At 39.4% G+C, this 138,882-nt stretch overlaps 8 protein-coding genes across 9 annotated transcripts; 2 read left to right on the top strand and 6 right to left on the bottom strand.

Moving 5' to 3' along the window:
* Window positions 1-17,369: 17,369 nt before the first annotated feature.
* Window positions 17,370-36,649, bottom strand: hoxd3a (homeobox D3a). The gene is made up of 4 exons (XM_026295780.1): window positions 36,409-36,649; window positions 21,385-21,444; window positions 19,155-19,704; window positions 17,370-19,013 (listed from the first exon to the last, which is right to left on the bottom strand). Exons 3-4 carry the CDS (start codon window positions 19,600-19,602, stop codon window positions 18,262-18,264), a joined length of 1,200 nt encoding a protein of 399 aa, XP_026151565.1. The 5' UTR covers window positions 19,603-19,704; window positions 21,385-21,444; window positions 36,409-36,649; the 3' UTR covers window positions 17,370-18,261.
* On the bottom strand, window positions 27,853-30,993 carry hoxd4a (homeobox D4a). Its single transcript, XM_026295781.1, has 2 exons — window positions 29,645-30,993; window positions 27,853-29,200 (listed from the first exon to the last, which is right to left on the bottom strand). The coding sequence occupies exons 1-2, from the start codon at window positions 30,051-30,053 to the stop codon at window positions 28,902-28,904; spliced, it is 708 nt and encodes a 235-aa protein (XP_026151566.1). The 5' UTR covers window positions 30,054-30,993; the 3' UTR covers window positions 27,853-28,901.
* A 6,011-nt stretch (window positions 36,650-42,660) lies between the features above and the next one.
* hoxd9a (homeobox D9a) lies at window positions 42,661-44,365 on the bottom strand. Of its 2 annotated transcripts, XR_003294967.2 has the most exons (3): window positions 43,724-44,365; window positions 42,930-43,250; window positions 42,661-42,811 (listed from the first exon to the last, which is right to left on the bottom strand). XR_003294967.2 is itself a non-coding variant. In XM_026295653.2 (2 exons), exons 1-2 carry the CDS (start codon window positions 44,298-44,300, stop codon window positions 43,006-43,008), a joined length of 822 nt encoding a protein of 273 aa, XP_026151438.1. In that variant the 5' UTR covers window positions 44,301-44,365; the 3' UTR covers window positions 42,661-43,005. The 2 variants fall into 2 exon arrangements, 1 of the variants encoding a protein (XP_026151438.1); XM_026295653.2 differs by having other exon boundaries at window positions 42,661-43,250.
* A 1,581-nt stretch (window positions 44,366-45,946) lies between these two features.
* Window positions 45,947-48,455, bottom strand: hoxd10a (homeobox D10a). Its single transcript, XM_026295642.2, has 2 exons — window positions 47,409-48,455; window positions 45,947-46,656 (listed from the first exon to the last, which is right to left on the bottom strand). The coding sequence occupies exons 1-2, from the start codon at window positions 48,169-48,171 to the stop codon at window positions 46,382-46,384; spliced, it is 1,038 nt and encodes a 345-aa protein (XP_026151427.1). The 5' UTR covers window positions 48,172-48,455; the 3' UTR covers window positions 45,947-46,381.
* A 1,925-nt stretch (window positions 48,456-50,380) lies between these two features.
* Window positions 50,381-53,243, bottom strand: hoxd11a (homeobox D11a). Its single transcript, XM_026296524.1, has 2 exons — window positions 52,457-53,243; window positions 50,381-51,902 (listed from the first exon to the last, which is right to left on the bottom strand). Exons 1-2 carry the CDS (start codon window positions 53,049-53,051, stop codon window positions 51,667-51,669), a joined length of 831 nt encoding a protein of 276 aa, XP_026152309.1. The 5' UTR covers window positions 53,052-53,243; the 3' UTR covers window positions 50,381-51,666.
* Window positions 53,244-56,538: 3,295 nt separating this feature from the next.
* On the bottom strand, window positions 56,539-58,954 carry hoxd12a (homeobox D12a). Its single transcript, XM_026295767.1, has 2 exons — window positions 58,355-58,954; window positions 56,539-57,881 (listed from the first exon to the last, which is right to left on the bottom strand). Exons 1-2 carry the CDS (start codon window positions 58,917-58,919, stop codon window positions 57,643-57,645), a joined length of 804 nt encoding a protein of 267 aa, XP_026151552.1. The 5' UTR covers window positions 58,920-58,954; the 3' UTR covers window positions 56,539-57,642.
* Window positions 58,955-68,376: 9,422 nt separating this feature from the next.
* On the top strand, window positions 68,377-70,449 carry evx2 (even-skipped homeobox 2). The gene is made up of 3 exons (XM_026296018.1): window positions 68,377-68,767; window positions 69,095-69,336; window positions 69,835-70,449. The coding sequence occupies exons 1-3, from the start codon at window positions 68,377-68,379 to the stop codon at window positions 70,447-70,449; spliced, it is 1,248 nt and encodes a 415-aa protein (XP_026151803.1).
* A 10,906-nt stretch (window positions 70,450-81,355) lies between these two features.
* Window positions 81,356-90,054, top strand: lnpa (limb and neural patterns a). Its single transcript, XM_026296331.1, has 13 exons — window positions 81,356-81,478; window positions 82,538-82,632; window positions 83,072-83,113; window positions 84,401-84,588; window positions 84,915-84,973; window positions 85,072-85,112; window positions 86,310-86,393; window positions 86,500-86,551; window positions 86,648-86,869; window positions 87,962-88,067; window positions 88,413-88,483; window positions 88,788-88,943; window positions 89,168-90,054. The coding sequence occupies exons 2-13, from the start codon at window positions 82,606-82,608 to the stop codon at window positions 89,350-89,352; spliced, it is 1,233 nt and encodes a 410-aa protein (XP_026152116.1). The 5' UTR covers window positions 81,356-81,478; window positions 82,538-82,605; the 3' UTR covers window positions 89,353-90,054.
* The last annotated feature ends 48,828 nt before the right edge of the window (window positions 90,055-138,882 follow it).

The following is a 138,882-nucleotide window of genomic DNA, read 5'->3' as shown; positions in this document are numbered from 1 at the left end:
CTGCTCCTTAAAAGTATAAGTAAAAATATGTGTCAATATTTACATATTTTTGCTAGAGCCATTGCAGGCGCTCAAGATTTTAAAATCAAGATGTAATTAATTCCACCATCTCCCCTGGCTGCTGTTTGGAGGAAAGATGTGTCGTATACCTTCTACTGAAGAGAGCCCTGAACAGCCCAAGAGGCTTAGCAGAGACACAAAGCAGCACTGGCACTGTTCATACCTTCAGGTGACGGAGTGCTGATGACTATAGCAAGGACAATGCCCTGCATGTGTCAAACAATTGGCAAATAATTTATGTCATCTTTTCCACTGTTATTTCCGTGGAGGGCACTAACTGTATTGCCAATATCAAACCTCCTGCAGAGGAGGGGTGAAAAAAAGGGATGTGCTACAAAAGACTGATGGAGGGAGAGGGGAAGAGGGAGCAAGAGGAGTGGAATGGGGGAGGGGAATATGTGCCAGGCTCAGCTTTTTCCCCGACTGAAGATGCACAGCCATCTGTGAGGAGACAAACACACGTATGGCCATCATTTGTCCAACATCTTACGTGATGTGAAGGCTTTTCACTCGCCATGCCAACCTGTGTGGCAGATGATGTATGTGTTTCTTCAGTCCCGTGATTACTAGCATGGAGCTGCAGAGCAATGCTCTTCACCTCATCAGTTCCACAGGCTGCGCTCCAAGGTGGGTGAGGGATTCGCTGCAAGATGGCTTCTGACACACAGCACAACCAAGGCGTACCAGCATGAATATTATACAGTGCATTTCACCACAGCCACCCACTGTGAACAGATCAATCGAGGTGGATGAGGTGAATTAGAATTTTAATAGAGTGCCTAGGTGCAGTAATTAAAAAGAATGATTATATTTTCCCTAAATGTATGAAAAAGTAGATGGTCCACTGGGGTGGTGCTTGCTGCTTTGGTGTTGTACATAGTGTACAGTTTTGTACATAGTGTACCCAGTGGTGCTTTGATGGAAACATTTATGTATCTATGACATTTCAACAAATACAATCTGCATTATTTTGTATTCCGGATCAGACATTTCTTCTATATAGTGGTGGTTAACGTTTCTTTTCAATAGTCAGTGTTGTTCAGAAAAATAATGCATTGTTTTTCTTCCATACAAAGCAGCTAACCTGGAAATACATAACATTTTGCCTAGTCCTCTGTCAGCCATTTATCACTGCTAGTATTTAGATGAGTATTATTAAGTTTCACTTAATATGTAAAATTAAGCCCATTGCTCCTTTTGGTCTATAATTATCTTTCATAGCCAGTGGGTGATATATAACAGGTTTATATACGACTAATACAACAACACTATAAAAACAGATATGAAGATGAAGAAGCAGCCATGATGACAACATGTTGTCTACAGACAAGCTGAGAGACAAGCGGTGATAATTGTTGTGGGAGCCATGGGAGCAATAGGCTCTTTAAGAGAAAGGTAACAAACCAACAAGACAATAGAGATGAATCACAATGGAGGATGTGCCTCTACAGTCTAGCAACCACTGAGGCCCTATTAGATCCAGCTCACCAGCTTTATGTTTCAGCTACAGACTTGTAGTTACGGTTTTGCAAGCCCAGGCTGCAACTGCAAAAGATATTTTAAAACCAATGCATGCTTTTCAAAGTAATGTATTTGTTGTTATGTAAAATTAAAAGAATAGGTCTTTGGGATATTTAAAAATGTAATAACCTATTTTTTATTTACTATTCCAATTATCTCTACTGAATAGTTGAGCACCAGTAATGAGACAATGTCACCATCTTCTAACATTTCTAAGTTGAAAAGCAGGACAGGAAGGATGTTACTGCTTCAAAGTTCACTGCAAAGTCCAGCCAAGTGAGCTTAGTCTCAATTAGGGCACCATGGGTTGTCTGTCAACAAAAATATCTCCATTGTTCAGGGGCTTCATCCAGAGAGAGGGCAATGTTTTTGTATGGTGACCTGGGTAACTATTCTGTGTCAACTGGTGTCAGGCTACAAGTGCAATATACCAGCTTGCCCGCAGGCTAAACCCCAAATGAGGCCCCTTGTGTCCCAAACAACACAACCAAAGATAAAGCTCCAAGCCTCATCCTTGGCTGAAAAGGGCCAGAACAGGCACAGCCATGGTGACTAGACAGGAAACCGGTCAGCTAACCTTTGCTCGGTATGTCAGCAGATCAAGTTAAGGACATGCATGAACGTGGGAGTGCAAAAAACGACACTTGAAGGACTATCCTTGTTAGGCGGTTCTAACAGTAGGAGTACATCAGCTGAAATGATAATCCTCTAATGTTCTTAACATTTGTTCTTTTGTTCCTCCAGGGCAGAAGTCGGGGACTCAGCTCTAATGGGCCCCTGCACCACAGAGGAAACTTTGTCTCTCATCAAAGAAGAGGAAGTCCTGCACTGCTGTAACTACGTAGTGCCCCTCAGAGTGCACGGTGCAGATGATGCTGCATCTTTCATGTTCCCAGTTAAGGGGAAGAGGAACAAGTGAACAACCCAACCTTTAACCTTCACGTGACTTTTTAGAGCATGTGGCAATTTGTCTAAAGCTTGAGCCCTTAGAAACGCTGACCAATCACTTACTGTCCAGAACAGAGTAAATTCTTTTTCTTGAATTTGGAATAGGTGGATTTTTAGGTGGAGTCTAATTAATTTCCCATGAACAATACAAGTTTTTGTTTTTTTTTTTTTTTTCTTTTTTGCCTTTCAGATACAAACCAGGCCATCCAGTTCATTGGTTCTCAAAATGGGACGCAGGAAAAACTCATTAGGCTTCCCCTCACCTCCCTTAGCCGTGGTTGAGCTACAGCAGGTTAAGTGTCACTCAGAAATTAGCGTTCTCCTGGTAGAGCAGTGGACGCCACATCAGCTGCTACCATTTTTGTAACTACATTAAACAAACCCTCTGAAGGCCTCAATGATGCATGCAATCTTAATTTTTATTACAGCAATTTATTATACACTCCCCGAGCTTATGACAGCCCCGACTGTCATTAACAGATTAATTATAATTTCCCCCTGCGCTCAGAGTTAAAGAGAAATGTGAATGCATACAGGCGTCCCTTAAAAACAATGAGAGTTGGGTAACTGTGTTTCATCATTACAGTGGCTTTACCCTTCACCCTTCTAGAAAGTAAATGAAATGAAGGAACCAGGGGTCTGCTCCCAAGCTTCTCCCTGCAGCCACTGTGCACAACAAAGCAGTCAGACTCAATTGATGCACTTCAAAGGGGGGGGGGGTGAATCTCCACCCAGTTTATCATGTGCCAATAAATTCAAGAAGGACAAATGTACAGCTGCCTGTACACATCCTGATCTAGCATAACAGCTAATCCTGTTTTGTACTGTGGAAATATTGCTCTGTCAGGATGTGAAGCTAAGATATTGCTTGTAGTGATATGACATATCTGTTTTGGTGAAATATATCATTCACAAAACATCTTCAACCCTGAGCCAAAGTCAGTCACATGATTCACTGTAAGCAGATGAAGATAACTGATGTCTTTCTAGTTTCCTTATGCACTAAGTGATTTCTGAGGGGTTAACACTCATATAGAAGAAGTTTGGTCTCCAAACTCTTGAGGAAAATCTGAACATGTCATAGTTAGATCGATTAAAATGATCTAGACGTGTTGGTTCAGCAGCTCTAGTGACTATTTCACACTAACAAATACCATTTGAGCTTTTTTCAAATAAAGCTTCAAACTGTTAGACTTACACAGAAACAAATGCAGAAACATATTAAATGGACACCACCAGTGACAGGAGCTTAACTGCTTTACTAAAAAGAGAAAGTTTAAACAAAGGTTTGATCCTGTTCTAAGCACACAAAGGTAATGGGATCAAGCGATCGTCGAATGAAAAGCTATTAATTGAAGGTCTGTCACCTGCAAATTAAAGCAGGAACACTGAGATATTGAGGTTAGGGTAAGTTTAGCTAATTTGTGTTAAAGGCTGTAAGGCAAGAACATTAAAGAGCTAGTTGAGAGGTAATAGCCCAGTATTAGACAAAAGGTGGGGATTAAAGACATTAGATCACACTTATTCATCTCTAATGACCCTCACCTGTAATTTACACCTCATAAAAGTTCTTCCATGTCAGAATTCATCATCTTGGGTTAAAGCTATGAATTTAAAAACACAGTGAGAGTGGGTGCTGATCCTTAAATATTCAGAATTTGGCAGAGAAAATAGTTGAATAATTTAACTATTACATGGTGCTCAGCCTGATTGTTGAATCCTGTTGGAAATTCAACAATTATATGGACGGGTGCATGAGCAGCAGGAGGAAAAAGTCACCATGACGGCTAATGTATAGACACTCAAGACATAAATGAAGCAACCTCGACACATGCTCATGGTATGTTTACATACAGCATTGCATTTTAGAGGTGATTTTGTATGCAGAACATTAAAGCTACATTATGCAGGTTCTGGAGATCAAGTGAGTGCTAGCATGAGATTCAAAAGCAAACCACACACATCAGCTCTTCCTGGCACTGTGACACAAATTTCAATCAGAGTCTGCATAGCAGCAAACAGAGGTGAAGCTGCCAATCATCTGAAATACACCCTTTTTTTTATTAGATCACTGAATAACTTACTACTTTCATTGTGATAAAAATACAACCAGACGAGAACCCACTTAGGCACAGGGAGAACATGCAAACTCCAGAAACATTCAAATAGATCATTGTTGGATGGATGTGAAAGAAACCAAAGTATAATGGCCATGCAGGTAAACAGGCTTATGCTTCACAATGCACATTTGAGGCAACAGGACATCTGGGAGCAAACATACGTACATAAATCAATACATCCACAGTGCAACAGTCCTAAAAACAAATGCACCTTGACCTCAAAAGCGCCATTAAACCTGGCTATCAGTATTTTTTTAGCGTATCGATTGAGTCCTTATACTCATGTACTGGTTTTACCATTTGTTCCAGCATGCTAAAATGAACAGTGTATGGAACGCGGTGTGAGTAATGCTACAAAGCACTATGTTTCATTTATGAGCTGCAAGACACAATTGTAAAGACAGCCACATTTCATTAAATTTTAATTAAGACAAATGATCTGAGAGAGCATACCATCTCTTAGGTCACTCACCGGCATCACGTGACATCCAGCTGGACACAGCTGCCGAGGACGCGGAGATGAGAAGCAGAGAGGAGGAGGAAATGCGAGGATCCAGCTAATGGATGACAATAAATTTTCAGGGTTTCTCACTGAGTTACACATCCAGGCCCTTCAAACTAAAATAGCAAAAACAGGGGTGGTTCTAATAGTTGTGTGAGGCGTCATCCCACTAACAGGTGGTGTGATTTATGATGAGATGATTATAATGAGAAGAGGTTAGCAAAATGTCATTAATGTGATTCCACAGAGCCACAGTAAATATGTTTTGTTCCCAGTTTACATACACTGCAGTCATATCGTCACACTGATCGTCAATAGCATGACTCACTTGAGTTTGATATTGAAAACAGCAATAATCTGTTTGTTGACCAAATTATGGGGGCATCAAAAAACTAAATGCAACATTGACATAAAATTGCCTTAGAAAGTCGAAACAGTGAACTAGTTAGTACACAGTTGCTTATTTACACATCAAGCATGGGACACATTCACATAAATTGAATCCACTGTTAGTATAAAAATATTGATAAGAGCAGCTTTAAATAAGAGACATAAATGGAACTTTGCATGACATTTGGATAATTTCATACATAAGTCAAACACACTCAGGTAGCCTCTCTGGGAGTTTAAGGCCGGTCAGGTTCTGAATACGTGGGGTGTGATATAGCTATGCTCAATGAGACAAAATATGATGTGTCGTCGGTCTGGGTACATGTTCCCCACCAGGAAACAGCTCTGAACATGAATCACATTAGTAGAAAATCACATTCCTCCAACCCTTGACTAAAGAAGTCTAATGTCAGCACTTCCCAAGAAGAAAATCGCATTGTTCATTTTCCTGTCAGTCAGTGACTAGAGTGCTGTCAGTCACCATAAGCAAAAGAGCCATGAACACACTGCTCTGCTACATACCATTAGGATCGGAAACAGTCACATTTTCAAGAGTTACTGCAGCCAGGTTGTCAGCAACACATTTTTCATGAGAGAACTTCACTCACAGCCTTAAGGCTGGACATATTCCAGCTCTCAACATGTGGCTTTAAGACAAGAGGTTTAAAAATCTAACACCATGTGGGACCCTTATGATTTGTTTAAGATATTTCAGCTGTACAACTAAAGAAGAGCAGAAGTCAGAAGTACTGACAGCAAAAGGTTAAGCAAATACGTAGTGTAATCTATCTTTAGACAAATGTAGGGTTTGACATTATTTCTACACTCTTTAAAAGAAATGCCCCTTTCATATCAGCAAAACTTTTCAAACAGAAAAGATGGTTATGTATGCAGTCATTAGAGGAACTCTAGAAGGAGATTGATAGATTTGTGCAGCCCTGTGGGGTCTGTGCTGCCTGCTCATACTAAGGCGAGCTCCTTACAGTGCTTCCCCCCTGGGCAAGTGAGACTATTGTTCAAGGTTCGGATATAACTTAATTTTCTATGTGGATGAAATGCACCTTAAGGGCAGAGGCAGTGGGTGGAGGAGAAGAAAGGGTTTGGCAGCTCACACAGATGCTCGGTGAGAGTCAGGGGCTGTGTGGCTCTGGAGCCTGACTGCTGACAGAAATTAAATTGTGTCCACTGACTTTTCATATAGCAACCCCAGGTCTATGTCAATAGTGCTGGCGTCTCGGCACCATTACTGAGCAGGAAAATAAACCTTTTGTTTGTACTCCAAAGTTTTCACTTTCCTTTTTGTCTTACTCTCATGAGCAACTTCCAATAAAGCAGAAACATCACAATGTAAAAGGTGAAATATCACTCAAGGACGATCAATGTTAACAACGAATTAACAATAAAATACCTGTGTGTGTGTGTGTGTGTATCTTTGTTTTACCGGCACTCTGCGACAACATAAAGAGTAAGCATAAGGACTCTCATTATATAACTGTCCTCCATCCTCACCTAAAAAAAAAAAAAAAAAAAAAAGAAATGACCCTATAGGTCGTCTGTTCATTTTGATTCATAGTTTGCTATTGTAACCAAGACAAGCACAATCCTGTAACTTTAATAAAGTACTTATTTTAAACCACTATCTTTCTCTAACACTAACCAAATAGTTTTTTGTACCTAACCCTAACCAAACTTTCCCATCACCCTGGGTCATTCAAAACAACCTGTGTGGTCACTTAGGCTGGAGGACTTGTAGTATTATAGTAGTATATAATAGTATTATATCTACTCACTTCTTAACAACAATATGTCACTAGAATCTAATTTTACTCAACCAAAACCGTAATAACAAATATGCAGTGTATAGATACTAAAGGGATAAATATTAGAGAGAAAAGGAAGGTGGATGAAAAATGTAAGTTACCTAGATTACCTTTAAGTTTTCACGAGGGTCTTCCTGCAGCTTTAGCCCTATGATATGTATTGTAATTATTAATAATAACAGAGTAAATTAGGCTGAGATCCACATTTCTGTTTAAGTTTCAGGTACTAATCTATTTAACTTTTAATGGTAGGTAAGGACAGCTGTAGCTTCTGTGTATGAGAAGTGAAAGCTACACCAGCACGTTATTGATCAAAGTTACTTTTCTGTAAGTGTGTAAAGTCTGCTCCGTCTGGCTCTTTGATGTAGGTGGAGATCCAGACACTCACCTGAGGACTTGGTGCAGAGTGGCTCATGTCGGGGGCAGGGCCTTGGTGAGGCTCCCGGTGTTAATACACAACAAGAGGTTTTCTGGAGGCTTTGGTTCGGTTCTGACTCTCCCTGCGACTCCACCGCCTTCATGTCCAAACTTCCCAATGTCAGCGTTTCCACCCGTGCTGAGTGAATTGGTTGACTTCAACAGGTTTCAGCCGAGCAATCACTGCGCCTTTTTCCGTCCATGTTTCACTGAACCTGCGCTTCCTCATATAAAGGTCGATAAAAGTGACAGAAACACGCTGTTATCATTTACTACGCAACGCGGTGATTGTCCTCTGATAAATCCTGACCGGCCTGCAGAGTTTGCAAACGCTCTCGGTTCCCTGATGGCTTAGTTTTGTAGTTTTAAAACAGCGTGATAACGTGGAAGTGATGAGAGAAAGAACTACAAAATGGATCCCATACATCACAGGTGTTCGTCATGAAGACCTCTCAAGGTTTAAGGAAAATCCAGTCTGGCGATTTTAGATTTTAAAGGACCTGTGGAAATCAGAAAACTCTAGGACTGCTATTAAATACTAGATACAGTATATTTATTCGATATATATATATATATATATATATATATATAAAACCAGTTATCTGATTAGAAAAATAAACCGCAAAGCAAAATTTGTTTATAAAACTATGGTAGTTACTCCAAACTGTGTTGTTTTTTTTTTTCTCATTTGGGCATATACTATATTAAATCAATATAGTATCATATTCTTGTTTGTACCACCTTACCCATGTGACTGCAGTCACACTGTACCATGTGATCTAAATCTTGATCCAACAAGACCAGAAAAATTTCCAGCTCAATGTTGGTCTCCACTGGATTAAATCTTTGGAGACAGATACAGTGCTCAAACGAATATCAGATTGACAGTTTGATACATGAAGATGCCAGACGTGTTGATAGTAGCAATCTGTATGAAACACAGGCCAGAGCCGAGCAGAGAAATTACTTATTTTTTGATGCATGGATCCCTCTGTTGAGCCTAGTTCACAGAAAGTTCAGCTGAGCGGCAGGCTCTGTCATGAACCTTTTGAACAGATTCACTCTCCACTATCTCTCTGGCAGGCTGAGGGTAATGGATGAGGTGCAAGGTTCCAACAAAAAGCACATCTGCATCCGTACGATAGAGTGTTTCACAAAGGAGAGGCAAGTTTCTTTGAACAAGGGCTCTCTCAGAGATTCCCACACATGGTCCTCATAAACAGTTCAGCTCCAGATGAATCTCTTCTGAGGTATCTTGTTGAAATACAAGTGAGTACAAAAAAAAAACACTTGTGTACAGTGCAGACACAAAATATCACTGTGCTGCAGAAAGATGCTCATGCAGACACACGTTCATGCATTTGAACATCTGACTACAGCCCTATGTGACATAATGAAAAAACATTTGACCATCACTGTTCTAATAATGGTGTGGCTATTGGTAAAAAAAAAAAAAACTATTCAGAGATGTGTTTCCGCTCTGCCTTTGGTCCATTATTGAGCACATGTCATTGCTCGGAGTAGGCAGTATTGTGTAATTGACTGGCTGGCCCCAAGGCAACTGGCGAAGTTAGGCATCTCTGTGGTCACACCTCAGTACCTCACAGTTGGCAAGGCTGGGCTTGCAACAAATCACACTTCACTGTCAGCCATGCTCATCCTTTGCTGCTCACACCCTGTGGAACTGCAGCAACAGCAACAAAAAGGCCTGAGAGCCAAGAACAGAACATTTAAATATTACCCAGTATCAGATATTTAACACAAATCTATCTCCTACTGGCTTTGATTATAGAACTGTGAGCACATGGTGGAGGCACTTACCCTGCCTCTAACCTTAGAAATGGCTGGGAAACCTCTGTACCAGCTAGTGGCAAGGTCTGTCAGGGGAAATGTATTGTCTGGGCACTCCAGAGAAGGGACAGATGGGGACATGTGCTTGTTGTTGAGCCAACAGGGCACTTGAGCAAGCAGATTGCACATTTACATTTACATCTCATAACCGGATAGTCAGAGCCAGTGCTTTATACGCAATAACATGCATTGTTGCATGCAGCATATATAGTCCAGGGCTGGTAGAAATATGTTTAGATGGATGTCAGTGAATAAATGTGCAGGTATTAAACAAAAAGAAACATAAACTGTTATGAAGAAATATTAAGATGTGGACCATTACTTATAAAGCATACAAAATTATCTTCATGAAATCAGATGTTCCATGTGGGACAGACTGGATAGAGCGGAGACACAGGGATAACAATTGCCAGCGTCACTCCTGGGGCCACAAATGTATTCAGATTATGCCTGGTGGTCAGAGTGCATCCCAAAATCCTCCAGTTTGATTTCATCCCATCTATCATTATTCTCTTTGGCAAACACAATGCCATTGGTTCCCAGAAGAATTATAGGGCAGCACTGCAGAAGACAAACAATTTACTGGCACTTTGCCTCACTGAACAGCACAGTCAGCCTGCCAGGAACCATCCATTTTAAACAATACATGTTTTAGTCACCAAGCTGCACATTTCTTGGACACAATAACTCACAGCATCCATAGAACCATTTCAATGATGCCAGCTACTTAAGATAATAGACGCTATTCAAACCCTAGAAAGGTGAATTTTCATCACACTGACGTTGGATTTCATTTTATGCCAATGAATCTAGATAAACAAATATTACATAGATCAAATGAGCAGACAGGAAATACTGGAAAAATACTATTACCTTCCATACTTCTATTTGATATATTGTGCTCTACATTACTTCACCTTTAAGGAGAGAGAGCAGATAAGATTCTTCTTGGCAGGCTTTTCTGCATTAACTCACTCTCCTACCAGAGTGTAAATTAAGTGGGGAGCTAGTGCAGTGTGCTGAAGCAGGAATGTGGGCCTGAGGCAAAGCCGGGGATGCTCCAGGGGAGCTGGTGGCCACATTATGCTGCAGCAGGGCCAGAGAGCTCAAAGCCTGACAGCCCGGCGCCCTCAGTGGACACACGAGGACCACTGCCACCATATTCTCAGGACATTTACATTATTCAAAGATAAATGCATTGTCAATTTTGTGTCTCCAAACACTAGATATGTGCACTGCTTCATTCCTCCTGCAGTCAAAGGTGGGCTCACCTCCACCTGCTGCAAGACATGCTACAAATGAAATCAAATGTCTTTCTCAGTGGTGCAGAATTACTTAACCCTGCACATTGCCACAACGCTCTTGGATTTACGATTGCACTGCAGAGGACTGAAGGTAAGGAGAACAATAGAAACAATAGAAATGTGCCTTTGCATCAGGTTTTTTAAAAAATGTGTATTTACATTGTAGCTTAACTAACTGAGATGGAATTAGGATTGTAAAAGGGATCACACCGACTTGAAACTATTAATATATGTTGTGCTTTCATAACTAAATTTGATTGAATCCAAACATCTGATTACCAAAAATGTAATCACCAAGGTCACCTCAGCCTGAGTCCACCCCAGCTGGACACTTGGGAAATGCGCTTACATGGCACAAAAGATGTCCGTCTTGTGTTTGGACGGAAAGAATTAAAGCCTAAGATGAATGTGATACAAGGTTATCTGTGAAAATTAAAATACAATTATAACTCATAATGTAAATGCTTCATGTTGTCCAAACATTTCATGAAAAGATGGAAACCGTCAATGAATTGATCTAACATGCACAGCTCATACAGCTCAAACCTGAGATATAAAAAAACATGAATGAGCCAACACTGGGTGACATGTGGTTTCAATATGAGGCACACAGGTAGTCCTGCTCTACTGGAGCCGATCCTGCTGCTATAAATACTCACTAGCGCACCAGAAATGTATTAATCCACCACTGAAAATAGTCCTGAGGCATGTGGTATTCACACTTATTTGGTTTGCTCCAAACCACAGAGCCCACAGAGTCTTTTTAAAGAAATCTGTGACATTTTATGTTTGCTTGAGATGTACTTGTTCAATGGGAACCAGGGGTTTTGCACTGGGTGGGACACATGAGACAGAGTAGGAATTGTTGATTTTTGGTCTTGTCATGAGATTTGTAACAAGAAAAGCAATAGAAAACATTAAAGCAAAATCTGCATTTCAAATCATTTTATAGACATACAGGTCAGTCTTAATATTCCAGACATCATTTGTCTAAAGAGATTTTCCTTTAATAAGATGATGTCTCTGTTGTCCACAGTAAGTAAGGCTTTCTGTAAGGAATCTGCATGTCATGCTGATAGAAATCGACCTTACATCCAAAGGAGAGGCAGGACCTCCAGCGAAGCCGGATCTGGTTTCAGTGCTGCTATTCACTGTAAAGGAAAAGTTACACAGGACAGCCTGTGGGGTGAACGTTGAAACTTCCTTCCATTGATGAATTGTTAACTTTAATTCTGAAACTTGTGAATATAGTACAGTTCACCAATCCATCTCTCATATCTAAAAGTCACATACTATTTTACTGAAATAATGTGTCTGGGATTACAAATGAAAACCACACAGGACCATTCTTTATCCAGCAGACAGATTAAATTCCAAACCCTGTTACTGTAATAGGCACACTTGTAGCTTGCCATGAATTAGAGCTCTAATTATATTAGGTACTATTTTAAACAAAATAACACATTTCTTATGATCCATAGGTGTAATTTATAGCAAAGCCAGGTTCATTTTCCTGGGCAATCAATTTCCTGGTGTAGCAGAAGACTAATATAATTATGTAAAGCGCTGAGAGCTGAGTATCGCAGTCAGCACAGAAGGGTTTTTCGAAGATAAATGAAGATGCAATTTATTCACTCATAATTTTATACAGAAAATACTGTGAAAGAAATCCATATGAGCATCAGAAAAAGGGGAAAGGCACTAATACTTTTTGATATAGACTACCACAGCCTTGTATTCAAGGCCTGGGTAATGTATGAATTACTTCAGGTTTCCTCACATCACTGAGCCATCTTTCACATGAGGAAGGAGGAGAAGAGCCTTTTGGCCAAACCCTCTAAATCATACCCAGAGGAGTGAGTCATTTATTATAGTTACAATTATATCAATATCACTAACACATAAGAGCTGCGATAAATCCACGCACATCAGTTTCTGTGACAACACGCATGATCAATGTAGGTTGGGCTACTGTTATTCTTAGCAGTCTGGCTGCAGGTTAAAGTGTTTTATGAATCAGCAAGACACACGCTCAACATAGAAACTCATTTTATTAAAGTACAAAACCTAGATTTTCAGTCCCACATCAATTCTCATCTTTCTTCAGCACTCCTCTATCTTTTGCATCTTTTTTAGTGAGAACATTAAACCTGCTGTTATGCCATGCTGAGTGGGCGAAACACAGGACCACCTATGTTATCCTGTCAGACCCGGAGGCAGAACTGACAAGGCAAGAGGAATGACTATTATTTTTTTAAGATTTCAGGTGCTTCAGATGTGGATTGTGCAAAATAAAGAGCAACTCCCAGTCAGTCAGTTCTGTGCTGCAGTCTCATTTCAGTCTCCACCCCTGTCAAACTATGTTTTTGGCTATTAGATGATCTGTTTACATTTGTCAGTGTGTGACAAACCTTTCCCATGCAATACACCCTCCTTAATAAAATACCAATCAAGCGACAGATGTAGGACCCTGAAACCAATAAAACATTAGCTTTCCCATAGACGATGATGTAACTGTGGCTGTGTGGTCTGTTTTCTTTTCAGGGACAGAAATGCAGTGTTGACTTTTTGAGTTGGCAAACAAGACAGACGCTCCCCACCATGAGCAGAATGTCTGTGTCCTCTGCTCACTCACCTACACACTGTGTGGTGAATCTTTAATGACAGCAGAGGCCAGATAACAGGAAGGACTTATGACAATAGTGTCCTCTAACATTCCCATCATACCCCGTCAGTGTTTACAGATGGTCAGGGTTGGGTTTGATCATTTTTCCATCCTCCTTGTGGCTGACACTGAATTACAGAATATTAACACAAATGAGGCAGTGTACGAAGAAATTCAAACCACAAAAAAGAAGATCCACATCAGTGAGATATCTTTTATTAGTGTGCTATAGTTATTTTTAAGTGTTCAACAACAATTAGCAACCACAGGTGTACCAAGTGGTCACCTGTAATGGTTTTATGGACTGAAATAAAAACTGGGATATAAAACCTTTTGATATGAAGGAAATCTGTGCTTTTAGGACTACAATGATGTCCTCAAAAGACAGCATTTTCTTTAGAAATAAAAACTCAAAAAAAAAAAAAAAACTTTTAAGTGAATGAGTCAAATAAAAACAAAACAAATACAAGGTCATTAAAGTCAAATTTTTATTTGGAAAAATCTGGATTTGTAGACAGAAATTCTGCTTGTTGTCACAAAACATTAAACATCCATTGAAGTCACTGGTATTTTAAGCAGCTTCTACATCACATGATGACAATAACAGCAGGCATCGGTTTTACCCACATTAATGACAGTATCACTTTATCTGAAGAAAAACACATAAAACACACAACATGAGTCATTGAGGTCATATTTAAATTGTTTTACTGAACAGACTGGAGGGGACAGTATTAAAACAAATTCACTTACTGGTCCATAATGTAATCTAAGGACATCATCACACACATGTGGCAACACTTTAAGTAGACTATGTTACCCTGAATCCGGCAGAGTAGCTGCTCATTCAAGTCATGACAAATCCTGAACTTTACAGGAAGTTTCCTAAAATCAGGTTAGAGCTGCTCATCATATGTGAGAGACATCAGTAAACGACTTCCTCCATTACAGAAAATAAATAACCTGAGGATTGTTGTGATAAAAAAAAAAAACAAAAGACGGCAGACCTTTAGGGCCTCGTTTTCTTTTGACGTCTATCGCTCCATTCAACTCTTCAGCTCTGCCTCAAACTACACTGGCGAGTCCCTGCAGTTTGTGGCAGGTTCTGCTCAGAGACTTCAATCCTAATCCGGGCATAATCCACAAAAACTACGATCGGCACAAACGAAGCGGGACAGGACGCGGCAGGTCAGGTCAAAGCAGGTTAAAAAAATTAAAATAAAAAAAAATCAGAAAACGAGCTGATCTTAATTTCGTCTCCAACGTTTTCAAAACTGCTGCTCGCTCTTGTCTCTCGAGCCATGAGAGCCTGAGAAAAAAAAAAAAAAAAAAGCCCTCTAGGGATGGAGATGGATGCTGCTCACTGGCACACAGGAATCATCGCGATATGTTCTGTCCAATCAGATGTGCAGAGCAACTTTCTACCAGCGCTGACTAAATCATTGCAAAATTTGGCGCATTGGGAGAGAATATTTCTTCCTGTACCATATACAGAAAGCAGCTTAGACTATACCTGTTTTATTCTTTTAAATCTTGAAATGAAAACCTGGACCTCTCCCTACTGCTATAAGCTCCTTGTCCATCCCCTTACACAACAACAGAAATACACAAAGTTAAAGTTCAATTGTCTCCATTTAGGATGTCCTGAGCAGAAATGGGTTTAAAGGCTGTTTTCAGGTTTGCTTTCCTCATTAGTTAACCTACAGTAGGACTATTCTCCATAGGTAAGATATGACCCTCCACTGAGGCGTGGTCTGCTCTGCTTTTATCCAATCAGGGGCAGAAAATCAACCCCAGGCTGCACTGCCTGCTCCAGCAGCGCTGCTCTTTGCTGATTTGTATGGACTTACTTCACATTTTCTAATTGAATTGCCTCTAATCCGTCTAAACTGCATGTGTAAATAAACATACAAGAGGCAAGAAAAGGCATGTGCTTGGTTGTTCGATACTGTAGATGCAAATATGTATCTGTAAAATAACATCATTATACACTTCTCTTCAATTAGGGTGCAACCTTCCTTTTGCATGCTGAATATGATCCCAGCTACACCCATGTCCAATTACAGGGTGAGGAGCACGACGGCAAAGATCAAATCTGAAACCCCATTTGTTCCATTTGGTGCCTCATGAGTGAGATTTGGTCTAATGTTGTGTCTCCTGGGCTGTTGGCGCATCTGTCCAGGATATGTGCTCATCAGGTTTCACAGCTGATCCTTGGAAAAGAATAATAATCCGAATTTGAAACTAGATCCTGAGAGATATTTTATCCTGGATGAAACAGTTTAAATTCACCCAAATGTATTTTCATGTCAGTTTATGAGTTGATAATACTGATTTTTTTTTTTTTTTTTGGAAAAACGTCACTTTGTTTGGGGGTTAAAGTGTTTCTGCATCCAAATCTAAAGGTGTTATTTGACTTGGTTAAAGGGGTCAGCACATGACTTGTGCGGTGCAGAAAGCGGCAGCAGCGGGGGAGAAGAAAAGAAAGCACACCCAGGGTTAAAATGGCCGCCATCCATTGAATACCGAGATGATTTGTAGCCTATTGTGGTAGCTCAGAGCCAAAAGATGTAGAATTTACTGCGGGATGAGACCAAATAAACTTAAAAGCTGTAGTTAAAGGATTTAGGATAGCATCTGTGAGCTGAGTCCCGTTGAGCTCAGTGGCTGGAACCTTTGGGGACCACGGGGACTGTGGGACCCGAGTGGATTTAAAGCCACCGATGATTTCTGTGACAGGGATTTCATCTGGCTTGATGCGATCTTAAATCCGAGGATATATCATCTTAGAAAATGTGAACACAGTAGGGTTTTTTTCCCCCCATCGCTCCCTCCCACCTTAAAGATTGGGGTGCTCGGTTTGAAATGTGTTACTTGGATTTGGTATGCAAATGCTTTGTTCACGAGGAGGAGGGATCAGCAAGGAGTCTGAAAGCGACGAGTTTTTGATTAATGAGCTTTGAAATGGCTCTCCAGGAGCAATAAAGGATGAACTGCTCTCTCTCTCTCTTTCTCCTTTTCTGTCTCAACCACACACACACACACACACACACACACAAAGGCATCCATCGTTGCATCATTTGAAATGTCAAACAAGCAACCATGTTTTTTTCCTTCTTTTACTTTTATTGTCACCAATCTGCCTTTTCTTGCTCACGCACGTATTGGCGTGTTTTCATATACCTCCGTCCGTGCCAATTTATGTGATATTATTTTGAAAAATCACTCTGTACTAATCAATTAGACAGCCACTGATTAGGCTTTGGTCTATAGGAAAATGGAGCTTATTCTCTTGTCCCAGCAGATAGGAAGGTAATCATGTGGCCAAGTCTGAAAATAAATAAATAACGTGTGACATGTGAAAAAATACAATAAGCCCATAGACTCGGTTCCCTCATAGCAATAAAATATCAATAATCTCCAGAGCCTTTTATTCCGCTGAAATGCACTTTGCATTGGAAGCATACAGCCGTCTGATGAGTTTTAGATATCCCGGTGTCTTAATTATTGATTGGCTCTCCCTGTTTGGACCGTACAGTAGAGCTGTGAGTCAATAAGCTTCCTCTGTAATGTTAGCTGACAGTTTCACTGGGAGCTGCAGCGGAACACTGAATTAAAAAGAATCAGCAACAGTAGATGACCAGCTCCTCTGCTGCAGGGTTCTGACAAAAACCTACACAGTGCAATTAAAAAAAAAAAGACAAGTTTGAGCACTTTATTTACAAAATGTTCAACACAATAAAATATAACATTTCGATATCATTAGGGTTTCATAAATTTATGGATATCAACTGAATGAAATAACAATGGAAGACATAAAAAAAATTGCAATGGACTACACAAAATGACATGCTGGTGTGTATAATATTTGATATTTCGATAGTCTACGATTTGCTTAAGTTTTGACACAAGATTAACCATGGACATATAGTGGTGTTTTTACACTACAGAATGCCCCATTTATCCCAGATTTACAATTAGAAATGCTCTCTCTCTTTTTTTTCCCAACAATACACTGCGAGTCATAGCATTTTCCAAACCCTGTTTTGCCAACACTTCCAAGTGCACTGATCTGTCCAATCTTACAAAATGTCACACTTATAAATACTCGCATAGAAACGATAAATAATGTGCAATACAACGTAATTAAATAATAAATAGACTATACGCTATAGTACGAAAGATTATGCAGCATAACGAGACAAATAAATAAATAGGATGCCCGTGAGGAAAATGAGATTCTGATAAAACAGACAAAAAATATATATTTCCCTAAAAGTCCTTCTCATCTAAAGATGATCATCTACTTCTAAGACTTACCTTCAAGTAACGGCATGAAATATTCATTCAAAAAAGCAAACAAACTGCGCATTGCACTTGAGGAAAGAAAAATAAAGAAAAACATAAAAAAAGGAACAATTGACCACCAGGCTTGTCTGCCTCTGCGCATCCCCAAATATTCAAGAGAAATGGACAAAGCTGTATTATTTAGAAAATAATTACACAATAGCATTAATAGTAATATCAATAATACTGTAATAATACACACGACTCTCTTGGAGTGTAGTTATTAGACTAGTGAGGTAATAAAAAGAGCGCAACATAATTTTGGCACACATACATACACACACGCGCGCGCACACACACGCACAGAAACCACATTTTACAAATGCGTGAGTTTAGGCGCTTCCTGAATCCTTCCCTGAGACGCTTGATGAGAGGTGAGGTCTGTGTATGTGGGATGGGGATCACAGGGTCCATGGTGGTGGTTTCCTGGGATCTGAGCGGCACAGCTGTAGTCCACACTGGTGGATGAGGGGTGGGGAAGATGGCCGAGGTTGAACATGGGGCCCGAGGCTGGCATGGAATCAACAAAATTCCCACCCACATAAACAGGGCTGCCTTGCAAATTGGCGTTGGCAAAGCTGCCGGTACTCTGCATGCCGTGGTGTTCGTACTCGGAGCCCGGGTACCTCTTCTGTTGCGGGATGCAACCACCTAAGGGTGCCGTATACGCAGCCAAACCGTACATGTTTTGCTGAGGTTTGGCGAAGGACGGGGGCGAGGGTGCGTCATAGCTGAGGCTGTTCACGTTTTGGAGCTGGCCAGAGTATCCAATGTGATTTGGGCCACTCAGCGGCGGGCTTCTATCCGGGGAGTGTCCCAGGGGAGAGTGCGCAAGCCCTTTAGACTTCTGGTCCTTTTTGTATTTCATCCTCCTGTTTTGAAACCAGATCTTTATTTGGCGCTCGGTGAGATTCAACAGATTTGCCATTTCCACTCTCCGGGGGCGACAAAGATAGCGGTTAAAGTGAAACTCCTTCTCCAGCTCCACAAGTTGCGCGCTGGTGTAAGCAGTTCTGACCCGTTTGGAGGCGGGACCCGGTGGGCTCTTCTCATCACTCACCTCTCCACCTGTAAATGAACAAATGTACATCTTTAGAGCCACGTTAATGCCACTTCAGAAACGGTGAACAGAACAAGGCCTACTCCCCCCACCCCCTCTCCACACACACACACACACACACACACACACACACACACCATGATCTGTACCTGCAGTGGTGCAGCTGTTGCTCTTCTGCTTTGAGTTCTGCCGGGTCTCCTTCATCCAGGGGAATATCTGCTTTGTGAGGGCCGGTGTGGCAGTATTGGAAGCGCTGCTGGATGGGGATTTCTTTTTCTGGGACGCAGAGCTGTTGGAGCTGGGAGAAGCAGCGGAAAGTGGAGGTGCCTGCTGCTCCCCAATACTCGTGGCTTGGCTGCTGCCGTTGCTTTGACTGCCACTTTGCCGCATGCAGTCTCCGTTCAGGTCACTGTCCTTGAGGGTCGGTGGGCGGACAGCTGAGGTCTGGATGGGACACACTGGGCCCTGGTAGTCATTCTCAATGTTAGAGGTGGAGTAGGACTGGTGTGCGGGGCCATAGTTAGAGTAAGAGTCTGGTTTGGGGTAGGTGTAGCCTCCAAAAAGTCCAGAGTTATCGTAATATGTTGCTTTCTGCATTTTGTGGATTCAAAGCCAGTAAGCCAGCGCGTCTCTATCCAATGGCATGGGTGTTGTTTATTCACGTGATTGGTGCTTCCCACCTTGGCTCCAGTCTGTGACCTAAGAAGAGAAAATATATCAGACTCGTCTGGACACACACGAATAAGGCCTTTAATAATTACAGCTGCAGCTTGGTTAACACCACTCCAATAGAACATAAATAAACCATATCATAATAAACCAGCAGATCACTGTGCTCAGCCCAGGCAGCAATAGGCTACAGCAGATATTAATTAGAAATCACCAACTGTCTCTACACAGTGACACATCTCCCATACCAGCCCCCAGATATGAGCCGTCCTTTTCACACATTTCTGCCACAAAACAGTTAAAGTTTAACTTGAGCCAAAAAAAAAAGACCCTCTGGGAGGCTTAAGACGCCCCCAGAAATAAGCTGAATCAGCATTTGACACACACATTCACACAATACCCCTTTCACTAATCACAAGGCCTGACAATGCCCGTCATGCATTGTCCCCCTGCAGCAGAAATATAGCCCACCGAGGCCGCGCACATGCGTGCAGTTGGACGTTTACGCGCACGAGGAGCTAAGTGCCAAACTCCTCCACTGTTTTCTATGAACGTTCATATAAAAACTGTGTTGTAGGTGATGGGCTGTGCGTTTGAATGTGTGTGTGTGTGTGTGTGTGTACGAGAGGGAGCCAGAGAGAGGGCAGGAGAGGCAGAGAGTGGGAGAGAGATTGAGCTTGGGTGGGTGGAGGGTGAGAGTTAAATATGATATTTCATTAGCCTTTACAAATGCCTCAACCCATATATTTTGGCTGCTTTCCTTCCTCTCTCCCATCCATTCAAAAATTACCTTTAATTGTTTAGAAAAAGAGATTCAGAGGACAAAATGCCAAATATTGTGGTGAATATTTTAGTGGAAGCTACACTTATTGTATAGCTGTAACAGAGAAACGCATGGCAGCATTTTGACTAAACCTAAACTAAAATATCAAAGGGCCCTGTACTGTATGTTGGTGGCATGAGGAGGTGCAGTCTGCGCCGTGCATAACAATTGCACCTGTCAGTGTGGACCGCGGCAAAATTTATGACCGCAAATGTTATGGTTGTAAACGGCCTCAGAGAGGAATGAAAAGCAAAACACTCCTCAAGACTCGCAGCGCTCAGAAGTGTAAAACTAGGCGTAGGAGGAAGGCAAGGGAAAGAATTTCATACTCGGCGACTTCTCCCATACAGAGGCTCGGGTTATAAACGATGCCTCCATTCTGACTGGAGTGCGAGTCTGCAGCCAAACGTCGAGGAGAAAGACTGGGGATGTTTTACTGGCGGTGGCGCGTCTGGTTTTTAGATGTTGGAAGTCTTGGGATGGAGTGGTGAAAGTTTTCCTATTTTTACGCTTTATATTTTGCATATATTCCAGTGATCTTTGAGAATATCATGTAAACACTACAAATACCCATTCTGCATTTTTAAAAAAAATTATCTTTTATCTTTCCTTTTTGTAAAAAGTAGCTTTTAGTACATTTAGATTTGTTCGTGACGCACTGGCGCAAACGATGGAAGGGACGTTTTGAAACGGGACTGAGGCCTGCGTAAATAATCACAGGCACTTGGCTGATGTTAAACTCATCCCTCACGTCTGTTTTTCGCGACTTCGGCCTCCTGTGAAACACTGAGAGCGTTAATGTGCAGCCTAATAACAAATCACCCTTTTCTCCCGGTTAGCAGTTGGCTGAGTGTGTCCACTCCCTTCATTCAGGAGATATTACTCACCGAAATCTGCGCAGATCTGTTTTATATCCCTCACGCATTCATCACTGCTCTCACCTCCACCTGCAAGAGACATCAAATAAAATAAAATAAAATATATCTCATCAGACAGAGATTGTTCTTTTAAAGTGCAGCAAAGTGTGGGCTTTAAATTCAGCATAAAAAAAAAGAAAGATTAACATCAGACCCATTTATACTCACACCTTTAAAAACCACCACAGGAATAATTAGTAAATATTTAACTTATTTATTTAAAATAATTCAAATGAAACAAACAAACTGAAATGGTTTCTTATATTTCTGGTCTGAATACTGAGACTACAATGATCATATATGATTTTTTTTTTTTTTTTTTAAAGTCTCTGTTTTCAGTTGCTTGAGAGTGAAACCTCTTACATATGCACTTTCATACAAAGAGCCAGGCCAAATATTTAGCAGTCATAAGCCTTTTTAGGTGACCTTTGGGTCATTCAGCACTAAGTCAAAGTTTAATGAACAACGAGCAGTTTGGCTTCAAGTAGACCCAAGTCTCAGCTAAGCTCAAAGCAGCTTTTTCAGCGGTGGCTGAAACAGAGAAGAAACTCAAGCGACAGGAAGAAAGTAGAAATTAAAACCCCAAAATATTCATCAGATCTTTTTTTTTTCTGTGACTATGAAAGACATGTCTCTTCTCCTTCTTGCCTGTTTTTTTTTTTTTTTTTTTTTTTTTTAAGATTATTACTTTAAAAGGTGACGATGGAGATTTAGGATTCCTTCACTGTGGAAGATTTGTTAGAGCACGCTCGATAATCTTAGCCTCAAGTGCTTTTGAACACACTGGGCTACTAGCAGCAGACATGGTCCTCTTTTCAAACAACAGTGTTTTTCGCCTACGCGTTGTTACGGTAAGTTTGCTTACCACAATGGCTCGGGCTCAATGTGGAGTGTTATTATCTCAGTTAGCCTGGTTATCCCTTCACATTGGACATAATATTTCAAGTGAAACCTGCATCGAGAGGCGTGTTGTTATTGTTAGAAAATATTTGTTATTCCAGACATAATGGCGGCTGATAATACTTTATAATCCAACACAATGCAGGATCTTTTTTATCCCCCTATAGGGAAAATACGGACCGTTTCCAACATGATAAATTCCTTTTTGCACCAAAATGTTTTGCTGTAACGCGGTTTTTAGTTGATATCGGTAGAAATTCAGCAGCCGTTCTGCAAAGACTAAAACATAAAATACGCACATTCACGAGTGTAGAGTTTATCAATGCGCAGTGCGTAACAACACGTAATTTATCGCCAAACAGCCAATCTGTTAAAAAAAAAAACAAAAAAACATGAAAAATAATTAACTTTATTAGAAAGTCTGATGTTTCCTATAGGGACAAAAACTATTCACACGATGAACCAACTACATGTTGACCAGAAATGTGTCCTAACAGTATGAAAATACAAGTATTTGCCTTGGTTGTTGTTGACTGTCCAGCTCGGTAACTCTTTAAAACATCCAGCGTGAATTCATGTATAATAGAACATTGCAGGTTAACAAAGCCATATAGCAGAAACCACATAAATCACGGCAAACTCCACCGTGACGATAAGACAACAAATTAATGTGATTTACGATCCAAGAGTCAAAAAGAAAAGTTACTCTCCACTACTTCTTCCTCTGAGCCGAGTTTCATCGAAACGTGAAATCAGCTGAAAAGCGCAGGGCAGCTCGGGCTCTATCTGTCGATAATATTTGAACGTGTTTCTCAAAAAAAAAAAAAGAAAAAAGAAAACAAATATGAATCTGCTTTTGAAGAGGTAGCTGTGGACTCCATACCCGCACGGCCGCCTGCGAGGGCGACATTAACAAGCACCACCTCGTTGAATGGAATAAATCATATATATTTCCTTGCATTATATTAACCCGTGGTTAAAGGTTGCTTTCTGCCTTGCAATTGCTTACCTGTGAATCAATTCATCATAAACCAGCTCCCCTCTCAGTCTCAGCTCCTTTCTACGCAGTCACTAGAATAAATCCTTCACCTTTTGTCTGTAGACAATGCTGTCCTAAACCTGATCTTGCTGTTTTTCAGACATTTCCATATACCAATGGAGACAGTATTCCCGAAAGAATGGAAGGACTCGCATTCAACTACCAATAAAAAGCGAACAAGGTATCCTTATTCCAGAAAAAAAAAAATCCCTGGCAATCAATCACCCATTGGAATATACAGGAATTCAGAAACGGGTAGGCCTGTGCAGATTTGGAGCTAACATTAGGATTTTTTGGTGTTTCGGGAAGCTTTATGGTGACAAATAAAGGCGCTGCCTGAAGATACAAGCATATTTGTTCACGTGATTGTTCTCTTCTTCAACCAAGCCTTACCTCACCAATCCATTTTGATAAAGGGTGGCGTTTATTTCCTCGTCTGAACTGTGTGAAAATGTTCCACAGCCCTTTTCTGTTCATCTCCTCATGAATTGCAGGCATTATGTCTCACCTGGAGTCCAATATTTAAACAGAGAATGCAGACGAGCCATGATTTGGGTATTAATATTAAAGAGCCGCACATTCACATGCTGTTAGGAGAGTATAATTACAGCACACAGTGTTGTATATTTGCGTAAAAGGATCTGTGTAGCATTAAAATTCCCAGGTTTTTCCTTTTTCTTTTTTTTTTTAAGAATTTCATACTTTTTATAAACATACAGAAACTCTGAAATTTCACAATAAAACCTGTAAAGTCTGTAAAGGCCTATAACTCACCACAGCCGAGTATTTTGTTTAATATGATGAGAACCATATTATAATACTATCTGTCGATGCCCTGTTTAGTTGCCCAATAGCTGCAATGATGTGGGAAGTGCGTTTTCAAAATGATTTATGAAATAAACGACATGTGGGTTTTCTTCTTCCAACTGGGACTGGATTGTATTCAAATAAACCACATTATCATCTTTTGTTTGTTGTGTCTGTCTTCACACACTGCTGGAACATAACGAGCGTCATGTCTCCCCCTGCACTGTTTTCATTGCCGATCAGAAAATCAAAAATCAAAATAAAAGCACGGTTTTAGCCTAAACACACGGCAAAAGACCAGAATGGATTTGAAGAAGAAGAAGACCTGCAGCCGCAAAGAGCGTCGGCTGCTCCAGCCGAGTGTTATCTTTGCTGAGGAGAAGGAGAAGAAGGAGGAGAAGAAGAAGAAGAAGAAGGGATGCAGGGCTGGTAGCGTCGTAGCATATGTTCAGAGGGTAATAAAAGTGAAAGATTTACAGTTTTCGCCCGGCCCCCCAACAGCCTCGCACCCTTTCAGGAATTACCGGCAATGATTTACAAGGAGGCAGAACTGTCAGCCTGCCCAAACTTCCACGACTTCTAAGAAATCAAAATTAGATCATCCCCGGGTTACTATAAAAACAGCGTAGACTGTCCTACTAAGCAAAGAAAAAGGGACGACAAATACTCACTCTTATATTTTATATTAAAAACCTACACTACAAATCAACATATGCTCATTTCCACCTAGAAATCAAGACTCAGTCATTTTAAATTCCACTGCTGTTTCCATTTAAAAACACTTACTTTTCTTTTTTTTTTTTTGTCCTAAATTGATAAAAGTTCCAATTAGATTCCGAATAAAGAATCAATGGGCCCAGTGGAGGGGCCACACGAAAGAGCATCCATAAATACATGTCACTGCCCTTTAGGTTTTACGATTTATCCTATCAATCCCTTTCAGGGTACACAACAAACTCCCAAATTCTTCCATTTCTAAGATGATTTCTCAGTAGAAGACATGCACACAGCGACTACAGCCTCAGCCTACACAAAACTGCTCAGAGCGCACACATCAAAGGAGCAATTTATCAAATATCACGACATTTGATATCGTCATTTAGCAGCTCGGGCGACATGAAAAATGCTGAAATATTTACCTACCCAAGCATCCATCGGTTCGGATGTGTTGCTAAAGTGCGGGGCTACGGTTGCGCCGGGTATCGGATATTATTTTCTTGGGGGATCTCTTCAGTTTTCAAGTCTGATAGAGTCCTTGCGATTAATGACGACGCCGTGTTTCTAGGGGGACGTGCTGCATTAATTATTTAGACAATCACGTGGTCGAGAATAGAGAGCGGAGTGGTATAGTCTCTGGATTATATCTCTGAATGCAGACAGCGCACTTTAATATATCTTAGGGGGTTGTCTGGCTCGGAGAGGCTTCTGCGAAAACAGCTGGAAATCAAATATGGCCGGATGGAGAGCAACGACGTTGTATTCCTGCACTGGGTGCAGTGTCATTGAAAATGGCACTGCCTTTGGCTCCCATTTATTGCTGTTCAGACATGTAGGTCAGTGTGGCTCCACACTGCACGTTGTACTAGGCTGCTCTGAGCTGATTATTGCTGGGGGAGAACTGTAGGTGGAAATATTTGGTTTTAATTCGTGTTTTAAAACCAGGAGCCCGGAAAGACTCAGGTGTTATAAATGGCTCTTAAATAATAAATAGGCTAAATAACAGCATGTGCTAGTTACCTTAAACAACTGGTGGTGTATATTAGGTATAACCCCCCCCCCACCACCACCACCACGAACACCCCCCCCCCCCCCCACACACACACACACACACACACACACACACACACACACACCCTCCTGCTCCCACCCCCTCTCCCTTCCCCTCAGCATCTATGAGCAGATCATTTGTGTCAGGATGGTGGATTGGTAGCATCACTTTGTCTCAGTTTCCTTCTAAATCCATATGACACACGCGTATATGTTACACGCACAGCAGCCTGAGCTCCATGTGCACGCGTACAGGCCCCGCGTGTGGTCAGTGGAGGCAGGACAGTGGTCAGTGGGGATGAAAACACCAAATCTTTCCACATGTCCCTTTGTGGGCACTTTTGTTTGGATCAGACCTGCTACTGTAATGCGGAGGGTCGAAGGTCAGTGTTGCAGTGGGTCATCTCTAATAAACTCAGCTGCTGAAGCAGGAGGAAGTTTTTTTTTGTTACACACACACACACACACACATATTTATATATATATATATATATATATATATATATATATGTGTGTGTACATATATATCAAGCATAAGCACGGTAGTGTAGATCATGTATATCTCCATATATCACGTACAGCTGTGATAAAAGTGGCGTAATCTCCTTTTGGAGCTGGATCAGCAGCTCTGAAAAAGTTTTTCTTTGTCGGTTTGACTCTGAGGATGAGAAGGAATTTAAATTGACTTTCTATTTTATATTAAAGAACTCATTAATTTAGAGTAAAGACTTGAAGTCTATGTTTGCTCGAACTCCAAGCGTGGTTTTCATGGAATAAAACCACATTAAAAGGCTCCACAAAGCGTAAAACCGTTTTCTAAGGGGATGTTTATACTCAGAGCATGCGTTCTTGTTGATAAGCTCTAATGAGTGAAAAGTAAGACACGGCAGAGTAAAATCTCCATTTTTAATTTTTTTTTTCTTTTTTGAAAGATGGACTCCACTGATTCTGCACCAGAAACAAATGCAGGCCTTTTATTTTGAGAAATTTCAGAGTTCACAGTAGAAGAAGCTGGATTTGCGCATGCAGCGCACATTTGGTGCATTTGTGTATGTTTTGTAAAAGGAGCTAGAGACCCATATGGCGCCACATGCCACTGGAAAAACCAGAAAACTTTTCCCACCAATACAGTGGCAAAATCCATTTGGAAACGGCGCAAAAAGAATAGCACCAAATAGCCCTTAAAAATACAAATAAAGTTTTGAACAGATTTTTTTTCAAAAGCCTCGGATTCCTCAAAGACAATAGTTCTCGAGTAGAGAAAATAAAAATCCCACAAAGCGTCCTTTTCATTTAAATCCTTTTCATTTATCCAGTAGAAATCTTTATTTTTTTCCAATATATTTCTCACATTTCAGTGCACAATACAAGATAGAAAGCGTGTAAAAATAAAACAAAAAAAGACTGCGCATTGACATAAGGAGACAAATGCACAAATCTGAACCATTTGGAGGCTAAGCCTGATATAAATATATTGTATTAATACGCGTAAAACACAGTCTCTTACTTTGAAAGCTTTCAAGCTTTTTAGTGTGGAATAAACCCTCCAAACCAAAGCGAGTATAGCGCCTGGGAGAGAAAATGCTGCCTGTCCGGCGGGTCAGGGGTGTCGGGGTCAGTCCTTGCGGCTGAAATGTGTCCCCTGGATGAACCTGCCACTGCTGCTTTGTCGACCTTCGCCTGAAAATACCTTTTCAACTGTCTCATAGTGAAGACTTCAGAAAGAAGACCTCCTCGTAACAGGGAGAGCTTCTGGGCTTTTTTTTTTTTTTTTTTTTGTCTGAAGACAATGACGGTATAAAACAAGAAATATCTGTCTTCAAATGTGACTTCAAAGCCCCCCCTCGGTTTGCTTGGTAGAAATGAAGATTCCCACATTAAATAAGACCATAAACCATGCGAGAGATGCACAAAATTTCAAACATTTTTTAGATTGATAAAAAAGGTTTAATGAATAATTAAAAATGTATGTGCGCTATATGAAAAATTTACAAGTTTTTTTAACAAATAAATAACGTAAAAATCATATATAAAAAAACTATAGTCCTAAATATTCCGGATTTGATCATTTCCGATGAGAAAACATCCAATATCAGTTCGATGTCATGCAGGAACAAATAATCTTTCATATAGGAGTCTCAAATGGCATGAGAGAGCCTCTGAAAATGTACACTGTTTACAAAGATGTCAGGAGAGATTTATAAGGGCACCCAGAATAGTTTGCGCACAGGAATGTCTCGCTTTTGGGAATAACATTTAGCTAAGGAGATTTCAAACGCTTTATTGTACAAAATAAGTTAAAAACATACAAGTCACAGAGAAACGGAGACCCGAAATCTTCAACTGGATTCAGCAAATAACGAAAGTAGGTTGTGTTTTGGCGTGCTCTATGCAAATAATGATTCCTTCAAGTATACGTATATATATATATATATATATATAGATATAGCTATATATTGTGCGTTTAATGTGAAGTTTCATTATGAGAAAAACTGAAAAAACTGTGTATATGTGTGTGTGTGTGTGTGTGGATTCCTTGTTTTGAATAAAGACATTTCAATCTTTAAACCAGCGAGAATCCACGTGAGAAGAGCAGAGACCCCGGTTAAAATCCATGAAAGCAGCCGAGGTTGTTCATTAAATGTCTTCAGGGCTGAAAAGTCCCAGGAAAAAAAAGAACAAAAAAAACGAAAAAAAAGAAAAAAGGAAAAACAAAAGGATGAAAAGTTTTCTTTCGATGGGTTTTTGTGTGTGTTTGTCTCTTCGAGGAAATTAAAGAAAACCTCTCAGTTACAAAAACTGATTGATTTTATGACTCAGTCTTGAGTCAACGTTGCTGGGGTCATTTTTTTTTTTTTTGTTAAATAAAAAGGGGGAAAAAGCTAAAAAACGACACCAGTCCATGCAACAGTCAGATGCAACCTTTGTCTTTTTTATTTACAGTTCATTTCTGAGGACATGGCACCTTCCTCTTTTATAAAGCTGTGATATCAGTCTGGTTATCCTTCTGGATGCTCTGCAGATGGCTGGAGGCTGGTGCAGATCTGCCCTTGGTGTTGGGTAGTTTGTGATCTTTCTTCCATTTCATCCGTCTGTTTTGAAACCAGATTTTGATCTGCCTTTCTGAGAGACAAAGACTGTGTGCAATCTCAATCCGCCGCCGCCTGGTCAGATACCTGTTAAAATGAAACTCCTTCTCCAGCTCCAAAACCTGCTGCCGGGTGTAAGCTGTTCTGGACCGTTTGGGCTCAGATCCTGTGTAATCTGGGTTCACTGTTGAGAAAGAAAAACAAAAATAACAAACAAAAGAAGAAGAAGGGGAAAAAAAGTCACCAAATGTGGCCAATGCAGCAGGCAAGCAAAACCAATACAACAACAGTGTCTCTCTCTGCCTGGGGCGCTCAAACTTTCAAGAAAAAAAAAAGCCACACGGAGGCGAGAGCAGGAAATAATGACTGATTTGAGCAGAATTTAAGTAGATTTGCTGCAGATTTAAGCGCCATTAGAACCGGTCAATATGTGTTTTCAGGAGCTTTCAGGCGCTCACCTAGCGGCCTATTTCCTCAGCTATAAAAATTTATGACTTGTGTAATTGGCGAGGCCTTTCAAAGACTCCCATAAATATTACACTGAATGATTTCTAAACTACAGGTCTCAGTTGCTCCATAACTGAAGTAGTAGTAGTAGTAGAAGAAGAAGACAAGGGGGAAATCTTACCAGTAGTTACGTGGACTTTCTTCATCCAGGGGTAAACTACTGCAGGCTGCTTGGCTTGAATCCCATTTTGGCTCTTTGTGCTTTGTTGCTGTCCACAAGTCCGGGGTCCGGCCACTTGGACCGGGGCCCCCTGCTCAGTCTGTGCGCTAAAAGGACTCGGGTGGCTGGATCTCTCGTGTACATGACCCCGTGGCTGCACTGTGGGCTCCTGCACAGTGTTGCAGCTGAAGGGCTGCTCCGTGTAGTTTGACCGTGGGTAGATCCCTGGATGCTGAAAGTCTGTGTCCTGCGATGGACTGTAGTAGTCCGAGCCCTGCTCAGGTATATAACTATTTTGTGAATATTCCTCGCAGGGAGGAAATTTAGGATCCACATACTTAGAGCTCACCATATACGAACTCATGGCCATTAATTTCTGAAGGTAGAAAAATACTAATTTTTCTCGAGTTGTCTTTTTTTCCTCCCTCCATAGAGCCCTCCTACTTGGTGTCAACTGAATAAAGTTAGCGAACCATGTGACCAGATCGGCCAATAGAGGTGATGCTGATCCAAAAACGGGTAAACATACAACTAAAGGCAATTTTATCAAACTTTATAACAAGATTCAATTATGAAGAAGAAGAAGAAAAAAACGAATAATAAGCTGAAACATTTGAATGCAGGTTTGGAAAATTAAAACAAAAAGCTGGAAAAATAAACAAATATACACACAGTTCAAATGCGCTGCTTCAATATTTCACTTTAAAATTATGAAACAAGATCAGAATGAACTTTGCAGGTGGTATGAGGTTGTTTTTTATCCAAACAGATAGAAAGATGTATCAGTAATGTCTAACTTGAAGGCACGGTGTTCAACAGAGAAACCAACAAAAGATACAAAAAGCCCCCTTGGCATAAAAGCAGCGAATAATGACTGAGGACAATTGAGGGAGACTGTCTTTGTCAAGAAGGGGTCACCTAAAAGTTACACGAATCTCATCACTTCATCTGCTCCCATCCCTTTGAAAAAAAAAAACTGTCTCAGAAGCCTATTGGCAAACAGCAGCAGCAGCCGCCTCTGGGAATCAATAATGTAGAGGCACAGGAGGAGAGAAAAAAAAAAGCTCCAGTTGTAGTTCAGTGAGGGTTACTTTCTTTTTCTAAATCCATGTCACTCCAACACATGAACTAAAGAGAAACTCTCCCTCCATAATTATGTTCATTTCCATTTCAGATTTCCTCTGAGCCCTGAGCTCTTATTTTGAAGCATGTGGTGTTGTCACATTTACTGTTCTTCATGAACCACCACTGTCACTGTAGCACCTGACAGCACACCAGCCACCATAAAACAATCAATCAATAAATCGAAGTTTTTTCATCGACCATATACTCCCCTAGAATCGAATCTGTGACTGTGGTTTCATCACACAAATTCGGTTCTACAGGGTATATATAGACGACGGGAAGCCGCCCACTTTAAGGCCCGTAACCACACAGCACTTTATCAGCCAAAGTTCAGCCTCACAGTCAGGATTAAAGCAACATCACAAACAAGGTTACATAAGGAAATAAGAGCCGCGTCTCACCAACATCTGGATAAAAGACGCACAGAAGAAGCACTAATACCAATCTGATACACCTCGGCTTCAGTTTGAGCTGGTTTAATGAGCAATGAACCAAACACTGGTCACACAGTAGGTTAACGAAGGTTAGGTCACTTGCAGCTTGTCAGGACAGAAAGAAAAAGAACCAGAGGGTTACAGGGCAGCCCAGTCAATCCCAGCTGTAAATGACAAGCAGGACACTGGACCAAAATATCAGTCATAACCCAGGTGGACCCACCTTCTTCCTCTGACTTTACATGGAGGAAAAAGAAAAGAGCTTCTTAAAATAATCTCAAAACCAACTGGTTTGGTACAAGGAGGCTAATACGCAGGGGGCTTATCACAACTGGCCAAGAGATGAGGCGAGGGGCCACAGAGGTCAAACCAAATCATTTAGAAACTTATCAGAAAGTTCAATTTATTTTTGGTGCGGCTGACAGCTCAAAGGGTGGAAAAGTTTACCAATCCCTCGTCAGCCATTAACTAAAGCACCATAGCGGCCGCCATGAAATCCTTCATGAGACCAGCTTTAGAGAGAAAAAGCTGCAGAATATTTTAACAGGTTTGTTACATTCAAGATGGTTAAAACAAAAAAATAAACATGTTTTCCCAGGGACTCGATAATAATAAAATCTCACGATAATACTTTCATCAGCAAAACTCTCATTTACAGATGAGAAATTAGAAACGCATCAGTCCTAAATTCTCACAGGGCCTGTTTGACGCTTTGAGTCCTCGGTTTTTAGGTTTAAAAAAAAGCATTCAAAGATAAAACCTGAAGTCATTTAGGACGTAGGCTACATCTGAGGCAAATGGCCAAAACCTGACACTGGTTTCACAAGTTCTGCTCAAGCCTGAAAAAAAAAACATTAGGAAGTCAGGGGCTCTTATTTAGCAAGAACCAATTGTATGTAAGATTTAATTTTTTGCAATACCCGAGTGGTTGTACAAATTGCGATTGTTTTTAGGACAAATCATCTAGTAAAGCTTAAAGTTTTAAAACAGAACCAAACAGGATCATAAGAGAAAATGAGAAATCGACTACATTTTTTTTATTTAACTGTAAAAGAAGCTACTTTGTCATAAAGTTGGCTAAACACAGACCATTATCGATTTACAAATCGCCACTCAAAAAAACAAAAAAAAAACCAAATCCTAATATTAAAATATTCGTTTCTGCTACAGTTGAGAAAATCGAGGATACAACCTTCACAAACTCGCTCTTGCACTTCACATTTCATGTTTTTGTCAGACAGCCTGACCTGTCGTTCACCTTGCCCCTGCTAGTCCTTCAGACGGGTCAAAGCCGAGATTCACAACAAAAGAAAGATAAAGTCAGCGTTTCTTGGCAGCTTGTTTTAAACGAGGCCCTGACTGCTTCAGCCTTACCCCCTCCTCATTACATTCACCAGCGTTTTGTGTCCACGAAAGAAAAAACGAGGCCTTAAATTAACCAAAAATGTGGAGGTGAAGTAATGAAGCGTTTTAATGGGAAACAATTTAACAATAAAGTTTAAATCCCCACTCAGCGCTACATGACATGTCTAAATGCTGTGGGTCTCTGACAACGACTGGAGAAATGAAGCATTTCAGTGGCTGCAGCAGAAACGCGCCAGGCCTCCCAGCAGCAGCAGCCACTTTATGAGAAAAACAGATTTTAGATTTTATTGCTGTAAATCTCAGTGCTGTAGTTTGTGGTTTGCATGTATTTGTCGACCAAACGAACAGCTGGAGCAAAACAACACATCTGTAACTGAACCCAAACTCGTATTGTTTTAATTTGGACTTCAAGATAATTCACCAGAATCTACCCAAGTCTGGGGCGGGGGAGGGTGGAGGGCAACAGGTTGGCCTGTCCGCCTTCACACAATAAGAAAATCAGTGATTTCAAGTAATGAAGTCATGCAGCAGTGAATCATACAACTTAAAAAGAGAGCATCCGGGGACGTATAGACCGAGTCTGTAATTGTTCTAAACCCAAACCAAGCACGGCTCTCTCACAGCAGCACCTCCGTCCATCCTAAACGTGCACTGTTGCCGCTTTCAGAGGCAGGAAACTGATATAGTCTGAGCATTACGCATATGACATCACACGCCCATACCACGAGCATAATGATAAAGCACAGCTTACCGCAGGGACCGCAGCCACATGGAGCACCGCACAGCAAACGCATCGGCGCTGGAGGAAAAGTCTGCCCTGTAGAGCTCCCTGCCATTTGGAGCTCCATTCCAACCCCATCTGGACTGGTCTTACTAATACACAATGAGAATTATATTTTGGCTTGTCAAGTTCCAGGTCATAAAACAAACTTTAATGGCATCACGTGTTTCCTCACAGCCATTCACAACACCGCGCAGGACCATAAATAATCCTCTAAGTTGCACTTACTCAATACTCAGCGCGCACTGAGGAAAAGTCGAAATGAGGAAGCAGGGAGGCTGCAAGTGGTTGCAACTGTCGTGGCAGAAACAGGAACAAAAGTGGACTGGTATAAAATAAAAAGCTTTTATTTTGACACTGGATTAATTTGCATATCTCATATTTTCAAACTAAGACGCAAAATAACAGAAGCTGATATTTGACTGATATTTACCGGTTTTAATTCCTGAGAGCGCAGACCTGAATACATGATTTGATTTTTCGGTTTGACCTCTAAAATGCTAACATAAAACCCACACATGCATCACTGAAGTGTGCTCACATACATTTCTCTCCCCAGTGAACCTGCCACAATAAGACTGATGTCATTCATTCTTCCGGTCCAATCCCAAAGTGCACAGCCATTTTTTGCCCCTCCTCTCCTTTCCTGTCCAAACTGGAGAGACCTGACGATGTGAAGGCTTGGGTGTGTGCCACTGTGGGGCAGGTGTGATAAATTGAAGGGCATCAAATCACAGGCTTGTCACTTTTTACATGCATGTCCTCATAAAAAATATATATTTCCCTGGAGATGATTTTGAGGTTAAAACCTCAGTTTGGCCTCCTGTGCGTTTTATTATCAGCTGCACTAAAATAGTCCCTGCTGTTAGTTCGCATTTTTGGTGATTTAATGACTTCTGCACAGTTTTATTCATAAAAACACAATCCTGGTAACATTTGCATCACCAGATGTGTTTTGCTTTTCTCTCTTAAAGATAACTTCCTTTGACATTTTAATCATAATGAGCAGAAATGAAGAAAACAGTTTTTGCCACTGAAGCTACATTGTTTAACATTATTTGGTCTCTGGAAGCTATTCACTGCGCTGAGAGTGTAAAATTAAATAAACAATCATTTGGCTTTTTACTGGGCCAATAAGAAATACTACATGGGTTTGTTACAGCACTTGAAATCAAATATCCCACAGCCCCAAACGCAGCAATAAATACTCTAATCATAATGGCTGTTCTCATCTGATAAGAAATTTTGATTTATCCTCCAGATGCAGCAGTCTGAAATTCCCCAAAACCACTTAAAAAAAACGAGCCAGATCACATGACCAGCGTGTCAGCCAATGGCAGAGCGCAGGACCGTGCCAGTGAGAGGCTGCTGAATGGAAGCAGAGGTGCTGAATGTTGGGCAACAGCGCCTTCTGCTGGCATTTTAACAGGTCTCCCCCTTTTCCACTGTAAAATGTGTCCATGCGTCCAAATGAGGGATGTCACTGTATTTAAGCCATTTGGTGAAACAGCTGACACAAACAGACTCAATAAGCTGGCGTCATTTCAGATGCAAATTCGGTTATTTAAAATCTTACAAACCTAAATTAATTTATTTTTCTTTTAGTCGACTAATACTGTTTTGTGTGGAAGTAGGCCTCTTGCGCATTGGACGCAGGAAGGATCAGCTTCTGCAATGTGGTTTTCTTGATTTATGGAATTAAAGTGGACTCAAAATGACAGGCCAGGATGGATATGATACACAGTCTTCATGTTATTAGTCATTATTAAACACTTGCAGTGAAATAAACGCCTTGCTTGTGTGAACATTACTGAAAAGCAGCATCGAACAAAACCATTTATCTAAGTGGAAAGTGGTAGAATCTGAATATTATTCCTTTTCAGATAATGTCCAGTGAAATGATAAGCTTAAGTTCACAAAGGTCTCAGTGTGTCACCCAATAATCCAGACACAGTCTAACATCAGATTTGTGTAACAGAGAAAGACTCGCACACACTCAGAGCTTGTAGTCTGTTCACATGTGTGCGGGGCCTGCGGCCAAAGATTGTTTTTGATAATTAAATATAACAACCACACGCAGAAATGATGTCAGCTTTGTGCTCTGTCAAACCCAACAACACACACTGGATCCTGTTTAATTTTCTCAGGCTTCTGCTTGCGCCTCTCTCTCCCAGGGTCCATTTTGCCGCATTGCAGTAAGGCTGTAAATACTTTCGCAGCTGCCTGTCAGCCAACAGTGAAATACTGTCTTTGTTCAGTTGGCCCCCATCTCCAGGCAGCTGAACACTAGCGATGAAAACTCTACTTCTCCTGCCGGGCTTGCATATGTGGAAATACAGCAAAACACATGCATTCTGTGTGGATTATGGCGCAGCATCTCAGCAAGTGAACAGCATGAGAGGAGACACTGGGCTCATCGAAGCAGTGCAGATATTGAGTCCACACGTACTAACAAGAAAAATGTATATAACTTTGGCTTCATGGCCGGTTTTGATAAAAACGGTCTTAACGGGAAAAAAAAACACACAAAAAGCCTGTGGACGTTCAACAACTGGCCAAACATATTCTACAGCTTTAACTGGAAACAAGAAGAGGAGTGTTGGCTGCACTCATCATCTGCATCAAATACACTGCTCAGACCTCTCACACACCAACATCACCGCGTTTAAACACAAGCTATATTTATGCAAAACGATCTTGACACAGAAACTACGAGCCAAAAACAAAACCTCTCCAAGAAACACAAAAACATGTAAAAACTGGTTATTTCTGACAATATTTCTCTTTCATTCTTGCAAAACTATTTTTTAAAAATACATTTTTATCATTACTGTCAACACCACAAACCTTCTCTGCGCGTAAACTATCAAAAATATTCAGATCTATACTCTCAGCAACATGTGAAATCACCAAATTACCTGAGAGCCATTACCCTGTAGCTAATTTACATGACTAATGAAACAGGAAGCTGTCAGGCTACACACGCAGACACACGAGCCTTTATCACGTAGGAAGCTTACCTGGAACCGGGAGGTAATCCATTTTTATTCTGTGAGCTTTACTTATGTACTGCATTTTGATAAAGCTGCCGAAGAGCCGGGGCTGCTCTGTGGATGACGAGGTCAGACGCGGAGAAAGTTGAAACGCTCCCTCTTGTCATCCGAGGGCAGCGAGCAGCGCAGTGCCGCAAATACGTGCTCATCAGACGTTTATGAAACGAATGACGAGCTGTTTTTTAGAAAGCAGACAGTGGCGTATCGGTTTGAACGCCATAGACGCAGAATGCAGTGGTGGAGGTGGTGGGTGGTGGTGGGGCAGGAGGGGGGGCATCGCCTGGGAAATCAGGAAAAGAGCCATGAAGACGTTTGCCTCTCACACATGACCAGTGCCATCCAATGACAGGCGACGGAGGCACATAAAAAGTGCTATTACCAAGTTGTAAATTGTCCTCTCACAAAAAGGAATTTCGACTGCAGCGGTTCTTCCCATCTTTGTGCATAATAGCCAGAAAAAAGAGGGACATTTTACTGGTTTCCCTCCTTTCTGTTATTCAGCCATCAAATGTAAACATTTAAAATGCAAAAGAGCAGTAAGATTTTTTATTTTTTATTTTAACGTTTTGGTTTCATCCGGATGCAAATCTTCCAGAATAAGACAGAAAACAAAACACTTCAGCAGATAAAATTGAATAGTTTTGTTTAAATATGCGGCAAAATCATAATAATGCAGCGTGGGCTTTGCTAAAAATGAAAGGCAGCCTATTTATGTTTAAAGCTTCATCAAAACAAAAGGCACTTTTTGCTATGAGAGATTTTTATCAGAAGTGTTTTGTGTCTCGGGGAGGCGTTTGCACCAAATTAGGAACAACGAATTTCAGGAGGCTATTTCCTTTTTTATTTTGTAGCAAGCGGCCCGTGCACCCCTTGTTTAGAAAAATACCACATTTAAGGCTCAGTCAAAAGAAAAATAAAACGGAAATTATTGTTTAAATACCTGTTCAAATATTAGGAGATTAATTCCCTTTCTCGCTGTTTTTGCTCCAGATGAAAGAAATTGTTTTAAACGCCCTTACACTCTTACAGGCCTGCTGCATGTCGTTAATACGCTTATAACACTACAGACAATTCATTTCTATTATTTGAACATTTCTCAGGGATTTTAAAGGCTGAGTGTCGCAGCCACTGTTCGATCCGTGTGAATATTTCTGCAGCGAGACAGGATTTTCTTTCATTACATTCCTCGTTCATCTGGTGGCATGCCAGAGTCAGCACTGCACGATTTATGGCCAGGCTCTGGTTTCCTGGCTTATAGGCTCATAGCTTGTGTGTGTGCGTGTGTGTGTGTGTGTGTGTGTGATGCAAAAGAATAGGATTTGTTGCATTACACAAACATATTATTGTTATAATTACAGTCCAGTGTGATCTGCTGGGACAACTCATTCTATTGGCGACAACAAAAACATGTGGATCAGCGTCGCTTTAGCTTGGCCGCAGGGATACAGGGATATTTGCCTGCTCTTTCTTGTTTGCATGATGTCACCGCTTTTAATTTGGTGGTGGAAAGAGTCGCCACGTTGCAGTGGAAGAACTGGATTAGCTCCAGAATGTGATGGACCGGTGGCCCAGGCCACAGTGAACCAATGACCATAGAGAGCCAAGGACAAATCTAGCGCGCACACATCGACCTTTGATTATGGTTAAATAAAGCCAAGTGACACGAACTCTACAATATCAAATAGTTCAAATGTGAATTTACACATTTGAGTTTTAAAAATCCCAAACTAGCCTAAATATAATTAAATAAATGATCCTGGTATCTTAGGAAACCAAGCCAGACGCTGCCAGCATGGGGTCGTTGGGTGGACGTGTGTGTGTGTGTGTGTGTGTGTGTAATCTCAGACAGGCCTGGTGGTGGTAGACTGATTCGCGCAGCTGCAGCATCGTTGGCAACACCAATAAAGACGCGGCCCAGCACCAGATTAGCACGTCTGTCAGATGAACTGGTCTTCATCTCTTATTCTCGCTGTCGTCCCTCATAGTCCAACCTAAAAATATGGAGCCATATTAGTTTCCTTTCATACCAGTTAACTTCATAAAACCAACCATCCAAGCAAATCGGCCAAGTCAGTAAATTAGCTCTTATATGTGCGGTTTTATATCTTAGGGCTTGTTCTGAGTCCTCAAACTTCTGGCATCTTCAAACTCTTTTTAAATAATAGTAGTTATGTAGTTACTGAAATTAACGGGAAAGTAGCCCAAATTACGGCAATGTGACATTAACCTGTTCTACTGTCATCACAGAGCTACGGTCTGTGCGACCTTATTCTTTGGCACGTCACACAAAAGATGCATAGACCGTTGTATTTCAAAATAAAACGATTTAATGTGTTTTTTCCACATTGTGGTTGCACTGATATATCTGTGTGTGTGTGTGTACCCCGCTTCTTCCTCACAAGCATTCAGAACCTTGACACAAGTGTCCAGAAAGTGACGCTTTATACCCCCAAAAAATATATGTGAATTTATGCCATGACTGTGGAGGAAACTACAGAGGATTGCATCAGTTTCCATTTCATTAGCGCCCTCCAAATGGAACAAAACCGCAGAGCGTCCTGCGTCTTGGCGCGTTGCGTCACACTTCCCCCAGAACGTACTGTACGTCGCCAACCTGTCCAGTTGCGTCAGCGTTAATAGTTTTAATATTGCTGCTTTCGACGGGGATTAAAACGAAACCGACTAATGGAAGCGCCGAGAAGTGTGAAAATGAAACATCGTGAGAGTTGGGGCAATTAAAGTGTTAGTGAATTAGATTAAAGGCAGGCATCCTATCTGTTGTTGGCTGCAGGATTGACAGGGGGGGGGGGGGTCAACACATCAGCTAAACCACGCAGTCTCCTCACAAAGCCAGTGAGGCATCGCTTTAGTCTTTTCTCTGTAACTCAGCACCAACAAAAACATAAAACCCCACACGCTGCAACATCGCTGAGCCATCCTTCACATTGTTATATTATAGCAGCAACTGTTTCAACTTTGATTTCACCCTGAAAAAAATTATTCTACTATCTAACAAATGTAGCTGTTAGTGAAAACACCAGCTTTTACGCCTTTGAGCGTTTAATTATGAAATGAAATGTTGCTGACAGAAAGAAACAATATTTAAATGAATTAAATATCCATATTACTAAATATAAATCCTTACCAAAGCCCTGTGTCACCTGCTGTTCTTATTATTTCTCTCTCACACACACTCACACACACACACACACACACACACACACACACACTTCTAATAGCCAACTTCTTAGGAATAGCAGACACGGCATTTATGTGCTCCGAGAGGCTTTTTCTTTCAGTCGGCGTGTTGTCCTTTTATTTCAAAGGTGGTGTAGCATTTAATACGGCTCTACAGAAGCCAAACATCATCCCAAGCGTGTTCCCAATCTGTGCCGCTCAGCTCATTTTCACAGCCATTATATGATGGCCTTCATGCAGCCTTGACAAAAACAACAGTGGGTGGGGGGAAAAAAGAGTGTAGATATAGAGCAATAGAGCATCTACGGGTGTAGAGCAGCTGCGGCTGAGGACCGGAGAGATATAACAAAGATATCACGGCCAGAGGAGGCGCATGAATAACGGTACAGTGAGGATGCCTGAGTACAAATAAAGACCCCCCCCCCCCCCCCGATACACACATTTTTTTTAAATCGTACCTTAAAGAAAATAAATAATGCATGTTTCTAAATACAAACCTGAACCTCGTCACTCTTGTGTTTAGTTATCAGCCATGACAGCACTGTACTTATCACACTGCAGCAAGATGCCTGGTCAGGACGCAAATGCGTCAACGGTTTCTCTTACTGCTCCAGTATTCTGTGTTTATATTTTGCTTGGATACTTGACAACTGGACAACAATTACGACAAATATGACAATCATCATGTTTAACGGGGAGAGCTAAGCCAATGTTCACGTTAACGCAGCAGTGGAAGGAGGCGCCTCTTAGCCGTCTGCTGGATAAAACAAAAGGCGAGCCAAAGAAACGCAGCCTTCACTGCTGCGTCAACAAACACACTATTGTGCCAATTTAACGTCTTGTAATAGTCACTGGAAGATTCCTATCTGTTTCCATCTGCACGATAAGTTACAGTAATACTTTTGTGAGGTTTGTATACGTCTAACAATGGGGAGGCCTTCGCAGCTCAACACTGGGCCCACGGTTTAGCCCTTTCATTCATTTCTGTTTTACAGCTGTTAATAATGGTTCTAGTGAATTTCCAGATGTTTGTGTTAAATAAAAAGCTTTTATTTTTTGTAAAATGGGGTGGGCTATACCATGCAGGAAAAACATAAAGGCTATTTCCTCACACAGGCCCAGAATAGCAACACCTCCGTGGTCACCTCACTGCGCGTCTTTGGTGTCAGTGATAAATATGTAAAAAGTCTGAATAAAACAATTAACAAACAACACACACTTATTGAACTTGCACTAAAATACCTACTATTCTGAAACCAGTATTTTCACTACAGGGACATGAAGACTTCGCTGCGCCGATATAGAAAAACACTAAATCAATTTTATAAAGTTTGGAGAAGAAAATGGCTTTTGGAGCGAAACTTTCGAGGAATGCGCCTCTGAAAGTCGCCGACAATGGTCCTGTTGTTTTCTGCTGTAAGCGGTGACAGGCCGGGGCTGCAACCACCTCTCTATAAATTCAAATGTGTTGCTGTTTTGTGCAAATGTCCAACATGTTGCTGAAATGTGTCGTCTGAAAATGATTAAGTGATTTATACACGTGTTCTCCAATACTCCATTAAAAACATGAAATTGGACGTTCCGGTTTGCCCCCAGTTAAAGAAGCTTCGTCTCTTTTACAGCCCCCCCCTCCACTAACAGCAGCTTTCAATTCATGTTGAAAATTGCATCATTGTTACGGCTGCTGTAAAACTGACTCCCACACTGACTCAAATTTTTTAGAAGACCACAGTGCAAACAATTCCAGTTCATAAAGGAGGATTTTTAAACCCACTCCTTTCTCATATAACTCAATGAAACCATGAATACAGTGTTTTTTAGTATGACCCATGTGTTGTCTCCATGTTCCAGCTGCCAATAAGGCGCCTGTCACTGAGACTAAAAGACCAACATCGCCCTCTAGTGCTTCCACTACTTTTCCAATGAAGCCTCCAGCTCCAGTGGACTAAAGGGAAACAGATCCAGTTTTACAGTTTCAGGGTTTTTGTTGTTTGAGTTAACTGCTGCTGTTAAAAGTTATTAATTTAACACGTTTGCCTAATTTTAAGAACAACTACAAACCCACTATTTCAGTAAAAGAATATTGTAATAAAAACTGATGTAAAATTAGGACACTGGATTTAAAGATTTCCAAAATCCTCAGAAGGTAAAACTACATTAAAAACCAACCAAAAGTTGAGTTGTAGCTTGTTTTTTTCCTTCTTTTTTTTTGGCATCGGTGGGAAGTGAAGTTGATGAATAAACGTGACCATTAAGGTTGGGGGTGATTTCCTCTGAAACTATTCATCGACCAGACACCCCGTGGAAAAGTGTCTAGATTCTGTTTGTCAGCAAACAGACGCAAACACCCAAAAAAAGGGGGGTTTCAAAGAAGAGTGCAATTACTGGCCAGGCTCATAAACTCATTTAGGCCAGACGTCTAGCCATTTCTATAGCTTTATTGGACCACGTTTCTTCCTGCTTTAAAGTAATTATTCCTATAGGCTACAAGTTGGACAATAAATTGAAAATCCGCCGTAACACCTCTCCCAACCGTAAACACTTTATTACTCTCCAACGCTGCAAATGCAGTGTTTTTTTGTTGTTGTTTTTTTTAAGTGAAATCCTACATATGTAATTTCATTTAGGACTGAAGAGCGAATTTAATCCTTATGACGCATAGAAATTGTTTTTTATTGGCTGCAAATAAGAAAACCCAACATTTGAATTCGGATTTGATCGGATTATATTTAGTTTTGTATTATTTGCTTCAATACGACGTCAGGAATAAATTTCTGATAAACAAAATCTAATAATAAAACGAACCAATGCGCAAAAACCACTTAAGTGTATTGAAGGGAAATGTTAGTATATTTATTGATGTTTAAATGGAGAATTTGCTCCCCCCTCCCAAGATATATAGCATCAACTTCAATGACTATACAGGCGTAGAGTTGAGACACACACCTTATGGTAAAGTAAAAGTCTGCACGGCCTAGTGTTGCAGCATCTTACACACACACACGCACACACACATAGCAGTCAGAGTGGTTTAGCTGTGAAAATGTTTTATATACAAGTCCAGATTCTTAACAGCTATAAAAGTAATACACACAGACGCGTTTCCTACTGTGGGGGACGCATAACAAACCCATGGGACTGCAGGAACAGCCCGGACTGTGGCTGTGTAAGACTGAAAAAGAAAAATCAGGTGGTTAAAGCCTGAAGTGATGCGTATTTTGGCCAAAACCTCACGACACTGACGATAACATGATAAATGATGATTAAAACAGGAAAAAGAAAATGACTACCGAGGCTCCTGGAGACACAAAGGGAACAGATGAGATTGTTTGTGTGGTACAAAACAGCAAAATCTTAGCAGCGAGTTCATAGCTGCTCTTTGCTGCTCTTCTCCCTGTTCATCTTCTTCATTTTCATCCTCCTGTTCTGAAACCAGATCTTCACTTGTCTCTCGGTTAAACTGAGTATGCGGGCGACTTCATAGCGTCGGTCCCTTGTCAAATACATGTTGTAGAGGAACTCTTTCTCCAGCTCTAGAGTCTGATATTTGGTGTACGGGCACCGCTTCTTTCTCGTTGAGCGCGCATGGATCCAGTTTGCTGCCGGGTTGTCTGAAAAAACAAGGGGAGACACACGTGAGCTGGATTTGTACTGAAATGCAGCCTTGATGGGTTTTAGTCGACTATACAAGACATTACGGGGGTCGGGGAGCTGCAGTGGCACTGGTGCGGCTGCAAGGACTTAAAAGCAAAACGAGAATGATCTTTTATTCTGATTACAATCAATGAATAAAAATGTTCTGACAGATCCCCAACCAGCAGAGTTAAATAAACCAGGCTTAACTTTAGCTTTCAGATAAAATCTTATCAAAATGGGACAACGTGTATCTGTTTCAAGTGTCCTGTGGCACGAAAATGTCTAAGATCTCCTGTAATAACCTTTGTGAGGCGGGTTTTTTTTCCCCTTCCCGAGCCGCGCTATAGTACAAGACACTTTTATAGGTTAGTAAAACCTCCAGTTTTACACACCCAGCTCGTACAGTTCTTAAGGCTGTAAATCAGGACTGGCTATTTCGTTTACTTACTTGGGTCAAGTTGTTGTTGTTTCTCCTCTTTGGGCTCGCTGTGGCTCGATAGCTCACTTCCACTGTGCTCCTTGGTCGCTTTTTCGGGACACTCCGATACTCCACACGCGAATTCAGCGGCGAGCGGCCGAGCTTCTGCCTCCAACGAGTCGCAATCGGAGGCTTTCGGCGTCAAGATCTCTGGCTTTGTCCCGTACGACCGAATACTACCGGAGTGAAACCCGGCAAAAGAAACGTGGTTGGAGATGGGATCCACCCAGGAGCGGACGCCTACATATCTACCGTCCGAGGCGGGCAGATGGGACTGGTGGTGGTGGTGATGGTGCATGTACGGGTGATAGATCCCTTGTTGGTGAACCGAAGACCAAGACGAGGTGAAAACGGCGGACTTTGGAGCAAAATTACAAGAGGAGAAGTCTGCGTTGTCCCCAGCACCTGACGGCCTCGGGGTCACCGTGTGCGGAGCCTGAAGAAAGCGAGCACCGTACACATCCTCCGGCTCCTGCCCCATTATAGCGTCCACATAGCAGTTACTGAGAGTGCCACTGGAAGACATTTTTGATCTCTTCCTACTCATATAATAAGGCTTGCACTGTTACGGGAAGCTTCTCTCTATGAACAATCATAGTATTTTTGCTGGCCTGCATCTACAGGGATTGGTTACATGGATCACGTGGTCATATTTACCAATACAGCGAGTAAATCAATCCTGCCCTTGCTCTCTCTTTTTTTTTCCCTCCTCAGGTTTAATTTAGCTTTTCATTTCACAAATAATAAAAAACACGTGACTGGAGGGAGAAAACAGTTGCTGAAATGAATGCAAATGTTTTTGTCCTGTGTGTGTGTGTGTGGCTGCAGGACGCTGTAACAATGCAAAATAAAAAATAAATAAATAAATAAATATATAAAAGAAAGGAATGCCTGTATCCCAGCACACCAAGATGAATCCCCTACATCTTAATGTTTGAGAAAACTCTTCCAGTGTCGTCCTGATACCCTCAGTGCCAGTAAAACGGTTTACAGACTTACGGAGTCCTCGTAAAATAGATGTAATAACACGCTGTAAAATAACAGACGCCGTTTCCGTTCACAGTGCGGCGGATCCATTGTTAATATTCGGCGAGGAAACATATTTTCTGCCTTGGTTTAATTTTTAAAGTGAAGCAGGAAACGACAGTTGTGAAATGATTGCATTCATTCAAAGGAGGGCAATAATGTCTTTATGTATCAATAAATGTTTTATGAGGTGCGTGTGATTATACATGCCGTCAATAAAAGAAAAGACGCGGAGAAGTAAAGTCCATATGTGTGGAGCTGCCTGAAAGGTGTAATTTAAAAGTAGAAAGCCTAATACACTTTTTTTTTTTTTAAGTTTGGGGGATTTATTTTTGATAAAGAATAATGTTGATGCAGAATTTGTTGACCCTCAGTCCGAACTAATAACATTTACAGGGAAAATAGTTGAGATCTAGGTGAAATTTGCAAACTGGATCAGCAGTTTCATGTTACACCCCCAGATAACGATAAAAAAAAAAAAATGAAGTGATTGTGAATGAAAAGAAATGCAACGTGGCTACTGAGGCCTTCGCCGCTCGGTAGAAAGGCAGAGCCTGTGAATTTGTGCTTGAACATAACTTAGTCCGTCTGACAGTTCTTACAGACCATCACTGTGTTGCAAACGGGCCTGGAAATCAGATCAACACCATGTTTATTTCATTAAGAGACCCACGCCTCTCTGCTGCGCCTCTCTTATTAGACACAGAGACAGACCTTTGGAAATCAACGCACAGGAGATTTATATATGTGTTTTTTTTTCTGTTCTTTTTTTAAAGCTGTTTTGTTATGTTGGTTCTTTATTTTCCACACACATCACTGTTTTCAATTTGATTTCAGGGAGCTGGGATTTCTTTGCAAATCGCATCCTACAAGCCCGCAAATAAAAACCTAACAGGTTTTTAAGCATGTAAACATCACGGTCAGATGAAATTAGAGCACCGTTGTAAACAAAAAAAATTCTAATTAAAAAAAGACACTTAGCAGCATTTATTATTGTTATTTTTGTGGCAGTATAAAGTGCAGGATTTCTTTTTTTTTTCTCTCTTTGTTATCAGCGCCTGCTTCAATGCAAACATCGCAGACACCGATGCATGAGACAGTTGCAAAAATCTAATGGCATGAAAAAAAAAACCCACAAAATACAAAACAAGATTATCTGACAATCTATTTATTGCAAGGTACATGCCACAAACATGCAGTAAAGCCACAGGTTAAACATTGTTTTCAAAAGGCCCATAGAATCATTTCACTGTAGAGCAAATGGCTTGCACTCACTGCAAAACAAACGTTGCACTATACGACAATAAATGTGCTTTCATGACTGAAATAGAGTAACTCTTTCCACGCAGACCAGCACTGCACGCAACACAATATCCGTGTCTGTCGGACACATCTACAATCTCCAATAATTTAAGACTAAAAAGTGTTACCCTGTGATGAAAACAAAGACACAACGCCACACAAAGTACTAAATGATGGCATATAGGCCATATACGCCACAGTCACAGTTTCTTTGAAATTGAAGGTAAACGTCCAATGCCGCTGAAGCATCAAACTGAATATGAGAGAGGAGAGGACAGCCAGTCGGCGACGCACGGTAGCTCACGAAAAGGTGAGATTTGAGGTCAGTTCGCGGATGCGGTTTTCCCTGTTCATTTTCTTCAGTTTCATCCTGCGGTTCTGAAACCAGATCTTGACCTGCCTGTCGGTGAGGTTGACGCTCCTGCTGATCTCTAGGCGGCGCTCTCGGGTCAGATACATATTGAACAGAAACTCCTTTTCCAACTCCAGGGTCTGGTGCTTTGTATAGGGACATCGTTTCTTTCTGCCACTTTTTGCTGTTAACCAGTTGCTTGTCGGCGTGTCACTCTTGCAGTCTGTAAAGATTCAAGCGAGAGACATGTTTGTTTGGATGTGTATGTTTTTAGCTTTCAGCTCCAGCCACATCTCACCTGCTGCTTTGGATTTCACCTCTGGGAAATAAACACAATGTAAACGCGTTCCCAGAATAAATAATATGCAGTGGGCGGTATTAGTCGCGTATAAGCCACCGCTAATAAAACAGAAATTGAATGAAACCCTTTACACAGCTTCAGACATAACACAGATCTATTCATTTCAGAGTAGCTTTACTTAATAAGAAACTTCTGATTCACTTGAGAAATTCGCAACTTTACATGAAAATAATATTTCTAATTTTGTCAAGTTGCAAGACTGATAATGCTCTTTTATCCAACATTACACTGTAGCTGCGAACGCATCATATTTTAAGATCTTTGAGTGGCTGAGATTTGAATTTAAAAATTACTAACGTGGTAAATAAACACAGGATTATCAGAACACCTCAAGACATTTTCTATCTAAAAGAATATTATTTCTAATCTGGAGAAACGGTGTTGAAATATTTTTAAACCACGTAACTGAACTGAAATATCTCAAATAAAAGGGGGACACATTCTGCATGTTGCATGGTGAAACCGTCCTCGGCTGCCTATTACCGCAACCTGAGAAAGACTCTCATTAAACATTACGACTTTAGGGTTGTTTGTGTTTTATACTTGGTTTTATGATGCTGGAGCCTTCTTAGCACAGCGCCACAAGATAAAAGCTTTCACTGTAGCCAACCCACCTTTCCCTTCCTTCTGCTGCATCTCAGGACTGGACACAGAGGCTTCCATGGAGCAGTTTTTCTCCTCCGAGCTGCACTTAGGATCCGCACTTTCTGCGGGGACCGTAGTCCTTGAGGTCTCGGGGTTTTGCTGGACGTCCTCGCTTTTCTTTTCCACCTCTGCAAAATTAGAAGAAGACGACGAGGACGAGGAGGAGGAGGACTGTGGTTTCGGGGTGACCCGGCTGAGCTGCATCAGTGTTGGGTTTGGACTCGGTGGCTCATGGCAGTAGTTTTCCTGATGCTTCCCGTTCGCATAAGTTTGGCTCAGTCGGAAATAGCCCGGAACCGGGATCTCTGGACCATCGACTGAACAGGACTCGGGTACAACATTAGAATATGCGGGGACTTCTGTCGAGCTGACTTTTTGTACTCTCTTATCGGAGTACATGCAGCAGTTACTCTCTTCCTTTATGCTCTGTGAAAATGAACAGTTTGACATCTGACTGGACGGCTCTATTCTGCAGGATCTACTCGGATCAACCCAGTTGTCTAATTGAGGTATGTACGAGTGGACATTCATGCCCATATTTTGGTGGTTGACCTCCCCTCTTTTGCCGAAAGACGGCAGGAGTCCACAGGTTTGCATTCCGTAAGTTCCCATTTCTGAGCCAGACGGCATGTACATGTTGCTGTTGGAGTAAAAGCTATCCGTCCTGCAAGCACCAATTAAAGAGTCCACTAAAAAGGTGTTTGCCGCAGGAGAGCTACTGGGAAAGGACATTTTTGGGGGTTAAGTTCTTTAGAGGAGAGAGATGTCCTTTGTAAGCTGACATATCTAAGAAAAACAAGCCAGGATGCCTCCAGACCACATGACAAGCCCACCAATGAGATTTGAAAATGGCCTTGAGACGCAGCCTCCTCTCTCTGCGCACACACACGTACTGCGGATGCAGACGTGGTCAACAGCGACACCTACGACACGGACTTGAAATTGGTGAACGAGGCTTGTTCAGGCAGCGGGGGTATCGCGGGACTTCACAGAGATAGTTCAGTAAAGCTGAATTTAACATCTAAAAGACGATGTAAAAGACGGTGAACCATCATTTGGATCAGTCCTGGTCAACAACCGAAGGTCTTAAGTGTTGTACATGTGTGAAACGCCCAGAGGAAGGTGTGTATGTGTGCGTAAAATGCTGCCTACATGGCGCATAGGCGACTATTCAGATTATGTAACCAGCTCATACAGAATGACTTTTAAAACACACAACTATTCACACGACTCCAAACACGCCAGTGACCCAGCCCACATTAACTGTATTACATAGTTTATTGTATCTGACTTAAAATGGCAAAATAAAGATGACAAAATATGTTTCTTGTGTTTTTTTTTTTTATTTATTTGTCCGGGGTTTGAAGGGTGTGTTCTTATTTGCGCAGGATGTTTCTGTTGTTGAATGTTACAGCACCGACTCATTTCATTTGAGAACAACTGTCTTCTACGTTTCCTGCAAAATATCTGCATTGTGTCACAAGGAATCTGGAAGTTCAAACACCAGTCCATGAAAGGCTTCGGTGTTATGAAATACAGTCCGCTCAATCCAGATAGAAATTGGTCCTTTATTATGTGCACACTTCATTAAAAACAATATGCTTACTTGCATTTTGTCACAAGTATTTTCGACATTCAAATGCCAAGTTAAAAAAAAATCTCCTGCTGAAGGTGGTTGTGTATACGTTCTGGGATTATTTTGCTCAGGGCTCTATTGTTTCTGTCTAAGGAAGGCAAATGTGCAGGATAAACAGTGTGCCTGCTAATATGAAGGAAAGACATAAAAAAAAAACCAAAAACTGGTGATTAAAAATATCCACCAACCAAACATCACACATCAGGCTAAAAACGCCTCCAAATCATTTTATAGAAGTTTCACAAATAAACAAAAAGAAACCGAAGCACAGTAAACGCAGCTTTACATAATTCAATCTTTGGTATTAATGTCACAAGCTTCAAATAATCATGTGGTGTGTGGACAACGTTTGGCCTGTTTTTAAGGCTCATATTTACGCCCGCAGTTAAAGGTAAATAAATGTGTGTAGCAAACAAAACATCACAGGACTCAACAAAAAACAACACAGGCCTGTTTCACATCTAAATTCTGGTTTACGGGATAGCTGCAGAAAATACATTCCCCGCTGTAACTGGGTATTTTCAAGGAAGGAAAAAAAAAGCATTTAACTGACAACACGGACATCATTTTTGTTGCATCAGGTTTGTAAGAACAGTTGCACAACGATACCATTGGGTTACTCTGCATTTCCTGCGACGCTATAAAGTAAAAGTATAATCAATTATTCATACACGCACCATAAAAGTGGTCCGCATGGCTGTATAATAATAACAATAATAATAATAATAATAATAATAAGCTGAGACCAGAGATACACTGATTTTGTGGTTTCACGTTAAGTCGAAAATTTTAAACCTGTATATTTCCAAACAAATGACCTTGAAAAAAAAATACAAACGCAAAAGTGTAGAAATATTCTCAGAACTGCATGAAATGAATTCAAGGATATCTTTGTCAATAACTCCCATAAATGTAATATTTGGAGGCTGTGGAGACAGATCTATAGTCTAACATTGTGTGGCCTTCAGGTTAAAGATCTAAGTCTGTACATTCAATTTTCAAACGTCAAAGACGCAGAACATAATCAGATTTCTTTGTCCTTTCAAAAACACTTGAACGTGACTTGTAAAAGTGTAAAAGAAACAACGCAGTTAAACTGAGCAAAGAGTTAAATAATGAATCATTTGTGTTCTTGGATCTGCAGATATGTTGCTATATACCCTTTACCAAAAAAATAAATAAATAAAATGAAATCCTGCTGAAGCCACAACAGAATTCTGGGTAATGGATGCAGAATTAAAGTAAAAACCTAATTAAAGCCTGTGATACACTGATTACTCCTCCACTGACTGCTTTTCATGCAGGGTAGGTGTTAAACTTGGTTTGACTCTGCATTTCAACTTGAAACTAAAGCAGCAAGTCTGCCCTCATGTGGATACACAGAGAAACAGAATCAGCCCACACAGTAGGTAATGTAATTTCACTGTAGGACATCACGACAATCCAATTAAACGCGTAATGAAACCTCAGTTTTCTTATCGCCTTTTTGGGAACTAGCTGTAGCTGTGACACATCCCAAATAAAATAAACATTAACGCTACTCCATTCCTTTCATACAACTCGCTGAAACAAGGGCTGCTGATGCGTAGGCCCACTGCCACCAATGAATTCCCAACAAAGCGACTGTATGTGTGAAATCAGTGTATTTGTTTTAGTGTGTGGCTCTAATGATAAGAGCTACACTGCTAAGGTAAAGTCTGCCATCCACGTTATTTCCCATCTTGCCTTCCAGCCATTGGAGCCGCATTAAGACCGAAACGTTTCATCTGCTTTAATTAAAAATGGAAAACGAGCTTTGTGGCACATTCAGGTGCCTCAACTCCACATTGCGTCTATTTTGAGCTCTGGAAAAGCACATGCGGTGGAAATGGGTATTCGTTCAGTAATAGCTCTGTGTTAGAACAACATCCAGACACATCTTCAATTCTCTAAATTTAGCCTGGAGTGAAATTACTTTGAAACAGGAAAGAGAATCGATGATGTAGTGATCTGGGGGTTGGGACGCCAAAGTCCAATAGCCCCCTATTTAGACATTTACAGCTTTTTTTAGTACACTGTCTAGACGGTTCAAGGTTTAGTAAACAATCCGCTGTTTGAAAGAAAAGGAAATTACAGGACCGAAAAGGCCGCAAGCGCCGAAATTCTCCCAAAAAAAATCCTGATTTTTTTTTTGTTTTGTTTTTTGCATGAGACATGTTTCGTGACTGTCATACAACATTTTGTCGTGTCTACTTTATTTCACACCACAACGTACATCACATGCGTCTTTAGAAATGCACATTACACAAGGAAAAAGCCTGCATATTGCTCATAAATAATCTCAAAGCACAGCTCCCACTTTACCGAAATATTGGTCGCAAATAACGCGAGAACATGTGAACAGAAATAAATAAATGCAGGAATTGTTTCCGGAGACGTGAAATCTTAGTTTTTGTAAATGAAACAGTTTAAACGAGATAAGCAGAAAGGGCGAGTCTTTAACAGATGTGTGTATTTAACTAGTGTATGTGTATATATATCTGTGTGTGTGTGTGTGTGTGTGTGTGTGTGTGTGTGTGTGTGTGTGTGTGTGTGTGTGTGTGTGTCAGGCATCAGAATAAAGGATTGCCAGTGAAATACTGTAGGCGGTCGCGATTCAGCTTTTTCTCTTTCATTCTTCTATTTTGAAACCAAATCTTCACCTGCCGGTCGGACAGGTTTAACATCCTGGACAGCTGGAGCCGCTTCTCCTTGTTTATGTACACGTTGAAGAAAAACTCTCGTTCAAGTTCTCGGATCTGGAATTTGGAGTAAGGACACCTCTTCTTCCTGGACTTGGTAGATGAACCTGCACACGCACAAAAAACAACACCCTTTAAAATATTTGAATAGAAAAAATTGTGTTTATTAAATTGAAGGTTGAGTAGTAACAATTTGAAGTGCAGTTAACAGGTTGACATTTTTCTACACAAAGGCCCTCTCTCTGTCGCAACAAAGGGAATATGCATCAAAATAAACTTACACTGCCCTGATTTTTACGCGTATCAAGGTGTTTGGGCGCATTAAAGTGTAATTTTCCAAATATAACATGGCCTACAAGCCGTTAAACTTTAATCCAACTATTTCTGATATCTTCAATCTCCTATCAACACACATCAACCACAGGAATGCGGTACAGTTACGAGACACCAGGCAACATTTAAACTATGGTTATTTGACTGTTTCCCATTGTAAATACCTTTACAACCGTAAAGTAAATCTTATTGGGATATAAAAAGCTTTTGCGTGCTTATAAAGCCGCGCATAGCCCTGCATGGCCACTGTGGAGGACATAGTCCAGTCCAGACGCTCTATTGTCTAAAAATCTCACCTTCTTGCTGAGCAAAAGAGGAAAATACTTACTCTGTTGGTTGTTTTTATCGCCGCAGTTAGAAGATGAGTCCTCGTCGACGCTCCCACTCGGGTCAGCTTTGTGCTGTTCGAGTCTGGTTAAAGCCTGATTGTCATGTCCGGGAGCAGCAGAGTCTGTCTTTTGTTTGGTGAGCTCCGCGTTGGGCTTTTCCGAGTTAGGGCTGTCAAAAAACTGATCGAAGCCCTGGGGAAGAACCCCGTTTCGACCGACACCGGTGAAGAAATTGCAAGGCGAGCTCGTCCCTCCGTGGTGGCCGTATAAGGTCTCGTTTTTGAATATCACATCCGCTCTACCGCTGGAGGACTGAATCAAGTCCCGATGCATTATCTCGTCCGCTGAGTAGTAAGACGCGTAATTGCCTCTGTAGTGCCATTTGCTGGGATGGTCCAGTCCATAATCCCTAAAAGCGACTTCTCGAACAGGTTGGACCTGGGCTATGTTGGAAGAATAGGGGAAATTAACCTGACACGAAGTCGTCTGCGGTAAAAAGGAGGAGACTGATGTAAAATCGGGCGTCGAAACGTAATAAGTACAGCTCGGTAAATACATATTTGACGCACAGCTGCGATCATCGTATTCCGTCATAGCTCTTATTCCCCTTTTCCTCTTTGCAGCAGAGGAAAGGAATTGGCAGCTTGACTGTGTTAAAGTTTGACCATCTATAGTACCACAGGCGTGTGGAAAGACCCCGCCAGGGAGAAAAAATCGGAAACGTAGGCAGACCTGCAATACATCTTGATCGATTCTTGAGGTAATTGCGTCATGTGATCCAGCTAAGGAATTACCATACATCAATATCAGTCATTAAAAACTGTCCGCAGAAACTCATGTGAGTGCATGCAAGAGACTTCATTGGCTCCCCGGCTGCAGAGGAAACTCCTCTCCAGCCTTCTTGCCTTATGCCTCACAAAAAAAAAAAAGAAAGAAAAGAAATATGTAGAGCACAGCTGGAATATTCAATTTAAAGGTTTACTGCAGCATCATCTTCGCAGTGTAATGACTTGTAATGACAGCACATCACTCATTCTTACATTTGCGCACTTTAGAGAAGACGCGTTTTGACTGTAGCAACAGTTAAGTTGGAAACATTGAAGTTGACCTCTTCACTTCATGAAAAGCTTTGAGGAGAATGGTACCAAGGCCACAATGCCTGCACTGTTGCTGCACGATTTAAGAAGAAAGATGCAGCATTCACAAATCCACTATTTATCCCTACACTACATTATTTTTTACTGTTTTGTGCAAATAAATACAAAAGTGTATTGTTATAATCCGTATGCACCACGATGGTTAGAGAGATAAATGCAAAACGATTTGAGTTATTTGAATTAATTGCCAGACAAAAAAGCCTATAGTGCTCTGTAGCAATGCTCACGCGCCATAGACAAAATAACGAAAGAATAAAAACACTGTGCTATAATAAATACTTGCAAAGCAACCAAATGAATTCACTGTGCCACATTTTAAGATCGATTTGTAGTGAAATGTAAAAACATTGGGGCTACTTGGCTGCTTTGTCTTTCTTTCCACCTTAATGTTCAGTGCAGATGAATGCGTTTGAAAGCGGCCAAATAAAACAGCCCACGGATTTTCTATTGCAAATGCAGAAAAATAAGCAATCAAATGCCACAAAAAACATAAGCTAAGTCAAATTCAAGCATGAATCATTGAGCATATTGAGCACTGCCAAGTGCAAAAACTACATTTGACCGTCTGGGTGATGTCCACCAACAAGCCTCTGCAGCCAAATCATTTTATTACACGAAGGCAGCCATGCCTGCAGTCCTTCGGCCTCCTCCTCGGTGTGCAGAGTGCAGCTGGTGGATGGATAATCACAAATCTTCAAGCCTCAGCCAATATTTTGTTTGTCTATGTGAGTATAATTTTTATGTTTTTTCTATTTACAACCAGGTTACGCAAAACAATGAAAATTATTTCAAATGAATCAAGGTTTGTAGCCTCCTCGCTGGAGTAGACACTACAAATTAACTGAAGAAAAAATTATTAGAAAAACTGTGCAGCAGTGGAAATGCAGCTGTAGCTCAGTATGTTGTGGTCAAAGAAGGAATGGATTCCTCACAGCTTTAAGCCTGAAGGTCACACAATGTGGAAATAGCTCAAAGACGACTGGGTTTATTGTTATTGGGGGGTAAAATCAGCTCTGTGGTCGGGTTCTCTGTCTTCAGCCCTTCAGTTCATTTCATCTTGAAAGCCCTCGGGCGGTTAACAAAAAAGTAGAACGAAAATAAGAGTAAAAACTGTATATTTCTGAACGAGCTAATCCTACACTGTTTAAACGCGTCTTTCTTGCCTGTCACTGCAGCCAAATGTTAAATAATGTGACAACTAAATGAGACTAAAGAAAACTTTAACCCCACAACACAAAATGACAGTGACCTGTTGCTCCTAACTTGTGTGATTGTTTCTTTTCCACTGTGACTTTCAGTCAACAATAACAATATTCATAATATCCTAAATTTGCATTTTTCACTAAAATGTTGTAGCCTGACTTATAGTTACATTTTAAAGTACAGGCCTACTGCAGCCTAGAGGTTTTGAGAGGTCAAAAATAGATATAGCTTGGATTTTAGTGTTGCTGGGCCTGTTTAGTGCGTAAAATTATAATTTGACCAAATCCATGAGTTACGGCTTCAGAATTGTTTATATTGGCGAAAAACATACTTTTAACAAAATTACTTTCTATAACCTCACAAAAAAGTAGCTTTGTGAAAATCTTAATAGCAATAAGAGCTACACACAGTCCACTAACTTGACCTTAACTTTGTTTTGGCGCCCCCACTATCTTAAGGACCATGAGCTATATGGCGCTGTCTGGCGCAGTTTGGCAGTAAAACAATAAAACAACAAACACTGAGGGGAAAACTTGCGCATCGGGCACAGAAAACAGTGTAGCTGTTCAGAATAGTATGAGCAATAAAAACTAATTGTAGGTGATACTTGGTGCGTGGAAGGGCTTTAAGTTGAGAAACCCCAGAGAAAAACAGCTGGAAAACACTCGTCCTGCTATACGCATACGTCCAGATTTTTGCGCAAAGGAAGAATAAAATAATATAAAAATGTAGTGAAACTTACTGCATAGAAAGCAACAGTTCTACAAAGTAAAATCCCAACGAGATCAGAAATCTGTAACGTCTCCACGTTTTTTGCAAATGTTTTTCATGGCCCTTTAGTGACAGCAGTGTTATAGGAACATAATACTTGATGACGTGGACGTGACGCAGCGAGAAGGACCCTTAGTAGACTCGGTCTCCTATGTGTTTCATGTGTATTTTCCTGATGGTTCTGAGTAATAGCAATGTATTTTAGGATAATAGTTGCAGCTGAAGTCTCTGCTTTTTCATCCATGGCTGACCACCTGTGACCTGGAAGGCCTAACTCACCAACTACAACGTGGAAACAGTTTCCAAAGTGTTTTTGGCAATTAGAAATAAAACGCTCATAGCCACCACAGGCACACACACACCACACACGCACACACACACAAAAAATTCACATAATACTGATGGAGGGACCTGTGTATTTGAAACGTTTTCAAAATCCATGTGGTGTAACTGAGTTACGCATTAGCTCCATTTTGCCACAGAAACCTCAGACTGGCGTGTGGAGGTTTTTGCTTGTGGGTGTGAGCTGCTGCTGGGTTGTGTATTTACTGTGAGGAGGACTCAAGCGTCTGTGCCAACAAGGCAAACAAATGTTTTCCTTCCACATAGTCAGCTGAAGAAAGTCAGAAATATTCAGCTCATCTCTGAGGAAAGGTAAACACACTCGCCTCCCGCCACTACATGCGCAAATAAGTAAATCCTAAATAAATTTGCCTTATTTCTCTTTCGAAATCCTTAGTAAACTGTGGTGGGAAGGGTGTAGATTATTGTATTTTTCCCCACAGACTTCAATCTAAATATATAGTATTTAGGTATAATGTATAACATCAGCTATTGAGAGTCTGACGACCATTCAGGTCGTGGATTAACCTATGAAGCCTAAAGGTCAAACTCGCTATTCAACATCCTGAAAGAAAATATGAAATGATGCAGAATAAGTTGGCTACAGGTAATTTAAAAATGTACTTTATTTATAAATGTATTAATATTAAGATAGCATCCACTTCACAAAACCTGTGGTCCGTGCGTAAAAAGATGGCTGCTCCAATTCACATTCAAATGTTTACGAATAGCATGCTTTCTGGAATGGTTTTTCACACAAGTCCAATCCTTTGTTAAAAATGCACTAATCGACTATATATTTTGCTATAAAGGACACATTTTCAAAAGCAAGAATTCTTCCAATGCAATTATCGTATTTGTGACTGCACAATGACGTTTGTTTGGAGCAACACACAACAAGGTCTGACAATTATGGGAAAAATAAATAAATTTTAAAAAAAATTACATGTTTCCTTCAATGCAGTTGCAACGCTGCTTTAACCAGCAGCATCAGGCTTTTTCACATCCACAAACCCGCTTGTTCTACAGGTATTTGAAGTAAACTGCACTAATATGGCACAAAGCTTTTCAGAACGACTTTGAATGTGGATGCGGCCATTTGGGGGGGGGGGGGAAATGAATAAAAAAATCTAACGATTATTTAAAAGCAGACTTACAATAAATTGAGGGGAAATCAGGCATTTAATTGAATAACAGCAGTTAGAAAAGAGCATGCATTTCTAATATATTTTGCAATTTTATCTTTTGTTTTTATTCCTCCGTAAACATGAACTTGACGGTTCGCTTCCACATGAGTCCTATAGCCTATTGTAGCTATACATGCACGGGCCATCTTACAAAATACACACAAATATAAAGAACCACATTCCTGTTTAATTCGTGGTGGAAGATAATTAGACAGAGGTGTGTTTTTATCCATCGGAACACGGGGCCTATTGCGCATTTGGAGAAGAGGAGCAACGTGGTAAAATCTGTTGCATCTTAATCTGCAGTGTATTTTTTTTTTATATTATTTCTGTTGATTTAAGTGAACAGGTGTCTTCATAAAACTGCAGGATATTGTAAGACAGGAATATAAACCTTTTTTTTTTACACTAATTTATAAATACAAGTCAATGCCACAAACCCAAGGGGTCGTGATGTGCTGCAACATTCATAGTACAACACAGTTTATTCTGTGCGCTGCTGGTCATGATCAAGTCCAAAGGTCATCAGTAAGCGGGGAAAGCCTGTTCGCGCATCATCAGTCGTTTTTTCTTCATCCTCCGGTTCTGAAACCATATTTTCACTTGTTGGTCGCTCAGGTCCAGTCTGTCTGACAGCTCTTTTCGTTTCTGTCTGTTGATGAATTCATTCACCATAAATTCATTCTCAAGTTCAGCCAGCTGTGGCTTCGAGTAAGGCTTTCTCTTCTTTCGGGTTTTCACCTGGGACGAGCACCACAGGGCACCTGGAAGGAGCAGAGGTACAAACAGGTTTTATACTTTAGGTTAACACCTACTGCAGCACCAGTAATATATAGTGAAATAACTGCTCCCACTTGCACTCCTCACAGTGTTCCCCATACCTTATAAAAATATGGTTTAATAATACGGTGACTATAAGAAGGCAGGCCAACTGCACAAACAGGAGAATGAGGCTACAGTCTATTGCCCCGAAGGATACAGAAATATTCAAATAAATAATGCTATAGGAGATGGAAACTGACCACTAAGTAGTCAGACAATCATATGAACTCGTTAAAGGCATCACACACAGTATATAAGGTCTTAGTATAATCTGTATTTACCAATATCTGACAGTGGTAGTCGGTGAGTGCTATAATGACGTGAGATCGTATCTATTCAGATGTGCTATGTGGCGTTTTTCAACGAAATTATGTTGGATATAGTTAAAACAATGAAATAACTTAAGTTACTTCACCTTCAGAAAAAGCAGTCCTGGAGCAAGTGTTATTGGACGGCGGCTGGAGGGGATTGTGTTCCTGCTTGGTGCCGTTCACATTTAGCCGACCAGCCGCATCTGCGTCAATCTGGGCCGCAGAACCATGAGACCGGCTGTCCAGGTCTGAGAAGCCCCGATCACTGGCATTTCCGTGCTCCCCGGTGTAAACTGCATCTTGTCTGGCAGGCTCCTCTGTCTTGTGGTTTGCGTCCTGGAAGCATCGAACCGGCTCCTCCAAAGGCGCCTTGACGTGGCCGGTGGGGGAGTTGGTATTTATAGACACCGAATTGGACAGAAACGGTGGACAGTAGCCTCCAAAGGCGCGGCTCTGTGGTGGCGGTGCGGCTGATCCAGGCGTGCACGAACTTGAGGAAGTCCACGGAAGCGTGCACACTTCTCTCCTATTGTAAGGGATCTGATGCAGCCCGGGTATGTGGGCTCCATTACCCCGCAGGTTGGAGAAATACAGCGAGTCAGGGGGAGCAAAATTCAATAGAGAACCAACATAACCGGGATTTAAAGGATTCCGCTCACACATTTCCATGGAGCTTTCCTGAAACGCTTCTTGCACGCCTTTTAGCAACTCCTGAAGAATAAAGGGTAGGTAATTGTTGATTTGTTAATACGGCGTCACGTGATATGCAAAATATGTTGTTCCGCCCCACCCTTGTTCCCAATACTGCATAGCAAAATGCTCCATGAGGATATATTTTGGTATGGGGTGGGGGTGAGGTTAAATTCTAAGGAGCTGTTTAGTCCTTTTTATATATCAAAAATCTGAACATTTGAAGAATATCTGGATCATGTCAATACCAGGGTCACGAGCTCTTAATTGAACGCACACGAAGACGGATTGTGTTTTGGGACATAAAGAACAAACATGTCTGACCTGTATGAATGCACCACAGGACATAATGAAGGCAACCGCAACCACACACATACACACACACACACACAATTATAATAATTATATAGGATGTGTACTTTTGTAATATAATATTCAACTTGTTTTCATGCAGAGACAGAAAAAGACGATCACAACACTTTTTTCCTAAAAGACGCAGGCTGTAGGCAGAGATGGAGATCCGGATGATAATAGTCATGACAGTCAAACATCCCCTTTCCCCACAAGCTAAACTGAGCAGTTTAACATTGCTAACCTCAAACAGATAGCACTCATTGGAGGCCCTTTGGATTGTGTCATATTACATTAGCTGAAGCACATCATAGCCCCGGAGGTGTTGCTGTCTTGTGCGCTCTCACTCTTTTCTTTTATTCCTGTCTGTCACGAAGCTCTTGGAATGAAAACAGCATCTAATGAAGTAATTTCTGCATCTCAAACTCACACTGACTTTAACCCTGACTCAAAGCCTTGCCTTGTGTCTCCTCTGAATAAATTGAAAACTATAGGCAGTCCTGGATAATTCTGCTATCACTGTTTTACGCCCTGCGATTACCACCTGCAGGCTCCTAATTTTGTTATATTATGGTCATATCTAAAATAAACCTAAGCTGCTCGTGTTGTTTTATGTTGGTAGTATCTATAAAAATAGAACTTTTATTATTTTCAGGAGTGAAAAAAAAGGACCAATACAAACTTGATCTCTGCGAAAATGCTGCTAACATGGCGCGCCTCTTATTCCGCGATTTCATTTTCTAGTCAAATGTTAAATAAAACCCATGAATAAGAAAACAAAAACCTCCCCCTTGCTAAATAATTTTACTTTTATACAGTTAAATATTCATGTCACATATTAAAACTACTTCTACAAATTTAGTAATCCAAGTCCAAGTGCATTTCACCAACACTGAGCAAGCAGGGAAACATAAGGTACACACACCTCTCCTGCATGCATGCATATATATGTATGTATCTAGTAAACTGGTTAAGTCTGGTTAAGTTTTCTAATGAATCATAACATTCCGATAATCTTAGGATACATTTATTCAAAGCCTGCATCTTATAGCCTATTCACAGCAAACTCAGAGGTTGTTGTTGGCATACGGGATATTTACGTGAAAACTCGAGTGTTTATTTTTTCTGCAATTTAATATCCCCCTGAAATTAACCACACACTAGGAGAAAGTAAGACGTGATATCTGTGTGTGTGTGTGTGTGTGTGTGTGTGTGTGTCTGTGTTTGGGAAACTGAAGACCTGGGCTAGTTGTGATTTTTCGGCAGAGGCTTCAGTGGGAACAGCGTTTTCAGGGTCTGACTGTTTTTAATCAAAAGGTTTCACTAAAACCTGCACAGACATTGACGCAATTCTGTAACTAAAACAAGTTTTAATGGACAGGATTTCTTATGACGTGATAGAAGTCATGAGGACGTTTGACATAAAACCCACCACCCTAAAAAAAATTGCAGTGAGATTTAAATGTGACACGTTTTGGTGTTTAAACCAGACACGTTTTTGAAAATCACTGTAAAAACAGCAAACAGAGTTGTTATAGTTGTAGTCCAATAGGGGGCAGTACAAGTTCATATATGGTCTCCCTGCTGCCATGCTGTTCTTGCTCTTTTCATTGTTTGTCAGTAGTTAAATTCTGAAATTAAACATCATCAATTTCAATCATCAGTGGAGCGATGGAGATTTATCTGCTTATTAAAATAAAAAAAATAAAAAAGTGTTACAGCAGCATGAGGGCCCATGATAATGTAAAGCAGTTGCAGCCTCAGCGTCGAAGGTAAGTCAAAACATTACAGGAATATATTTTTGTTGGAAATCACAAGTGGTTTTAGTGCAAATTACTGTTCCGAGTGTTTTTAAGCTTCAGGAAACCAACAAAGTAGCTGGCAAAAACACGTGTAAGAGAGAAGGAGCATTTCAATCTCTTTACCAGAATACAGAGAAAATCCAATGCTTGGAGCTTATGTTAGCAAAAACGGACAATATTAAATATTATATATTATCTAGTAAATGTTCTAACAGTTTTTAAGAAGCTTTAATCATTTGGGTCTGCCAGTGTGTTTAGTAAGCAGCGTTTTACATATTAGGCCATATAAACGTTTGTGTAATGAGCAGTGATTGAAGTAGTGACATTCTTTACTTTAGTAAAAAAATTAGAAATACCACAGTGTAATACTGCTCTGTTACAAGTACAAATTCATTAAATATTTTCCTTAAGTGAAAGTACTAGTAGTATTGGCAGCCAAATACAGCCTATTTGAAGTACCAAAAGTCAAAGTACTCAATAGCACAACTCACATTAATGTGTTTTATATTACTGGATCATGTTTATTGACGTATTATTGTCTTCATGCATTTAGTGCTGCAGTTGGTGAAGGTGGAGCTGATGTTAAAAACCATATATTCTAGGATTTTACTTCACATACTGCTGCTATGCTTTTCTACTGAGGATCAACAGAGTTTCTTTTGTTTCTGAATCCAAAAAGTAACTAGTGAGGTTAGAAAATAAATATTGTGCAGTTAAAGTATGAAAAATGGAAACACCAGATCCCTCAAAACTGTACTTAAATACCTGCGCTAATGTACTAAATAGTTACTTTAGGCCACTGGCAATGAGTTTTTATAGTACGAAGATATAAAACATTTAAAATGAAAGATTAGCGGCATGAATTAACTTGAAATGAGTATTATCGCATCAAAAATAAAAAATAGTGGACAAAACTGAAAAGGAAGTAAACATTTGTATTTAATGAAATGTTCTGATATGCTGCCAAATTCTTAGCACAGTGCAGGTCATTTTAATTTGTCTCTGCTACAAAATGTCTCAATCAGAAACTGCGCAGGGCTCCGTGGGCCAAACGCGAGTCGTTTATTTTTCTTTTGTCTTAAAAAAAAAAAAAAAAAAAAAAAAAGTTTATTTTTGGGACATGCAAAGCTGAAAGTTACGCAACTAATGGTCTGCAGCCTTATGTCCCAAAGCAGACAGGCTCCCACAATTAAAAAAATAAAAAAAATTAAAAAAAAAATCAGAAAGCGTTTCAGGGTTGAGCTTTACTGTCATTTACTGCTCAGCGGCCTTCATGTTTAGGGCGCCAGGAGCCAAATTGAGGAGCTCCAGTCTGGCTGTTTTCCAGACCCTTTGAAGGAAGCTATCCGCCGTCTATTGTCCTTGGTAATAAACTTGCTGCTTCCCTCGTTCAAGTTCTCTGGGCTGAGAAACGCTGCCCTGAATCTTCCCGAGCGACGAAATCCCAACAGTGTTTTGAGTCAGAGGAAGTCCAAGTGTGGACGCAAGAGACTTCTATCCTCTTAGTTACTGTGAAGTATGGACAGGTTGCATCAAGAAACATACTTATTTGGCAACTAGGAGACCTACCAAATTATTTTCTGCGGACTAATCGTGTCCATTTGGCGCTATAGGAAACTCATTTCAAATTCCTGCAGGATTTGAAGCAGATCTACTTAACAAGGTAACAGTCCTTTATGGGGTTTAGAGGCTAAGTTCACTAATTCGTGTAGTTTTATTCAATTTCAGTGGCGAATCGCTCTACTTTTTTGATTCACTCACACTTCTTTGGCTGAATAAACGTGACTATTTAACGATGGCACCGAAACACTGTCAATTAGAATAATAAAACAGTTGTGTAGACAGAAATAAGATTTTACCTGAGAGAATTAATAATGTGATCTTTCAAATTAAAGCTCGGCTGAACCTGGAATGTGAAGCTTCAGTTTGGAGAAAAAAAAGATGGTCTACTCATCTTTAGCGCAGATTATATAATAATCACTAACTTTTAAAAAATGGCTTAAATGTGTCGTTTTTTAGGAAACATGCCTTACCCTGTTTCCACGAACCCGCATTATTTAGTTAATCATGTTTAATACAGTGGAATTTTCATACACATACACTGAAAACATGATCACCTCGTTTACGTTAATACGGCCCAATACCTGTAGGAGCAATTTTTGTGTGTAAGATCTAACAGATGCGCAGTTGAGCAAAAGTGGAATTAGTAATTAGCTCAGCTCAATTAGATCACAGGTCACTAGAAAGATCAAAAAATATTTCTCCTGTCAAATTCAAAATCATCTGCTGTATGACACCAAACTATAAAACAACTAAGTCATTTCGAAATACTTACACTGGCCTATTACTGGCCTTATATATTATTTAATAGGCTAAGGCGTATGATACAGAGCAGGGTTTCCTTATTACTTTGTGTCAAAACAATTGGTTTTACAGGGAATCTGCAGTTACTTTTGTGATGACACATCAGGAAAAAGTAACTGTTGAGATTAAGAACACATTTCAGCTGCATAAACCATCGGTGAATTTTTTTTACGCTTTAGTGACTAGAAAAACTTTATTTTGGCACATACTGTTATAAATGTAATGATTTGGTCATACCATCTTTAAAAACAGTGAATCCGTTAATGTCCCTTCAACTTCTAACCTCAAAATTTTACCACTGGTTAAATTGGACATGAAGTGTATTCACCAAATGTTCTCTTATAGCACTTACACTTTAACCGCTCAGCTGTGATTCCAACAAAAATCACTGAAAAAGCCCGGAGTCAAACCGGGCATTTGAGATCAGTCGCAATAATCTGATGCAGCTCGGCTCTGGTTGGTGTTCAAACATGATAAATCAGAGCAATAACTCTGGGCCCTGCCCTGTTCGGTTGTTTGCATTTACACGAAGTGGCCACTAGATGGCCCTGTCGGTTAAGGAAAGAAGGCCTTGTGCATTAACTTTATGCCTATAGATAAGAACGATAGCGTAAATCTTATTTTACTGAACTGCATATATTCATAATGGGATACTTTACCTTAGAGATTAATCATTTATGATTTTACTGTGAATTGGTCTATGTAATTGAAATACACACAAGATACACACATTCACAGGTTTGTCACGTTCTCACACACACACACACACACACACACACACACACACACACACACACACACACACACACACACACACACACACACACACACACACACACACACACACACAACTGAATGATAAAATGGCACCTGCAAGATGTGCATGGACTACAAAGAAGCATATAGTGATTCTTAGTTACAAGGATATAAGAGCTTTGAGCAGTAATAAAGACCAAATAGCTGAACCCTCTAGTTTCGCTCCAGATAATATGCAGTTTTTTCACTCTGGCTACAGATGATGTGTCCATGTTGTACACACTATATAGGTTTATGTCTCACTGATGTAGAGGTTAATTGTAAAGGACCACACACATCTCATTTTTCAGGAATAACTTAACTCTATTGGAGTTTTGAGGAGGGTGGTGTTATCTTTACTGCTGTGATCAATAAATCAAGGAATCAAGAGATAACATGCACTTTAATGTGCATGAGAACAAAGCAGCAGCACAACTGGACAACAAACTACATAGTTGCTGTGCAGACAAGTACCAATGCTTGAAATTGAATATCATACAAATAAAAGACCGCAATTAATTGTTTCCATTGGTTTCTTCCAAACAAAGAGTTAAGAAGGTCATTTGTTTGTAGAGGTTTTTTTTTCCTCCCAGAGTCCACCTGTCATGGGACCAGCTAAAGCCACTGAAGTGCCAGAAGTGGCAGTTCTTCCAATGGCCACTAGAGGAATTTAGAGTCCAACAAAAGAGGAGTGACTGGGGAAACTTATCAAATACAATCTCATCTTCTAATGTGTTTGTTACTGGTGAATTTGAAATATGTTCCCACAACGGCAACATTAAAATTTAAAGAGATGTGTTTTGTACCATATTTGCTTGACTGAGACGTCTAAACCAATCCAGGTCAGCCATGGTAGCTGTTGCTCCTTTGTCCCACCTCAGTTCCATCTAGGCTCCCTCCTCTGCACAGAATCTGATTTTCTGCTTGGAGTAATTCAGTGAACCACTTTAGCCTGGTATTTTGAAGCCGATTCAGAAACTGGTGGATCATGTCTCACACACACAAATGCATGCTTAATGTTTTTCCTCGAATGAAATAAACCTAATATAGGTCATTTATTTCTAGTTTTCCATCCTGGCTTCATTAACACACCTCATTTGTAGTCTGACTAGTTTTCTCATAATGCTAAATTACCATGGCCTTACCGTCTGTGACAGATAATCAAGTCCCTCACTGTTCATTTTTATTCTGATTCAGTTTGACTGTTTGATATTCAGTAAATCTTTCTGAGCATTTGACAACTTCCATTACAATTTATTTTAGATTTCCCAGGTGTTAAAAAGATCAAACAGATAATCAAATTCAATTTCGTACAAAAAAAAGAAACATCACAAACACCCACAAACCTTTGGCTAATGTTCCTTCCTTTTCATTCTCCAGCCCAAATCTGTGGCCTGAGTGAAGACAGAAGTCATTTAAAAATATCCTCCAAAACTATGATGTGACTATTCAGTATTACTGTTCGCTTGAGGCTGATTCTGTATGAATTTTCAAGTTTCAGGTTTGGATTTCCAGACTTCAGATGGTCCTAACACATGTTTGGATAAAGGTCCATTCAGAGTGGGACAGTGTTTTTCAGCCGTTGCAGCTGCACACTGAAGCTCAGGAGCATAAGTAACACATACATCTGTGCAATGAACTGGTCTCTAAAAAGCAGCTTGGGAGCCACTTCAAGTCTTCCACACCAAAGGCTTCTTGTGCAAGTCTAAATGTCACAGAGGAGAGAGAAAGACCAAATTTGCATGTGATGGCTGGGCCTTCAGTATCAGCCCAAAGGTATATTCTTTGTATGGCACCAGATCACTTTCAAAGCAGGTATTTTCAACTGTCAGTCAAGCACAGCTAGAACTAACATTCAAGTGACTGTGTTAAGATCAACTAAAGTTGACAAGTGACTATGTAAGAAAGCCTATAACCTTAGAAACCTAATAAACAGAAAGACAAGAATGCTTGTATTGTACGCTTAGTGGACAAGCACATGAAGATATCACAAGTCCATATAATTCATGAGTAGTGGCTGAATAAAACTATCCCTTAAGATGCAACTGTATTCATCAGTTGCATAATTACCACATGTATGCAAATGACCTAATTATATTAAATGTAAATTCCCAGAGCTGGTAGAGAAAAGAGCGAATACCACAGTCTTACTCCAGAACAACGTTTTGTTTTTTTCTATAACGAAAACATTGTTTGCTAACAAAGTGATGGCTGCATTTAATTTCATTTCATTTAGAGAAAATTACATTAATTGGGCTTATCAGGCAAAACATGATTCTATTGAGTTGGATCAAAACATTAGCTTACATAAACATTTTTTAACAAATGACTAAGGAGGGCTGAAATATATTAGTCTACATTTAGCTCGTATTAAAATGAAAGCTTTAAAAGGTCCTGTTCTGAAGCCTTTCTAGGCCATGTCAGTATGTGCCATCACACAGGAGCAGGGCAGAGGGTTAATTTTTAAAACAGCACACAGTATAAAAAACAGATATGTGTGGAAACGAGGCTTTGTGACTCTACGGCAGCTTCCAGCTCTTCTAAAGCGTTTATTTTTCCAGATGCTTATTAAAATTTCTATTTCTTTCACCCACTTCTTCCTCCAAGAAATGTCGCTCAAAGCAGACAATTCAGAACATCATGGCAAACTGCAGCGCACACTTTCCATTCAACACCTCATACCAGTGACAGCAGTTATTACAAAAACCTGCAGGAGGCGCCAGAGGACGCACAGAGGATTATCCGATGGCGCCTGAACGGTCATCTCATATCGAGAAATCAGGAGTCCATGCATGGGTGTTATGTCTTTATGCATCGAGTCTCTGTTAGAGGTAATGTAATGCATACGTGGAGCATTTATTTTGTAGAAATAAATTATCATGCAGCTGTGTTTGACGCAGTGAAACTGAAAGAAGACACGGATCTTTTTTAAAAAAGAAGGGATTCTGTTAAAAGCTTAAAATATTCAAGTCTGAGCTGTTAATTCTGCGTAGTTCGTTAAAATCCAACCCTAAAGCCAAACGAGATGAACAAAATGTAAAGAAATAAGTGGAGTAAAATTACATTAAAAGCTCCATCAGCTAGAATTGATTATTAAATTTAAAGATGAGTGATTTTCTAGTTATTTTTAAAAGAAGACTACTTCAAAATATACAAAAAGGCTGCTTATGTGCATTAGTAGGTTAATTCTGTGCTGCTGTGGGGAAAATGTGCAGTCCAACAGTTTGCGCATGATCACCACATCAAAATGTGTCTTTGACGAATAAAAACCTGAAGGGAACAAAACCCAGAGAAAAAATAAAATCAAATAAACTGCACTGAATAAATCAATGTGTTTTCAAATAAAAAATACGTTTCATCTTTTATTACAGACTTATACGTTAATCTCTGCGCATTTCACACAGCCAAGCGATTAAACCGCATAAATGGGTTAAAAAAAAGAGAAAAAGAAAAGAAAAAGAAATAAGAGGAATAAATAAAACAAGGACGATTAGAGAGGGGGAGGGCGAAAAGAGAGAAGGCAAACAATAGAGAATCAAAGCATAATAATATTCCTAAATGAAGAGGGAAATGTTGCTCCGCTCATTTTATTAATCAGACTGTCAATTTCACCCAAGAGGCCAAACCCAAGAGCAATCTAAAACAGACTCAGAGATCAACCCAGGGACAAGCACCTCGCTCCTCACTCCTCTCTTCCTCTCCACTTGGATATTATTCGTCTGACCGAAGGCCGCCTCCATCATCAAGTGACAGCCCTCTCCTATTTATTTGCTTATAAACCTGTTACAATAAATGATCATTGGAGCAACGTCAGCCGAGCATTTTAACAACGAACAGCCACCACTTTTGATGAATGACATTTTGCTGCTGTGGCGGAGGATGCGCGGCTCACTTTGAGCAGGCGCTCGTCGATTGCATTCAGATTCTTTCATTTTTGCGTCTTGCTTATAAAAAGCTTTAGACAGTTATTTAGAGACAGTTGCTGAGTTGAATGCGGATTTAGCTCCGACACAAGTCATTGGTGCTCCAGCCCCTTGGACAAGTGTTTTGTGTGTGTGTGAGAGAGAGTGTGAGTGAGTGTGTGTTTTCTTTTTTTTTTTTTTTTCCTCGTCTTCCACCGCTTAATGATGGAGAGGATAAGAAAAGAGATGATATTGATGGAGAGAGGTCTGCACAGTCCCGTCGCAGGGAAGAGGCTCGCAGACACGCCTGGAAATTCAGTGCTGGAGGCCCTGGAAAACTCCCAGCACAGCGGACGGCTAAGCCCGAGAATAACTTCGGCTTCTCTCCATGGAAATCTTGGGGACATCCCGACGAAAGGCAAATTTGAAATTGACAGTCTTTTCGGTGCGCACCACAACAGCGAGAACAACTCTTCGGCGGAAATTTCCTCGTCAGAAAGCAGAAAGAAAATGAGCCTTTACTCCGAAGTTTCGCAAGAATCAGATATTAACAGTGATGTGGAGGTGGGATGCCCTGCGCATCGCTCCCCGAGCCAACACAAGGAAAACAAAGGTAAGATTTAATTTCACCCCGTATTACCCATCTTTTTATTTGTGTGCTTAGATTTTAATGTTAATACCGACAAGATGATATTATCTGCATTATTACAGGCTAGTCTCTGTCCACCCAAAGAAGAAATAAACACACACATTATTAATATTACTATTATCAAATGTGAATATATATAGTAATACAATATTTGACTAGATGAATGTGCCTGACATATTATATTAAAGTAATATACAGTTGCAATAGTCCTTATCAATAGGCAGGTCCCCACACTAGTATATTCCTGCAGTATTATCAATAGCCTATCAATAACCGGGTTTTCCTTTCCAGGTTTTTCAGACAGTAATTCTGGCTCTTCAAACACAAGCTCCAACTCGCTCCCGAGTATGAACGGTAACTCAACCGGAGGATCAAACAATTCAAACACCGACCAAGTGAGAAGGTACCGGACTGCTTTCACCAGAGAACAGATCGGGAGACTAGAAAAAGAGTTTTACAGGGAAAATTACGTTTCCAGACCAAGAAGATGCGAACTAGCCGCAGCGCTAAATCTGCCCGAAACTACAATAAAGGTAGGCTACGGATTAATCTTCATTATTCCGTGTGTTTGTGCAGAGACAGCAGTGATGTTGAGATTAAAATAATATCAATTATAATCATCTGTAGCTGAAGATCCAGGCTATATCATTTTCATGCCCGTTGATGAATTACTGTCCTGTATTTTTATTTTAACTTTTAACGCTTTTATTTTATATGTTTATTTATTTGGTCACCTCTCTGGACGTTAACCAACTCCACCGTTGTGTGCAATTAATGCACAGCGTGTTATTTGTTTCTTAGGTTAGTTAAACTAGTTGACGGACATCAGCCTATTTAAACTGCAGCACCATGCGACAAGTGATTATTTTCAGGTTCAATAGCGGGAACGTTTAGCAGAGATATGTGATCACAGTGCAGGGATCAGTGTGCGCCCTGAGCAGACGCTGAACCACACTCTTCAGAGGCTAAATTTAGATCCTGGGAACAACATGGCAGCTTCAATATGGGCCTTGTTTTGACTCTGTGTGCAGGTGTGGTTCCAGAACAGGCGGATGAAGGATAAAAGGCAGCGTTTGGCGATGTCCTGGCCCCATCCAGCAGACCCCAGCTTCTACACTTACATGATGACGCATGCGGCAGCTACAGGAAGTCTACCTTACCCTTTCCACTCGCACATGCCTCTACATTACTACCCGCACGTCGGTGTCACGGCAGCAGCAGCCGCCGCCGCAGCCACCGGCGCCGCCTCGTCACCTTTCGCCACTTCCATCCGCCCCCTCGATACCTTCCGAGCCCTCTCCCACCCCTACTCGCGGCCAGAGCTGCTGTGCAGCTTCAGGCACCCGGGACTCTACCAGTCACCCGCAGGCCTGAACAGTTCGGCGGCGGCATCGGCTGCGGCTGCGGCCGCGGCGGCAGCGGCGGCGGTCAGCGCCCCGTCAGCCACCGGGCCCTGTTCGTGTCTCAGCTGCCACAGCAGCCAGGCGGCCAGCGCGCTGGGCTCCAGGAGCTCCAGCGCTGACTTTACCTGCACAGCTTCGGGGCAAAGATCCGAGAGTGGATTTCTGCCGTATTCTGCTGCTGTTCTCAGCAAGACCTCAGTCCCGTCGCCAGACCAACGAGAAGAAACTTCACTTAACAGATAACTCATCACGCAGCCTACACACCACCGTTTACTATTTTGCTCTTACGGGATAAACCTACTTTTAATTTCACACCTGGGTAGAGCATTCGGGTTTTTAGGCAGCACTGTAAACACACACACACACACAATTTCTAAAAGTCGAATTCCACTCAACAAAACAGTTTATAAAAATAAATGAATATCTAAGCACTGACAATTTTCCAACTCACAAAAAAAACCTTTTCTAAAGGATTATGCCCTTGTTGTGCCAGCAGACCAATTTTTTATGGGCCGTGCTGGATTAATTTACATATTTGGAAAAAATACCAGACCATGCAGTGTGCCCATTCCATCCCCATGCCTCAATCACTGTGCCATTTCAGAGGAATCTATTTGTTTCTATAAATCCCTAAATTAAACCATGAAATGAAACTGATACATTCCATATTTCTGTGGCTTAAATGTCCAGTATCCAGCGTGACACGTCATCCAGCTTGGCTATCTCGGCTCCTTTGGTTTGAAGACACAAACGTGAGCTAATTCTGCTGTCTAAATTTATATAGTAGAGAGTCCTGCTTTTGTGCCCAGCAGCGTATCTTTCTTCACTAGGGCCTAATAGACTGAGATTTTGGCAGCAATAGCTTCTCCAACAGCCAGAATCTGCTCTGCAGGGACACCCCTAATCAGCTGGAAGGTGCATATAATTTTGTACCGCGTCTTTCGTGTCAATTTTTATGTTAATAATGAGAGGATCATGACAAAAATTGCCAATCATGTACCTAGATGGAGCTCCTTTGAATACACGACTGTAAGAAAGTTCCTCGTTTTGAGACCCGCTGTCAAGTGCTAACAACCCGCGGAGGGAAGTCATTAGACATACAAAAGAGCCGGAACAAAGCGACAGTCCTGGTACACAGAATGCAACTGTAGAAAGAGGATATTTGACACATGGAGGTGTTTGAAAGTATTCCGTGCAAAGTGGCCTGTGAAGAGCCCCTCAGAATTGGTTTGCTGATAATGGGAAACACCTCGACGCACATGCACTCCCCTGCTTTTATTTACATTTGCTGAACCTCATATCAAATCCTGTATTTCCATGGGTGTGTAATCCCTGTAGGACGTCTTCGCTCAGCGCACACACGCACACACACACACACACACACACACACACACACACACACACACAGACGGGACTGAGCAAGGCGAAAGTTCAGACAAAATAGCCTGGCTTCACAATCTGTCTGCGCCTGTAAAAATGGCTATGTGCTATTTTATTCGTTCCTGTTGGGACATCACCGATATGTTAATTATAAAACATGTGAACTGTAAATCGTGAAATATTTTGCAAATATCATCGATAGTCCTACTGATAGTTGAAAACTGAATCACTGATCGCCCTGGTGAGGGGGGAAAAGCTTCAGGAAATGTGGGTGTAGGCTATTTTTAAACACTTTTAAGTTATTTATTTTGTGTGACTTGCTGAATGTTATTTTTATGTTAAACACTGGATGTACACGCCAATGGGACCATCACATAGCCTACAAATTGACCTGGAAACTCATCAATAGTCCAAATTCATGTATTTCCATCTGTATTTCGTGCAAAATTAAGACTGAAAAATGGAGATGCAGAACTTTTCTTTACGGTCCACTCAAAAGAGGCTTTAAAGGGCTGAGAAACGAACACTGAAATTAAAATGATGAAAACAGTACTGGCCTTTGTCCCTGGGGTCTCTGTTATAACTCTATATCTCTGTATTTAAAATATCAATGACTGTATGAATTTAAATATTTTAACTTGGAAAAAAAATGTGCAATATGAAATGTAAATCATGTTATTTATTGATCGTGTTTGTTCTTGGAAAATAAATTTAAAAAAAATCTTTACACATTTCCATTTTTTTCTTTTTAAAGAGCTGCTGCAAAACAGAATCACGTTACAGGTGTATATATACGGTATATACATTCACACGCATTCAATGACAATGAAGACATCTTAGGCTTATTTAGATGCTCTGACACAATTTCTATAGCAGACACAGTCTAACATTAATTTTAAAAAAATACGTGGAAAGCTACAGGGAATATGAGGCCTGCCATCACGGGTCATTCCGGGCCTATAATTTACCATTATTTTTACATTACCTCTAAATGATACAAGCTGATACTGTCGTTAATTGCACTTGGTTAAAATATAGTCTACACCAGAATCCCCCCAGGGGGCTTTAAGATAAGTTGCTTTTTTGAACGTCCCCATTAAAGAAATAGGATTAGGGCAGCAAATATGGGCGTGATATATCACCATGTTTCCTTGCACTTTACTAAAGCGAGGGCTGTAACCCATACAACAAAGGCATTGAGATAGATCGAGGTGTAAAAAGCAAAAGACAAGAGGCCAGTGAGAGAGAGAGAGAGAGAGAAAACAACACTGCCCGCAATAACACGATTAGTTTTGTATCCAATGTGCAAGACTGAAAAAAAAAAGAATTCATCATAATGCAGAAGACTGTCTGTCACCTTCGCTGAATGGTTTTTGACAAGAAAATAAATCTTTTGGGTTGTTTAATATATTTTATATTTTCTTTATTTCGGTGCTAATAGAAAAACCAAATTAAATGTCCACCAGCGAGATAGAAATGCAAAGATCGATGATCCTGCCCCTACTGTCCAATCACCCTTATTTAATTGACTGTATTTTCAGGGTAATTGAACTGCTTGTTGTAAATTGAGGATTTTATAGAAACGACATGAAAACTACATTTACTGACATTCATCGCATCTTTGACATTGATTATCTGATCAGCGCCGTGTCATGCTAACCTCCAATTCTTCATTACACACTGTTTATGAGCTGTTACAGAACAACTTGCTTGTTCCAGAGTGATTGATTGCCTTATTAACGCGTGTTCTTGTAAGTGTGACCGGACTGATTACGATGCATATGTTTAGAATAATGTTTCATTTAGCTGACTGCGAGTAATGCAGGGTGACAGCTGCTGCGGGAGGACAAAAAAACCTAAACTACAGGGAGCAAGCGGGGCCAAAACGCATTTAAGGTGGAACAGCGCAGACCCCTATGGTCAAACGCAGTTACTCAGCGCCAAATGAAGGACTGGCAGCTCAGTGAGCCAACTGAGGACCACAAACCATAGCGCTGCTGTGGCCAAAAATCACCACATATAGATCCTTTGTTTCTGCATAAACCGGATTCCACGTGAGAATACACCCCAACATAGTTCAGACATACGTCTTAAAACATATTGTCTACAGTAGCTACAACTGACGTACCAGCTGTTACACCAACACGTTGACTAAATCAATCAAAATCCATCCAGCGCCCCCCCTCCAAAAAAACCTATACCATATTTCAAATCTTTAGGAATTTTCATTGCTATTTAACTCTAAACATTTTTCCAAAACAAGCAAAACGCGCAACATGGACTGCAGCCTGATGAGATTTATGCCAACATTATGCTTATAAAGTAGTCTCTCCGCTGTTTGTCTCAAATCATTGCCTCTGTTCAAATGTTACTTTCATATATTACATGACATTAATTCAACTATAGCTCATTAAGACAGAATGAAATGGTTAAATTAACTTATCAACTCATAATGATGATGAATGGGGTATTAATTCAGATACAAGCTGGGCAATTTGCAATTTTGCGCGTTTTGATGGTTCTCAAATAACATTTAATATAGCGGGTCATCCCCTCAATCAATTACATGAACATGTGAGTCGGTCGTATGGAAAATCCTTTTTTCATGCATATGTATTGAAACGTGTTCTCAATTATCTTTGGAAATTGCGTTATTGGTGTAAAGCCAATTTCCTTTAGCTTTGGGTTATGTTTAAGGTGAATCAAGAAATTGCTATTATTTTGTTTAGTAGTTTAAAACAAATACTGTGACTCCTATTTCACCATTTTGTTTGATATATTTTAAAATGATCTTTTTTTAGATGGTAATATTAACAACAACCAAACTGTAGTCACTTTTTAATAGGTGTGAAGAGTACAAGGGTATTGTATGTGATGCAACTGAATACCTGCCAAAAATCTGTTCAAATTAATTCATATTAAGAGAGAAGGCATTTAATCATTTTATTTATTTAGAAATTAAACAGTAAAATGTGTTTTAAAGAAAAACTTATTGGTAGCTCTTGCTACATGGCCATTCTATCCCAGAGTTTTCTGATAATTTTATGCCCAGAGTCCATTTGTAGTCTCACTGAAATGTATTTAGCCCTCTATGAGAACTTCTCACTTTTTCTGTTTTAAGTGCAATAGCTGCCAAAACCCAATTGCATTGAAAACTGCAATATTCAATATGTTGCTATTCTCAGAATGACTAAAGTCAGAGTGATTTGTGGTTGGTCTTTAATTCAACATAATTTTGTCATCATAGTGATCTGCATTATAGGTCAACATTTTTCAGTACGCTTTGCCAGTATAAAATCATTTTTAATTAAATATAAAGATTCAGTATATTCTGGTCCTGACTCTGGTGTAATTTTTTAATGAGTCTGGATCCCAAAGGATTTAATATTTCACATTTTGGATTGACAAAGTGCAGAAGTGAAGCTTTGAATTATTCAAGAACTATATGCAAAACACCAGAAAGATAATTTCTTTGGCAATAAGTCTGAAAATAAGAATCCTGAGCTGTCTGAAGCTCCTGACTTACATCAGTGTCCACAACACAGATCACAGCTCAAGAAGATGGATTCCCCCCCCCCCAAAAATGCTGTGAAAACACTTTCCCCCCAGTGGTCACGTCACTGTTAAAACTTGTGTTATCTGTTAAAGTCAGAATAGAGTAAGTGGTCAAAGGTAACCTGTGCATGCATACAGGATCAGCTTTTATCCTTTGATCTGATTATGACCTGTCCTTGAATACTCATGAGTGCAGAAATACAAATTCGAAACGTAAAAATGTGATATAATAAAACATAAAGGTGTTTTGAAATGGGAGAAAAAGAACTTTGACCCTTTGCTTAGTATAAGTAATGAAAATCAATAAAGTATATTAAAATATGAAAACCTACATATTACTCTGTGTCAATTTTCCGTTTTTAGTCAACTGTTCATGTGGTTAGGTGCGTTATAAATATCTTGAAAGCCTTTCAAATTTTAAGTCCAAGAGTTTTCCAAAACCAGTCACACAGCAACATTCTTGACAACCGTATGTGCACAGACAGAGGGCTACTGTACGATGTTCAACACATTAGATAAATATACAGGCAGGAAGAATGAAATATATGACATATGATATAGTCTGTCAGCTAAACACCACTGAGACTCTAAGATTCATTCATTTAACAAAAAAAACGATGCAGCCGTCCTTCCACAACATTGGTCAATGAATCAAAAGATCAGCACAGAAAGCTACGGCTTTCTGTTCAATAGCAAAGCAGAAAGATGAAAATGCAACATTCATATGATGCTACAGTCTCCACCAGTGACAGTACTGTTAAGATGGCACACTACCTAAACTTTTTTTTCACTGTGTTAAAAGTAGCTGTAAACACTGCTGGTTTTCACCTTCACAACAAACAGTGGTGGACAGTTTAAATGAATTTATATTGCCACCATTCAATTCCAAATGAACACAATGGTGAGTTTTCACAACGGAAAAAAGTATAAATAAATACTTTGGTTATTTAGACATGCAGCACACCGTGACTGGTTATACGTTTGCCTTGTCCAGTTACATTTGTTTTGTAAAATAAAAATGCCATGAACCCAATTTTAGCTTTTTTTTTTCTTTGCAAAGATTTTAGTTTGCAGACCATATTCTTGCAGTGTATCATCAATATAGGGAGCCTAACCTACAAAAAAAATATTAATTTCATTCATAAGAAAGAGTGCTCTTTACACTTCCCAGTTGTTTTTCCTACCTAGACAATAATTCTGATGACCTTTCAAAGCCAAATAGTAACAGGTTACTCATACCCCAACACACATTGTACTGGGGTTGGGCAATCACGCCATGTGTATTTTTCTATTTTAGTTTATATACTGTATATTGTTATATTGCAATATATGGAAATTCAGTTAAGAAAATGCATAGGTAAAATCATCTACGAGATTAGATACCCCTGATATTTATTATACTGATGCATAAATTCAGCATTTCTGTAAAAATGTAATGATAGATTTGCTATTGCCCACCGTGGCCTGATACAATCAGAGTTATGGTGATTTTAGGATAGACTGTATAGATAGTTGACTTCACTTTATAAGACAGCTAATGGTATATACTGTATTGGACGTTTTACGTTATACATAGGAAATGTGGAGTGTGCTTGGTATGACATGCAGCCAAGACTCCAAACTACATATTTCAGCTATATGATACACATTACAATCACAACCATATGCCCCATAACTAAATTTTTAGATACTTTCATTCCATGCTCAATAATAAACATCATGTTGGCCCACAACCCCACCAAAGGTTTTGTTTTTTGCAAATAAAAAGCACTTTGGTTGCTTACCAATTTAGCTTCTGCTCTGCAAAACCATAATCCACTGCATATTATTCTACTGGTCCCTTGTTTCCTTAAGATGTTAACCACCTTCAACAAGAACATATTGCTCAGAAATACACATACTACCCCCAAAATCATTGACCCGCCTGGCCTCCAAACTCTCAGAAATCAGTCAAATTTTCATCAGTTATTCTCAAGTCCTTTGTGCACATTTTGATAAAAATGTTTACTTTGCTTTAGCACTCTAAAATGTTACATCACAATGATTATGGGGAAGCTCTATAATGCCAATGCCAAACAAGTTGTTCAAACATTTCTAACAATGTCCATTGTATGATATTTATATAATTCATGTAACAGCCTGTAACATTGCTAACAAGAACACTGTTTAGACCTAGCTTCCATTACTTACCATTATTTTTGAATACACAGATTAGGTTGAATAGGAGAGAGTCTCTATCACAAGTTGCACACAAATCCCCAACAAATATGTAGTTGTATAATTTTTCTGAAGTCACTAATGAAGCACTGAGTTACACTCTATTAAGGGCTGCAAAGAACACAACTTGGACTTCTCAAATCTGTTAAAAATTAAGATTGCATTTCTCAGCAAAACTTCTAGGAGACTTTGGAATGAGACACTTGAGCAGCTCTGACCCATCTCAAAATGCAGAGTAATTATGGCGCAACACACGAACAGGGATGTTACTTTTTCTGTACTCACAGTTTGCTGGCATTATAGACGTGAGCGCATTTAGTTCCACATATACGTATTCCATTGATGTGCACTCCTCTGTGTCCAGTTGCAATGAACTTGAAAATAAAACTAGTGAGCCTTCTTATCAGCGAGGAAACCAGGGCAAGGGGTCAATCTGAAGACGAAAGTAACCAGGCCCCAAAGCCTGTAAAAAGAAGAATCCTTCCTTAGTTTGTACAGACAAAAGCAGGGTAGAATATAAAAATCAAGCTTTAACAGGCCTAATATTGTAGCATTAGCATCCTCACAGTATCTACTTACAGCTACTGGTTGTGACCACAGTGAATAGTTGGTGCAACTTTTATTGAAGCTGCTAATGTCTGTCGGTCAAACACTGAAACAACATTACTTGCTGTGGCTTCGGTCATAGCTATGGTTACTGCTAAGACCCAAGAATATGACAAATAGGCTGGCTACTCCATGTGATAGTTTTAGTTGGACAAAGTTTTACAAGGACAGCCATAGTTGTTAGCCACTGAATTAGCTGTTATAATGCCACTTAAACATAGTAAAGAAAACAATAAACATGTTTAAATGTTTTTATTGTTTTGAATACAATGTACTTCCAGAGCTCAGCTAATTCATCGAATTATATTTTAATCAAGGCCTTCTTGTTTTTGCTCACCTGAACCATTCAGCCTTCACAGTACAGCAAAGAAATGTTGACCTATATGAGCAGCTAAAGCTAGCATTAACTCCATGTGCATAGCTTTATTGCTTCAGCAGCACTGCCAAGAGCAATGTTGCTACTGGCAAAAGACCTGCAACAGGTTAACAACCTACCTTATATACCTACCCAGATGGGACTGGACCAAACCACAAGTGGGGGAGCTCACTAGGTCTACATGTTAACCAGAAGGCAGAATACTTAGCCAAATATATTTATAATTTATACAACTGTATTTATACATGGCCAAGCAATTATAGAACTATCTATGTTAGCACTGGCTTCAGGAAACTTCTTTTATCAAAAAAAGACAATTGCTCCCCCCCCCCCATTCCTGAATCCATAGTAGAACCAGGAAGTATAAACAGACAGTAGCTCACCTGCAAACCCTTTTACCGACCAAGTGGACAACAAAGTAAAACAATAGTTGATATTGCAGTGCTTATCTTACCTAAGCAGCAGCCTCCATGCCAGCTTTGGTCACTGTTTCCTTGAAGAACTGCAATGCTGAATCTTCCTATGATATAAAAGCACAGGTGCATGTTAGATGAAGTGGACAATGGGGGATGGGGTGGGTGAATGTCCAGAATGTCCATTATAAGTAAAATCCGGTTTAAACCTGGGGCCTTCTGTGTGGAGTTCGCATGTTCAAGCTGTGCCTGTGTGGGTTTTCTCCAGGTGCACCTGGTTCCTCCCACAGTCCAAACACATGCAGATTGGGATTAGGTTAACTGGTGACTCTAAATGGCCAATAGGTGTGAGTGTGTTTGTCTGTCTCTGTGTCAGCCCTGTGATAAACTAGTGATCTGTCCTCAGTGTTCCCTGTAGCTTGCTCAGTGTCAGCTTAGATTGTTTTCAGCCCCATGTGACCCTGAACTGGACTAAGCAGTATAGAGAATGAATGAGTGAATGAGATTACTGCACATGCACTGCACCGCTGGGCAATAATACTGTATGCATATTTGTACATCTGTGTCACACCACTGTGAAAGCTATACTTACAGTAATAGTTAAATCCTTGCACTCCTATTACACTACTTCACAAATTGTATGTGTTGTATATAAAAAATACATATTTTTTCTAACCTTTTTTCATTTAAATGTTTCATCCCTTTTGCTTTTCTTCTTTTTTTAACGTCCCATCTTCCTTTTTTTAAAACAAGTTTAACTTTATTTAATTCTAGTACATAGAGAGCTTAGTGAACTGGAGTCCTTGTTTCTGTGCACAAACCTGGACAATAAAGCTGATTCTGATGCTTGAAACACAAATGAAACAAGGCTCAGTTTTGGCAACCATCTTTTATCTGTTTATTGGAGGATTCACAACAACAAAAAAGAAGATTTTACATGTAACAATATTCACGCAAATATCTCACACTTGCCCTCTGAAGCTGTCTCTGTTTTATTGCATGTGAACAATACCTGATACAGCCCCCCACCTGCAGTGCTTTACTGCATTTGACTTATTAGTGATGCATTGTTTATAAAGCAAATATGTTTTGTTTTTCAGGTCGACAAGTTGCATTAAGATCGGATTATACCTTAATGCCTTGGTGCTGCAGAGATCATATGGAAGGCTATATATTGTAGCTCAACCAAGATATAGCCAGACCTGGCTTGTATCTCCTCAAACACAACAAATCAAGGGTACAGGTATATCACATAGTCTATACGAACTTTGAGTGGTAAACATAAATGTGTTTAACCATTTTGTCAACCACTGTCAAAACTATTTCAGGGGTACTAGAGTGAATCAGGTAAATGGAAGACTGAGAAACTGCAAAGACAGCACATTAACATAATATTTGGAAGGAAAATATGTTTGACTGTACTATAATTTTGTAGTATCATTAAATGCTGAGGTTTTTATGTAAGATAATCTGTATGCTGCTTATTTGATGTGCTTTTGTTAAATTTGATTTCTTTGGCAATTTCTACAAGTTACCTGGGTCTCTTTCAAGAGATATTTATGGTAATGGAATTGCCTGGTTAAATAAAGGCTAATAAAAGTTTACTAAGAGACCATATAATTGCATGTTGTCTGCCTCTTTCCCTAGTGTTTCCCGTCTGACAGGTTATCAATAAAGGCAATGATGCCAAAAATCAAAATGGCTGTAGGTAATGCCTACGTGCCATGACCTATATTAAAGTAAAGCTAACTAAAACTTTCAATCCTATTGTTTAACTTACATTTGTAAAACCTCGCATTTATGGGAGGTTTTACCTACTGGCATTTCACAAAGATTTGTTTGATTAGATGTGGGGCTTTAAAAGAGACTTGACTTGTGTGCAGACATAATAAACCCAAAGTATTTGCAACAGACAAAAAACAGTGTTGTCTATTATTCTTAAATAGGTAAAAGCATGATCACTTTTACAAAAATTGGTATTCTCTTGGCAGACACTTTAAACTTATGTTGTTGGTGTACGCATGCAATAAAATCAATGTAGTCTTGCATGAAAATCCACAACAGCATTTTGGATGGAATATTCTTGGAATGAATGGCTAGTCAATGGTCACCAGCTCTGCTCCAGCCATCAAATATCCAGACTACATGACAATATCTCATCTGCTTCAAATCATCTGCTTCAGGACTTTGGATTCTTCCTACACCTGAAAATAGTTCTTTGTGAACTCTAGTGGGTTTTTTATGGGCTTATTTCTGCACAATTGGCTGCAAAATGAACCTGGGATCAATCGGAAACCTGATTATGTTGTTGGATAAGAATATAAAACATCTAAATTGCCTAAAACGTCTGCCACGTTCTGTATATTGCTAAGACTTATTTTACCACTGCAGCCATAACAAAAACTATTACTAATGCTTATAATATGTCAATCTGACATGTGTAGGAAAAGAAAAAATAAACTAGACACCTTTTCTTTTACACAATTTAATCATCCCACGCATCTGCCCACCAGCCGTGTATCAGGACACGTAGTGTTTAGTGTGATCGCTACAACAGTGGCGTTTAGTGGGTCAGTTGGACACAGACTCTTGGGCAGGGCCCAGCTCGGTTCACGTTACATGAGCTTTATGAGCAGACACTCCCCCATCCTGGCTCGACCGTCTAAAAACAGTTTGACCGCAGTCCCGCCACAGGCTGCTGAAACCGGACAAGTCAACCACAAAGGTAGATGCACTTCTGTGTTTCTGTGTGCTGTTAAAGCCTGGTTATTTGTCTCGCTTGCACTAACCCGGGACGAGGGTTAAACTAAGTTAGCGCAGACTGCTGTTGCTAACGGCTAGCTAGGTTGACAGCAGTGCTAACGCTAACAGTTTACTCTTTGGTTTGTTTACTAAGTGGTTTAACTAGTTATTTAGGTAACTTTAGGAACAAACAGCGACAGCGCATACCTTCCCTGGGAGGCACCGCCAGGCTGCTACTGATTTTAGCTAATGTCAAAATGTCACCGAGCACGAAGAGAGAAGTTTAATTTGCTAACTTTATGGTTAGCCAGGGTAACTAGAGTTAGCTAGGTTAGCTCAGGCTGGTGATTTAGTGAACTCAGCAATGTGATAATAAAGACTGGGTTGTGTTGGAGTCTTTAGTCTTAGTAACTATATGGTGGACTAACTTACTGTATGTTTGAATGGACTTTCAAGTCTAATGCAACAGGCTGCAAAAAAAATAAATTAAAGGTATAATGTTATTTTTTGTTGAAACTATTTTAAATCGGGTTAAATATTAAGGCACCTGTGGAGGCATGGGGTGTACTACTAGTTATTGTATCCCATGTCATATTTTGGTCATCACTTTGCACTTTGAGTGCTCTTTGGTGTTTTGGATCTCGTTTTAGCTGCTTTGCATCCGTTTTTATTTGCATTTTGTTGTTTGGAGACTTTCTAATAGAGAGTTTAACAGTCATGGTTCTCCTCTAAGGCCCCCTGGGCCTGTGCCTGGTAGGCCCATTCAGAAATCCATCCATGGTCTACCCCCTTCAATGTTAGTGTTCAATCAATAAGACTGCTAACCTAGAAATGCTAGAATAATGTTACATTATGTAATTAGTGTAGCACGTTATTATTCAACTGCATCACAAACAAAAGCCTCCAAAGTTTAGAGTCAATGTTCCTCAAAAACTTTTTGGATATTGTAATTTTCATAAATAATGTATTAAATTGTGTCAGTTTTAACTCCATGTAAGGAAAAAATGGTACCTGGCACATTCAAGCCTATTGTTGTCAACAGGTGGAGAGGTAATCTGTGAGAGAAAGTCAGAGGAGAGGCCCAGAAATTGAATATCCCTCATCATCAGTATGGGGGCTGTTATCTCGCGGTGGAGGGTTCGTACTGAAAGCTTTTCTAATCATGTCTTGTTGTTTTATGCTGCTGTCAAGTTTACAAATTACATTTAGTTTGAAAAAGTTTTGATATCTTTAATTTTTGCCTTCTAAAAGTTTTTAGTTTGGAAACACATGGCACTCAAACATAAAGAGCGATCACTTGCTTGAGAATTATCACAGTTCAGACATTTATGTTCCCATGATTATGATTTCTTGGGAACATAAATGTTCCCAGTTAGCACAGGCTAACTAAATTATATCACCAACAATGAGGAACACATACATGACATAGGGATACACAGATTTTGCAAAAGTGGGAAGATGAAACAGGAAGCTTCCAGATGCTTTCAAGAAGTTGTCTGCACAAAGAGCACTATTGTAATAGGAAATGACGTGATTTATTTTCTCTAACTGGGATTTCAAATTTCTTGCCTTGCAGGCTAAACCATCCACAGTGCAGATTTTAGAAGGAATCGATAAGGTATGTTTAATCAACAAAGGTTTCAACAAAGATTACACAGATAAATTGCCAGAAGTGCTATTTGCAGTTGTTTAAAACACATTTAGTTTTAATATTATAGGTAGTCTATTTCTATTTGTTGTGGTTGTGAGATAACATGCTATGAAATGACTACAAATGCTCAAATTAGCTTTTAGCTCTTACTTGCATAGAAATTGGGCTGTGGAAGATGTGTTGTATAAACATATATATTTTTTTTTACGATAAGCAAACAGATATGACAGCGAATGCCAAATCAGCTCCTTGTTTGCTTGCTGAAAGGGCTTTAGTGCTCATCTGCTCATCTACAGTTAAGCTAGTGTTAGGCTATTTTCAGGACCTGTTATTGGAACATGAGGCACTACACATACTGAAGAGGTCAGGTGGCAGTGAAATTGTAGATGGGGCATTGTTTTTTTTTTTTTTTGTTTGTTTTTTTTTAATGACAGCATGTTTTGACTAAATTTATGTATTTTTTTGGTTTCATGGTACACCACAAAGACACACGTGTGTACAGTAGAGCTGATATATGAGACTAGTTTAGCCAGTGCTTAGAGTGACAGACACAAATGTTCAAGTAGAACCAGAGTGGCCAAGAGTGGGTCCTTTTCTGACTGCAATCTATTTTTGGATGAGGTAATCAACACTTTAAAGTAGTGGTGTACCATTTCCATCTAAAAAAAAACCTAAGAGATGAATGAACCAGAAGGGAAATCCAGTTATGATTTGACCAAAATGTTTGCATGTTATCCTCCAATTTGTCACTATTTATGATGAAATTTACTTCTTTGTTGTGCTGCATGCTCACCTTTTATCTTTTCAGTCCTGCTAAAGAAATAACTTTGACTTAACTTTTTTTTTAAGTTAATCCATTAGTCTACATAGAATTTGCTTCCATTTGCTTTGTATAAACATGACTCCCATCCAGAATCACCTGGAATAAAATATCAGTGAGCTGATATGATGAAAGTTAAGTGATAATACTGTATTAATGGCCAGCCCTCAAAGAAGTGCTGCTTGATCATGTTTGGTAGAAACTAGACCAGTGTGTTCATAGTTGTTATTAGGATGATATTGGAAAGAGGAAAATGGTAATAGTTCATCTGCCACAAGAACCAACGTACATTTAAAGAGGAAATTACCTTTACCTTATTCTCAAAATACTTTTTAATGATCTCCTCATGACTTTTCTAATGATTCCAATTTGACAGAAAAAGCTTTTATGTACTCACAATCACTGTACTAATGTGTTGCTTTTTTTCTCTGCAGGATATACAGATTCTTGAAGAACATAGTGAGAAGTGTCAAAGGCAGCTAAAGATATGGGTCGGGCGACTCATTTTGTACTCGTCTCTGCTCTACTTGATCACATGTATGGTTGTGTATTTCTGGTACCTGCCTGAACAGTTAATAGGACAACTCATACTGTCTCTTCCCTTCATAATATTTCCTTTATTGTAAGTATACATAATACTAAGCCTGGGTGATATGGCAGAAAATATTATCACAGTATATTTTTTTTTATATTGATTTATAGAAATTTGTTTGTTTTGACCCTCATGTCAGCTACGCTGTACCCTAATAGAGTGACTGTGGAGATGAGAGTAGACCCAAATGCAGGAAAGATATATCTATTGAAAATAAGATTTTTTTTGTTTGTAATAATCTAGAGTAATATGTGATATCTAGAGCATTTTGTATTGCTGCAGCCCTGCATGATAGTTGATCCTATTTTCACTGTGCTGAAAACAATGACCAAATAACTTTTTTCTTTTCTCTTTAGAGTGTGCTTACTTCGAAAAATGCTTATAGTTATTTTTTGTCGAAGAACAGAAAAAAATAGTAAGATTGCTTTTGCTCCATAAACATGTAATTTTTTTTTTTTATTTTTGAAGTGGTGTTGAATTTTCTAAAATTATTTTGGTTTTACTTTTTTTCAGATGAAAAATTAGAGGATCTGAAAACACAAAAAAGAAAAATAGTAAGTGATATTTTTATCTTTTCATGTTTTTCATGTGTATTTTGTTTGACTCCTCTATTTTGAATTTATTTTCATGTGCTTTTTACCCAAAAGAGAATAGAACAAAGTACGTGGTATTGTGTTAGTAAAGTATATTTTCTTATTGACCTGTTTTTGCTTGGTATGGAAATACTCGTCATTGAAACAGGTTGGTCAGATGTGGCTGCTCATGTATGGTTTTAGAAAATCAAAATGTTCTCAAAGATGATGGATCACCATAAGATTGAGTGACAATGGGTGCTTGTCATTGTGACTAAGAAGCATATTATATTCATTCACTAAGATTTAACATGTCACTGAGTGTAGCAGCAGCAATTATAAAGCTATCACAAAATACCATTATATGTTTTAAGGAGGAGGTGATTTCCAGCACTACAGGTAACCTATAAATTTTCTTTCAAAGTCCCCGAAACCAGGCTTGAGTTTGAGAGAACTGCAAAGTGACATTTCAAAAAGCAGCTGTCATGCATCTGTGGGTTTCACCATGGTCAGAAAATTGAGGGAGAATCATGTTACATAAGTCAATCTCTGTAGGACACCATCATTTTGATGTCTAGTGGGCTCTAATGATGTGAAGAGTTGCACTTCATTCTGCTGTTTAAGTAGGACACCTTGTAGTGGATTCTTATTGATCTTCTCAGCATATTGTTGCAGGATGCTTGCTAATCTAAGATCTTCATACAATGTGTGATTGGTACAGTGACTTAACCTAGTAAAGCACTCTGCTAATGTCACTTTAATTAATAGCATTTAGTGCAGGAAAGAAATAAATCTGAGAAATTACTTGTCATCCTCTGTCAAGTCTAATAACTTTCGATAATTAGAGCTGATGGATTTTCACAGTCTCCATTATCGAAGTAGTGAATGTAATTATTCTTCATTTTATATGTAAACATTTAGAAATATTTGCTACATATTTTAAATGAAGATGTACAATTTAGTGAAGATTCTGGTGCCCTTTCACAGTCACATTGACGTGGTTATGTTATGGTAGGTGGTTGTAAGATATTCCGATATGTTTATAAAATGCCTATAGATTATCTGATTATTATCAACTAATTACTCAGCAATGAAGCTGTTATTACTGGAATGATTTCTTTATGGAATGTACCAACTATAATTTAAGAGCCTATCATGTTTTGATGCCTTCTTTTCCAGCTTGAAGACGTTATGGAAACTGAGACATATAAAAATGCTAAAATGATTCTGGAGAGATTTGATCCTGACTCCAAGAAGAAACTTGTGAGTTATTTTGTTTTTACTGAGTAAAGTAAACCAGTTTGGCTGTTCTTGGACTTTAATCATCTGTATTTTAATATGCTCTTGAATGCTTGTATTTTGTGTGAAGGAGCTGGAATCCACTCCAGTTGCACCACCAATGACTCCAAAGCCAGGACAAGGTAGCAGTTCCTCCAGAAGCAGAAAGCACTCATTTCCCTGTTTTCCACTAGCATTTTATACCAGTGATAAGTAGCTTATAGTGTTTTCTGTTTTAGAGCTCCGCCAGCGCAATGTCATCCCAAAGACCCCCCCAGCGGTGATGAGTCTTGCAAGCAGCACTGCCACCCGGCCTCCTCTTGCCGCCGGGCCCACCTATCCAGGACGGCCTTCCCATTCTGCTCCAGGTGGACCCCCAGAGAGGAGCTTGTCGGCTATAGCTGCTCAGCAGAGCTTGATGAGGAAGCCTGTGACCCCTGGAACACCTGTTCTAGGAGTCGGTGAGTTGCCTGCACACAGGGGGATCAGATCATAATGTGGTCGATTAAGGTGTGATTTACTCATCCTTGGCTCTGTGTCCCGAGCTGCTCAAGGCTCTGTGTTCTGTATTGTTAGCAAACATGATATATGGATGTAAAGGGTAATTCTATGATTTTAGTAGTGTAGATATCCTACTAAAAGGTTCAAATTATCTCAAATAAGTGTGTAATTATAAACTAAGATTAGAAATAACTTATGATACAGCTAGAGCATTTACCTCAGCGCTATAATGCTTGTGCATTGTGTGTTAGGTTGCATTTGAACACTTCAAAACCCAGCCAGCAAATACAGTATAAAACTTTCAATAGAACAGTTGTTGTATATGGAAGACATCTGTGGAGGGTAGAGGTATTGAATATTCAATGTAAATTATTTCTGGACTATGAACACTCAATAGAAGATGCAAATAAGTGTAAATAGTAAAGGAAATTTGCTCCTAGAGGAAGCTGCATGCTATAATTGCCATGTGGAATGCCAACTGTGAGGTATGCACGAAGCAGGATTACATTAACTATGATTAATTAGCCAGACCTGCGTTTGTTCTCTGGGCAATGGTGTTGGAATCTCACTAAATGTCTTTTAATGCTTGGTGAAATTGCCTTTGGCATTGGGAACACCTCACAAATGGTTTACATGACTTGATGTTATCACCTGCTTCTGTTGAAAATTGAAAGTGAAAAGCAATTTGATACAAAGAGTCACCACAGAGTTTCCATATGTTGGTAAATTAATAACCAGCAGGATACTGAGGCTCTGCCAAGTCTCACAGAAATGACCAGTCATCTTCCTATGATTGCTCTTGATGTTAGATTATATTAATTACTGCTCACCAACACAGCAGGGATTCTGAACGTGCTTCGGAAGTGAGAACTTGTGTGAAGTCATTAAGAAAAAGGGCCCGGTTTTTGTGAAATTGATTATGGTTTATGCAATAAACTGTGAATCTGAGGCTCACCATTTTTGGTTTAACGGTAAGAGGCCCCTGTTTTTTTGCAGATTTAATTCACGACTGCAGGCTGTGTCTAAGCAACACTGATATTGTGCTTTAACAGGGATGCATCCCCCAGGGCCACCACTGGCCAGACCTGTGCTCCCAAGGGAAAGAGGCGTTATGGATAGAGTCATTGAGTATCTTGTTGGAGATGGCCCTCAGAACAGGTACTCAACTTCTGCTTTAAAAAGAGCCATTCTCTTCTCAGTTGCAGAAGCAGAGTCTTATGATGTTAACAGTTTTTATGCAAGTAATGTTGTCCATTATGTTGTTTGCTTTACACATTGAAATATGTTGTAATTATACAACACCTAACTGTACTTATTTTTATAATATAATAGAAGTGTAAGAGCAATGCTGAAATGCGGATTATCTCTCAAAAGAAACCTTGAACTGCTTCCACTTGTGCTAAATTTCAGGTGTCCACTATTGTAGTTATCAATAAAATTGTTTATGGCATCTAATGTCTGTTTATATACTGTGTTCACTGGATTGTCTTTCCTTCCTCATAGATATGCTCTCATATGTCAGCAGTGTCTCTCTCATAACGGCATGGCATTAAAAGAGGAATTTGAATACATCGGTAAGAGTTAAAGACAACACTTTTTGTCAGTCTCCATCAAACACTGTGCCTTCATTTGCCCTCTAGCATTTGGCAGCGTAGTATATCATATGGCTCTTTAATGCCTCTGCCACTACCGACCCCTGTAAGCAAAAACACAAGATTGAATATGCAAAACAGTGCTACACATCAATCTGAAGTGTTTATGCATCCAAGGCATTTTTTGTCATTGGTTCATATTCATGTATATTAATCTATGTCTGTCTGAGAATGTATTAGTGAGGTGACAAACTATATGTATGGTGTTTTTATTTGATTGTTTCAGCTTTCCGATGTGCATATTGTTATTTCCTGAACCCGGCACGAAAGACCAGGCCTCAGGCACCCAGGCTTCCAGAGGTCACTAGTGAACCCAAGGTGCCACCTGAGGCACCGTTACCATCGTCTGGTGCTGATGCAGACGATGACCAAATGGTTTTAGGTGATTTGTCCACTTAAGACATATACGTCTAAAATCTGATAGATATGCATGTAATTAGATGTCACCAATATTACTACTATTTAGAGATTCTGTTTTAAAATCGTGAATTTTGTTGTACACATATATAGTAATGTCTATTCTTTTCCTACTTTCTTTTCAAAGTCATTTCTACATTTTTGAGATGCACTGAAATCTAAACTGACCCATTATTTCTAATTATCAAGGGAACACCACGCTTGCTGATGTCTCAGCTGAAACTGCAACCCAAGAGCCAAGCACAACCACAACCACAACCACAACCACAGAGTCCATTTCTGCGTCAGATGGCCAGAGCACCGGAGAGTCACAAGACCTGCCCTCTGAGAAATCTGATGGAGAGCAAGATTTGTCTGCAATGGAAGTGGAATAAAACAGTGGAGTAGTAGTCATGCTGTAGTTTTTTTTTTGTTTGTTTTTTGCTCTTTGAAGAAATGTGATATAATTAAATACTGTAAACTGGAGTAACACTTAATAGTAACCAGCCAGAAACTGTTATAATTTTTGCCTTACAATGCAGAATGTCCTTCCTTTGAGAATTGTTTTTATAGCATTTGTAATGAATTGAATATTGCAGTGGATAGCTCTAATATATGGTAACAACCCACCTTACATTATGGTTTAATATCCACCCCATTTTCGAGACCTCTTTTTGGGAGCAACAACAATTATTTCAAATTAATTTAGTTGTTTTTGATGTTGTATAGGAAAACTTTCGATGTTTTATTTGGTTTTGATAGAATTTCTTATACTATCTGGGTTAGCAAAGAAATGTCAAATAAGAAATATTTTGCTGGGGAAAAACATTTTTATTTATGGGAGACTTATTTATAATTATTTTTCTGTAATGTTCTGCTTTTCATGACCGTACTGAGTGGGGTACTCTGGCACAGTGGTGCTAGCAAAATGTTTACACAACCATGGTATTATAAGAACATACATAGAATATGTATTTATTGCAGGTGACGTGTGTGTGTGTTTTTTTTTTTTTAATATATTAAGTCTCTGCTTCAGAGGATTGTTACCCTAATAGTCTAATTGCATGTAGATAAATAAAATCATTTAACAAATTTCAGTCAGAGGTGACTGTTGGCTCAGTGTGCGAATTGCTGTTATGAAATAATACTAAATAAACTTGACAGCATTTGATTACATGTGGGTTTATGATTTATAGTTTAGAAGTGATTCTGCATTAATATATGAATGGACAATATAAATATCCTTGCTAACAACAGCTCCCATGTATTTCTGTTACCTATTTTGTGTCTTGTTACAAATGGTGCCCCCTTTACTCCTCTGTCCACCTTCTCACCAAGTAGCATGTTTAAGCAGTCCATTTTCATTAGCAGGCCAATCTTAGCCTGTGATCATTTTATTTTAGCTCATTGATCATTTCAGACAGCGTAAGATAATGGTGCTGACACGGAGACCAACCAGTCTTGATTGCTTGACCCTCTTCATTTGCAACAAGAAAGTCATTGCAGCTTCAAAGTTGCTCTCTGCCATCACACGACCCTTTTCCCCAGAAGATACACCGTAAACTATTGGTGAGGTCAACAGCCCACATCTTCTATGGGTTTTGATAATGTATGTTTACAGAGACGCGACCTCCTGTGCCTTGTAATGCATCAATGTGACATCGACAGTAACGCCTGATTCCACCGCATGCTGTTTGAGGCTGACCTCTGACAAAAGCCAAACAAGGAAAAAAAATGGGACATCAATAGGACAGTGGTTGGATATTTTCACACCATTGGGAGGTTGTTCCGTATACATAGACTGCACATATGTGCATCATCATAAGTAATATATCACAAAAGATCTCTGTGCTATGTGGTTTGAAATGTATGTCTGAGTAATATTTTTCATTCCACAGCACTGAATCATTTCTTGACAGTTTGTTCTTTATAGTCAGTAGAATTATTATTTGTGTGCAAGGGTTTCAACTCAGTATAACAACATTCATTTTTTGGTAGCCTTTTTTTTCTATACAATGCTTGAAGAATTTCACAGACAGATGGAAAGATCACAGAGATTTAGAAGTTGCTCAGAGGAAAAAAAACTTGGAAAAGTGGAATTGTGTTCTCAGCTGTAGTTGAACATCTTTTAAAGTATTACAATAACTCTGGTACTGGTATTTGTATAGTGAGATGATTTGGATTGGGTTGCAAATAGAAGATCTATTTAGGCAATATCAATATGTGGGATCGCCCTCCAACTCCCCTATCAGGATGTTGTCATCATAGTTTGCACCTAATTGACTGTCATCTCAACCTATTATATAAGCAATTCAAAAAAACATTGTTCACATAATGTGAAAACAAAAGACTTTTGTTTTTGAGTCCAATAGTCCAAACACTCAAAGGATTACATCTGTATTGCTATCATACAAACACTAATTGATTTTCAAGGATGACAAACGACATAAAGCCCCAGTGCCAAGGTAATTTTGAGCAAGTGATGAAAATGTACAGTGGGGCTGTCCCAAGGTTCATAGTTCTTTTCATACTCATCTCTCACATGTGCATTCGAGGCCACTTGACTTAAATTTATACTGATCTTTTATTTATACCCGCAAAAAATGGCAGATAAGAAACATAAGCGTTCTTGATATTGTGTTTTGTCATATCTAGCAGCCAAAGATTGAAATCCTGCGAAACAATTTTCTGAAGAAATGAAAGAGCGTGCCCTCCTGAACCCTGGAAGAAAATAACCCCACGGTGCGAGGCAGAATATGAAACAGAGGCACAGAATAAGTAAAATAGACAAGTGCACCAGGCTTGTCACTTTTCCATTTGCTGCCCCCGAGTGTGAGCACTTCAAAATTCTCCTCATCTCTGTGAAGACCTTCATCGTTATGCTCTATCTACTGTACTGAATACAGAAAAGAGCCATATCAGACAAAGGTAATAAGGAATGGATTTATCATTTTCTTCAAATCAGGATGTACAATGCAACAGGAAGAACAACCAAGTCATAAATATGCTCCATAAGCCATTGCACATTGGAGACAATGTGGAAAATGCTGAGATGAGTGTCACAGAAGCAGTTAACATGGTTGTGATATTAGAGATCACCATTGGCGCCTGACAACAGCATCATTACACAGTAATAAGAGCACAATCTCCTTCAGAGAAGCATTAAAATCAAATTAGATTATACAAGAGCTTGGCTTGATGAGCTGCAAGGGATGATGGTTCCGAAGCAGTGGCTCTCTGGTTATTACTGTAGCTCTTTAGCTGGTTGGACTTGAATTGTCACTTGACTAAGTTGAGCAGCTTTGCACAAAAGGTCATCAGCTTCTAAGAAATTAGTTTTTAAAATTCAAGTCATTGAAACCTACACACCCTGATGGATGAGTCTCCATATTTTTTCCCCCCTACATTGTATCTGTCAAATCATGAATGCGTGTTGCTGAATGCATGATGCTGGCAATAAACCACTGTGCTGTAGTTTATACCAGAGTGATATTCAGGGATCAGAGAGCATTGTCATTCCCTGTCCTATCCTGAACTCAATACACCACTGAGTGATGACATTTGTTTTACACTGATACAGCTGGACTATTATTACTGCAAACAGCACACTGTTGTACCTTAATTATAAGGCAAACTAAAAGCTCAGATGCTTTTAGAAAGACAGTGTATGCATAAACTAATCTGTGTCATCACAGTATTAAAAAGCTGCGGTACCAGCACATACTAGAAAAAATTCCAACACAGAAATAGAATCTGTTCTTAATGTATGGCTACAATCATAATTTCCGTGCTTGACAATTGATATATTGATTAATTTTATGTACTGTTAGGATTGAAAATGCCATGGCAATCAATTAAAAAAACAAGGTTAACCTAAATTTACAAGTCCTGTCATATGCAGCATTATAATTCAATTACAGAGCAGGCTCAAGGCACAAATAATACTTTCTTTCTGTTTTCATGTTATTTATAGTATTTCATATTTCCAAAGGAGGGAGCCCAAGAAGCCACCAAAAACAAAATAGGGATGAGAAGAAACACACCCCTGCCACTACTTCATGTGGAAATCATACAAAGCATCCTGCAGGCAGCAGGTTCATTTTATAGCTTCATCTATTACCACACTGTCATTGTTAATTGTCTTCTTTTTACCTCTGCAGGATTCTCCAAATTGGTCCTATCGAATGTGACAGGAGGAAGAGCATTAAGCATCTGACAAGATGATATCTAAGTTCAATTTCCTACTCCTCACCTGATTTATACCTGCAGAAGATCATTTTCCTTTCTGTCATAAAGACCTCTATAAATCAGTGGTGCTTATGGAAACACTACAGAACAGGGTCCCTGGATTTGTATCCCCTGTGTTTGCTATTATGAAGCCATTACGGCCACATTTTCCTCCTTCAAACAAAAATGATCAAATCTAATACTGAGAAGATTAGAGAGATAAAGAGAGAAAGTGCTGGCAGAGCTGTTCAACACACTCCCTATCTAAACAATATGCTCTAAACTCAATAAAAACAGGGCTTTTTGCTGGTGACACCATTATCCATCTGTTTGGACAAAATTGCTGTATCATGGTATAAATCTGCGATACAAGTGACATATCCTCTAAAATAAAAGGGAACATTAACTGCTCTATCTTCTAGAGGCCATGGGACTAGCTGGCTATAAGCTCAGTCAAGTGTGATGGCAGTTATACTGTGTTTTACTAGACTGCAGACAATTATACTTTGCTCCTCTCCCCTAAGAAGACAAACTGCCGTGGCTTCAGCTGAAATGATTTCAAATAGATTTTCCAAAATGTCTGTCGCCAGATTGCTTCCATACATTATTTCACTTAAATGGAGAGAAAAAAAGAGGGAGCAAATCCACAAATCAATCACAACAGCCCACTTTACCAGATGGAAAGACGAGAGTTTTCAGTGTGTATGTATGTGTGTGTGTGTGTGTTGAAGACCTGCAGAGAAGGACGGTTATAGGATGTGCACAGTCCTGTCTCTGCTATGTGTCTCACTCATTTTGAAGGATGACAGAGTATCTACTTTCAGTAGTGTGCTGGCAGCGCTGTAAGAGTGAAATAATGTATAATGAACTGACCTGCTGACTTCTGGCTAGTTCAAAAACTGGATCATTCAACCAATCATGTGTAATTCATTAAAGGAAAAGGAAATGCACTTATTTCATACAACACACACTTGGCTCAGGAAAAGGTAGTTTGTAAAATTCCTCAATCTGTATCTTGAGTTGATTGCTGAATGCCACGAATACTGATATATTTTTGTAACACTGTGTAAGAAGAGGTGAGGCAACATAAATTTGACATAAAAAGAACAGAATTATAAATTAGATTTTTGTCATTGACATTTGTTATTATTTCAAATTTAAATAGCTTCTGGCTTATGGCTAAAGCTTAATATGCTTATCTCAATGTCTTTCCATTTACTAAGGAATATATATAACAATATCTACTTTGGAAACTAGTTAAATACACTAGTGGAGGGCAACTAGGTACATTTACATGTGTACACATTTACACTTAATGTGAGTGTCTTCGTCGTCATTTGTACTTGTTTGTATTTCAGAATACAATTTTGTACTTTTTATTCCACTATATTTATCTTACAACTTTATGTACCTTAGCTTTGTATGTAAAAATTTATATACAAAACATATGGAGAGCTTATAAAATCTATACTGCTGTAGATTAAACCCAATAATGTGGTAGTGTCGTCAGCAGAACCCAGTGTTTGAGCTCCTCCTGTTCTGTGGAGCACATCAGGTGACAAGATTCTCCTTGCTATTTGTGGCCCCCTGTAAATGCTCCAATCCCATCACTCACGGTACCAGCAGCTGAAGGGATGGTCATCATTTCACGAGCAATGGGGTATTTATGGGGACAGGTTGCTAGCCTAACAGACATTATCAAACTGTCTTTGGGCCTTGGGACTGTCAATGGCAGAAGCACTGGAAGGCACTGGGTTAAATAGGATTTGAACCCAGAACCTTCCCACTGAGGCATGGCAGCACATGGGTTAGTGCTGCCATCCCCCCAAATAAGTCTTCATAGCTGATTAATTTAAGTATTTCATTAATTATATTTATTGTCTAATAATATTTAGGTTTACACCACTGGTTAGACAAAAGAAGCATTGTAAAAGTGTCACTGAGGGCTCTGGGTAACTGTGACAGTATGTCTCACTCATTAATTGAAAGAGATAATCAGCAGATTCATCTATAATGAAGATAATTAATTGCAGTCTTATTTAAAGGAGGTAAGAATGAGCTGCAATTCAACTACAACACTAATACTGTTTACACTTGCTCTAAGTAATTAACGATTATTCTATAATTCAATTAAATACTTTTTCACTTTCCTGATTATACAACATTAAAATTGCAGGGACTTTACTTGTAATGGAGTGTTTTTTTACATGAATTTATCAACAGTACCTCAGCATCACCATAGAGACAAACAACGCAACAATTATAATCAGCCAATAGGAACGCTGGATTTCAGCCGAGTTTCCATCCAATCAGGGCACGATGCTCTACGACGCTCTACACAATTGTCAAAAAGCCTAGGTCAATGTTATCGACGACAAGTTTGCTAATTAAATTTAAATTTAGCTCATACTATGGACAGTGTTTTCAGTGTGTGTGTGTGTTTTAAACACTGTTAAGTTGGTGGTGCATGTGAAGACACAATGAGCTTCAGTTGGAGGAAGACAACTGTTGTTTTTTAACTAATAGTTAGCTTAGCTAGCAAAAAAATGCTAATGCTAACGTCGAGGCTAGCCTAACAGACTGCAGCGCTGCAGCGGCTTTCGCGTGGAAACAGATGAAATGGTAAGGGAGCTTAGGTGAAACTAACTTATACACTTAAAAACTAAAAATTATCAGCTAACTTATAACGTTTCTGCACGTAGTGTGGCTGAACCTGTCCTCCCATTTAACCATAAAGGGCCAGCGGGGAGCCACCGCTAAATGCCAGGAGACATCCAGTTATGAAGCCAGTATCTCGGCATTATTAGAAGTAGCATAACGGTAAGCACTGTATCCCAAGTACTATCCTATCTTTGTTACTACCATGGGTTTATGTTATGCGCATTTATCAGGTAGCTTGTGTTAGGGAACAGGTGTAGAGTGGTCCTGCAAACTACATGCAGAGCTTGTGAAATACAAGAGAGACCAGACTAAGACTGTACAGACTGTAAATATCACTGCCAGAAAAAATGCAACTGATGTTTCTTAATCATTGCTGTAAGACCACATAGTTGATGCAGCAGGTATATCAAAGTAACACAAAGAGTGGGCAATCACATTCTTGCACAATCTAAGGTTTGCTTTTTGAGGTGGACAGTTTTTTTTCTGTTTATCGTGAGTGTTATTGAGGGAGTTAATAAAAAGAGTGAACTTCACAGAGTTGTATTATTAATCTTTATAGTGTGAATTTTCCTTCTCATGGATTGCTGAAGAAGTGCACCCACCACATTTTGCAGTGCTGAGATGGGTCTGAATGCTTGCTAAAATGTCTGCCTGATTGGCTTAGTTAAATAAAAGTGCACATTATGTCTAACACCCCACTGCTCCCAAGAATTGTACCTGCATATAGAATGAGCCTCCTTAATATTAAAATGCTTGTATTTACTGATTGTATCACTTAACACATGACAGTTTTAGTAGTGTACAGCAGCTAAATAATAAAAAAAGCACCTCACATCAGGAAAATTAGGAAATATCGAATGTGATGTAATCACTTAATTTTACTTGATTGATGTGATAGTTTCAAATTTCAGTTTCCAAAGACAATTTGTGGGACTGAAACTGTCACACACTTTATTTAATGTTAATACAAAGCCGAACAGCACGTCATTTATGGATGTAGTCATTGTATCCTCTGTCAGTGTATGCTCTGTAGGTAGTAATAGTATAGTCGTCCACTGACCTGGGCATTCTGAGTCCTATGGCCCTGAAAATGCATTTGTAAAGAAAATGGTACACTGAAAAAAATTCCCAAAGGTCATGTCACCAGTTTAATTTTTGTTTGCTGTTTTTGTATTCCAGCTTTGCAAAGAAAATACTGTAAATCATAGGTTTTGAATAGGCAATGATTCCCTTAGGAATTTTTAAACAGCAGTACTGATTAGTGACGGACAGCCACCTTAGAATCATTACAAATATGGTTATTCATTATCAATCACATTATCTTAAAAGTTGAGTAGTTTGCATCCCTGTGTTGCTTCCTTATTAGGGTCACGGGGATCTGCTGGAGACTATTCCAGCTCTCTTTGGGTGAAAGGCAGGGGTACACCCTGGACAGGTCACCAGCCCATCACAGGGCCACATAGAGAACCTCACACACTCACATTGCACTCACTCACACTCACACTCACTATGGGTAATTTAGAGTCACCAATCATCATCCCCATTTCTCATTTATTTTTTAATTTTCAGACTCACCTGAAAATTCAAATAAAACTTTAACAAGATAACCATCAGGGTATTAACAAATACATTTGATTTGTTTATGCATTATTTGTACATACAAAATACATTTTTTTCATTCCACCATATTTTTAAAATTAAATATTACATTTTAAACATAGACCTTAGCACCCCATTGATGTCCAAATTGCTTCAATGTGGTGACACATTTGTACTGAAAACAGAAATTTTAGCATCATTAATTCTCAAGTTATTATCCAGATATATTGTGATGACTTGGGAAATCATTTTTTTTTTGTTTTGCTTGTGTGTATACCAACCTCGCAGAAGCACAACGTTTGCATACAGTTCTGCATTATTCCGTACAGAAGTCAGTAATTTAGTACTTATCTGTTTAATTAGATGTCCAAACTGAAAGGTTTATATTAAGTTCCTGTAGCAGGAATAACTAGTAACCATTTAGCTTGGCCTGAAACAATCACATTGGCATAATCCTCACAACTCTATTTTTGCATTTATATTAAATTAATACCACCTATGCCTTTCTGTAAGAGAGCGATACCAAGGTGTACGTTGCCACTGTACTTGCAAACAGCCTCTATTGGATTCATAAATGGTGATGGTCACTGTTTTTGTGTGTTCATTTCTTTGTATGTGTGTGTGGTAGGGTCTGCTTAATTTCATACTAGCCACAGTCTGCTGGGTGTAGTGTAGACAGTGCAAGTTTGGCGGGTACTTTTCGTGTAATATTAATGAACCATGTGAAATTCTTATAATTTGTGCATGCTACTGGATACACAGTGCGTATGCCCTGAACCAGTGGTGACACAGAGGTATGGCTAAATTGTTTAACACACACATTGTATTGCCTTTATGTTTGCATAGGTACTGCTCCAATGGGCCTATATATAAAAATCTAATTTATATATAACTTGATCCAATCCTGTGGTGTCTTTCAACCCATAAGAAAGCAGTTGGACACATTAAGACACTTTTGCGATTGAGCATTATAGTCATGCACATTTATTACCTTTACTGTGGGTGGCTCAAACAACCATGTATGATTCGATCCATCTGTTTTTTTGCAGATTTAGTAGTGTGTGACATACATATATGCAAAAACAGCCTCAAATGTGCAAAAATTTGTGCTGAATTGAAACAACGGATAAATTAAAGAGCTGCTCCACTGATTTCCATTTTCTAAATGAAAGAATTACAGTCTCACATGGTCCTTTATCATCATTTTGTCTTGCTCTGTCTCTCTTCCATAATGTGTCTATTTTGTTGTAAAATCTGAATGAAGATGTACAATAATCTACCTTCATTTTTACCAATCTATGTTTGACCAATGGTTATTGCAAAGATACTATAACTGAAATGAGCCTTGAAAGAAATTAGTTTAACATATCACAATCACAGTGATGTGAAGATTTAATGCTGTGTATAAATTAGGCAAATTTGCAGTGATGGAGAAAGTGTCAAATGCTTCCTTTATGGGATTTATGTCATTATGAAATGTAATAATACCCATATTAACAATATAACAGAAAGAGTCATAACTTTAAAATTTCAAGACATTGTTTATTTTCTGTGGAAATAACTTGTTCACTTGCTTCCACGGCTGAGTTAATTTTAGTTTATTGTAATAATAATTTTTGTCATTGGAGAGTGATCGTTTGCCATCAGGTCACCTGCTCTTTGTAAAACCTTCTTTAAGGATGTTAGGCCAGCAGGATCAGTGCTGACTTTTCAGTCTTTCTCAATAACTTGTAGTATTTCTAGAGATGAGCTTTCATATAATTGTCTCTTTTTCCACCAGTATTTGTGTGCCTTGCAGCTATCACTTTATTATGCATTAAAGCACCAAAGCAACTTAAGAAGATAAAATAGTCTGAAAATTAAAAAAAATGAACTACTGCAGAACATAGAATCACATGGAATTACATAGCCACACTGTAACTGGGCAGTGTTCACTAATAGAGTTTAAGGTTTTAAGCAATTCAGTAGGCAGAATGGCTATGCACTGTATTTTTAATAATCTAACAATTATACTGTATATTTATGTATAAACAAGCATAATCAGTCATGAACTTAGAAAAATCAATTTAACAGTCTTAGATTCTGACTAACATTTTTGGTAATGAACAAGTGATAACGATATAGTTACAGTTGATATAAAATAAATTTAATATTATAGTTAATATATAGTAAACAAAATGTAAACAGTATATTGTAAATCATGTTCTTTCCCTGATGGCAGCAAAAGTTGTCAGCTTTCCATGTTCATATGCTGCTTGTAATTCAGATTTACCACATCAGGGCTGGTAAACAGTTCTACTACAGATTGGCAAAACACAAAAATTATTTGCATAAGAAAAAAGTGTAAGTTACACCGAATTAAATATAATTTCAAAATTAGCTTACAAAGAGCTGAATGCAAAATTTGAGTGTTGAGTGTTACACATTAAATTGTGAGTCGGGGTACCTACCACATAGCAAATGTAGTAATTTCAATGAATTATTAGGTAAATATGTTTATCAATATCTGGTAATGACCAACAATTAATTTAAACATCATAATATTGTAAAATAATACTATAGGCTTTATATGCACTTTATCTGTACATACTGAAAATTAAAATAAAGTGAGGTTGTACATAGTTTTCAGTGTAATTTATACCCAGGTCTATTATTATGATTATCTGAGTTGCTGACTGACCTTAAATTTATGGTTAAGAAGATATTTTAGCTGGGTCATAAGACTGCACCCCTAAAACTAGCAATCAATCCATCCTTTGTACTAACAGAAATTGAATGTTCACTACAAAATAGATGATTAAATAAAGTATCTTGGTATAAAATGCACACTGACAGTTTTCTACTCTGAGAAAGAAAACATCTGTGAGGAAGAAGATATTGGTTCAAAAGAGCATTTAACATATTTTAAATACAGTTTTTCAGTAGTTATTACACCACCTATGTTATGACAGCCCCCAGAAAACATTCATGAAGGTAATTATCTCAATAAAACCTAGGTACCAAAACAATCCAGTGCCTCTTCTTTGTGGACATTAGCCTGTTGGCACCGCTGTGCTGTGATTGTGCGCCAGATAGTCCTTTACAGGGATATTCCCTGTTGCCAACCATAATTAATTGCTTTACAGTCTTCGAGGCCATAATGCTCATCAGTTATTAATTAGAAATTCATTTCACTGAATAAATAATGCTCATGATTGATGATGAAACTTGTAATTAGGTTCTTGGAGTAATGCACAGGGGAGAAAGCCTTTACACTTGAATCCAGGCTATTAAATACTGCTCATTTAAGGGACTACTATACCTCTTGTCATAAACTTAGCCTGCCACAGTAGCATCTGGATTCAGGGAGTACAAACATAAGTTGTTATTCACATAGGTTATGTTAGGCTACCTGCCGTAACAACAGCTTATGATCTTTCATATTACTGAATGCTTGTGTTCTAGAAAACTAAACCATCCATTCCCAAAGCACCAAGTTAGAGCAGCAAAAACCTCATATCAAATTCAAAACAGCAGTCTATGCTGTTTTCACCAATACTATAACAGACTACCGTAGGCTTTTACTAATCGCTGTCTTTTCAAACATATAACTTTGTTGCTATGTTACAATAATCTCCTGGGTCTTTCTAGGCATCATATAGTGTATAGCTTTTTTTAAATGACGAGAGAGAACTGTGAAAACTCAAGCCATCTATGTCTCGCTATTGATTTTACACAGAAGACCCCACCATTGTTGATAGTCTTTTTGATATATTTTCTTGCAACCACCAGTCCCTTTGGACTTTTGTGGAAAATAAACCAGTCAATATATACCTATTAGGATTTCTTGATTTGCACCCATAAACCTATGGTGTACTGAGCTTCCGATGCTCATTGCATCATGATAGCAAGGAGACCAAAATCTATTACTTTTGTAGAATGAACCATCAACAATTTAATGGCTTTCTATAATGTTCTAGTTTTAGACCAATTAACTTGATTGACCAGCAGTAGAAAGCAAGGTGCACTGTGATGCCCCTCAACAAAAAGACTGCAGGAACAAAAAACAGCAGCTGATGGTGGTGTAGCCTCATCAAACAAGAATACTGTTATTGGTCCTTTCCACCTGTCATCACAAGTGGGAGTGAGCAATTGTAACCCCCACTCCTCTTCTCCTTTGCTAACTAGTATCTGCCCTATTAGCAATTTATAATGGAGATCAAGAAGTAGTCAGTGGAGAATGAAGACAACTGTCTGCACCCATTCCTAATTGGCTTTATGTTCTCTTTCTGATAAATGGCTGGCTTCTACTATAGAGTCCTGTGGATTTTATTGCCCTAATAGGACTCAGTAACTGGATTTACTAACAGATAGCAGGTCAAAAAGGACATAGAGAGCAAAAATGTTAATTAATATCAATAATGGCCAATTATTAGTTTGACAGAAGGATCCAAGCTAGCTGTGTGCTCTAATGACTCTGAGCTAACTTGAAGGGAAACACTGGCAAATTAGCATAACTGTGTATGCGCACTCCATGGAGGTGCCCAGCAAACATCTGTTATGTTAGAAATTCAAATAGAATTCCTATTAGTAACCCTGGCTGTGGTTGCATAATCAGTCATTCTTCTTTGGCCATTTTGGAGACACTAACAATGCCCCTGTGACTGGTGGAACTCCTCCCTTTGGGCTTTCCAATCAAATTTGGCCCCATGTGGACCAGGTCCTAACAACAGACGAGGCAATGTGGACTTGTGAAGGGAGCTTTGTGCTCTGACAGGAGCTCAATCTATCCACCCATGGCACATGACTAAAGAAAGCAAAACTGTTATTTGAATACAGCAGATACGAGTTAAGGAATTAATGTCGAAATATAGCTTTTTGACCTGCTGTTATAGAGCTACTTATTCTCCATTGCCCTTTGTTTGTTTTTACCTGCATGCAAAGTGGATTTGATGGTGCTGAATTATTTCCAAGTTGCATTTATGTTATTAATTTATTTCAATATTGAATAAATAAGACTATGAACAAAGATGGTACACAGAGATTTATTAATTTATACTGTTGTCACCTGAAGACAGCAGCTTGTTTAAGATATTGAAAACAGAAAATATTCTACTAAGGAATTGATTTTCTATTTGAAATAATGTTTGTTCTCCGCCTTAGGGGAATTACTGCATACTAGAGTATGGATGCTAATGGATTCTTGCATTTTTTGTTGAAGTAGAGCTTCGTTTGTACTCAAGGCTGCTGTTATACAAAAATAAATGCATCTTAAGCCAAGAATCTCCAAGATCCAGCTTTAATGTTTGTATCCATTGCCATAAAATAAAAATGGAATCTTGTGAACATTATTGAGTTGCATTTGGGCTGCTGGCTTTAGCCTAACTTGCAATACTAGTATACAGAGAAATGATGTGAAGAGGTTTGAGCGCTTTCATTGATCTTATATTTCTGTCTGCTACCTCAACCTTACCCTTAAATTTGTGAAGATTATAAACACACACTAAAACATACTTGAATATTTTAGGAATTATGGTGTGCATACCAGTTAATGGAGTACCTTACCAGTACATAATCAGTACCCCAAACTAGTTGTTGTTGTATTTTATTTGTGGACTTCATAACAAGACTTAGTTCCTAACTTGGCTTAACTACTTTTTACTTCTGACTTACTTCTAAATGTCCAATATTGGACGTTCACTACGAATTTATGCAACTGTCAAGTATTTGGTCATTATTTTTGGTGGCAAATGCATGTGTAAGGAAAAACTACTAAAAGCTTTATGTATAAATATGTCCTTCCTATTTCCATCTAACCTTAAAATCCCAGTCTGCCTGACAAGGGTCGGAAACTTGTATTGTGCTCAATTTATTGTTCCTGCATTAATTCTTAAAGTAATATTACTCTTCGCTATCTGCGAAATAGTGTGAGACTGCTGTCATGACTTACAACTCCGTGTGACCTTCTCTTTTATAATTCGAGCATGTAATTCCCTCTAGTTGTAATGTCATGTTCTATCAGAGGAGCTACCAGTGTCCTGATCTCAACAGTGCACAGCAGGAGGTGTGGCGAGTCAAATGGACAACCAGAGGTTCCCCTTAAGGGCAAAACTGACGTCGTCTGCATATTCCTCCCTCATCGTGGTTAGCTTTGTGGGATGATTTAATCTATTTAAAGTTAATTATTTTGGAGCGATCATCAGTTGTTGTCTATATGGTATTTGAAAGTGTTGTGATGATTTGACTAATTATGTGGCTCTTTTATTCAAACTAATGAGTTGTACTTGTGAAAACTGTTTGGAGGAAAAGTTTTGCAAACCACATAAGTTGCCATTTGGGGGAATTTAAGTTCACTATTTTTTTATTACATTTAGTGAAAGCTTTGTTGCTAAAATAATATTTTTTCACATTTAAATTAATATCTGTGCCCTGAACTGATATCTGTTTGTTAATAAAAACAACATATGTTTGGTGCACAGTGCTGCATCCAACAGATTTGGGTACAGTATACATGACTGGGCGACTCCATGGTTGTATATATAAAATAGCTTCAGCTTTACGCTCCTCTCCATTCCACGGCCTCCGGTGTATAAATTTAGTTGATGGTTTTTGTTTCTCTTTCTTAATTCATTGCAGTCGGATTCCTCTTTGATGCAGTTCTGTTGTCCCCCAAACAATTGAAGTGGAGACAATGGAGGCATAATGATAGATCCGTGTACCCACCATCTGTAAGAGCAGCTGCTCCCTTGCATCTGTACAATATGCTGGAGCGGGGAGCCTCAGTAATCTGCATAATAAGGAGAGGGCTTATCTCAGTCTAGTTAATAATCACAAGCAATCGATGCACTTCATTCCCTCACTCCTGACTGATGAAGAAAGCAGCAAAGTTTTGGTATGTTTGTTGTATCCTCAAGATAGGCAGGGGTCACAGCGTAATGCCAAGCTGTTGATTTTGCCTGGAGCTACAGCTTTAGTCTGCACTCAGTTTCATCTTTTCATGAATACCATAATTACAGCAGTATGCTCTGAGTTATCATATTCCTTCTCTCTTTTTTACCTTTTTTACTCCCTTATAGGGTTTATAGCTGCTGTCGCAATACTGCACCTCATATCAGAAGTTGGTGTATGACTCAAAGTTTGTATTAAACACATACCTTGTGCAGTGTTGATAAAAGTTGTTTATCAACGTCTTATAAGGAAGACTAGAAAGTTGGTCCCTGAAAATACTAAACAAAAAAATCATTAGAAATATGACTTCCTGCCTTGAATGCCACCTTAAACACTACTACCTCAGTGCATGTGGCCATAACAAAACTGTAGCAAGTTTTCTATAGGACATCAAATTTTAGGAAATGTTTATGTATTTGAGTTCAGAAAAGTTTCTTATTCTGTTCAAAAAATTTTTCCACTGTAGGCGTAATATTTTTAATCTTTTTCTTTCCAATTATCAATTATCTACTGAGGTACAATTTGAAATTTTAGCAGTTTTAATTTATACATGCCTTATAAAGAGCTGATTTGACTATAAAAATTTTCAGTATTTCATTTTACATTTGCTAATCAGTCCATTAAATTGAACTGGAGAGTTTGAAAGTCAATGTGTGGCTTTAGTACTTGTTGACAGTCAAGTGCGTAATCAATTCACGGAATGAGCTTTTTGTATGCTCTTCATATATGGCATTGAACATTTCTCCATGTATTTTAATAAATGCCTCCGGCTTTTGAGAATCAGTATGGTATTATTTTTTTTAACAAACGTCTATTTATTACACTTGGTTATGGCTCCTAAGCTGGCACTAAATTGATTGGCTAGAAATTATACAATAATATTAATCAATAAAGTCTCCCTCTTGGTAAATATGCTCATTAAATCAAGTCTATTTAATACCCTGCAGTGCGAAAGTAGAATACACCAAAAATAAATAAGCTTTAATATTTATGTTTTTGTTTAGAATACTGTGGGAACCGTTTTTATCATAGATGCCATTTAGAGCAGTGATCATTTATTGTTTTTTTGTAATTAAATTCTCTTTGTTTTTAAGTTGCATAAATGAAATTACACAATTTTGACTTACTGATGCTATATGAATGAATGGATTTTCATATAGTCAGGAATATATACTGTGCATTAAAATTACCAGCTACTTCCCATGGTTCCTGATCCTCCTAATTAAGCATGCATGATGTTTCTCTCCCAGCTGCTAGGCTGCTGAAATGCACAAGGCAGGTGCATTGAGCCCCCAGTGAGGCCCAAGAGCGAGAACGGTATACATAGTGCAGGTGTGACATGTTACGAGGAGTTCAGGTGCTTATTGAGTTATCAGAGGCAGCCATTGCACATTTGCTTTATCATCTGGGGTTTATCATTGCTATATTTGAGGAATTGTATAGTAGACAGCAAAAGAAAATGTTCAGAAAATTACCTGCTAGAGAAATTCAGCTGTGACAACTTACATATAGCACAAGTTCAGAATTTGTGTGGCATCTACCTGTATAGTGGCCGCACACACTGAGTTGGAACTACAAAGCTGATGTTTCCTTTGTAAACCAAAAATTCATTTTGAAGGCAACTGTTATGATTGATTTGTGGCTTATAGATTGTCTGAACTTGAATAAAATGACAAAAATTTTGGCAGTGCTACTCTGGGACACAGGTCTCATTGTCCATTAAGATCAGTTATTTATATTTGAACATAAGCCACATCCCTTAGAACTATTTCTCAGGTAATAATTATTCACAGCTCTTTGACACAAATGCCATGCTTACCTCTGCATTCTTGAGAGCCTAAAACGTAGAATGAGCCTGCCAGGTTCCATGAGCACATAAAAGGTGCCCAGATTTATGAGGAGGGTTTTTATCCTAGTCTCCGGCACCATCTGATAAACAAGCACTCTTTGCTTGAGGCTAAATAATACTCTTTGAGGTTCTTATTTACAATGCTGTGAAGGATCCATTTGTGGTTCAGCTCTGAGGCGCATACCTCTGTGATTGGTCATCCATAAGTTCAAAATTTGGATTCAGATCTACAGCTCATGAGCTTTAGCATTTCTAAATGGACAAATGTGTAAATTATGGTAGGCTTTTATTCAGACCTAATAGATGAAGAGAAATGAACTTTTCAGAGATGTAAAAGGCTCTTAGATTTAACAAAATCCTCCCCAATTCCCTCTGATTGAGGCTAAAACTGAGGCAGCGTGCAGCCAATTGAATATTCCTGGCTTCTTAAAAGGGATCTCTTTGGGGTATTGGTCCACTACATGGACTCCTAAGAGATCTGATTAAAGGGAAATCCCTCAATGTTTTACCCTCACCTTCTCCATAATAAATCAGATGCACATTGTAAATGCCCAAATTCATCTAACATTGCCTTGTTGACATAGGAAAAAACAACTTTCCAATAACGGCGACAGATGCTCCAAAATACTGATTCTACTTTGCCCAATTTCAATTCTCTAATGCGTTACTGTTTTTTCTTTAACTTGCAATATACTGTAGTAAGTTTCACTCTGGCATACTGATAAGCACTTTATACTTTACACCTTTCAAAAGAGCATAATCAAAGTGTTTAATAAAGGTTATGTACATATTTGCATCATATATGCATCAACTAATACTTGAATGAAATATCATGTGAGGCACAATATAGGACCTAAATTAAATAACTAATTATGCACCAAAGTGCATGCAGTAAACTACTCTGAAATGATTTCAAGTTAAGTTGTAAGTAGACGTGAAAAGAAGAACAAGCTAATTCTCCTTTGCTGACATGCACAGAATTGTGTTGACAGAAACCTCTGTAGCTTGAATATTAACCAGTGACTTAACTGCTAATGGTAGCATCATGTTTCATTAATGAATAAAAAAAATCCAGTTCATTTACCTCATGAGGACTGCTTGTAAAGGCACTGCAAAGAGGATGATATGTAACCAATTTTCACTCACTGCATGTTTTAGCAACATTATTTTTTAACAGTAAACGTGAGGCTTTGTGTCTCATGGTGGAGCCAACAATAAACAAAATCAGCCCATGTTGAAGCCTATACATTAGTCGTATTCTTCAAAATGTCTCTCCAAGAAATATTTGTTCTCATATCAAATGCTGCTAACTCACTGTAGCTCCTTAACCTGCCTCGTCATTAAAGGAAGATTAGGATCTGAGATCAAACTAACTAAGCAATTTTGTCTTGTTTGTTTGGTGGTTTATAAAAATTGTCATTGGTGTTCAAATACATCAATTTTAAGCCCTATCTTTTATTTGATGGTTTATGGTGTTCTGAGAAGGCCATGACATTGTTGGGTCATGTTTTGACACAGTAATTGGACTAAGGGATTTTCATCACAGCTGTTGGGAAATTAAAAGGAGATTGAACGCCCCTCATGTCTTGTAATTACTGTTTCATGTTGTGTAGCCTTACTTAGGAACAGCAGTGCTCTCTGATAAATGGGCAGTAAAAGCAATAATAGAGCAACGGCCATACAAAAGAGATAAGAGGGAAGCAGCTTCTTTTACTTAAAAAAAATCAAGTTCAGGAGAAAGCAATTCACTTTTCTTTGATTACAAATGAACTCCATTCAAACCAGTAATAGTCAGAGTAGGTGTACCTGTACATGCTAATGCCAGTGTGACCACATTCAAGTATCTGCAATTAACTACAGTTTTGGCAGTGTAGTTGCTTGCTTAGGAAAGGAAATGTTCCGCCCCAGGTTTTTCAGTCCATGTTTCTGGGGGGTGGCAGCATTCAAAACAAACCGCTGTCCCTGATATCAGCTGGTTAATCCTATCCTTTTAGTGGCTTTATTGGTTCATTCAAGAGGGTCTGTTGACATTCCCACTGCCCTGTTAAAAGGCGATCACATCTCAAGTGAAATCTGGAGTGTTCTTTACACAGGCGGGGAGCCCCATGTGGCTCCTGCCTCCCAGTGGGCCTGTGATTTTCCTGCTTTAAGTGTCTACTGTCAACACTAATTTGTCCCACTCCTCCTCCACCCTCTTCAGAGGGGGACGCTCTCCTAAAGTTTTAATAAAAGATCAGCTATAACTCCCTGTTTTCTGGGTGTGAGACAAGAGATTTAAAAGCCACAGAGGCAATAAGATGCCAGGTAATGATTACAAGGCTTGAACAGAAGCAGTTACCAATACCACATACTGTTTTACACAGCACACTGCAAGTGTGTTCTGCAGCTAAAGACTCTCTCCTTTACCGCAGTCATTTTCAGAACAGAGATGTAGCCTTAAAATATTGGACGAAAAAAGCTTTTTTCTTTTTTAAAGGTTTATGGAGCTGCACTGTAATTTAAATGATTAAAAAAATAAGTTTATATGGTTTAAAATCCCAAATGTCATTTTATGTTTGTTCTTCCAAACAGACAACAATCTCTCATATATTTGTTTTGTAGTGTACTAAACTCTAGGAACCCACACATTTTTGAATAGCTTGTAATGGTCATATATAAACCAATTCTCAAATAATGTTTATTTAAAAAACTTTGCTTAAAACCTAACAGCAAATTTCACTTCATTTGCTCTGTGACTGCATGTCTCCTGCTACTGTTTGTGGCTAAACGCAAACTGAAAATGTGTTTTAAACCCCTTTGTGTATTTTCATTTATCAGTTTTTCTGCAGGATTAATAAGGGCAACATGATTGCAAATAATAGTTTCTGACATGTTTTGCTTTAATACCATTTTAGAGCTCGACAAAGCAAATTGCTCCATTTCATTTATCTGCCTTTGATGTCTAAAGGAAAATCAATGAAAAAAAGTAATTTATCTCCTGCCATTTAACCAAATTCCCATCTACCTGAATGATAGGTCCCTGGGAAAGCAGTCAGGAGACTTTCTTTTCAATTATCCCTGACTTGTTTACATAGTCGTTTGTTCCCCGGACTAGATGTGAACATACAAATCTCATATGGGTTTTGCTGTTATTGAGGAAGCCTAATGCAATTTCACTTCTAAGGTAGGCAAGAACCATGGAGGAAATTGTTCACTATCGCAGTCGAAGCCCAATTTTCAGTGCATTGTTTTGTCGCACAGTGTCTTGTAGAGTTATGGTAATGTAATATGCATAATTCATACACCTAAGCCCCCCTCCTTGTGTTTGATTCTGCTGTCCTGCCTGTTCATCTGAAGCTGAATTAATGCTACATTGTCCATTAGGCGGCCATAACACAGGGCACTACTGTCACACACCATGGTTGAATTGAAATTCCCGTGAGATAAATGGTTTTTCCAAATTTTGTATTGAGACTATAGAAGAATTGTGTTGCATAACACCATATTTTCTATCTTGGTTCAAGATTGGTATATTTCAGACTGATGCTGAGAAAATAATTCTGTGTAGTAATTGGAAATAGCACTTTATAGAGGAACTGAATGTATGTTTTTCGTATCAGCCTTATTTAGAAATTTGTTTTGCTTTTGTGCTGTGTTTTAGCTTGTACTATTCTCAGGGTGATCAGTGGCTGTGAGAGCACAAAGAGACAGTGTAAGATGTGGCTTGTTATCCTCTCCAGGGTTCACTTAGAGAGCCCCAGACTGCTGCAGTTGTGACCTTCATAAGGCACTGTCTCCCTGCTGGGAACACACACACGCACACACACACACGCACACCAAGCACATCCATTCCACAGCCGGCACTCATTGGGTCATGATGGGGCTAAGCAGCCCCATTAAAGCATGCTCATCTAGGCTGGGATCACGTGCACAAAGCATAGAGATGGACCCTAGCCAAAAGGTATTGGGCCTGTGGTTTCTATTGCCACTGCCCAAGTGCACTTAAAACTGCTAGAATTGGTGTTATAGTCCTCAGACACTGTAAATTAATGCTCTTTTTTTGAATACTATATCTGTGTCATCTTTTCCTCTGGATACCATTCTAGTGATGTTTCCAACTCAGCTCAGTGTATTATAAATCCATTTTTTGGACATGCTGTGGTCAGTTTAATGATCATTATGTGCCTCAGTTGGAAAAACAAGGGAATAAGGTGAATCAATGATCGATTTTACAACGTGACTTGATTCATGGGTAGTGCTGTGATAAATGACCGTCTTATCGAGCTTGAGGGTAACTGTTGTGAAATAAATTTGTATGTTGTGAGAGAAAACTCGTAAGATAGGCCTTTTAGTTTTGTATTCACTGTTTCATTAGTTAACCAGTGTTAACCCTCAACATCCCATAATGCCATCTGCTCAAGACAATATACTGTGTTAACCAGTGTCCACAGATATACAGCAGCATAGAGTGTAAAGGTAACAGTGAATAACAGTGAAGTATTTCATTTATTCATTGTTGAACTGCTGCTGCAGCTTTGCCCTCCAAAATCTTTTGAGATACATATTTTAAATCCTCAAGCACCACATCACCCTATTTTTCCCTATTTTATTTAATGTGAGCATTGCATTTCAGTGTGGTGTGTGACTTCTGTGCCAGCTCTGTAAGAACACGGGTATGTACAATACCAAGCAAAGGATCTGTCTTTGATTCTGGCTGATGGGAGGGCGAGCTTCACCTAAAGGTACTGAAGCAAAGAAATAATGGTATACAACACTGCTTGTGAAAAGCAATAGGAGAACGGAGGGGGGTTCACATTAAAAGTTTCTCTCTAGGTAGCTGACATGACGCGACTAGTCAGACGTAAATAATGACAGACGGAAACTATCATGAGGTCTGTGAAGCATCCGCATGCTGCCATTATTTTCTGTCTAACCTTGCATTGCCAGCAGCTTACCAGCTCTGGAGATCATTTAACAAGCAGACTAATGGTGCTGCCAGACCTAACACCAGTCACATGGATTTGCATGAGTTTATATCAACTACATAGTTTTAGTTTAGCCATAAGTAATTTTTTGCCATATAGTGACTTTTACATTAATTTGCTATCATTTAAATGCATATATAATTTATAACAACTGAAATATTTTCAGTGGCATATTTTAATGACATATTTAACAAGATTTGATGCTGTGTGTGCGTGTGTGTTCGTGTGTGTGCGTGCGTGTGCGTGTGCGTGTGCTTTTTGTTTTTTACCAAACGACTGCTGCTCACTTTTGGTGAGGGTAAAATGAATGATATGAGAGGATTAAAAGTTAATTAATTAATTAAATGACCTGGTGCTTTTGTAGGTTGGCTGTTCTATTTTTTTCATATGACACACAGTTACTTTACTACCTGTAAATCATATTTAAACCAGGTACTACAAAGGGTACAATTGAGAAGGATGGGCTCTATTCTTAAATGTTTATTATTTGCTTTGCATTGCATTGCAGGAGATGAATTATAACTGATCTATGGCTATAATACCTTCATAGTGTTTTTATATGTCTGATTAGGGCATTCATTTTTACCTTCAGCAAGTAAGCACATGACCACATTTCATGCAGAGAATATGTTTGAGATATGTTGCATTTAAGTGATATGGGAAATAATTTGAATATATGCATAAGCTCTTGTTTATTGTCCTAGCTCACTGGTTCCTTACTAGAAGACAATAACAATGCAAAACAAGAGCCCATTCTGCTATATAATTAAAATCATCTTTGGGGACACATTTTGCTCTGCACACAAAATTTGAAACTTAAAAAATGGCATGGTAATGTATTTGCATAATATAACAATGAGTCCCACTCAACAAATTTATTAGTCTAGATTCTGAAAAAGCCATGGCAAAGCAACTTGCATACTATAATTGGCATCTTGTGGTTTGCCTTCCTGAGGAGAAAGTGAATTTTATATGCTTTTATAATAAATAGCATATTTAAGCACCCAGGAAATCACTGCAAGACATCCATCCTACATCGTTTCATTTATTCTAGTGTGTTTAATTAAAGCTAGGAAACTACATGCAATTTGTGTCTGAACAGTGTCTAATGTCTGAGACTGGTTATTAGATATTAAATTGATGCATAATTCAGGCAATTAAGAAAGTAATCACACAAAGTAATGTAATGGAAGTTAATTATTACGACATAAGCAAACAGTTCATCAATGCTAGTTAATGTTGTGACTGCATCCCTAATATGCTCACCAAGCACGGAAATTCCTCTCCCTCAATGTTTTGATGTGCTGATTAAACATTAGAGGCAGAGGCAGATTAGTGAAGAAAGGAAGCAGGGCCTTCTAACCTCTGCTGTTCCTTAGTGACAGGGTTCAGTATGTTGTCGCTGGGGGTTTGGAGGCTCTGTCCCAAGCATCTCTTCAAGCACCAAAAATGACGAGGAACGTTGTTTCAGTGCACTATTTTACACTCATGTCACTGGCAACCTATCACTTTTTTGGCACTTCTCCCTCATTCTCAGCAAGTTTAAGTCTTTCCTTCTCACACCCTGGTTTTGCACTCTATGGTATACAACAGATTTATGTACAGGAAAAAACAAAATAAAAGGAACACATTACATTATGCCACACAGTCCAGCACCACGTGCTGAAGTCTCAAACATTACTATAATGTTAAATGAATATATCCTCACTCTGTCTTTCTTCTTGCCATTATGGGATTTGTTGGATCTACTGTAGTCTTTTGGAACTTAACAATTTGATATATATTAACCTCCACTGCATAGATTTTGACTTTTTAAAAAATCTGGCTCTTGTTCCTTGTGTTTATCAATCGTTGTCTAAATTACATAATCAAGCATGCGTCTAATCTTTGACTGTTAGAAGTTACTGTTGCTTTTCACACATTGTGGTTACCTGAATATCAGTGGGTTTTGAGCTGTTGGTTAAACAAAAGAAATTTGAAGACACCACCTTACTATATTTTGTAGACAAAATGATTAATCAATTAATTGAAAAATAACCAGCAGGAAAATCAATAATAAAAATACTAGTTGAAGCCTGTTTATCTTTTCACAGCTTCAGAAATACACAGTACAATGTAACCCTGTGTAGCAGTGTTTTTACTATACAAAAAAAGGGGGAAAAAAAACAACAAACTCTGTGACAACATAGCTCTTTCCTCTGGGTTTTCAAAGACCCCAAATCACGTAAAACCAACAACTGGGCAGCCAGACATTCTCTCTCTCTCTCTTTTGAAGACATCCGATAAAACAAGACCTTCATGCCTCGGGTTGTTTTCCTGAGTAAACATGCGTGTCACAGTTGACCTTTCCTGGGGTCAGGCTGCTTTTATATTGGCTGACATGTTTCCAACTTAATAGAACTGTTTAGCGGAGATCCCCTGGGCCCCTATATTTATTAAGCTGCAATGAGTTGCATCTGTCTGGTTAAATCAAGAAGGCCAATCAGCTGAGGTCAGACACACAGTAACAGAGAAATATAGACATGTAGCTACACACAAACACACGCACACACACAAAGGTGTATAAGTGTGCAGGTTTGCAGCACACACACACGCACACATGTAGAAACACTTTTGCTTCTGATTAGAGCTTCTGATTGGCAGCTAGTTATTAAGCTTGTTTTATGCTCTTATATGAATATTATGCTTATTTTGTCTGCTTGTGTATTAGTTAATGTATAGCATGGAATGGTATGTGTAGTAATCTACTGTATGTCAGGGGTTGTTGGAGGCAGTGCAGCATGTGGTCCAATGTGACACTTTTGTTTTCTAAGCAGTCTTCTGAGGTCTATTGATTTATCTTTGTTCAGCCATTGTACAACACCCCATAATGCTGGTCATTTTCTTAGACTGATTTTAAGCCTGTGTCTGGTAATCAGGGATAATTGTCAATTATCACAAGGAACCATCAGATCAATTACTGCAAAATCAATGGAGCCACTTGACTTGTACTGCTTTTTTTCCCAGCAGAACAGCGTCTGAAATGAGAAAGCAGCCTGTAAATCTAAGGATGCATATAAAACAGCTAAAATATTACATTTTTAGCGCTGTTTTGTGTAGCTGGAGAGTCATTGTAGTGTTGTGTTTTACAGTCATGTTTCTGAAATAGCAAGGCACCAGATGCATCTCTTCTTGCTGTTGTTTTATAACACCTAATGGAGACAAAACTATTGTTACCTCTTAAACTGAAGGCTGTGTATTATATATTTTCCTTTTATGAGTGAGCTGGAGAGCGTCTATTCCTGTTGGGCAAGATGACTTTTGTGATGAAAGTTAATGTCAGGGAGTCCTGATGTCCTTATTTTCCTCTCAGAGGCAAGATTCCACTTTCACCTCATGAAGGAAAGCTGCCATCCACTGAATAGCTTCCTTCGTGTATGGAAACAAATGTGGTGCTGTAATGGAATAGCCCGGTCAGCAGCCTAATGTATTATCTCCTCCTCAATGTATTTATTTACACTCAACTACTCCACAAATAGTCTTGTCATCTTAATGGGTGAGGATTAATCTGTTGCTATGCAGGCTTAGGTGAATGGAGATTGACTTTTTTTTTTTTTTTTTTTTTTTATTTACAAACTTTGGTTGTGGCCCCATAGAGGAAGTTAACACTTTGGAGTCCATGCTTTGAAATGCTGTACAGTGGGATTTGTTTTGCTTTTGTGTTTCTGTCTGATCCAAATACACGTTCAGCTTATTGAATTAATCACAAAGCAGCTTTATATATTCTATATAGAAATTACAATTGGAAAAAGTGGCAGGTTTGTGCTATATTTATGTAAAACTGTCTTTTTCATTATAACCATGGGGTGCCTTGTTCAAGGACAAGCTGTACGTTTTGCTGGTGAGTAAGGACAAGCTATATAAAGACAAATGGTAAGGTCATCATTAAATCTGTCGTTGTATCTGTAATGTTTAAAACCAGAGTATATTGTTTCTGGGTTTTAGATATTTAATCCTTGTTTAAGACAGGTGCCAGAATCATGTTGTCTGTTTCGATATATGTCAGTCGTACTATAATCATTTTCATTGCATCTAGCAGAGATTGTCATTTACCCAGTGTCCAAACTGCTCATATTTCATTCCCACCTGAAAGAGGCTGCCATTGAATATAATCACATACACACCTACTGCATCAGACCAAGAGAAAACAGAGTGTGCACTTTGTGTACAGCTATTTATATCAATAAGTCCCGTGCTGAGAGGCACAAAATGAGCGTTTAAGCTGCAGGGCCCAGAGAGCTCAGTAGCAGGTGGGCAGGCTGCTTTGAGGTGCCTGGGCGGAGGGGGTATTCACTCTTTTACAGGTGTTGCCCATCTCACTGTGCATCCATGGCTTTGGAAGGTTTGGATTTGGGAGGGAGTGGGACAGCTGGAGCAGCAGGCTTTGGGGAGACAGAGAAAGAACCTCCTCTCACTGTCGGGGCCTCCGCAGGTCAGTGCCTCTACCCAAAGGGACGGCGGAGCGAAACGCCATCAATTCACAAACAAAGGAGCCACTTCAACCGCCACAAAGGAAACATATGTGATAGAGCTGACTCCCGAGCCGCAGCTCACTTTAACATGTCAGCCTCTCCTAATTAGCTTTGTTAACTCCCTCTGCTGTCTGCCCAACTGAGGCCTCTCCCAGTCACATGTGGGCTTTGTTTTTACAAGGGCAAACGCTTGGACTCGCTCCCAACACAGGCGTTTTCTTTTAACTTCATATGCAGTTTTGTTTAATCATTCCTAAAATGTACACAGCACTTGAAGACCACCTCCCAAACAATTACCTTATTATTGATGGATTTCAGTAACCAAGTATTGACATATTGATTTCTGTGGTGCAAACAATCAAACTCTTACAACCCTTTTTATGGTTTTGCTGCAGAGCTTTGCATGGCATTTTCTCAATTATGTGCATGTGTGCTATCTGAGACTAGTTGTTTTAGAAGAAAACAGCTGCCCCTCAATTTTTATCAGGATGCTTTGGAGTCATTACTGGTGAGCCTTTAGACTGTAGTCTGCCATGACTTACATGTTGCAGTCGACGCTGGGCCTCATGTGACCCCTGCTGCTTACCCACTGGCAGTGCAATTTAACGAGGCTGATGACATGCAGCATGACATCCCTCAGAGAAGCGTCCTGCTTGCAGCCTCTCTGGGAGGGACTGGTTAGGGGAGATGCGTGAACTGCAGGATACCTCAATGACCTCTCTGGAGCACAAATCAAAGTGGTCTGAATTTCAGGAGAAATGTATTTGCTTTCTGTATTTAAAAAAAAAATTGTTATGTGGAGCAGATACTCTTATTAAATGCTTGATTTGTGAAGGTAGGGAGGAGCTAAACCAGAAACTTCCCTGACTCAAAAAAATGAAGGAGGTGTCCAGTATACATACAGTAGATCGTGCTGTGAATGAATCTCATTATTATGAGTCAAATAAGTCAACCTCAATTAAAATTCAGCCATAACTAGATGTCTCTGGAATGAACACTAGGTGGGTCTGACAGTTTATAGGTTTGAAATATTCATAGCCTTCTTGATGTTTATGATTTGCTCCACTCTGTTTACATCCTAATAGCATTTGTGGATTTTTTAAAATCAAAAATAGCATGCAGAAAGCCTTGATACAGTATATTTATACTGTACATTGTTTCATGTACGCTGCAGTACAGTAGCTCTATTTCATTGGACAAATATTTAACTAAGGCTTGTGAAATTCAGCCTCTGGCCCTTCTGGCTGCCAGACAGTCCAGCACTTGAGAAGCACCCGGCCCAGAGCTGTGTGACTGAGTGTCATGATCCCAAGATCTCTGCTTTCTCTCCTATTTTGACAGGAGGGTTTGAAATTCCTGGGTTAAAAGTTCTCTCAGATTATATCTCAGAAGGCTTTTGTGATGATGGTTCATGACAGGTATTGCTTTCAAGTGGGTGAAGGAATTCTGCTGAATGTCTGCCCTACACAGAACTTTAAACAGTTGTATTAATGAAACATGACGAATATGGAGAATTAAATAGTAATTCAGAAAGTTAATCATTAGTTTAATTTCTACACTCTGATTTGTTCCTCTGATTGATTAAATATTGGTATATTTTTGCTTAAACTGTTTTCAGACTGTATTCAATAAAATCTACACTTGCATTAAAAGATCAATAAATGTCAGCACATTTGAGATGCATTAGCCTTCTCTGAAATAATGATTGTCTTGCTTTTAAGATATGACTCACTAATTCAGTTATTATCATTCAGGAGTAAACGCTATTATGACCTTATTTATCAGGACTGTATTTATCTTATGCCATTTGTACTAGCAATTTCTGGATGCTGGAGTGTACATACACTATGTAAATATGTATACATCACATAATGTGGCAATGAACCAATCCATGCATCAGCTTAGCGGCAGTATTGAAAAAGCTTAAGCTCGGTCTTCCTGCAGTTCACCCATTTTTGAAACAGTAAGAAAAGGAATATTTACCAAGCAAATTTGTATCAAAATATGGCATTATTCCCTGATAGGTGAAGCATACATACTTTGACATGCCTCAGCAACTCAATGTATTCTACACACTCACTGCCAGCCATGACAGCAGACTCCTTTTTGTTCTTTTTCTCCTTTTTCCTGAACACTTAGAATAAAAATCACAAGTACTGTTGTGGAGGAATACCAAGGTAACAGTCTGGAGATGTCTGGCCAAAAGGGATTTGTCCCTCTAGGTACAAGGTAGGGAACAGTGTGCCCTGCTACTTTGCATTTCTGAATTGCTTAGCTGCCCAAGCATGCTTTATGTGGGCCAGGCTCTTGAAGTGTGTCATAGCATCATATGACCGCTGTACGGGAGGCTTGCTGTTGGACTTTACCCAACAAATATGGATTATGTTAAAGTGGGCTGCGAATTGACTAGGATATGCTAATATGTCCCAGATGGGTACGTGAGGAGCGGACTGCAGGGACATACAGACAGTATATAGCAGAGGCAGTGTTTGGCAGGTCCATCATTCCATCATTAAAGGCCACATTATTACTTACAACAAGGCTTGCATGACAATTGCTGGAATAAATGCAGTTCCTCTGAGAGTAGTCTGTTGTGTCCTTCAGTCTCTCTTTGCTTTTTCCTTTTTTTTTTTTTGTTTTCTTCATCCTTGCAAATCTGTTCTCAGCTGCTGATGCTGTGGATCTCAGTGCTGTGTAAGGGTGTTTGTGCTTACCTTGTTCAAACATCAATAAGAAAGGCTATTACTAGCTGAGGCTATTCATTAATATAATGAGATGTTTTCGCTTTAATTGATAACCGATCAGTGTTGATGAGACATTATGCACTTGTGGATACAATATTTTGCTGCATTTTTCCTAAGTTGAACTGAAGCACCTGCATATTTGTTTTGGAGAGGCAAGACTCCTCTGGAGCTATTATTCTGTTGTACCACTGGGCTACCAATGAGCTGTCCCCTCTGTAATATTATTGAACTAAGGTATTAGGTTTTCAGCTGCACAAGCAGAAAGATAATGGTGGCTTATGTGTAAGTGTGCATTTGGGACAGCCTTTGTCCTTTTGATATAAACAGCTATATAAATGACAGGATTAAAGGCAACAACTGAAAGATGTGAACTTGTGAACGTAATTTCACCTTTCACCTTTTGTCTCAATATTTATAACCAACAGAACTGTACAGTGTAATGAAAGTTTTGTAACTCACATTTGTACTATCTTGGAACATTAAAAATGTCCATCTAGAAATCAAATACTGGGTAATATATTAATTAGTTTCAGGAAAAATTGTTTTCAACAACTTTCACAATGGATTATTTGATTAATTGTCATCACTTAAAGCAAAAATTCCAAAACTGTATTTGTTCATGTTTCTCAAATGTGGATATTTGCTAGTTTTCTTAGTCCTGTCTTTCTTGTCTTCTTTTCAACAATAGAAGTTGAGATCACCTTTTTCAGTAGCCTGTTTTCTGACATTTTATACATTAAATGATTAATATAGAAATAATAAGCCAATATATTGCTAACGAAAATATTTATTTGCAGCCCTGCTTCCCTGTCCTATTTTTATGTTTTTGTTGACAAATTGTATTATAGAAATTTCTTTATTGAATGTTGACTTTTGTGTGCCACAAGCCTGTAAGACATACTTTCGTCCAAAGCAAATGTCTACTGACACCACATCCAACCAACATCAAGGATTATCATCACAAAAATGACAGAATTAAAGATGTCAAGATTGGCTTTGAACCTCTCTCTGGAGACCTGACTGGCTGGGTAGAGAATGAGGGGGTGGGGAGAGGTGTAAACATTTGTTACAGACTTCTACACCCTGTATTTGCTGGGGGCATTGTTAGCACACACCGCCTCCAGCACAGGATTTAGGCAGGCCTCCAGCAGATGCAGACTGCCCCGTACACACACAGACACACACATTTGCTCCCTTACTACTACCACCCCACCACTGGAATGGGAAGAATAGATGCCCTGGGGCAATTCAGCTAGTGTGGATCAGTTCAGATGAGGCGCATTAAGTGGCTAGTGATAAATTTGGCATGACAATTGCAAACACCATCGCTTTTGTCTGTAATTAATTCCAGTGGTGCCTAAGGCCTTCCCTGTGTTGCTACTGGTGCGGGCCAGCAGTGCTTTCCTAACGAGGGCACATTACAGCCAGGATTATAGCCCAGATAAGGGTGCTCTTAGAGGGAGGTTAGTGAGATGTATTTCTCTGGTTTTGAGGCGGGTGAAGGTCTGGAAGTCTGAGTTTGAACATCTTCAATAACACTAAACTAGAATCAAACAGGAGTGATAGCTAATTTACATGTTTACATTATTTACTCTCATTTTCATACACTGTCTTCAGTATTTTAAAAGCAGCCTTGAAGTAATTGTGTTCATTGCTACCCTACATAGTAATAAGAGGAAAGCAAATACAGTAATTTAAAACTTTGATGAATACATTGTGAGTTTAATAAGGAATGACATGCAGTACAGTAATAAAAGTTTCACAATACTGGTTTAGAATTTTAGTACAGGGATATATCTTAGTGGCTGAAAAGATTAATTGGCACCAAGCAGTGGAAATTATGAGCCCACAGATTGCACCTTTAATATTTGGTCCAATGGGTCCTACAACTCAGTTATTCTCATTCAGTGGTAATGTGGAGGCATTAATTAACGCCTTGTACTTCTGAGTAGTTTTATTACAGCTAATGTCCCTCATTAAGTGAAATATAGTTACTCAAGGACATAAAAGAATCCCTCAGCAGCACCATTAATCTTGATTTCACTTGTGAGAGTACTTGGATATCTTCAGTTACTTGTTCTGTAATGTTGTATCTCTGGCCCTTGCTTGGGCATGGACAGTCTCATGTGTTTACCACCTCTCTGTAGCCACCAGCAGGGGAAGTTGAACACACCACCAATCTGTGTCATTACTCTGTCATTGCATCAAATCACATGATTAGCTTCATGGGGCTGTGGAGGAGGCCTGCTTGGTGTGGCTGGTCGTTGCAGTCCCCGGGTAATGGTCCGGTGCCACTGTGATGGAGGGTTGTATGCTGTCCTCCATGCAGGGCCAAGGATGCACCATCATTCAGCCTGCCGGAGATGGCCTCAGGGTGAATCGTGTACTTTACTGCTTAGCCCATTCGCTTATGTTAGAGTGTAGCACTGCAGTTTCCTTCTAGAAAATATTGCTTATTTGTATTGCTTCTTTTCTTGGACATACTGTCATAAACATGGGAAGTGAGTCGTTTGGAAATAGCTTTAGCTAGGCTATGTTGTGAATTACTGTCCTTACACCAGGCTTGGATCTGTCACCTGAGTGTGTAGAATGATAGGGTCTTTACTTTGGATGTTAAAAAAATTACTAAACCATTAAGTGGGATAAGGAATAGCCTATGCAGGAGTACCTAACAGGGCCAGGTGCCTCTGTGGAAGGCCAATCTGACAGTTTGTCGATGTAGCCTTTTATAATGCAAAGGCTTATAATTATCTCACGCTTGCTCATTTCACACTGACATATCGCTTTCCTAAATGTCAGTAGGAACAGGCAGTGCACTTCACATCCCCCAGCTCTGGAGAGCCCTCTCTGCACCCTGCACACAGCCATGATGATGGCAGTGCTTTAGCCCTGAACGTGTAGCCCCCCGCCGGGGAATAGCGATTCAGGCATCACCGATCGTTGACCTGGCTATTGTTGTTTGTGATACTTACTGGTAAACTTTTGCAATCAATACAACATCAGCCAGCAGAGCCCCTGGGAATGAAAACCTGAAACAGCGCACTTAATCTTGGAGCTGGCCCCTGCTCCCTGCTCTGCCGCTAAACTAGGTAGTTGGCCTACTTGATGCGGCATTATTGCCGCAGAGGTCAGATCTGAGCTGTCTTGCACAGCGCCTGATGAATGGCTGTTTTTGATAAAGCGCCTCTCCTATCCAACAAGAGACATTTAATAATGATAGACCATAACTGCACACAAAAAAATCCTTGTAGAAGAAAGAAAAAAAATCCCTCCTGCCTGCCCTTCTCCATCTCAGGCAGTGAGCAGTTAGCCATACCCAGTGCACCTCTGGGCTTTCATATAAAGGAACCATAGCACTGTGGAGTTTACAATCACTGCTCAGTGTAATTTTCAGAGATAGGTATGCACCACTGGACAACAAAGTCATATGTAATGTCATTTTTTAAACTATTTTTTTTACATATTTACCGATTTTAGCTACTAAAACATTTTATAGAGTGGACTAGTGTATAAAATCAAACACCAGATTATGGATTACATAAATAATTAAACTACACTTTTACTGAATATATGAGGAATAGTTTTTATTTGCTCAAAAGTCTCTAAAGTTGATTCTAACGGAAAATGTGGGTGCAGTACCACAGCACAGGATAGGTCTATACACTGTTTTACATTGGTTGATATTCACAAAGGTAACAATGTTAAATAGTAGCATTATGTCCATAGTAATGCAATTTAGCATAAACTCAGACTGTAGAATCCTCCTCTCAACACCCATCTCTGGAGGCGCCCATAAGATAATTGAATGTCTTTTAAACTGCGAATGATCATTTAACTAGCTTAGTGGTCAAGGCAACAGCCAGCAATTTTGCAATCTGCCATTGTGATGAGCAATCAAATCAGCATGTATTTAGTTTAAGTGGCTCTAAATAAAATGCACACCTTTTAAATGAGTACAGTTATGAAAGTATACGGTAAAATTAAATGCCATTCTCCAGAAAACAAAGCCCAAAGCGCAGTGACAGTTTTGACATAGACAATGCCTTTAGTGACAGGAATAACAAATTAATTGGAACCATAACACATTCTCTCTAAAGGTGAGGTAAACACACCTGACTGTATATTTTTCACCATCAGTTAAATCTCAATTGGATCTAAAAATAAACCCCAAGACATTGAACAGTTTAATGGATTTTGACATCTCCGCATTATGCTGTCACTCCAGTATAAATGAATCATAACTTTGCTCTGCACCAAGGAATTACCATGCATTTTGAGAAAATGCATTGTGCGCCAAGCTGTGAATTATGATGCGAGATCAAAATAAATGTGTAATGACTTTGGAGATGCCCAGAATAATTTATTGGGTGAAGATAGTTTCATATTGAAAAGAGAGCCTAAGTGCGATACAGAAGCACCATGCACTGACACTGCCCTGAATATGTTTGAATTCTGAAATGTCAGCGTTAGATAGGCAAAAGAATCTAGCCTGTTTACTGAAGCTTGGTAAATGAGGGCTTCATTTGGGATGCAGCAGTATTCAATTATATGGTTATTTATTGATCAGAAACAATATATGTCTGTCTGCAGCATGTAAAGATGAATTCAGAGGATAAAAAGAAAGTGTCAGGGAAATTGGCCGATGAAGGATTGCATTTGATCTGGGTGGGAATTCAAGAATGGAGACGGAATACCCTAGTGTTAAAAAATGGGCCAGACGTGTATTTGCAATTAAAGTTTTCCACAAAGAACTGTCAAGAGGGTTTTAAGATGAGAAGGGGAAAAAAAACATAGTAATACTCAAATAAACCAGTGGGGGGAAAACTTTCTAAAATAAATTACAAAAAAAAAATCTGTGTTTGTTTAGTGAATTAAATAAATAAAAATTAGCAACACAATATTTTTGTTCTAACTGAAACAAAAATCTTTTGGGTGATGTGACTATTTTTTTTCCCCACTAACTGCTATTAGCCTAAAATGTCCTGTGATTACCTTCAGTAGACACAAGTCAGACAACCTCTGATATTAATCAATTAATTATAAACAGCAACTTATTAACTTATGTATGACAAATTATATGAACCAGCAGGTATTTTGATAATGTCTTGTTGGTCAGTTTTGGATTGTTGGCTTGGCTTCAAGAAATGTGACAGGCAGTTTCCAGTATTTTCATTTTATAGAGCGAATGAACCATCAGTTGATCATGGAAATATCTGGCAGATAAATCAATCAAAATAACTCAGAGCTGCATCACTACTTTGACCCATTTGATTTTGCAATTTAGGACATTATAATAGTGATAATACCAAAATACAAAATGTCTTCACCTTGCAATGGTCATCTTTGACTGCCATTGCCACAGGGCTGGCCCAGAGCTGTTTGTAGAATAAAGTGTGAAACTTTACATCTTCTGTCCCTCTGTTAGCTCATTTACAGGGCTCAGCTGAAGTGTGCTGGGGTGTAGGATGCACCAGTGCACTCACTTTACATCGCCACTGTAAACACTGTCTATTATATTATTCACAACAGGCTTCTCCAGAGAGATGGATCCCGGTGAGGCCCTCTGAATATGGAACACCAGCTATTGTGCTTACCTGCTGCCCCATTTCAGCGTGGCCCACAGTGGCCCTTAGATGGTTCTCGTTCAGATCTCTTTAGCTGGGCTGGAGGGTAATCCCTGGACAGCCGGGGCTTCTCTGTTGTCTCCTGGTTGTTTTCTGTGTAGTTCATAAATTATAGATGGGCCATGTCGAGGGCCATCATGCTGCCTGATCCCTGTCTGTGCTGACAGCTGTATGATGCGCACTGAGTGCAGCAGATTGGGAGCTCAGAGTTTCATCAATAAATATCACTCTGACCCTCACACTTGGCCTCGTGTCAGCGGTCAAGGTAATGGCTTTTTATTATCGTGAAGGGCAGCCCAGCGTGGGGTAGTCTTAAGGTTGCTCGTCCATCTCAGGTCTGGAGACGCCAAGACAGACCGAGAGGGAGAGAAAGAGAGAGAGAGGAGAAGAGTAGCTGGCCTAAACTTTAAATGGACTGAGCTGTTATTATGTGAGGCCTGAGGATGAGTGTGGATGTGTTGTGTGTTTGACAGTGAACAGCAGGGAGCTTTTGTGCGGTGCTACAGAGGAAGTAGTGATTTTCATGGACACATTATTGGATTAAATTAACCTTATTAACCAGCTGTGATGAATTCTATCGAGCTCACTGCTTCACATAGTTCTCCAAAGAAATTGTGTGTGTGTGTTTGTAAAAGTGTGTGGCTGTTTCTATTTTTGCGTGTTTATGTTTGATTTGGAGCCTATCTGTCTCTGTGTTTATGTGTGTGTGTTAGCTGATGGTTAGCTCTAACTGCCTGGCTCATAGATGACAGGGCTTGAAATGCCATGATTGTGTACTGAAAGCTCAGGCAGCTGTACATGCTTCATGATGTCTTCAGAATAGAGGTTTTTAGACAAAACAATATAGAACAGAACAGCATTTTGTCTAAAGTTCATTCATCAAAAAGCTGCATATTTTGAAAAGGGTAAAAGCCCCACACAACCCTGTCAGGGAAGCACAAAGGCTAGATACTATAGATTACTTTAATCCCCTGCCAGATATAAAAAGGATAATTACATATTTGTGGTGGAGGCTGTGTGGTAAAAAAATCAATACACCCTTTTTTGTATGACACTTCATTAGTGTGAAAAAATCTTGGAGCTGAGAAGAACTGCACTGCAATTAAATGGTTCTGCTACCTTAGACTTTGTAATGGCTCTATATTATTATCCAGTTTATTTGAAATAGTGGTTGCACTTGTGGAGTAATTGGAAGCCATTGATTATGTACTTTTATGTCTACACTCTTGCACATCATTATGGAGAGAAGCAATAGTTAGTTAGCCTCTCTAATGAAGCACTAATTGCACTAAGTAGGTTAAGATGTTAGTCAAACTGCACTCAACTGAAATCACAGCACAAAGACTTCCAATTAATCTGCATACACTGACTAGGAGATGTTATTGTGGACTGCATATTTTGCAGATTTTATTTGCTTTTTGTCTGATCCTGCATAAATAGAAATTGTGTTTGTATCAGTCCATTGGCAGCAGATAAAATTGATTGGAATGGAGAAATAAGGAGCAGACGGGGGAAAAAACTAAGGTTATGGAATTTGAAGTGGCCGCTTAATGCTGTTTTCAAAAGGAGGACCATTTGTAATGTAGGTTTCCTCCTGATAATGTCAGAGGTGTAAGACTGGCTGGTAATTGTACAGGAATGTCTGTTAACTCATACCGCTGCGTTAACATTTATTTAAGGATGTGAGGACCTTGCACTTAGTTTAGCCTTAGGCATAACTGCGTTCAGGTATAATGTATATAATGTTAAGAAAACTGAGACAGCATCATTTTATCAGACAGTATAGGGAGGGATGACACATAATATAGACCACAAGCCAGACCTGAAACCACAACATCACAGAGCACATGGTGTGTCCCCTCATAGTCCACTGAGTCGAGCAAATGGCTTTTAAAAATAATTTTGCTGTTAACATCTTTAACCTCTGATATCGCTTGCAACTTCTGGGGTGACTACAATACAAATATATTGTAGTTATAACCATTAAGTAAATATTCATACAATTACACCTTATAGCTTGTGTTTCCAGTTAATTAATGTTATTTTATATACAAAATAATGTTTTCCATTTATAATAATTTATTTATTGCAGGTCAGTTTGTCTTCACCTTTATTCCATTCTAGACTAAAATGAAGCAAATGCATTAATATGGCATCTTGCTAAATATCATTTACAGAAATCTCAGTATATTTCTATTGATTTCTTTTTGAAAATGTCCAATTAATTTTCAGGAGTATATTGAAGACTAAATATAGCATCCATTCAGCTTGTTGCAGAATTTATTGTCTGCAAAAATGTGATGGATCGTCCATTTGTGCAAATGAATTACCCTGTCTAGATATTACTATAGCACATTACCCACTGAGGTCATTATGGGAGATGCAGGCTGCCACAGTCTCTGCAGAGTTGATAGTATTGGTGTGGGGGTCCATGCAGACTGCCTGCACTGTCCCCTATCATGGCCCTCTGTGGAGAGAGTGATGCTGACAGTACACTCCTGGCAATCAGTCAGCTCGCCACCCACCACTATGCGCTATCCGAGATGTGGAGAGCAGGGTCTGTGCTGGTTACAGCTTAAACCCAGCAGCAGCAGGAGGACTTGCTGCCTTTGATCTTTTTCCTTTCAAAGGGCTCAAATGCTCACACTATTGTACGCTTGAGAGACACGTCAGCCTTCACTACCCAGCAAGAAAAAACTGTAAAAGTGCAGTCTGCTTGTTACACATGTGAATCAGTTCACATTAAACATAAAAGAGTAAATGTAATTAAATTTCAGAATTTATATGATAAGAGGCATCTGTTGAGCATGCTGAGTTAGTGTAAACTGGAGTATTAAATGTGGGGTGGAGACCTCTATCAGGACCTCTTATTAACAGAAGCTTGTTCTTGGGGGGATCTTAAAAAATCTCCTGGCTTTATGTGGCTGTCTGGGGAGAGGGTCAAACCCTGTAAGCTGTCATTGCACATGAAAGGATTAATGTCATCTTATAAGAAGGGGGGAAAGCCGTCTTATAGTTATTTATTCTGTTTCATTCACATTCTCTTGGCTCTGCAAGAGAAAAAGGCTAATGTCTGGTCTAATTTGTAGTCCTTTAAATTCCAGACAGATATTCTTTACATATCTCTGGAGCTCATGGCTTCTCTCGGTGCAGCCCCTTTCCTCCTCTCCTTCTGGGATTCCTCTTAAACCCAACCAATTTACTATCTGAAGGAAAGTGAAGATTTACATGAGTTTGTACTTGAATGGCTCCAACTCTAGCTTCATGCACTAAACACTCCCACTGTAATTACCATTCGTGGATCCTGCTTTCTGATACCCTTCTCTCTCTCCTCTGCACCTAGGCCAATTGAAGGGGAGAGAAAAGGAAAATACTTATTCCCCAATGCTGATTCTTAGTGCTCCTTGTTCAGGATCTGTAATTGGATCTGTGTTTTCGACTCCCTGCTAATAAGCAGCTTACTTTGGCTCCCTCTAGACTTGACCTACCACATTTTTGTTTTATAAATTTTACAAGGGGATTTTAATAGATGCTTTAGGCTATGCAAAACATAGGCTGAAGGGGAGGCATAATGTGTGAGCCTTGACACAGAGTACGCCTGAGTGGCTGCTTATCATTGCGGACAGGTCTCATAACTTTCATTAAGATTGATGTAGGACAAAAGGGAATGTACAAGAAGAGGGACATGAGAGAATATTAACCTGTGCTCCTGTAACTAACTATAATTGTTTTGCATTCAGTCTCTCCTCAGGCAGCCACCCTCATTATCTTTACGCGTACATGACGGTGCAACTGATTTTAGTATCTCGGCTTGTTAGAGGAGATTGGAGGTCAGGGCAAACTGTAATCTGCCTTTGGATATTTTTATGGTAGAATCCGACGGCTAGGGTCTAAAGTGGTGTATCGGTGTATTTTACAAACATAACACCTCATTTCCTTTCATTTTACATCTGTGTAATTGTTTCTGAAGTTTACTACTGAGGGCTGTTGAAAGTTGGAGCAGTTTAGAAATGTATTATTTTAAATATTATTTTAATATAAGCATAGTTCTCTCATGTTTTTGCCATGAAGTTTTTTTTTTTTTTTTTTTGCAAATATTTGTACTGGTTCAGACTGATCAAACGAAATGTTAAATATTAAAGTAAATCTGCTTCACATGCACTTCTTTTAAAAGGAAAGCTGGGCAGACTCTAGGATGTGGATTTTCATCTTCATGGTCTTCATCTCTCTCTCTCTCTTTAATGCAGAGTCTACTGATAGTCCAGTGCCCATTTAAAAATGGCAAAATGACAGTGTCATCCATACAGGGTTACTGAAATGAGAGGGATGAAAAAATGTAAAGACAAGTGCTGACCCGTAGCCTACCCACAGTTTCTTCAATCATTAAAATACTTCCAGAAACCATGGAGTATTCCATAATTCATTATAGGTTATAGTATCTAAGTGATTTTTATCATGCCTGTCTACATCTCTACATTAAGCCAGTTCATTTGTTTTAAAAAGAAAGAGAAATTAAAGAACATTTCCAACATTTTCTCCAGATGAATGAGACAGGTGCAGTCATAGAGGTGAATATTCAGTGAAGATGAATCTTTCCTCAAAGGTACTAACTAAGACACTCTATTGGGTATAGGAACACTAATGACCAACACAATCACCTATCTTGACATGAATACCAAAGATAACAAGGAGAGGTGGGAATAGGTGTAATGCTCTCTCTTTCATCCTCTCTCTTCTCATCCTTCTCTCTCTATGGGAATCTACCAACCACGCTTTACTTCATCACAAAGCTAACGTGGCATAGAACTTTTAAAACCCGCCTTGGCTTTTGTATCTTTCCCCCCACCACCACCTCTCCATCTCTCTCTCTTCTCTGTCCTCTCTCTCTCTTTCTCTCTCTCTTCTGGTTGGTAATTCTCCCATCTGGAGGATGTTTGAGAGAAACAAAGAAACAATAAGAGGAAGTTGGGAGAGGGGGTGTCAGGCTGTCAGTAATCTGACAGCTATGGTAACTACCCTCTAATCCAGACGGCTCCAGCCACGCTCCGGCCTGACACCCGCGCCTCTGACTGACAGCTGAAGACCGGGCACATTCCACAGGCAGAAGTGACATCCAGTCTATTAAGGCAGACAAGCACAAAGCAGAGATTTGCCCTGACTGCCTGGTATTGAAGCCTACTATGGGGGTGATTGGAGAGGTCCTGGAGAAGGTGTCAGACTCAAGCTCAGATGATAACCATATTGTAATGATGCTGCTGGACAATGAAGTGCCATGATTGCCCATGCTGACAGCGGAAGTTTATGTCTGGATATCCCCCCAGTCTGCATTCACAGGCAGCTCACAACACACACAGTCTCCAGGTCCCAACTGCCAGTCAAAAGCCTGGCCGCAAACGGGTGCACTTCTTATTCCAGCACTACAGTGCACCAAACAGTGATCTCTAATGGACTGACCCGAGGCATGCTGTGCTGACAGAGAGAGCAGTATAATTGTTGTTTATCTTCTCATCTCTCTGAGCATAAAGAGACTTCTCAGTGATCATTTGTTGCTACAGAATAGTCCAGAATCCTCTGTTTAGTTTCTTTATCAGCAAAACATTCCCGGGGAAAGCCATACATGATTGCCTTTAGAGGCTTTTTGCAATGGCAGAAAAGTATGTAATTGGTTTCACTTAAGGTTAATTATTTGCACTGGCAGGTCGCATTGTTGTAAGCCGTTCATTAGAATACACATCCAACACACAGAGCAAATGAGATGAGTTGGTGGTGCTTTATTGTAGGTTTGCTTTAAAAGAGTCCCAAAACCAAGCCAAACCTTAATGATACTCTCAGCAGCCTATATAATGGAACAAGTTTACATAAATTAGACCACAGAGCTGCAGTGGCATCAGACAGGCTAGAATGTTTATACTGGAATATTTTGGCTAATTAGAAGTACTAAAAAATGAGCTTGAAATACATACTCTTGCATTTACTCCTGAATATGCACTCCATACATATTTTTTTTTGTATCAGTGCATGTGGTTCCAACTTTATTTTTGCATGAAGCCTGATGGTTTGAAACACACTGTAGATGATTTGATTTCCTCTGCTCGCAATGTAGTTTGCAATGCCAGTGCATGGTAGGAGATGTAAAACAGGAAAAGATGAGCTAGAATAGGGATTTTCCTGTGAATGCTTCAAGTATGAAGCAAATCCCTCAAATAGCCATACCCTAACATTTCTACAATAAAAATTATATTAACTGTGTGAAAGACACTTGCTCCGTATCCTCTCACCCCTAGCACGGCATTCAAATAAGTCTGAGAGATTTCGGTCCCAGGCGAGTTCACCAAAGGTGGCATTTCCCGTCTCCTTTTCAGCCAAAGCCTCCTCGTCTTCCATCTTACTTAGCTTGTCTTGATGGAGGCTCAGGGTGCATGCCTTGCTAAGTGACAGGGAGTTAAGTATACATTCACACTATCCTTGGCTGCTAGTTAAGTTGACAGAGAGGTTTTGCAACCATTCGGTCAATGTGAAGCTCATTCACACTCCAATCAAACCAATGATACATAATAGGGCTTTTTCAGGATTTCATTTGGAATTTTGTATTGAAGTGTCTATCCTTTTGCAGCAGTTGTTGGTTGTTTTCATGTTTTCTCATGCATTAGACAAGTGAACAGCATAATGATGTATTGTCTTCATTATTTATATATCCCACTATTACTATAGTAAATGGTAACAGTATATAGTAAATATAAATTTCTATCAACTTTAAGCTCTTAGATGTAAATATAAAGGTAAACATGAGGGAAGAAGAATCAGTAAAAACTTGTTTTTGTTGCTTGTCTTCTTTGCTCTTTGCTCTTTGTACATGCAGGCCAACACAGCCATAATGAGACAGATAATTGAGGATATTTTTATTCAATGGCTAGTTAATTGGTTGCCACCAGCATCTCAGGAAAGGTTAAATTTATAGTTGCATGTCACCAATTACAATCCCAGTTGGCTTTGTTCATCTGGAAATATATATGGCAAAATGTCAATGTTTTGGCGACAAATGACAGGTTGGACATGAACACACTGCACAACCACAAGTCGCATGTTGCATTTTCTCACAGCATCTCGTAGCCCGGCTGTGCATAATCTTTCCTTTTCTGAGTGTAGAATCAATGTATGCATAATCAAATTCTTATTGACAGCACTCATATCCTTCTTCCCGTGGCAGAAAAGAAGATCTTGAAGTGGAGAAGGATGAATGCATTAACATCCTTTCAGTCAGTCTAGCAGATAACAAAGCTCCTTGCCTCAGTGTTAACACTGCAGATTAGGTCAGGTTTTTTTTTTACCCCTCTGAGTTTCTTTTCTGTAAATGACGAGTTTTGATGTGAAACAAGCAACATGTCAAGGCGAGTTGAAAGATGTAGGCATTTTCTGCCATGTCACAGTGACAGGCTGCTGAATATTTGGGCCATTAGGGGCTTATTAGTGAATAAATGACCAGATGGTTCAGTGATGCACAGAGATGGACAGAACTGGATGCTACTAATCAGCAGTGTCTGTAGCTCGGTGTCAAATCACACGACATGGTAACCCATGGCAACAGAATAAAAGTTAACATTAGCAAGTCAATTTGAGATCTGGGTGCTGTAAACAGGGTTTCAAATAGCCCTGCTTTGCTCGTTTAAAAGAAGAGAATATCTGTGTTTTCAGAGGGCAAATTCAATTTGAAACAGCTGAGATGTATGGTTTTCTATGTACAGTCCTACTGTACATTTTTAGATTTTGTCCTATTCAGTGAGATCTTTGATAGTCTTTACATACAAACTGCATTTATTACAAACACTTATTTCCATTGTAGTAATTTTCCAGTAATCCACAAAAGTAGCAAGTAAAGCAGTAGTTTAATTTATTCAGTGCTGAATTTTTAAATGGTTGACAAAAACAGATTTTTTTTAAAATTCCAGTTTTACTGGTCATGTACAAAATATAGACAGTAGGATATCTCATAAAATCTTACACTTGTTTATTTCGACAACACCTCACTGTTGTGTTTGTCAATATATTCATTCAGTTTCTACTTTTGAGGTGCTTTGATTAGTTTGATTCTGAGATGCCCCACCATCTTCTTTACAGGAGGTAACCAACAAATTTGAAAACGGCCATGTTTGTGCTTCAGTATAATTGGTGATGGGTTGTTTTGTGACAGATGTGGAAAAAAAACTAGTATGAGTTGCATTACACAAAACACAATAAAAGATGCTCTATGTTGGAGCTGCATATGAATGTGTGTGCGTACACAAGCGGGATCTCCTTAATTGTATGGTTTTCTTCCAGACCCACAGCTGACACAAACAGGCAGCCTGTTTAATGGATGAGAAGAGCCGTTTGAAGACGGTCTGTCACTTCTGATTGCTTTGCCTCTGTTCTACAGCATAATTGATCACTTGTCTACTAATACCCCTCCATTTAACTTGAGTACTCTCTGTCATTAGGTTTAATAGCTAATTTATAAATTACGAATATAGGGAACGTGAAGAGGGTTAAAAAAAAGCTTCTATTATTTTCCCATTTGGCTCATTTGTTTAACTGAGTAGATATAAAGATATCCATGCATCCCGTTGGGGTTAAAGGTTACAACATAATAGTTGTAGTTCACAATATCCTCATGTTTATCACGCAAAGAAAAATAACTCAGAAATGCATTATAATATACTTTTATTTTCATTGAGTATGATTAAAACTACAGTCAGGTTTTGTGCAGATTAAGCACTTTAACTTCTTGATGTATTGTAATTGTGGTATTTCTCTATAAACATATTCATTTGAATAATTTATGCACAGGTACTACATCCCACTCCATTATACCTTTGAACAACATCGTGGGTAATAAAACATAGATATTGTGAGCTTTATGTAGAGTTGAAACAGTGGGATTCCATGTTATTATTGTACCCCCCATTACATTGAACGGGAATTCATTGTTATTATTTGTCATCATATGCTAATTACACATCATTAATGTTAGACCTTAATGGCCCCAAGAGTGGGTAATAGGCTGTAAGGCTGAGCTGGCTGCTTGCAGGGAATCTGAGTCTGGGGGGAGAGAACACATGCTAATGAAGCTGAGACCTTTTATCTTTGCAGATTAAAAGGGAAAAGATCACAACCCTCAAAATAAGCGTTTTGACATCTGTAATTGGAAGAGACAACAAGCTTTTGTTCTATTATAGGGAGCAGGAGGCATCAGGCTGGGTGTATAAATCTCTCCAGTGAGCTTTACTCCCTCAGTGCCTTCAGTCAGTTAGCCAAATGAAATCTCACTGCTGCTTTCATGCTTTTAGCTGCAGTTAGACAGAAGATGGAGTACTGCTGCTTCCAAAGCAGTGCAGAGACTGTGATCTGGGTGCATACATGTGTGAGCATGGTAGCTTAGCCTTTTCAAATTAATGGATGCCCTTGTATGCTGGAGGGAAACATAGAACAGTGACCCTGCCAATTATTGTGGGAATATTAAGGAACTGTGTGCACACTTCATGTGCCATTGTACAGAGGCTCAAAGTTGGATTTTTTTTGTATGGTCACAACATGTGCTCACTTTACAGCAATGATCTTGGCAAAATAATGCCAATGCACTGAGGTCAGATAGTGAGACCCATGTTGTGGTGATCTGTAGAAGAGTGAATGAGTGTGCGCATCTGGCCCTCTCCAGCAGGGCTGGCTTGGAGCTGGAGTGAACAGCAAAGCGACAGCTGGTCCAGCATGGCTCCATGTTTGACCCCCAGCACCATGTGTAATCCGCCTCCGAATAGGGCGGCCAGCGGCACTCCATACCCTGAAGACATGTATGCCATCCTGAACACCTGGTAGGTGGGAGCCCACCTCAGAACCAGGGGCCTAGTTTTGCTTACACTGTGATACGGATAGTGTTGAGGTGAGTTTCAAGGTCTGTGACCCTCTCAGCCTCTGACACCTCAGCGACCCAAAAGGCTCAGAAAGCAGGGGGCCTGCTGACTGCCCATTTGCTCTGTCTCTGAGGTTCGAGTCCAAAGGTCCTGTCATCACAAAGCAGCTCAGCTGGAGGCCATAGGTGTTATGACCTACATCTATCCATATAGAACAATATGTATCGCATCGTCAGTCTGTTTATCTAGTTTGACCTCTTCCAAGTGTAGCTTCATTTTGTAGCTCATTTCTATGCTTTGTCCAGTGAGTCTGAAAAAATCAGATTTACTCAGATAAACGCTGCAGTCTGCTGTGTGTTGGTACAGCTTGAAGGATGGTGTTGATATTCTGTTCCTTTAATTTGAAATACTGACTTTGATAATCCCAATGACTTCCCTCCTTGTGTCTGTTTATGATGAATGTTTTATGCATGAAAGCAGAAAATGTTGATCAGGGAAATTGTATGGAATTTGTCTTCATTATGCATATTTATCATAACAACAAGATTATGCAATAACAAAGCAGCAGTGGTAATACAATAAGTCTCCTTGATAACAAACAGCAACTAAGAAATGGAATGATGGTATTCTTAGGCAGTATGTGATAGTCACGTAACTTCCCGGTTTTTCAGTTTTCCCCTAAAATAAACTCTCACACAAATACTACAAATGCCCCCCTGTGAAGTAGCAAAAGAACAGTAATAGAAAAAAAATTATGGTGCTAAAATGTCAGTTTGTTTAATTATTGCTAGTTATCACAATTACCTTTTCTTGACTTTACCATGTATGTAACAGGAATGTTCCTGAGTGCCTCGGAAAAAATGTGAAAGGTCAGATGTCAGTTTTAATATAACTAGAGCACCTCTAATGAAACACTGTTGCAATATGTGTTGAATACGAATGCATTAATTTCTTAAATGTCTTTCATATTTGCAGGCGCCTCAGCCTTTTTAGCTCGGATAATTTGACAGCAGCCCCCTGCCTTCTTCTGACAGCTCTGAGGAGCTGGGGCTCAGCACCTGCGTCCACCCAAGCATTAAACCTCAGATCTTGAACTCTCCTCACAAATGAACTGTCAGATCATTACTGCGCGTGATGCAATATAATCTGTCTCAGAATTAGCATTTGGCCAAGTCCACACAGGTTTTTTTTCCCTACCATCTCTCTCTTCCATACACCTAGCCCCCTCAGAAGGTGCTGGTTTGAATATGCATCTCTTCACATTTCCATGAGGGACCCACAGGGAGTACAGGCAGAGAGCAGCTTTCAACATTAGCATGTCAGGAGGGAAGGGTCCTTTTCGTTCAGGGTCCCACTGCAGATGCTCTGCCTCACTTGTTCATTACAATTGCATTTCATCAGCTTGATGATGTCCACATGTCAATTGAGTGTGAGGATTTTGCACACAAAGGAGCCTCTGGGAAAAGGACTTTGCTGGCTAATCAGCTGATTATCATACCTCAAATGGGGCTGTAGTGCTCTGTTACAAACGCCAGCCAGAGAGAATGAGGTGCAGGAGACAGGCATACGGCGGCCAAACCCAGATAGGAAGGCAGCAGGCAAAGCTGATTAAACAAGCTCTCTTATGAACACACATGGAGGAATGCAAAGTAAGCAAACAAAACACAACCAAGGCAGGAGACAGAAGACTGCATTAGAATATTTATAGTTGTCACAATTTTTACTCTTATTAGTCTTAAGGTGGCATTCATATTGACTTTGATTCTGCATAAAAAATGCAGCCGTTCTCATTCATTTGAATAGTGGAAATGGTGGTGGTAGGAGGGGGGCATCATAGGAGGCTCATCTAAAATTATGCATGTGAATCTAGTTCAGTGTTTTTTGCAAAGCAGTGTGGCCAAGAAGCCAGGAGCAATGCTGGGCTGTGAAACAATTTTTACCTAGTGGCCAAAGGGTGATGCTACACCTTCAATGTTCATCACACTAATGACATTGGATCAAAAACCATTTTGCCCATATACAAATGCTGAGAATTGAGCAACTATATAATAGTAAATACAATTTTCCACAGTTCAATACCTTTCATCAGAGTTTGATCCACTTGTTCCTATATTATTTGGTATGTTCAGAAGAACTATAGGATAATTTTATTTTTATTCCAGTCATGTCTGTGGGGAGCAAACAGGAAGTCAGCTTCCACATGGCCTGTGGGCCTTAAAAAGTGGAAGTATGCAGAACATTTAACTAATTTGTTATGGCTGAAATCCGAAAGCATAAAGAGTTTTTCAGAGCATGCGCCACTGAGCAGCTTATGTATCATTAAAATGTATATTCATGGAGTTCTGCTGTTTACCTCAATCATCAGACCAAATATGAAACAGTTGCTTCTGTGGTAACTTGTAAGTTGTAAAATACTGTCTGTGAGTATTACAAACCACTATGCTGTGTGTGGTGCCTAATAAGCCTTTAAACACATAAATCCATTCCTCCAACTGGACTTTGTATTTTGTTTTTTCACCGGTACATGAAACCACACAGCCCTTTGCTTTGTGTTGCAGAGTAAATGTCAGTGTGAGTCAGGCTTAAGCCCCAAACTAAATTTGGGTGCATTTTCCTGACTCTCATTCCAATGCGAAACCTGTCCTTTTTTGTGTATTTTATTGGTACCGGTTACATACTAGAGGGGCGCCTATAATTTCAGAGTGAACTCTAATTATTCTTACCGTTGTTGCAAATGATATAGAGTATTAACCATCCAGAGCCATATTTTTACTCTTAGTGAAGGGGTGTTTTTTTTCTCCATTAGCTCTAGATGTTTTCTGGATTTATATGTCTTACATAAGCAATATATGGCTGGAGGGATGTATCCCTTTGTAATTCTTTTGGAGGGTATTGTGGGACTTCATGGTTTCAGGGGTCATTGCTACAAGCCATATCATTATATAACGAGTCAGTGTTCTTTGTGAAATATCACAAGTCAGAAAGAGACTTTTTTGTGTAAGATTTATGACTTAAATGCTATAATATCTTGATGCAGTCAAGGAATGAGTGTTTGGAGATCTCAGGACTAGAGCTCAGCTTTTTGCAGATGATGTTGCTTTGTTTGTTTTATCACAACAGAGACCTTCAGAATTAAGCTGCTTCATACTTCACGGGTCCATTGCCAAATCTGAAGCCATTTGAGTTCAGTTGAGTTACTGCGTGAAGTATCATGTGGCCCTGTTCATGGGTAGGAGTAAGATGAGGTTGACATTGGTAATGACTCAGGTGTACCTGACAATTGTGGTGAAAAAGTTTTAAGCCATAGCTTTTCATTTGCCACTCACTCTACATCAATGCTATAGTAGTGACAGAAAGAAGGATATTCTAAAATAGTTTCACTTCAGATGGTTGCTGGGCTCACTACTTAGGAAAGGCAGAGGAGTTTGAACATCAGGGCAGACTTGAAATATGCTAGAGGTTGCATATCCCACTTGGTCTGAAATTGGGATTCCTGCATTAATGCATTTAAAATGACTGAACTTGTCTTTATTTAGGTATAGTGGGATCTTTTTTCTTGTCTAAACCTCATTATATCACTTCACAAGCTTATAGAAATCAGCAGAATTTCTGCTTACATCATTGACCATATATTAATTATTTAATGCAAAATCCATTAGAAGTTTTTTGTTCAAAGGTTAAGACCATTATTCACAAGCAGTAATCATAATTTTATTAAGCTAAATTATGTGAAACTAATTTTGTTGGTATACTTGTATACTTCTAATTTTCCGTTAGAATTGTAGTTTTGCAGTAAGTTATGTATTTATTTATGTAGTTTGATATTTTGATTTGTATGATTTGTTAGATTCTTATTTATCCATGTCTTCATGCATCTTATAATCCATGAACATCATTACATTGCTTGAGCTCACCTGGAATGCCTTTTTGTTGTTGGTTTCTTTTGTTTGAATGGAGATCGCCAACCGCACATAGTGGAAGTGAAGTCACAAGTGACCTGAACGCCCAATTATAAAGTCTGCAATCTGCATTGTTCTTGGAGCGAAAAGGAATCAATGTGCTGAAGGCATATCCCCATCAGAAGACCTAATGATGTCTTTCTGGACCACAGCCTTGCACACTGCATAGTAATCTTCTGCTAATTAGGTTTATAATGCCTAGGCAGGCCTCTGCATCAGCACAATTCCAGGGAGGATGGTGAAGTTATTTATTTATCTCACTGTGGCTCATTGTTATGGTGGTTATAATTAAAGCAAAATTATTGAGATAGGAAAAAGGTTCATTGGAATCAGTGTTGCGCATTTCAAGCATGTACACTTCAACTATATTTTCAATCATGAGGTCACATTAATTCAAATGAGCTCTTCTTTTAGTAAAGAAAATGAAAAGAAAGGCATCCTCTTACTATTGCTGATCTCTTCAATGCTTAAATCTTCAATTCAGAAGTGTCTTCCTGTTGAAGAAATAGTAACATTTGCCATATGCTACATGTAAGCTTTTGAGATCTGTTAAATTTATTTCCATCTCATTTGATCCCTTCATTATTTTGCCTCTAAAATGCAAAAAAAATGAATTAATAGAGCTGTAACATATTAAGATTACTTACAGTAGTTTGTCTAACAAATATGCCAGAGAACCAAAACAGGGACTTGGCCCTGAGAAAGGCATGTAACTCCTCACATTTTAAATCTTAAAGGCAATTAAGGTTTTGTATTTTTATGTGTTGTACTAGAGTAAGTTATAATCAATTGATAGGATTGATTAATCAACCAGTCATCTCAGTGCTCAACATACGCAAGGCAGAGAGTTGAGCTTACCTGGGAGAATTGAGCTTATAGATGAGGTCACCTTTAGGATCTCATGGGAATACTTCAGCTGGATGTTAAGAGATACAGGGGGAAAAAAAGCAAAAAACTACCTGTATACTCCAAATAA

The sequence above is a fragment of the Mastacembelus armatus genome, chromosome 21, assembly GCF_900324485.2.
Source record: "Mastacembelus armatus chromosome 21, fMasArm1.2, whole genome shotgun sequence".
NCBI lineage: Eukaryota > Metazoa > Chordata > Actinopteri > Synbranchiformes > Mastacembelidae > Mastacembelus > Mastacembelus armatus.
Note: the sequence above shows the minus strand (reverse complement) of the source record. Positions and strands in the feature narration are given on the sequence as shown.

Bases quoted from the DNA above. Each gene is read 5' to 3' on its own strand.
- hoxd11a (XM_026296524.1), bottom strand. From the start codon at position 53,051: ATGACGGAATACGATGATCGCAGCTGTGCGTCAAATATGTATTTACCG. The intron at 51,903-52,456 runs GTAAGTATTTTC...GTGCGTGTGCAG, and splicing joins CGATAAAAACAACCAACAGA to GTTCATCTACCAAGTCCAGG.
- lnpa (XM_026296331.1), top strand. From the start codon at position 82,606: ATGGGGGCTGTTATCTCGCGGTGGAGG. The intron at 84,974-85,071 runs GTAAGATTGCTT...ACTTTTTTTCAG, and splicing joins TCGAAGAACAGAAAAAAATA to ATGAAAAATTAGAGGATCTG. The intron at 88,068-88,412 runs GTACTCAACTTC...CCTTCCTCATAG, and splicing joins GGAGATGGCCCTCAGAACAG to ATATGCTCTCATATGTCAGC.
- evx2 (XM_026296018.1), top strand. From the start codon at position 68,377: ATGATGGAGAGGATAAGAAAAGAGATGATATTGATGGAGAGAGGTCTG. The intron at 68,768-69,094 runs GTAAGATTTAAT...TTTCCTTTCCAG, and splicing joins CCAACACAAGGAAAACAAAG to GTTTTTCAGACAGTAATTCT. The intron at 69,337-69,834 runs GTAGGCTACGGA...CTCTGTGTGCAG, and splicing joins TGCCCGAAACTACAATAAAG to GTGTGGTTCCAGAACAGGCG.
- hoxd4a (XM_026295781.1), bottom strand. From the start codon at position 30,053: ATGGCCATGAGTTCGTATATGGTGAGCTCTAAGTATGTGGATCCTAAA. The intron at 29,201-29,644 runs GTAAGATTTCCC...CTTTCTCAACAG, and splicing joins GAAAGTCCACGTAACTACTG to TGAACCCAGATTACACAGGA.
- hoxd12a (XM_026295767.1), bottom strand. From the start codon at position 58,919: ATGGAAATGTGTGAGCGGAATCCTTTAAATCCCGGTTATGTTGGTTCT. The intron at 57,882-58,354 runs GTGAAGTAACTT...TGCTCCTTCCAG, and splicing joins CAGGACTGCTTTTTCTGAAG to GTGCCCTGTGGTGCTCGTCC.
- hoxd10a (XM_026295642.2), bottom strand. From the start codon at position 48,171: ATGTCCTTTCCCAGTAGCTCTCCTGCGGCAAACACCTTTTTAGTGGAC. The intron at 46,657-47,408 runs GTGGGTTGGCTA...GAATCTTTACAG, and splicing joins GCAGCAGAAGGAAGGGAAAG to ACTGCAAGAGTGACACGCCG.
- hoxd9a (XM_026295653.2), bottom strand. From the start codon at position 44,300: ATGAGTAGGAAGAGATCAAAAATGTCTTCCAGTGGCACTCTCAGTAAC. The intron at 43,251-43,723 runs GTAAGTAAACGA...TTGTTTTTTCAG, and splicing joins ACAACAACAACTTGACCCAA to ACAACCCGGCAGCAAACTGG.
- hoxd3a (XM_026295780.1), bottom strand. From the start codon at position 19,602: ATGCAGAAAGCAACATATTACGATAACTCTGGACTTTTTGGAGGCTAC. The intron at 19,014-19,154 runs GTACAGATCATG...GTTCATTTACAG, and splicing joins CAACAGCTGCACCACTGCAG to GTGGAGAGGTGAGTGATGAG.